The 137,256-nt window shown below is 40.0% G+C and overlaps 3 protein-coding genes across 5 annotated transcripts; 2 read left to right on the top strand and 1 right to left on the bottom strand.

Annotated features, from left to right (window-relative positions):
• The first annotated feature begins 58,651 nt into the window (after positions 1–58,651).
• RHOQ (ras homolog family member Q) lies at positions 58,652–82,843 on the top strand. 2 transcript variants are annotated; one of them, XM_056488775.1, is made up of 5 exons: positions 58,652–59,210; positions 59,366–59,424; positions 74,194–74,291; positions 75,030–75,125; positions 75,859–76,145. In XM_056488775.1, the coding sequence occupies exons 1-5, from the start codon at positions 58,675–58,677 to the stop codon at positions 76,012–76,014; spliced, it is 945 nt and encodes a 314-aa protein (XP_056344750.1). In that variant the 5' UTR covers positions 58,652–58,674; the 3' UTR covers positions 76,015–76,145. The 2 variants fall into 2 exon arrangements, with proteins under 2 accessions (XP_056344750.1, XP_056344751.1); XM_056488776.1 differs by having other exon boundaries at positions 58,986–59,210; positions 74,127–74,291; positions 75,859–82,843.
• On the bottom strand, positions 76,196–94,429 carry PIGF (phosphatidylinositol glycan anchor biosynthesis class F). Of its 2 annotated transcripts, none has more exons than XM_056488777.1 (6): positions 94,369–94,429; positions 93,942–94,188; positions 92,226–92,317; positions 91,233–91,349; positions 87,376–87,484; positions 76,196–76,570 (listed from the first exon to the last, which is right to left on the bottom strand). In XM_056488777.1, exons 2-6 carry the CDS (start codon positions 94,167–94,169, stop codon positions 76,457–76,459), a joined length of 660 nt encoding a protein of 219 aa, XP_056344752.1. In that variant the 5' UTR covers positions 94,170–94,188; positions 94,369–94,429; the 3' UTR covers positions 76,196–76,456. The 2 variants fall into 2 exon arrangements, with proteins under 2 accessions (XP_056344752.1, XP_056344753.1); XM_056488778.1 differs by lacking the exon at positions 76,196–76,570 and adding an exon at positions 78,825–78,872 and having other exon boundaries at positions 94,369–94,418.
• CRIPT (CXXC repeat containing interactor of PDZ3 domain) lies at positions 94,411–99,147 on the top strand. The gene is made up of 5 exons (XM_056488779.1): positions 94,411–94,486; positions 95,255–95,320; positions 95,752–95,806; positions 96,485–96,588; positions 98,679–99,147. Exons 1-5 carry the CDS (start codon positions 94,471–94,473, stop codon positions 98,741–98,743), a joined length of 306 nt encoding a protein of 101 aa, XP_056344754.1. The 5' UTR covers positions 94,411–94,470; the 3' UTR covers positions 98,744–99,147.
• The last annotated feature ends 38,109 nt before the right edge of the window (positions 99,148–137,256 follow it).

Below are 137,256 nucleotides of genomic sequence, written 5' to 3'. Positions count from 1 at the left end.
CTGAGCTCTTCAGTCATGTCTGTTAGGAAGTGGAAACATCAGAGTATGAAATGCATTCCTCCTTGTCCCATAATGACCACTGGCTGGATCTTGCAGGAAGATCCACGGGCTTATTGCTGCTGTCAGACTCAGCAATGGTTCAGGAAAAAATGTGCTTGTGGAGAGCTAGAGTCCAGGCTGACAAGTAAATATAGCTCTACTAGAAAAACATCAGTAAGCAAAGAGTCCCAGCTCCACAGGGTCTGAATTACAACACAGGGACAGTTGCAAGTCCTTCAGATCTCACCCCAAGCTAATAAACCAGGAAGCTTTTCTTATAACTGGAGAGTACAGGTCCAGGCCTTTGGCTTGTTTTTTAGGGAATGGCTGCAGTTGTGATGACATTTTTAAAAGCCTGGAAGTCCAGCCACAGATGCAGAGATGAAGCATTCATAGCATGCATTCTAATAATTTTTGTTTACACAGCTCAGGGAAAAAAACCTAACTAAAACTAATTCCTTTTCGTGTGGGAATCTGCTCTGGTTTAACTCAAAGGTCGTTTTAAAGTCTGTGTGCATTTACAGTGCTAGACAAATATTTGTCAAATATACAGGCTGCTGGTCTCGTTTGAAAGATAAAGGTTATGGAGGGAGGAGGGGAAGGGAAAAAAAACCTCGACCGATACAGAACGTTGAACTGAATGAACCTTAGGAAAAGCATCCATCTGCCAGTGAGAGACATTCCTGTTAGCAGAGACTGCCACCTTTTGGGGAACAGCTTCAGACAGCAAAGAGGATGCTCCACCTTTCCCATACATTTCCAAGCCTGGTTCTGCATTTGCATTATTTGCATATCAGAGTCAAATGGCTTTAATTTGTCAACTTCCAGTAAAACTAAAAAAAGAAAATTTAAAAGAGAATGTTCGAGCTCTTTGTTTCTAAAAAAGCAAGGTATATTTTGTTCAGTCTGTTCATCTCTGCTGCTAATATTTTCAAATCTCGAAATCACTAATGATTCATACCATTTGAGCTAGCAGATCTCAATCAGATTTCACAGAAGAGGAAATACCTCAGATCCCAAAACCCCAACTCGCTTCCTGAGAATTAGCACTTGAGAAAATGAGGTACATCCAGATTCATGCTTCATTTGGGGAGAGGAAAGGAGGAACATAGCTAGGACTCTTTTTGGCTGGAAGCAGCCTGTCAGCCAGCCTGGATGTGGCTGTCCAACAGCCACTGTAAATACTGTTTTACCCCAGCGCTGACCCCAGACACACAAACACAGGGGTCATTACAGTAGGTAAGCAAGAAGCAAAATAGACCACAGATCAATGGGATTAAAATGGCATTGACTCTGCTGCTCTCTTGGTGATTGACTTGTTCATGCACAGGGACCGAGCCCACAGGGAGAAAACTAAATACTTTCCTCTCTTCACATGTGTTTTTAAGGGTGTTTTTGGATCACGTGTGAAAGGCTGTTAAAGACACTGCCTTAGGATTTTTGGATATGGTTTATCTGCAGTCTGACACCAAAGAAGTCACTAGGTTTAAAAAATAAAATTTAAAAAAAAAAAAAAGGTGTTGTTAAAAAATGATCTCACTATATTTTGGAAGTAGAAGCAGATTATTCAGTAATCTCTGCTGCCCTTCTTGGCTCTCTTGACAGTGAGGCTTTGGGTTTTATTTTCCCTTTTAAAATAAATATCTGTCCAGTTCCGATCCCAATTTGACAGAGCTTCAGGGATATTAGGTTCTTGTAAGACTCCTGACAATATGTAAGAAAAGAAAAGAGCCTGAATACCTCATAGAGGGACAGACTGCAACCAGAGCTAAACCATACCAATAGATACCAGGAGGTGTCACATTTTATCTCACAGCACAATCTGAAGCTGTGCCCCACTCAAATCCCTCTCCTGACCTGCCTTTTTCTGTTTTTATAAAAAACAGCATTTGCACTGACACTGCCTCTCCCTCACTTGCTCCCTGGCACAGGGAACCCTGCAGTCTAAAATCACAGCAGGAATCTTCTGTACAGCCCCTGGGGGCAGTGATGCCAAAGAGCACATTTCACAGGAGTCTGCCCTCCAACTGAACTACCTTCCAACCCTGTAAAACGTTCTCTTCTATCACCATTCTCCTCCATTCAGGAGAATGAAAGGGCATTGCCTTTCAGAAGGTCAAGAGCACTGATGTGTTGTCCTTGTACTATCAAAGGGAGTAAGGCACAATTCTGTCACCTGCTCTGTCTCCCAGAGCAATCTTTCCCAGATGCTGTCCCTACTAGGCTGCTACCTTCTTGTCCTCTCCATTCTGCTCCTTGTCCCCAAGCTGAGGAGGGCATTGGAGGAAAAAGAATTTTGATGAAACTGCACCAGGCCCAGCATATCAGTGGAGTGGGAGCTAAAAGACACCCTGGTCTTCCTGGGTTGATGATTTTCCTCTTCAGAAAGAAAGGGGAGACAAGAGAAAGTTTAAATTTTTGTCTCACATGAAACATGCTGAGAGTTCACTGGTTAGAAGCCACAAGCCCCAGATCTGGAAACATCAGAAGAACACAAGATATCTCTATAGAAATCGTTACAAGCTGTCCTAGTCTTCAAAATGCAGTGAGATGTGTTAAATACTACCAAAAACTGACTGACTACTCATTTCCATTTCCTATGCTGAAATACCATAGTGGCTACAAGCAACTGAAGCACACAAATGCAAAGCCCAAGCCAAATTTTCCAGCAGCTATTCTAGATTGTATCCAGTCAGAACAGCACTTGTTCCAGTTTTGATGTTAGCCAGCGTTCAGGAGAACAACTGAACTTAGAAGATTTGTTCCACCAGAGCTGAAAGTTTAAAGCAGCTTAGGGAAGTATGCTCTTAGATCTCCTGCTATTAGAGTTGCTACTTATTCAGCACCTCTCTATTAAGGTTTGAGGCCAAAATAATTTTCTACCCCCTACAGGCTCTGGAAGGAACATGCCCTCACCACCATTGGAGAATGTTCTCAGACATCCACTTGTGGTGGTAAAAGAAAAAAAAATCAGGCATTTTCTTGTCTTAATAGATAGAGGAATTGTTAATTGCACAGGAAGAAGACAGAAGATAATTTATTTCATCCTTGAAAAGTTAGTCTTCATAGACACAGTCATTCAGGATACTCTGTTATAAGCTGGATATCTCTGAAGGCTGCTATGATCTTGGTGAGCCAACAAGTGTTAATTTATTTCCTTTTTCTCCTGGGAAAAGCTAAAACATTTTCTCCATTGGAATTGATGTAGCAAAACCAGCAAAACACACCAATTCAGTGAGCTGAAGAGCACTATTGGGAATATGTGACAGCTAAAGGCTTGAGTGAACCTTTGTACAGCAAAGACACAAGGTCTAGTGTAATCCCAAGTTTCCAGTATTTTACTAGGAAGTGCTCAATAATGTGACCCCAGACAAACCAAAAACTAATTTGGTCCCTTGAAGTCTTCAACCTGAAAGCAGGTAGGCTCACTCTGAGAAGATGCCCCTGAAAACAAGTGAAGTGCAAACAAATGGAGGCTGTTGTAGCCCCCTTGAGCTGCCCTCAGCCCCGTCTGGACTGCTTCCCTCAAAGTCTGACAATCTTCTGCCTGTTGGTTTACTCTCAATGTCAAGGACAGGTTGATTTGGTCAGGAACATGAATCAGAACATCAAGAATCTCTCCTCTGGCCTCAGCATACCCCATGAAATTAGGGAAAAATCAGGCTTCAGGGGAGTATTGTAGTAAAGTAAAATTGATTTTCTCCTAGGCCAGTAGAAAAATTCAAAATTGTCCTCTCCCTAGAACAAATAGTAAGCTACTCACCAAAATTTGTCAAGTCTGGCTTTAACAGCAGGATAGCAGAGTGTTCTCAGCCACACCAAGTTTGTGTCATGTTAAATTACCTGGGAAAATTATTTTTTTTAAAACCTTAACTGACAAATATATATTTTTCGGTTTAGGCACCAGAATGAGTCTGGATAAACAGGTCTAGACCAATTTGTCAACCTAGCTAAATTTAAACAAACATTTCAGTATTATTTTAGCTAAAGAAAAAGTTTAGTCATTATACCTTCTTGTTACCCGGGTGATATTACTAAAAAGATGTTGAAACATTTAAGTGGAATGCAATTCAAAATCATCATACATGGTCAGCTAGAAGATTCAGGACACTACATACTAACAAAGCAAGACTTCCTAGGGCATTAACATCCTATGACATTGAAATCCCTACCAAAGTTCAGCAAGGTTTGGTCATCTACATCCCTTTGGCTCTTGAAACTCTACCCTTGATAGATTCAAAACAAATGCTTTGAAAGGCTGATTTATTTCTAATCTTCCATCAATTTCCCTTGCTTCTAAAGGAAGAGAAAAATAAAACATCCAAACATTTAGAAGACAGTAGTCTACTCTGGGGTGAATATAGCAGCAAGTGTCTTGAATTATTTGGAAACTTTCTAGTGATTTCTCCAGAAGGAGAACCAAGCCTGCACTCTGGGGAAGGGAAAAAAAAAAAAAAAAAAAAAAAAAAAGGGAGAGAGAGAGAGAGAAAAAAAAAAGTAAAAGCAACTGATGGCCTCCAAGAGAGGGCAGTCTCACACTAGGGATGATTCACAGAAAGCATTACAGTTACACTTGCTTTCTGCCACATTTTATTGTGTGTATCTAAGAAACTTGATGTTAAAATACCACCATCCATCAAAAAATCTTGGGTATAAGTCAAAACTTACAAGTTGGCCTGCTGCAAGTTTCAAAGGAAGGGAGATATTTCCATTTGACAGATGCTGTAACATAGGAACAGTGCTCCACACATGGACTTAGTCCAACAAATATGGCTCATAAATACTGTTCATCTTTAAACTCATCATCAATTTTATAGAAGCCAACTCACTTTGCTTCCAAGTTCACCAGCAGCAAGGTCATGGTGAGATAAAATCACAAGATTCTGCAAGATCAAATACCAGCATAGTAAAAATGGTTATTTAAAAATTTGCAAGTTATGTTACATACCTCCTCAAAGACAAAGGTTCTCTGATGCTTTTTTGTTTGATTGGTTTTAAGCCACTAGGAGCTAGCTAGGCTATGTCAGCCCTACTGTCCATTTTTCCTTCTGAGCAGAGGCTTGACTACCTAAACAACTGGGGAGAGAAAACAACACCAGACCAGAGCCTTTTCTACTTCTCATTAAAGCCATGTTGCCAGCCCCCAAATACAGTCCAGTTTCTTCTTTCTTGCCAGTGAATGGACTTGCTTCTAGAAAGATGCAAACCCTTCCACTAATTCCCAGCACTTCATACACCTCCAAAGCTTTAGACTCATCCTTTTAATACTGATACTTCATCCAAAGCACCAACTGACTGATGGTGGTCTTCAGGCCCTGTGGAGACACCACACATTGGGTGATTACACTCAGAAAACAAAAGCATTATTTCCTAGTTGGAAATAACCCAAGTTGTATAAGTAATTTACCTCAATGTTGAAGGTAGAGGCAACTGCTGACACGCCCAGGGCTCTGGGTACCAGAGGCAGTGGTGCTTGTGATGGAGCCATGCAGAGCAGCAGTGCACTGGGGACAGACACAGGCTGTCCCTCAGGAGCACTGGAGAAGTGCTTACCCAGCCAGGGATGGAGGAACAGCTGTGAGCATGGCACTACTTCAGATTATTTAAGTAACCTGATTCATGTCCATGAACATCCTGCTAAGACCCTTAGTCCAGCTGCACACCATCACATACCACCTGTGAGATTCATCCCTCTTGCCCTGCAGGTGGCAAAGCCCACAGAGAAACTGGAGTCCAGTGAATCTTGTTCCTTCAACCAGAATCATCCTCATCATCTCAGAGATGCACCTCATACTTTTTCTCTACCTCTCTCCCTAAAGCATTCACATCTTTGTGCATGTTGGTGACCAATTTCAATAAAGTCAAATTTCATTAATTCCACTAAGATGGTGAAAAAAGTCACACACTCATGTTTTTTCTCCAGTGAGGTCGACCCATGTGGATATCAGGAATTTCAGACAGTAATGAAACTTTCAGGGCCAGAATGAAAAAAAAAAAAAATGAATGAAGGAGGGAGATATCTTAATGAAAATTGAACTTTCATGTGATTTCAAGGCTGCATGAGAAAACACACAAGGACCTATTTTCTTACTTCCATCACTGAGGAACTAAAAATCTTCCAAATAAACAAATATTTCTTTGCTGCAAGAGAACACCACCATGGGAAACTCCAAACAACTTTTATCTAAGATGGTGCCCAGTTTGCAGACTCGAAAAGTTTTGTGTCTGAAATTAGATTTTTATAGGTACAATATGCCATTGGTCTCTACAGTGATAATCCCCTTGAGTGCTTTTACAAGCCAGAAGAGCTCAGCCAGCTACCACTGAGGTTAACAGAATGATTTTCCCTGGTTTCAGTGATAGTTAGCTTCAGTATTACATAGTAAGGTCCTTGGACAAAAGCATCAAGGCAGGATTTTAAAATTCTCTGTGCAGTAATAAAGTAACAACACATCTGAGGATATCATGGCTTTTAAGAATCCAAACCCCCACTTCAAAACCACACATCAAAACCACATATTTCAAGTCTCTTGGAAGGATTTGAGTCCATGAATTGCCAAACAACTTGAGTTCCCAAGCTTCAAACAAGTAGGGAATCCCAGAAGTGCCCTAACCTAATTACCCTAACCACTGCACTACAGACACCTTATTTTTAAGAGAAAAGCCAAGAACACATGTGTTTATGCAGACAGGTGCATTTTTGCAGAAAGGTAGTATCTTGCTTTTAAACACACAACACATGCCAAAGCCAGCCCTTATACAACCAAGCACAAGCAAAGAGATAATTCAGAAACAGTACTGTAATTTATGTTAAATGGATCTTGGAAAAGAAAATGGAAGATGACAGAGAGCACTAGGATTTAAGGTGTGATGCTCTTTAAAGGAGCCCGAGTCCAGACCTGGCTAGGACCAGTGGGATTCCAGGTTCAATCACTTATCCAGTCAGGCCTCAGTTCCCACTGAGAGGAAGCAACTTGTATACACAAACACTTTTTACACCTTAGTATTGTACTTTAGAGAGTCATCCTCAGTACTGTAATGCAAGTGAGAACCTACCTCATTCTGTAAGACCCTACAAAGAAGTTTATAAAGCTGAAGGCAGCAGGCAGGACCCAAAATACAAAATAATTTTTTCCAGCGCAGCCTATATTAATCTAAAAAGTGGTCTTAGAAGACCTGAAAGCCTCTTCTCCCCATTCCCCCAAAGCCAGAGTACATACATTACACCTAGAACTTGGCTACTCATGACTGCTAACAAGTGCTGCACTGGCTTTTAAGCCAGTCCGAAATGGAACAAAAGCATCCAACTGAGACTAACAGCAACTTTATATTCAACTAGCAGAACTGCACCAAAGTCACAGGCACAGGCAAATTGCTCCATAAAACCAGTGGGGCAGAAGCCCTGCCACCTTCCTTTACTGACACCCTCTTTCCTCACCTGTTCCTACCATGCTCAGGGTGACAAGCAGCACACCTGAGCATCTGGGACACTGCTGCAGCTTGGCAGAAATAATTTTTTCTTTTTCTATGCTCATCTCTCTCACCCCTCTGACGGCAACTTGCAGATCATTCTTAGCAAACTAGTATAGGTTTTCTATCTGAGCAACACTTCTGGGATTGCATTGGTGAAAATAAGCAAAATTAACATTACACTCCTTAGAACATGCAAAGCACCCACAGCATCCTCCTTGCTGCTAGAGAGGAGTTGGAGTCACTCACCCTTGCGTGGCACTGGAGGTCCCCAAAGTTTCTCTGTGCCCGCTCCCGGGCCGGCCGTCCCTCCGGCCGTGCCTGCCGATGCGCTCCGCCCGCCCCGGGAGGCACAGCCTGCCCTGCCTGCCCCGCTCTGCCGGGCGGGGCTCCCCCCGCCTGTCCTGGGGATGGCGGGCAGAGCTCGGCAGCTGCTGGAGGGGCTGGGTGGCTGCGCTGCCCCGCTCCTTGCAGGAACGCCGGCTGCCTGTGGCCGCGCTTTGCGGGCGCGGCGGAGCCAGAGCTCCGGCCGGAGCGCCGGGACTGAGCGCCGTGCGCGATCTTCTGCAACCAGCTTCCCTTCTGCTGCGCTGCCTTGGCCTCGTCCCCTTTCCTTAGCCTGCCACTGCCGAACTAAAAAAACAGGAAGGTTTGGATCAGCTTAGTTAAGCCTGCGTAGAGGTAGGAGCTCACCTTGGGCTCCAAAGCCCGTCCGAGCTCTGAAGTCACCAATTCACTAAGAGTCTGTGCAAACTTCTGGCCACAAACCCTACAGCCTCCTAAAGCCCCCTCCAGCTTTGAGCTTAGAGAAATTTCTGGCTAGAGGGCCCCAGAACGAAGCTGCTAAATTAGAAGCAAGTTTCAGTTAACTAGTGAGTCAGTGCCTTCCTTTTACTTCCAGATTTGCCCTTTGATTTGCTGCAGCCTATGGGAGAATGCCAAATAAAATATGTGAAATGTAGCCTTGACTGAATTAACAAACTTTTTGTTTTGGCAAGGTCAGTAATTCCCAACTTGGGCACTAATAAATCACAAATTAGCTGCCAAAAATGTGGGAATAATTATTATTATCAATCATGAATCTAGGGCTCTTCATGTGGCTCACGATATTTTAGCTTAAGGTACAGACCTGAAGGTTAAAAAGTTTGGGTTTTTTTTAACCTGCTGTGGTTCTCTTGAAATCAAACTGGTCCACTTTTAGGCTTAAAATAGCTGAAACTACCATTTCCTGTGGTTTCACTTGGAACCATACACATGGTGATGAGTGTGCCTACTGTTGTAAAATAAGGGCACAGGGCATGGCCAGGCAACTCTAAAGGGGTGTTTGTCAGCCCAGAGAAGGGCAAGAACTGATCTTAGCTCTGAAGAGCCTGAAACAGTTAGGGAGGATCTTGGATTTTTCTGTCCTTTGCTGTATTGCTACTTCTCATGACTTTATCAACAATTATTTTCAACAACTTTTTGAGCTGCAGGACCCAGAATCTAGGCAGCTAGATAAAAATTGTCACTTAAAAAAAATCTCACTTTCATCATTATGGGAATAACTTTGGAAGTATAGCATGGGTACCCACAATGGCTCAGAGAGAACCTATCAGGGAAAGGCTAACCTATTTTGCTCCTTGATTTTATGATTTGGGGATATATTTACGACTATTTAGTGTTACCTTCTGTGTGCAATAACTAAAATGCAATGCTTCCCAAAAGTTAGCATTGAATGGGTGTTAAAAATAATGCTTTTGTACAAACTCTCTATTCTGAAACTTTCAGTGGTCTTACATCCCTGACTGTGACTTTGAATTAATATTAGGTGCAAATGGATATCATCTCTCCTGTTGATGAAAAACCCAGGGGTTACCAACAATGAAAAGAAGTACTCAAAGCTGCTCATATAAATCATATTTCTATACAGGTTATATACAGGAAGTGTCGTCAGATTCAGCAGAAAACAAAGGACCAGTTTTGCCACCCAGTTGTCTGGTTGGCATTCTTATTATTTCAGTGAGAGAAGAACACAGATTTGAAAGCAGCTTATTTACAGGTCTTACTCTTAAGTAATTTTAAAAAATAAAGTCAATTCACTTTATTCACCTCCCACAGAAATACTAAAACAGTGGGGGGTCCTAAAGTGATTTTCCTATTTAAAACACAATGCAAAGAGAATACAGACTGAGATAAGGCTTATTTAAATAAAAGACAGTAAGGGAGGTACATGAGGCTATATGGATGAATTATGCTCAGATCCTAGCAACACTGAAAGGTTGATAACATTGTACTTACTTTAACCTGACATACCATATGATAGATGACTCTTTACCTTTTCTGAACTGGAAATATATTCTACTGAATGACTAAAGTTGTATGAGAAAGGTCCAGTCATATTATCACTAGACAAAATACCTGTTATTTGGGCTGTATTTGATATTTTTCCTTATCAGTATGGAAACTTCAGAAGTCACAATCCTTCAGCTACTAGGAATGTATGTGGCCCCAGTACTTGCTGGTCTATCCATGACAAACACCTCGGGTAACTGCAGAGGGTGGCACAGCACAGAGGACAATGCTTCTGTCCCAGGGTCACAGACAGCCCTGAGGCAATGCAAGGTGCCTGCCCAGCACTGAACACTTAACAGAAAATTAAATTCTCCTGAGCACCTCCTTTCAGGCTAATAAACTCAGCTCTGAAATCTCGCCGTGATAATTATTTAAAGCTGAGCCCAAGTCACTGTGTTAACCTGAGGAGATAAAATAGAACACATTTTAAAATGATTTCTTATTGTGCATAACTTTATTTGGATAGATGAATGCCTTTGCATGATGCCAAATATGTTGGTGATATGATGTCATTCAAACACAGTTTTCTGGAGGAAATAAATTAATTTTCCATAATTAGGCTACTGTGTGTATAATGACTGAAATCCTTTATGACTGGTGTAGTGAGGAAAAAAATAATTAAAAAGCAGAAAAATAAGGGCAAAGAGAGTATAATAGGCTGCCTTATTTAATAACACTTTTTCTTAATTTTTGTAATAATGCTAAAGGATTTTCAAGGATGTTCTGGAACAGAATGGGGGTGCATATATGCTGACAAAGATGTAGGTTAAGGAAAGGAGTAACCAAGGATAATGTAGGAATATAGTTGCAAAGCATGCTGGAGCCTATAGAGAAGTGGCTAGGAGTTTAACTCTCATTTATGGTTACCATGTTCCTTGCCTAGATATGAATTTAAAAATCAATACTGAATATGGGCCTGTAGGTAAATCTTCCAAAAATCTCACCTGTAGGCTTTTGAAGGGAGAATTTGTCAGCAATCCCTTGTACAGGACTCCCTGTGGAGTTGGCTAGGGACCAACAGGAACTAAGAACAGTGTATCACACTTTAAAATGTAACATAATCGATATCCTTCTGTAGCTCAAACAAGGAAATCTTTAATGGAAATCTACCTTACACAGGGGGGGCTCTTACTGCCCTGAACTGAAAGTCAAACCTCTTGCTTCCAGGTTTCTAGTACTTGCTGCAATTCACAGAAGTGGGTGTAAGACATATATTTCATATCTTACAAAATATTTGGGTAAATAAGTTAATCAATATGTTTGGTAATGAGCTTGAGGAAGATGAGCAGAAGAGGAAGAAAGTAAAGCAAGTTATTATCGTGGCTAACTAATGTCCAAGGATGGAGTAGGCAGCAGGCAACAGACCCTTCTTCACAGGTTTTTCCATACAGAAAATGTGAAACCAGCTGTCCCAGTTCAAGGGCCAGGACACAACCACCACAAAGATTCTGCCCTTGCCTGACTTCATGACTGGTGTGTTGCTGCACCAAACTGATGTTTATTGTTGGCAAGGTCACGTTCTGTCACGTTTCTGTTTTGACCCCTGGGGCAGTATCCAGGCTCTTTGAGGGGGACAGAGCTTACTACCTCCTTCATAGATTGTCCTATCAGTCACTATGCTCTCCCTTATAAATATATCTTTATGTTGCTGTGAAGCTTTCTGCCAGAATCTGTGTACTCCCAGAATGTCCTTGTGCACAAGCAAATTAACTTATTTCTGGGAGGTTTATGGATCAGATAAAGCAATATGAAAATGGCTATCCCATTCCAGTGTTCCTGAATAGTTTCTCATCAAGGTGTTGCACTGAATCTCACAGATATAATTAGCCCAGCAATCTCTGCACTGTTCTCTATTCCCTGCTGTAGACATGCCAGCATTTCAGTTTCCCAGCTGTAAACGGGAATTCCTTGCAGGGACTGGTCACAAGCTCACAGTGACTTTGTGATACAGTAAAAGATGTCCCTGTAGTAAGGTAATGTGAGACTTTTAACAATCTTACAAAAGACTTTCTTTTTTATTATTCAGGCATAGGGAGACAAAGTGCTTCTACTGTTATTAGTCTATATAACCTTTTAGAAAAGGATCTATCAATTATAGTTCAGAACATATAAATAAACACAAGACCTCAGTTGCTTTTTGCCCTGTTCCATCTATCATATACACTGGTGCAAAGCCAGTATATTTGCTCTGTAGGAGATGTGTGGAGAGCTGGATGACAGATACAGTGAAGATAAGAAAGACTAATGGAGTAACTGAGACCACTTCCTGTTGAATAATTTATCAAGTGTTTTGTCAGTTTACAGATTTTTCAAATCCCAAAGCACACTGAAGACAGAATGATACAGTTCTCTGGAATTCCATCATCAGTTCTAGCTGAATATATTAGTTTTTAATTGCTTTTATTGCCAATGATCCAATTACCTAGTTAAACTATTATTCTAATTATTGAATAATCAGTAAAAGAGCAAGAAGGGTTAGAGGGTACATGTGTATTTGCATATTTACCTCATGCTTTCCATATGTGTATTTTCTAAGAAGACACTGAAATGGAGCTGTGGCAGTCTCTTTGCTTTTATTAGCTAGCTTCCCTGAATTCCTCATGGAGAATACAGATATCATAATGACTTAAATGCTTTCTAATTATGTATTTGTTCAGCAAGTCTCAAGACATCCTCATGAATCTCTTTCCTCATAAATCTTCAAGAACTGCAAAAAGGATTTTCATCTCTGTCCAGGGATCAAACCTTGCAGTGCAATCAGGAAATCAATTTGGTTTTGCTGAATGACAAAATTGGCAAATGGGAGGCATAGGATACTGACAGACAATACAGTAAACTTCCTACAGTAAATAGGTACTTACAAGCTCACTCATTGTCCACGCAGCCAAGACCTTTCCATTTTAAACATGCTCCCATCCTTGATTTACTGTTTTAAAACATGTCTTAATATTCAAACCAGAGAAGAAGCTAATGTAATTTCTTCTTTCACCCAAAGAGGAGGCTGCTACTTCCACTTTCAAATTATGGTCTCTTTTGCTCTGTTTCGCTTTCCCATTCTCTCTCCAAACTTGTTGTCCCTTTGCCAGCAGAGCTGAAGCTAACAAATAGCAGGATAATATATTGTTGCCATCACTTGTGCTGCAGTTATTGCCAATTTTTACTTTCATTTCCTTTTTTATATGAAATCTCCATAGTTGCAAGGGCACAGAAGAGTACATAACAGCTGGGACAACTGCATATGTTTAGAGAGTTAGATATTTTCATGCCTGAATAGCAAGTGTCTCTTCACTGTGTATTTCAATATCTGAAGATAATTTCTCTGTAAAGCCTGATGCATATCATATAAGCATCTATGCTAAAAGCCAAATTTAGAGAAGGATGTCAGTAATAAGGGATTTTGAGTAGGTGCAAAGAATTCCAAAGGAATCCAGAAGTTGAATTTTTGGTAGTCAGGAACTGCAAAATTCCTATGAAATATGTAATATATGGACAGGTCAGCAAATGGTGTTGTGTGTTAGGTTAGGCAACCTTCCAATACACTGGATCAAAGCACTGTTATTTGGAAAAATGGGATAGGGCTGGCAAAATATTTCCTTACACTGCAGCTTTTAGGCAGTTAAAGTAGCTAGTTAGTCTTCCTTACATGTCTCTTAGGAAAAGAAAGCTTAGCTGCTCTGCAGGACACACACTATCACTATAGATTTTTATGCAGTTGGGTTAATTTGTGGTTAAAAAATTAATCAATAACATTAATTATTGGTATGGTAGGAGGAGTTATCTCCTCTTTACATATGGGGAATTGAGCCACTGGCTAAAACAAATGACAAGCCTAATCTTTAGTTTTACACCCTATGTGTGCAACCTGCCTTTTTGCTCATATTTTCTCCTTCCAATTGCAGCAGTAGATAAAATAAAATTCCTCTTAGAAAGGAAACTAGCATCAAAATTCTCATATGTGCATTGCTTTTTAAAAGCAGACAAAGTTCCTGATGCACAGAGGTATTAATACCAGAAAAAACTCTGTACATAGGAAAATGGTGAATAATTACAGTAACGACACATGCACAACCATTCTTATGTTGGGATCACACTGCATGCACTGGACAGTCAATCTATGTATACTGGCAACATCAATAGGATTTCCAGAATGACAAACATTTAGAAATTCCAGACAAATGGCCAAGCTCTTCTTCTTTTGGCCAGGCAAATCTTACATGCAAGAAAACAGTACATGTTTCAGCAGATTGAAATACAGATAACCTCTATCAAATATAAAGACCAGAAAACAATGAAAACCAATATTCCTAAACCCTTTGAAGGCTAAGGTGCATCCTCTCTTTAGCTTGTGATCAATCTCAGTGAACTTTTTAAAATTATCCTAGCCAACTGTGCTTCACTGCTCCTTTTAGTGAATTTTGATGACTGCTCAGAATATACATTTGAATTTCCTGAAGATAAGCAGAAATGTATGTATGTACACTCTGGCTGTACATATTAGATAACAAAGACAATACTGCTTAAAGTGTACTGGGAGAAAGTAATCTAATTTTGCCATGAAACACATCCTTTTGTTTTTTCTACAGCTTATCTAATGGACTCAGGATCTGTTCCTTTGCCTGCACTGGGATATTTCACTTCCATGAGCTGATTTATCATGGTTTCTTTTCTTTGTGCACCAAGAAAAGAGCTCTTCAATTTTGTACAAATAGTGAAAAACTATTTACCTGTAAAATCTAATTACCACATGCAAACCTACTTACATATCTACATGTATGACTATTTTAAGATGTTTGTATGTCATGAAGGACAGAACAGGAAATGCATATAGTCCTGCGGCACATTAGGGCACATTAATTTTCTGAGTGATGTTTCAGTTGAATGATATTGGTGTTTTAGTAATTTATAAAGATATTAACACCCTCCAGGAATCAGATTATCATCTAGACTAGTTTAGCAAACCTCATTGTCTTCCATAACATTCTGCGGGTTTTTTCATCATCTGAGAATTTCACCTAGAATATTTCACAACAATTCTGAGGCACTATAGATAAAGTTGTGTTCTTTTACTCAAAAAATAATGACACACCCAAATCCAAGTAACTTCATACATCAGTAGTTTATGGAATGAGACAATTGTTTCATTATGCCTATATTTTGGAACTTCCTTAATTCACGGTTTACTCTGTACTCATTAAAATTCTAACCACACTTCAGAAAAGCTAATTTCTTGAAGCCTGGGACCAACCCTACTCACTTTGGTGAAAAGGTGCAGCGTACCTTCTCCCACGGCAGATATTGAAACAATGCTGTCAAGCTGCCTGACCTTCAAAACGACTTGAAATTTGAGAGTAGGAGGCTGTGCATGTTGTGTCTGACTCCTCTGAGTAAGCAAAGAAAGCCAACATGTGTCAACAGCCAGCTCAAAAGCCTCACCAGTTTGTTTTACCTGAAATTTTATACTAACTTCTGCAGTTATCACAGGTAATATTAGAAATTACCTCTGATAAAACCATAAAATTATTTGCAAAACCTAAGCTACATTTGCTGCATGATTCATTGCAGTCAGTGTATCAATCACTGAAGCATTAATGAAATTTTTGCTTCCAAGTATATTGCTCCATGTTCTAAGCCATGTTTAAGTTCTGGATCATTGACAGAGTCTGAGCCAAGAAAAGGCTCGGATTGATCCTGAAAGATGAACACATTCTTTCTTCTGTTGGCTGTGGGCAAAAACTATAGAAATTATCTCTCCAATTGCTTACACCTACGTGGGTTTCACAGCTGCCTGCAACTCTGTTGGAATATAGGATCCCTTTGGAGAATGGCAACTGAATAAATGTCATTTCTTCCTGTATAAATGTTGGTTGGGTGTTTCACATTTGAGATACTTTCTACTTTTCTTTCTAGAATCAAACCTTACTGCATTTGTTATAGGCACAGAAGCTGACAAATCTCATTTTTTTGAATATTCAGGATATGTGTGTTCAGATGAAACTAAATTCACTAAAATTAGAGTGTTTAGAAAACTTGGCATATACAGTGTAGCTTCTTGAGAAGCCATCTCTGGGGTTCTGAGAACAGAGATGTTAGCTGTTATCAATTGGTTAATCTGTTAGCAGTTGGACCTTGCTCAAGCCTGAGATACCATCACAGAGCTGACACCAGGATTTATTTGGATACCTGCTCTTATTTTCCTCCTACTCTGGGAACTGCCTCACGATGACAGCTGTACTTAGAAGTACCCCCACACTAATACTACTCACATTAAATGTCAGCCTAGTTACTCAGCCTGCTCCAGCTCATACTAGGTGGTCAGAACTGTCTCAGAATGACATTAACATTTGAGATGTGTTCCTCAGTTATCAGCAATCCTTCTCCAAAAAAAGAGTTATTTCTTCAAAGAGAAAAAAAATCCCTTTTCAAGCTATCAAAACCACATCCCTTTATATTTGGATATGAAATACTGTGAACATTATCCATTTCTTCTCTTTTTTTCTAATATATATTTATCCACATCTGACATTTCTGTAAGCTTTCGGGGTGGTGCTTTCCTCTTTATGCCTAACTTTATTGAACACTGATATATCTGTCTTGATACACATATGTCCCTTCTCCCCAAACGTTACCAAATAAACCAAGGTCAGATGATTCAGTTAAAAGCCAAATTGTTCCTGGCACAGCTCTACTTCTGTAAACGGAGCAACAATTTTTCTAGCTGATTTTTTATTTTTTTTTTTTTAAACAAAGCAGAATTCCAATAAGAGCAATAGAAGGACAAAGTACTTCTCATTCCACTGGGTGGAAGTTGATAATTCAGGACACACATACAAATAGGAGTTTGGGAGATGATGCTTGGCATTTTAGAAGAGGAAGGCAAAAATGAAGGCATGAAAATCCATGTAGGACAAAGATACAAAAGAAGAAACAAGTCCAATACTTGGACTGAATAAAGAAAGCAAGCTAACAAATAGCTTTAAATGGCACTCACTCCCAAAAAAACAAAGCAAATTAATATCACCCAGACTCAGCTCCCTCATGGAGAAGCCCCAGAAACAAAGAACAATGGATGACTCAGAGAGGAGTAAAAGACCAATGAAATATTAACTGAACATAGACACTCTTGATGTGAAAGGCAGTCTCTGTCTTCAGTCTGCATTTGTGTGTATTGCATGGAGAGGAAGCTAGCCCTGCACCATCCCAGGGCACACATCCCTTGGCAGACTGTAATAACCCAGCTAACATCATGTCTCACAGCTCCCTTTACATTCTCTCAGCAAGCTAGACAAGTCCTAGAGAACATCTGCCTTTTGGGGTTTTTCATTGACTGAAAAATGTAATAAGCAGCATGAGATTACCCACCCAGCCTTTCCAGATGGCTCTAGATCTTCCTTCTTAATCCTGAGTATATTTCCTACCAGCACAACTCATCTTTATCATTGAGGCTATCAGCTTTCTGTTTTCTTACATATTTTATGTCAGCTAAAATCTCTAGAGAAACTTCCTTAGCATCTCCCCTTTTCAAGAAGCAGATCACAGTTTCCCCTTTGATACTTCTCTGAGGTAACTAACAGAGGTTCTTCCAATGTTAACTGGGACATCTCTACTGGGTAAACACCTGGCCCCATTCCTCAGCTTCCTGCTGCTGCCCCAAGCAACCATCATTTTTTAAATGGCAGTTGTGGGATAGTGCAGAGGGGAAGGCTGTAACATAACCTACACAGTCAAGGAATGGTACTGGTCACCCAACACAGTCAAGCCTCCTTTACACACAGTTTAAAAGATAATACTTATCAGCAAAGACAGCCTTATATAATGAAGAAGAAGAGTGCTGTATGACCCTAAAGTGACCTGCTGCAGTTGTCATTCCTGCTGCCAGATAAACTACTGTGGCAACATAATAACAGCAAAGAAAATGCATCAGTCTGTAAGGCTTGGCAAACCACTCTGGAGTGAGTCCAGGAATGACAAATGGGTTTGCACAGCCAGATGCAGCAGCATGAAGTGACTGGGCTGTATAGACAAAGACACAAAAAACTTCATGGAAGTGTCCATCACCAATACAGTTATAAATAGTTGGGAAATGGAGCACACAGGCTGAATACTGTCATGATCTGTGTCTCCAGTTAAATAGCAGGTAGGCAGCTTTGGAGTAGATAAGGATATGTAACTGGATAGGAACAGCCTGTAGGAGACTTCCCTCCATTACTGAGCTTGCTGCAAAAGCACTCTACATTGAAAAGTTCTGGTGCTCTGTGTATGTGAATCTTATGCCTAATTGTAGCCCATATTGGCCAGATGGCTACATAACATATTATCAGTATCCAGAAACAAGTTGGACACAATTTATCCTGCCTTGCCCCACCAGTGGAGAAGCTAAAGGAGCAGTATCTCATCTAGATCATGAAGAGGAAACCAAGAAATAAACAGCTGTGGTGAGAGAGCAGAGAACACCTGCTGCAGCCCTGCACTGCATGGCCACAAACTTTTCTTGCAACTTGTGTTTGCAGAGATACTGAATGTGAGTCAGCAATATGCCTTAATGGGGGAGGAGGGTCAATAGTGTACTAGTGAAAGTGTAGACAGCAGATCAAGGGAAGTGCCTATTCTCTCTGTCCAGGACTTTTGAGATGACATCAAGCCCAGTCTGAGCTCCCCAGTGCACAAAAAGACATTGTCAAACTGAAGGAGGTCCATCCTAAGATGACTTGAGAACAGCAATGTGTGAATTAGAGACCAGTATTTGTTCAGCCTACAGAAGAAATGTCTGTGCAGGTATTTACCTGCTGTATTAACTACCAAATGGGTGGTGGTAGAAAAAACCAAGCCAGATCCTTCTCAGAGAGACACTGAGTAAGGCTGAGAGGCAAGAAGCACAGGTCACAGCCAGGGAAATTCTGGCCAATTCTGTCAAAATTTCACAATAAGAACAGTCCAGGACTGGTGCTAGTGCACAGAGAGGCCAAACAGTCCTTGTGATCATGGGCTCAGAGCCACTTTCAGGTGGAAAAAGTTTCCACCTCCTTATGTGGGGAAGCATTGAGCTGATCTGAAAATCAGCCATCACTCTACAAAGGGAGTTACCTTCAGCCCACCAACTAACAACAGCTTGTTTCTGTGTGTGCCAGTGGCTCCATGCTGACCAGCTGCTTCACTTGCAGTGCTTGTGGATGATCTCAGGCCATGCTGGGAGTTGAACTTCTGGCTCAGGATGTGGGAGGATGTGGGTTGCTGGTGTTTGGTGAGGGAGACAGAGGTATGAAATTTGATTTGGTGGTCCAAGTTCACATATTGCACTGAGAAGAAAATTTGTAGGAGTGAAGAATAGAGTAGGTTATAAAAGAGGGCTTTCTTTTTCTGTGTATAGGCCTTTTCTCTCATGGAAGAAGAAAAACATACCCAGAAACTCAGTGTTTCGTGAGTCAGATTTTAAAGTCTCATTTTTTTTTTTCAATCATCTGCCATGGAGAAAAAGGAAGAAGAAAGTACATTTATGTTATTGTGAAAATCAGAAAACCTAATGACTATTTTGAAAATATTATTTTTTTTTCAATAGTATTGTTGCCATCAACAATACATGCTTTCTTTTGTGTGAACTATGGTAATCTGCAGAAATCAACTAACTGGGAATGAGAATAAATCTTTTTTACCCATAAGAGCTCTTGAATTTAGCTCCATTTTGGTGATAAATGCCCATTTAGACCATAGGCATATGATGTGTTAGCATAATGCTTGAGTTTTCAGAAAGCAAAGATGAAGTTAAAGGTTTCAAGTCAATACATACCAGCACAATGATATGTAATAGCTACTGTGTATGACCATCAGGTTCTCTGCTAGCAGCAGTAAGAGGAAACAAAAAAAGAAAATGGGAGGAAGAGATTTTCAAGCAGAGCTACAGCTGTTTTACACTCAATATCTCAAGGAAGATGAAAAAGAAATTATACTCAAAAGAAAATATCTATAAAGGAGAAAGGAACCTGTGCCAGCTCTTAAGAATGGAAAATGGATTCACTGTTAGCTCAAATAAGCTCAATGCTATGAACAGTGTCCAAGCCTTTCAGTCATTATCTCTATAGTCTGATATTTTGCAAAAATAGGAAAAGTAGTGTGAATAGGTCACTAGATTTACCTGTAGGTATCCTATTAGGATAAAATATGGAAAAATATGTCCAAATGAACGTTTGTCAAAGCTGATTAAAGAGCTTTTGCTGCCAAACAATCTGAAAGATATAAAACATCTTTGAAGCATGATGTTTATAGAACATCATTATGGAGGATGTGGTAGGATTCAGAAACAAAAAATCCCAAACCCCTAAATGTGAAAGGTGTTTGAGGAGGAAATGGAGAAGATGTGGTGATAGCCAGCCCACAAATCTGTGAGCAAGGATGGGAAAAGGAAGGCTGGGCAGGACACAGAAGGAAGTATCATCTCTAGCTCAGCTGTGAAATGCTTCTGCATTTTGCTAACATCTCCTTCCTTCAGAAATTACTCCTCAGAATCCTCTTAGCCTGTTTTAAATCAGATCAGGAAATATGCCAATAGTGCAAACATATTCACAGGCAAAGCCAAAACTCTCCTTGGAAAGCCCAAGTAGATGAGGTAGATTATTAAAGTATGATGAAATTATGGTGAGTTCTGCCCTGAAGAAAAAAGGTGAAAAGTTCAGAAGAAATAAAACATTCCAACTCAAAAATACATTCAGACTGCTGAGAATAATTAATTTGATAGATGACTTCAGTTTTAACCTATCTCCTAAGGAAAGTTATCCCATCAAACTGACACAGATTGTTCAAGGCCTTATGCCATTACAATCTCAGGTCCCCATCACCCCTTGCTTCACAGGGCATCAAAACTAATTCCTGTGAACATGGGCCCATTCTGTGTTTTGTCTACTTTGCACAAAATAGGACCATAAAAGCTGCTTTCCATTTTGACAATCCAAACATGTACTAACACAGTGATTAGACTGCTTGCTTGCAGAGATGTGTATATCTAAATTCATATCTCCACTCCAAATCAGATGAAGGATTCAAATAAATCCAAAATCTGCATTTCAGTTTTTCTAGGAATGTCACAGCTTGAAACCCACGAAAAGCTGCCTATGAAGAAACAAAAAAAGGTCTCCAAGTAGCATTTTCAGATGTTTATCTTAAAGGTCAGGATACTGACCAGTAACTTTTGAATTCCACTGAGCTACAGTTGAATGCTATAGTTCCTGTGTTTCTTCATGGTGAGTCTGATTGCTCTTATATTTCTATTCTATGCACATTGTTATGGTGCTACTTGAGTACTTTCATCTGCTCTTTGAAACAGCTTTGACATTAATTTTGTTCTTCTTTTTAATGTTTAGTTTCTTTTAGAGATCCATGAAGTTATCCAACAATGACTATATCTGTCAAAGCCCAAGCTTTTATACTTTTCCCTGTGGAAAACAACAGGCTTTGAGTAGTCTGAGCACCCTCGTCAGTTTTTCTATCACTTTTGTGTACTCAGCAGTGTAGACTCATGCTCTCCCAGGATTTCTTTTTGCCCAATGTCTATTACAAAAAAAAAAAAAAATTGTCTGCCTGTCAGATATTTTCCTGTCTCAGTTCCTTTGAAGAACAGTTCTCATAATTACTCCTTTTTGTTCAGTTCTTAAAGTCTGTTTCACTTAATATTCCACAAAAGAAGCACAGATCATCTTTTCTTCTTTTGATGTTCTCTTCATTAAAACTGTTCCTAAGAAATGGAGAATCTAGGATGAAGCAGAATAACCTGATATTTCAGAAGTACATTTGTATTTAGGTGTTCAGTTCACAGGGAGGAGATAAATGGCACAAATAAATAAATACTTTAGAAATACATTGTGAAACTCACTTTAAAACATAGTGAATGTTTATCTAATGGTGACAACACTTCAGGGTTTGCTGCAAGCCTGTTATTATAGTCTGACTAAGATGCAAGCTTCTTCCCATTTTTCCATCTCCTTCTCATCAGGGATGACAACATCATCTTCCTACTCACTAAGCATAAGCAAGGCACCATCCTTCTTCATCCCATCTCCCAGCCCATCTTGGCTCTGTTTAAATCTTACTACTCCTTCCTCCACAGCTTTGCAAAAACCACCATGTTTTGCCTGAGAGACTGCCAGAGTGTTTGTCCATGGGCCTATAACCTTCTTGCTTGACTATGGCCACCTCCACGTTTCCAGCTCTGTTGCCTCCAGTCTTTTTGTCACTCTGTCTATGCCAAATGTTTTTGCTACTTTCTACTTTGCTTTTTGCTTCCATAACCAGCTTCACCTGGCTTTCTTTTTGCCATCTTACTACTTTAAACATGAGCTTTCTTAAGGCTTTAAAGACTGCTACAAGGTAACAGAATAGATCTCCTTTGATACAAAAATGACAATGCTAGTCCACGTTATTTTTCTAACAAACACTTATGTAAATAAGTTTCCTGACCTGTCATGATTGATATGTGACATAACATGAAAATCCCTTTCAGAACCCAAGAAAGTTTCATCAGCACATTCTTCAATTTCCTTCTTAAGCATTTTCTTCTCCAGGTCTTTCAGTTAATCACAAATATTTTGGAGGGTGAACAAAGACCACTCTATAGCATGCAGAATCACATAGATAAAAGTGCATCTCCCACCACAGAAAACAGAAGAGGAGATGGGCTGGAGAGAAAATAGGAAAGGTGGGTTAGAAATGACAGCTTTAAACCAGGTCTTAGGTAAACTGCATCTTGACCTGGCTCTACTCCAAGCTGCATATATATAAGGAAACCCAACATCATCCAGTTTTCCAAGCCAGAAAGACAAAGGGCTCTGCAACCCCACAGGGACAATCCTGGTGCAGAGACTGAGGTGACCATGTGTGAGCCCAGCTGACTGTTTCTCTGATTTTGTATCTCACTGCTCAAAGGTAATAGAAATGCTGTCTAGCCACATGTTTACTCATCATTTTTTGTAGACTTTGAACTGTGGAAGAATTTAACACCTGTACCAGGAAGAGCTGACCTCTTCTGTTTGATCTTTTCTTATGAAAGTTTTTGTCCAGCTTTCCTGCACCTGCTAAATAGAGTTCTTCAGACAACATCCACTGGCTTACCTCAAGCTACATCATTTTGAAAGGGCACAGAATTTTGCAAGTTTACACATTATGATGACAGCACCCAAAAGTCCTTTCTTTAAAACTTTATATACAGCTCTAACTAGAAACCTCCAGTCCTGAAAACAGCAAGAAAGACTTTAAAGGTTTAGTCATGATGATACAGGCCCCAGTAGACAGAAAGAGATGCAAAGTAAAAGAGCCCATGTGATATAACAGGACTCAGAAGTGAGGTAAGCTTCAAAAATAAGGTGAGACTATAAACAGTCTAGCTTTCTCTAGCTTTTTTTTTTTCTGCTTGTAAGCTCAAGTGACCTTTTCTTTGAGAAAAAAATGGCAAGCATGCCAGAGTTATCCTGCTAGATGTTTGCACCATCACCTGGAGCTCAATCCCACATTGCTGATCTGGCATTTGGCACAGACGACAGGGGAAGACATTTCAAGCAAGGGAAGGGACATGTGCCTTTTAAATCCTTAAATAAGTTTGTGAAAATGATGACAGTCAATAAACAGTGTTTGTTAACACTGACAAGTTTTAGAGATGCTAAAATATCAAAAAACACAGAAAATTTCTATCTCATTCTCAGTTTCCATTACTGGGTTCTCTCTGCCTTTTTTCATCCTGATGTCAGGGATCTGGCTCTTCTCTGTCAGGAGTCTCTGCTTGTCAGGAGGAAGCCATGCTGAGGGGTAAGACTCCCTTTTTCCTCTATCCCAGCAGAACTAGAGGAGGAAGTTTCCTGTAAGTCACCACTATCTTCAGCTCTGAGATCTGACTAAAGATGCCTGCTGTCTCATCTGTCCTCCAACAGGCAGATTCTTCTGTAATTCCCTTTTCAGCTAACTTGCTGAGTGGTACCTTGAATACACTGTCACACTCTCTGCAAGGAGGAGAGCCCCACAGCCCATTTTCTTCTACACTCCCTCTGGAGCAATTTTATACAGACACTTATCTTTCCAGAATTCCTTGCTGTAACTGCCTGCCTGGAGTGTATAGCCCCAAATCTCTTGGGTTAGAGGGTATATAAGCAAGGCAGGACAGAGGTTGGACCTACATTACAGAGGTCACATTTTTTTCTGAGGCAAGGGAATACTCATTCAGTCAGCTCAGAAATACTCTGTGACTGAATAAATTCTGAAGAAACTGAAGAGGAGATTAGAGGACCAAATCCCAGGCAAGGGAAAACAAGCAGTTGTGATGGTTAATAGACACAAGGACAGCTCATAGGAAAAGAATAATGAGACATGGAGCATGATGTAACAGAAACAGGCCAGATGGCAGTACAGCTGTGGGGAAACTCAGCTAGCTCTGAAATGAGTCTTCCATTATTCAGACTGCTGACTGCAGACCCGAGTCACTGACTGCAAAACAAGCTCTGGTTGTCTCAAGCAAGTGGCAGTTTGTTAACAATCACCCAATTGAAAGCAAAGTGGAGCAGGTGATAGTAAGAAATCTGCTATGGCACATCTGATGAAGAGCCATTCAAGAATGTCCACAGCCTTTCTTTCTATGACACAGATTTAGAAATACTTTAGAAAATAGAAATATAACTTACACCATAAATAACTCCACAGCTAATAACTTTACTTGGTACTGGATTATCCAGTTGATATCAGTTCCAGGAAATCTTTTGAAGACATGGATGACTCAGTGTGAAAACAGGAAAACAAATCCATAAATAGTTTGAAAAATATAGTAGTATGGAATTCTGTGATATCTGTGAATGCTTGTAGTCTACCAGGGATAAAAGCCCACAAAGGAAAAACTTAACACTAGTCTAGGTCAATTCTCATGTGAATCAGAACAATTCTTCAGAAACACCATTGCTCTCAAATTACTAACTTTCATGATAGAATTTAGCAGCTACCAGCTACCCAATATACAGCATGGTGCTGTTCTTGCAGTAACAAGAGTTAAATGGAGCAGTGTTCAGTTTTAGAACAGTGTGCTGCATGTACATCCCAGAATTATCTTTTGGGGAAGTGGACTATGGAACCAAATGCCAGTCTCCAAAGGAGTGAAAAATGAGAAGTAGCAATGATTTCAAGTGACTTTGCATACAAGTTCCTAGAAACTGTGCAAACTCTACAATTACCTGAAAGGAGGTTGTAGTGAGGTGTGGGTCAGTCTTCTGAGTAAGAAGCAATAGGACAAGAGAAAATGACTTTGAAATATGGCAGGGGAAGTTCAGATTGGATATTAGGAAAATATTCTTCACCAAAAGGGTTGTCAAGGATTTGAACAGGCTGCTCAGAGTGGTTGAGTCCCCATCATCAGGAGGTATTTAAAAGACATATAGATGAGACACTTGGGGATCTGGTTTAGTGGTGAACTTGGCAGTGCTGGGTTAATGGTTGGACTCAATAATCTTAGAGATCTTTTCCAACCTAAATGATTATATGATTCTATTATTTAAGTCATTCTCTGTTACTCAAAGAAAAAATCTGCAGCTGATAAAAAAATATACAGAATATTGCTGCTTCTGCCTCTGGTACTGGAGAAGAACTTCATGCACAAGAAAAGCAGAGTTCAGTGCCAGAATATTCAGAGACATTTAATATTCATCAACAAACACCAGCTGAATGGTTTCCCTAAGTAATGCCATTAGTCTGCAATTCATTGACATTCTCCCATGCAGTTCAAATGGCTTTCAGTGGATCATGACAAGTGTCACTGACAAGTGCTTGCTCTTGAAATATTCATGGCTGAATGTCATTCAGATGGGAGGTCAACTGTCCACCACTGTATGAGCAGTGCTGAGGAATGCAGAAAGAATGCACTGATTTTCTCCACCTGATTAAATCCTCCCACGTGTATCATCTATTTTTGTTCTTTTTGCCTTGCAGCCTATTGAAACATCACAGGACATTTGTGTCCCAAAAGCAGATTGCTTTGTTATTTGCACTGCTTCATCATCATGCTTCTTATCTACACAGAAAAGGAACTGCTGCTCTTTTTCATTGAGAAGCATCAGCTGCTTGTTATTGTTCTCATTTTGTTATACATAATTTAAAAATCTCTGGAATTATTTACTTGCTATTAGTTCTTCCTCTCCAATATCATCCTCCACCAAAATTTCCAATTGTAATCCACACTTGTTCAGATGTGAGGATGAACGACACCTTAGGAGATGGATTAGCCATGTGATATGAGCTGTATGTGTTTTTTTCTGGTATTTCACTTCTGAAGAACATCATTCAGATGGCTTATAAGCCCTGTAAAATATTTTACCAATAACCCAAGCAAGAGCAATCTGACTTTACCATGAGAGGTTATTCTAGAGTATGAGCTACTGCCAGGAACAACTGACATGGTGCATTTCTCTCTCCATAATTCCATGTTTTCTTTTCCAACTGTTACTCTTAAAGGAAGCCACCACCAAGGAAAAAGGGAGACTTTACTTTTTAAAAGTATGATCTTGTGTTGTGCTGTCTTGAAATAACACTCACCAGTCATATCAGTTACATTAAACAGATTTCTGTCAGACTGCTAAGCAAGGAGAAAACATTAACAAAGGATTAGGGGAGCAAAGAACAGATATGGGAAGAAAATACTAGGAAAGATTTAAAGGAAGACTTAAGTTCCCAGGTAAAGCCTTAACATACTGCTGGGATTACCAGAGCATGGCATGGTTATTCAGTGAGCTGAACCAGTTCATTGAGACACTCTCTACTATTTTTATACTGATTAGAGCCAACCGAAGGGTATAAAAGGGATTACAAGGCATGGCTGCACACAATATCTGAGAACAAACTGAGGAAGTCAGTTCTAGCCCTGTCTTTGTCATTCAGCCTGAATTAGACACAATCCCCACTGTGAGCCTAGAAACCATTTAGAAAGAGAATATTCATGTCTCTCTCTAGTCATAAATCATAATGCTTCTTTTTAAAAGTTCTCTATAAGCCTCAGCTTGGCATGACTATAAACTATTTAGATTATGCAAGCTTAGGTTTTGCCTCAAAATGAGCAAGCAAAAAGAAGAAACATATATCAAAACCTCATTACCTGGTTCTAAACTCAATTTTGTAACTAGAACCAGCCATAAATTCTGCAAATGTTTTTGACTGATTCTTTTTCATTAAACTTTATCACCCATGCAAGTCTGCGTTATCAGCTGACACACACACATACTAATAAAGAGGAAGAACTTTTATGGCCACTAGAATGTGAATTAGGAAGGCTATGTTTAATTTAGAGTTTGATGCAGAAGAAACAGATTTTAAATCTGCATTACTGGCTCAATGCTTTGCAGCTAGGTTGACATTTTTCACTTCAGGAAGAAGAAAGTTACTGCCATACTGCAGTCCACTAATTTTCTATTGCAGGGGGACACTTAGACACCCATTGTTCAATAGCATCACCCCCTTTCACCATAAATCATGTCTCTTGCTCCCCTTGTGGGAGTCTTTGTGGCTTACAAGATCTCTACAATCTCTTTCTCTAACACCTACATGAATTTCTGTTCTAGCCAACTGTTCACTGTTTACAAAAACTGCTCTCCTAAGGATAAAGACAAACATTTCATAATCTGCAGCTCTCTCAGAAGCTTAGAAGAAAAGGGAATACTAGGCATGGTTTCCTGGGCAGACTCTGGTCTCCACACTGTCTTTTGAAAAAATAAGCAAAATCAAGTCGAAACAAATTATTTACTTTATTGAGAGAATAAACTCAATTTCAATATAAGGCCCTAGAGAAGATGACTGATTGTGTTGAAGATTTAGGTCCTTCAGGATCTGAAATCCTGAAGAACTTAACAGGTGTAAGAAGTTACTATAGCTGACCTACAGGACCATGGAGGGCAGTGAGGAATTTTACCTTTAGTTAAAGAGTGAAGAGATATACTCCCAGTTTTAGCTATGGCCTTCAGTCTTACCTCCATCTTAGTCTCTTTTATGAATCTATTGTCACACAGACTTCTCATGAAATAATTCCACTGATGAGGGTTTGTTTTATAATGTCACTGAAAAAATTGTGCTCTTACACAGAAACTGTCATCAGAGCTATCCCATGGAAAACTTCATACCTGCAAGTGCTTCTCAGTGTACACAATAACCACACTATTATCTAAAAAGAGATACCATCCCTATGACTTCTAAATCACAGCTGAAACACAATTTGTGGTGGAATAAAGGATAGGCATCTTGTACCAACCAGGAAGTAGTAGCAAGAATTCTTAGCTCTTTTCAAGACCAGAAAATTCTGAGGACACAATAAAAAACACTAACAAAAGCTTAAACATTTTGTTATAACAGAAACCAAAGCTGTGTCTGGGCAAACACCTGCCTGTTATCAAATAGAATAGCTATTACATTGATTGCTTATATGGTGAGATGCATGGAGAATACTTCCTTACTCTTTGCAGGATGAAAGCATGAGAGGGCTGACCAGCCTTAAACCAACAGATTTCTGTAAGCGTCATGGTAACTCAGAGAAAAATGTCAACTGTTTGGAAATAAAAGTTAGAATATGTGCCATGATTGCCTCTGCAGAAAACCAGAAACTTACCAAGTTAGCTTCTCCAAGCTGATCTTCCTGGAGTGCATTGTTAACATACCCTAAAGTATTGATAAGCTGTGAGAGTTTTACAATTCTTTCCCAAATGCAAAACACTGTCCAGCCATTCAGACCTGAGGTGACTATTTGCAAAATATCCATCCATTAAAGTCTAAATTTAGGTTCCACAATACACAGCAAGAACAGGACCAGGGTTAGGCACAGGCCTTCCTATTTTCTTCAGATCTGGGGGCAGAAAGGATCTGGTCTGGTCTCTAGTATGATTCAAAGTGACTTTCTGACTTCTTACAATTAGAGATTGCTTCACGGAGCCAGTGGCCTTTGTGAAATTATCTCTTGTCCTACTTCCTTACTCTAAGGAATGTCACCTTTGTGGATGAATAAGGTTGATCTTCTTCCCTCAATAGAGAACTATTTTTAATAATTTTTTTTTTTTTTAGGGAACCCTGTTAATTATCCATGCAGACTGATGGCAGCTGAAGCAGACCCAAGAGTCAGGTCCTACACACATTATTAAGGATTCCTTTCAGAACAGGAAACCAGCTTGTTACTCTTCCTTTGTTAATTCACTTTCCTGGGTGATGAAATGAGCTAAATGGCAGGTGCTGGCATGTGTAGTGGAAGTGTGCGTAGGAACAGGAAAAGTGGATGAAAGCTGCTACAATAAATAAGAAATTAAAAGAAGCAGCAGTGCCATGAGGACAGAAAAGAATTAAGCAGCAGATTTAGGGTCATGCTCCAAACCAACATGATGATGCTGTAAGAAAAGAGGAAACAACATGCAGTTCAGCATACATAAGTTATGCATGACCGTAAAATGAGAATTGAAACAGCCATCATTAGAATGCCTATGAGATGAAGCATTTCCTATGGGATATATGGGTAACAAAGCAGGAAAAATAATTTTTAAATACTTTTCACCATTTCAAGTCAAATGAAATTTTTTGTATTTTCCAGATGCCACTTTTTTGAGAGCTTACTTGGTATATGGGGAGACAGATTATCTGTGTATAAAGTCCACATTACAGCGATTTACTAAATGTGTCTGATACAAAATCCATTTTTGAACCTGTTTTATATATTGAGACACACTAAAAATGTCTTTATTCTGCTCAAAATGCCTCCTTGAATTCAGCGGAATACAGGGCCTTCTGGGCGAACAAACAGCTGATCTGATGTGAAAATTCTGTGCGTTTCCTAAGAATTTTGGGAACAGTAAGAATAGGCTTTCAAGCCACGACTCCGCTTTCCCGGTGAAACGTGAAGATCGGTTTTTCCTTTCCCGGGGGCGGGGGAGGCAGACAGGTGTCGCCGGACGGAGCAGGACGGGGAGGGCAGCTCACACCGCACGGAGAGCAGCCGCGGAGGGCGGAAGGTGCCGGCGGCCGGAGCCAAAGAGGGGACAGCCGGCGCCACACAGAGCCCGATTTAATCGCCCCGAGGCGCCGCCGGCCCGGCCCCGCCGACGTGACCGGCGCGGCGCGGTGCTGGCCCCGCTACGTGCGGCCCCGACCGCCGCTCCCCGCGGCTACGTGAGCGCCGGCAGCGCCCGCGGCCAGAGCGGCCCCGCCGGCAGAACCGGGGCGGGGCAGCCAGAGCCGGGGCAGCCGGAACCGAGGCGGCCAGAGCCGGGGCAGCCAGAGCCGGGGCAGCCGGAACCGAGGCGGCCAGAGCCGGGGCAGCCAGAGCCGGGGCAGCCAGAGCCCGCCCGCCGGCAGAACCGGGGCGCGGTCCGTGCGCCGGGAGGTGCGCATCGCGCGGGGAGCAATGCTGGTCTGCGGAAGCTGAGCTCATAGAACTGGGATGAGTCCCAAGTCTGTACATTCAGAGATGAAGAATCACAGTTTATACTGGAGGCTGAGGATTCATCAATTTGGAAGTGACTGAGAAGGAAGGATCCGGGCTATGAGCTGCCCGGGTTGCAGCCGTGAGAGAAAGGATAGTGTGTCGTGTTCTGGACTCCTCAATATAAGAGAGACATGGAGCTCCCAGAGAGGGTCCAGTGGAAGACCACAAAGATGATGAGAAGTCTAGGGCATCTCTCTTATGAGGAGAGACTGGAAGCTGGGCCTGTTTAGTCTAGACAAGAGAAGACTAAGAAGCATCTTTTAAGTGCATAGAAGTATCTCAAAGGCAGGTGCCAAAAGGGTGGTGCCCAGCAACAGAATGAGGAGCAGTGGCCATAAACTAAACCACAGAAAGTTCCATCTCAACACAAGGAAGAATTTCTTTACATTGAGGGTGTCAGAGCACTGGAATAGGCTGCCCAGGGAGATTGTGGAGTCTCCCTCTCCAGAGACATTCAAAATCCACCTGGACACATTCCTGTGTAACCTGTTGTAGGTGACCCTGCCTTGGCAGGGTCATTGGACTAGATGATCCCCAGAGATCACTTCAAACCTTAACAATCCTCTGATGCTGTGAAATGTGATCCTAGGTGCTCCCAGTGTGAAATGCCACAGCACAAGTGTGAAAATTCAGTAGGCCACAGCTGAGATGCTACCTGCAACTCTGGTTCAGTCATGTGATTCTGGTCACTCACACTCAAAGATGGGTGAACTGGACTTGCATACCTGCTGAGAAGATTTAAAAGCAAGATAAGGAGGATGGAATCTTTTGCAAAAGGAGAGGGAAGAATACTTAATACTTAGCTAGCTGGAGCACTATCAGTTTATGACAAATTTTATATACATGTATATTTGCAGTGGCAGAAAAACTGGACTTGAGTGGGGTGTCATTTCCAGTCTTCTGATGGGTGGGCCAGGAGTGTCTAGATGCCTCAGTGATAAATCAAGCAAATAAGTAAATACACAAACAGTAATGACATTCCTAATGTACTTATGCAGGGACCTCCAACAGCTGTGCAAATGCCAAACACATATCTATCACTCAGCTAAAAGCTAAGCAGGAATTATTGGCTTCATGTTGAGCTGGGAACACTGATGTATAGAGAGACTGAATAACTGGTATGAGTCTATTCCACAGGTTTTCTTGTCAGTAACTACAGCTTCATTGCACTGAACTAGCAACTCACAGAAGATCTGGAGTGCAAATACTCATGTAAAAACTTTCCTAGAGCAATAAGAAGGGGGTCTATACCTGCCTGCTGTAAGAACAATCCACTGCTTAAGATGCCATGAGGGCTCCTGTCAATTTCTTGGGAGTGACTTATGTTGTACTGTAATACTGTGTTCTTTATATCCTGGGGATAAGAGAAAATAATCAGAAGCTTCTCTGTCAATTAAAGCAGCCTTGAAGTGACTCTATATTTTGCTTGGGCACAACACAACAATGGAACAGTGTTCCCCCTGAGTGAAAGAACCATGTAACTGGGAAAATAAAATAAGTAAGAGACAGAACTGAAAGAAACCACAGTAACCCTAAATTCTCTTCTACCACAGTAAATGCAAGTCTTCATTTACATTCAACCAGCAACAAAAATTGCTTTGCATCAGCCGTCCTTCACTAGCCCATACTTCCCAGATACTTGTCCATGGTCTCAGCACAAACCTGAAACTAAGTCAATCTAGTGAAAAAAACAGACACTTCCCTTTGCTAAACTTGGCCCATAAAGAAAACACAAAACAAGACCAACCAACTAGCAAAACTCAGAAGACAGGCTTTTAAGAATTCATAAAAGAAAAAGTGCTGGTCTACCTGTGCAGGCACTGGCCTCATAACAAAGGCCACAAAATACACAAATACACATCTGCACTAGGGAAAAAGGTGAAGTCTCTCCCTGCTCTCATGCAGTCCTTCATGTCCCACACCCCAACCCAGTGGTCTCAGGAAAAGCTAAAACACAAATCTTGAGATCTAGAAACCATCATTCTCCAATTATACCTGAATTCTGGGCTGAAAAAAAATTGTAGAAAGCAAATAATGCATCAGTCTAAAAAAAGGTTCTCTGTTGTTTTCACTTTTCTCACACAGATTGCATTTCTGTTTCTTGAATACCCAGCTTCTTCCCTGAAACATTAGAGGAGCTCAGCAGAGCCCCAGCACTTTAATTTTCTAGCACTTCTGATACAGCATTCCACTTAATGGGAAGATGAACTTGACCTTCCTCCATGGTGCTGGGTAAGCCTTGGGAGTCTGTCCCAGTTTTTTCATTGGTTTGCTACAGGGTTTGTCCAAGTGAATTCCTTTTTGTCTGTTTTCTCCACTGGAAAAATAATGGTTCATTTTAGTCTCATGATGTTTGAGTGTCAGGATCCTGAGTCATAAAAGGCTGTCAGTCAACCAGAGAGAAGACATTTCCCATGGAATTGCATCTGCTTACATAACTTTTATTGCATAAGTGTTATTGCAGGTGAGTTATCAGACAGCTTCAGTTCATAATTTTGAATATATCTATTTATGTTTCTGCAGAGAAATCTCTACATTTCCTTTTCCTAGAAAATGAAATAATTTTTTTAATGGCTTTAAGCAACCTGTTTCCTACTGCAGACATAATTTTTCCTTTCTGTGAGGCATTTATCATGACACAGCACACACAGCAGAAAGAATTCTGGGCTGGACTCTGTAGCATTGGTGTTGAGTCACACCATTGCTAGCAGCCACCAAGTGAAATGGTTGTGGGAACCTTTTCCTGGACCTGTATAAATTATGCCAAATGCAAAGCAAAGGAGCACTGTATAATATATTCTTTCTCACATGTTCTAGGCTTCACATTTTGGCATAAACATATAATTTCCCCACATTCCTAGGCAGTAGTCATATTTGTATTTAGGCCTCAAACAATTCTAAAAACTCATGTGAGGTCAAAGCTTGCCCTAAATAACTAAGAATGACAGGTAGGAAAACCTATTTATTTCAAATTTATGAATGCTGGATAAAGCTATAAAATTGCTGTACCATGGAAAGGCTAATATTGTAGTGAATCAGCAATCTTCTATCACAGCTGGTATCATAAAACTCCCTGAAAAGAGAAAAATGTCTAAGTGAGTCACTGCCATTAATAGTCTTCCATTTTAGAGGGACTGAAGAACTGTCTTAGAATGAATGTATGACTGCCCTTGCACCCAGGGGCTGGAGATGTGTCATGGAAAAATCCCAGAAAAAAAGAAGGAACAAAAAGCAGGAAGTGGCTTTTGAAAACAAGGATGTTAAGAGTTCAAGGAACTCAAAGGAGCACACTTCAACCAAGGGAAGTCTTTTGATAATTGTACTACAAGAAGGAAAAGGTACCAAGTTCTGAGAGAAGGAGATGGGGTTTGGAGTACACACAGACAGAAAGTGGCAGCCTCCCTCTTGGAAGGGAAGAGGCAGGAGATAAAAACATGAAGCCAAGCAGATTCTTCATGTCACAAATGAAGTACATGTGAGAAAAAGATGAGACACAGGAATATGGTGTTTATGGAGAGATGCAGGAACTCAGAATATCTGCAGCGAAATCTTTCCACAGAAACTAAAAGGCATGTTTCTCCCTCATTGGTGGAACCAGGTTTTTTACCCATGGAATCTGAAAAGCTGTTTGGTTTGCTGTTGTTTCAATTTCAAGAGATTGCTTTCTTCTCTCTTCCAGTTTCCTGCATATTCAATCTTACTGTTTTAGGATGACTATACTAAATTACCTGGTTTTGGCCAGTAATGGTCTTCCAAAGTACTCTCCAGGTAGAGCAGCATCAGGGCCAAAGCTACAGTCATAACAATTTGTCTGTTCATAACCACCTACTGAGGCTGCCTCTCCCTACAGAAAGCAGAGTAAGTTCTGGGCTGTGATAGGAACCTAGAAAACAAGGTAAAATTGTATTAGAGGAAGGAGCATCTTGAAATTAACCTTTGAGATTATGATTTCCAGTTTTGAGTTTGCACTGAAGCAGAACAGAGCACAATTTATGAATCTGTTTCATCAGTATTGACATGGGGCTGAAATGACGGTAGCTACACTCTTTAGCAGTGGAAACTTCCATTTTCTTTTCCCATTGCAAGGAAAATGCAGCAAGCAGAGGGGAAAGTGGCCCTGCTTTGGCTCCCCTGTGCAACCCTCAAGGCCCAGTGAAGACTTGCCAAGCATCATCTCAGGTAAGCATCTCCTCACTGATACACTGAGGACTGGCAGGCAGTTCAGTGCCCTGTTCTCTAAGCAGTGGCAATGGGAAGGAAGAGGAGGCACTACTGGTTAGTTGATCCTTTTTTATGGGATGGCAGGGCTGTGCCCTTTTTAGTGGTCAGAGGGATAAAAGCATCTCAAGGTTTTAGGGGAAAGATGGTAACAGACACTTATAGGTGGGGAACAACAAAGCAACAAAACAGTGCTGCAGCTGCCCTTGGTTTTTCATTATCTCCACATTAGATGCAAAGAGAAACCATGAGAACTGAGCCATCAAATAAAAATGCTCACTGATGTAAATTAAAGCACATTTAATCATTGAAATTGTGAAAATTGTGCCTTTTAACTGTCCAGACAGTACAGTTAGTGATGCCTGAGCAGTTCTTGTGTAAGAACAATAATGTCCCAATGTGTTTGATTAAAGAAGGAATGTTGGCCAATAACAACAAACACAAAAACTGAAGCCAAAACTTTTAAATGATCACACATGTTTTCAGATATGAGGGCCATGTTAAACCATGACTTAAAATTTGCAACAGCTATTTCTTAAGGATTCTGTCTCTTGGTGACATTACTCATTAACTCAGTCTTTCACTGTTGACTCATTCAGACTCTATCTAAACAGAGAAGCTTACATGCTTCTCTTTTCAGCTATGAAATGTAAACATTTTTATAAAGGCAGAAATTGTGGTTAACATGCTACATGCTTGAAAACACATTAGAAGTCTCATGACTTAGCTGAAAGTGGCTGACAGGAAGCAGAAGAAAATGGAAGCTCCCCAAGGCATTAAATATCTATCTCTATACCAAAGGTATGCTTCTGTACATGAGTTATTCAGGCATGAGATCTCAGAAGAAAAAGTCAAGTGATGCCTCTTCCCAGTTCAGCAGAAAGCCTAATAGTAAGTAGTAATCCAGTAACAGGGACCTCACCTGAGAGATGAGGAAACAGCCTAATTTAGAGAAGGGACTAGGTGTGTTTTCCATCTCTTAGGTAAGTGTCCTAAGCCATAGGCAATACATGATTCTAGGATTGAAGCTTCTCCTGTAGCAACTTCTGTTGTGAATCAGATAGTAAATATGGCATTGAGAAAGGCAGAAGGAATCTGGCCTTAAAGCTAGCTGACAAGACTGGTCTTCTAGGAAGTCTGACACTCATGACACTCTGGCCTTCTGGACTAGAATATAATCTTGCACAAAGCTCTCTTGTAGGCCAGGTGAATACTTTGGCTACCATGCCTAGACTTACCAGATCCACCTGGAACATATTTTTCCTGTCTCATTAATATTTCAATATTGCAACAGGGGATTTGGTTCATCTGTACCTGCATCCTAATGGTCTTTTTTCCCTCTGACCTAGTTACTAGACCTAAAACTTTGATTCTCTAGGTCAAGCTCAGATGCATGCAAAATTGGAAAGTCTAAGCATGCTATTAAAAAAAAATAAAAAAAGAAACCCTTGCTTTCTGGAAAGTTCACGGTTTCATTTGATACAAAATGAAGAAATACCTTCAAGACTTCAAAAATTTTAACAGCCTGGGAAAATAATTTCTTTACAGTTGTAGTGATGTTGTAGACAACTGTAAAAAAATGCTAAGAGTAGTATGAATGCGAATTGAGTGTGGAAATTCTGAAAGGGACCTACCCACCACATTCCCAGCCACCATCTTCCTAGGGCAAGTCAGGAGCACCTCAGGACTGCTGTGTCATTATTGCATGGAATTAAGCCTGCAAGTTCTAGGATTCTTATCCAGGCATGTCCACATGAACCCATTTTTCAGTCATCTCAAATACATTCATCTCCTCCTTTGCCTTACAAAAACATTCTGGCCTACTTTGGCCAGCAAATTTGTGCATCCATTTTCTATACTGTCCCTCACAATTCCAAAAGCAAAAGTTTAGGTGCTTGACTGTAGTGAATCTGAAAGAAGACAACTCTAACAATCCCACAGATGGCTGAGGACTGTCTTAATGCAAGTATTACATAAATGAATAATGTCTTCCATCCTAACTCTTTGTCAAGCACAACAACCAGTAGATGGAGCTTATTTACCAGCACTGGAAGAACCAAAGAGTCTCAATTCCAGCATTTTTTGGATGGTAAATAGCAGCAAGTCACACTGATGATGAATGTATTGTACCTTACAGTGTAAGCCTGCACTCGGTTCTGCAACAAACTTGTGCAGCTTGATTTTCATAAAGACACCAACATCTATTCTTCCAGAACCTAACAGGCTCTTTGAAATCAAGTCACTTGTGAAGATATGAGCACCAATTTCTCCTGTCAGAGTCCTAAAGACTCCTACTCCATGCTTTGTCACAAGAGGAAGGAGATGATTCTGGGATTTCAAAAGCTGTTGCAATTTTTCTTTGATTGAAGTGTACATACTTTCTTGGAAAGTAGTATCCTGGAAAAAGAATCCAGCCAAAAGGAGCTGTCTCTCTTCCATCTTTATTAATGACCATATATAAATTACAGATTGTATTTCTGTAGGTTGCTTTCAGAGACACTTTTCACTGTGGCTGACAGTAGTTGCTGTAGTTTTCCCATCTACTTTAGATGGAAAAAAAAGATAGTGGTATTGATGTGATTTTGGCTTTATGTGGTATCTCTAGATCAGGTTCTAAAATCTGTGCCTGAGATTCTTCAGTAACCTGAAGAGGATGAGAGATTTCAGGAAAGGATGCTTTGTCCTCTTGGTTAGCATGAGTTAGTGAGAAGCCTCATTGCAGAGAATGCTTTGAAGCTGGAATCATTACTCTGGCACTAATATCTGTTGAGGACTTTCCTCTCCCAGCGGAGGTCATGCCAATATCTCTTTGCATATGGAAATCTTCCTTGCTGTTCATTTGCTAATTCTCTAGGATCAGAACATATGTAGCACTGCTATCTATCTCCAAAAACCTTTAGAGTTTGACTTAATTTCTTGGGATTCTTCACTGCCAGCCACCTCCTGCCAAGTGTTTCAATGTTTACGTAGAGGACAGGTTTATACCTGCCATGTGAGATGAACTCTGGCTGCTCATATCTGTGACGTTGCTGGTGTTCAGTAGTTGCTCTTTTCAGTGTCTAAAGATGCCTGAGAAATCAAGGCCACTTCTTTAGAGAGAGAAGAAAGAAATTTTTTCCCCTGTTCTTGCTGACTGACAGAGTTTGGCTGACATGATACCCTGCTGTGATACAGGCAGAGGGGAGCAAGAAGCATAAAGCACAAATGTGGCTCTATGTAACTTCTTTATTGTGGGCAACCCCAAGAATGACCCTGCCCTTCAGCACTGAGTGTGGCAGGACGTTCAGTGTTAACCATTTACATGCCTATCAACAGATGGGAGTGAGAAAGAGAAGATGGAAAGGAAGGCATGGATACAGAGACAAGGTAAAGAACAAAGTGAACTGCTGCAGAGCAGCAGCATCTTATGAAGTACCTCTGTATTTCCAGGGACACAAGGAAATACAAGCTGGTGGCCTATTTGTGTTATATAATGTGCACAGTACATCTAGGAAGTGACATTGCTGAAGTTACCACTACAGGAGCACTGTAGTTACCACTATTTTACCATCACATATATACTCATAAAACACAAAAATATGGATGCCTTATAATTGACTAATATTTACTTTTTGTCATTTGACAACTGTATTGGGGCCTAGGACTACTGAAGTTTCTGTCAGGATGAAAATCACATATAAGTAAAGCTACCTGCCTTTTGTGAAATTTCAGTGCAAACTCCAGTTTGTAAATTGTGTAGTAGAATTTACACAAGATGCCAACACAACCTTGATATGCTGCTCTGTGACATCTACCTTGCTCATCATGCTTTTTTTAGTCACTATGGGGAATGCTGAGAACACTGCAGCAAAGGAAATAATAGCAGGAAACTCCCCGAGTTTTGAAGGAACCCAGTATTAGGGAAACATTGGGAATATAATGACTTTTCTGTCCTTTGGTGTGATTAAGCACATAAATGCTCTGGGTTTAAGGGCACATTGGTAACTCAGATGTTAGGGTATCTGAAGCTGTGGGATATATGTCAGTTTAAATCCAGATAGCCAGGGATTAGTATCAAGGCTTATTTTAATTCAGAAGCCACACAGGAAGGAACTAAAGGAACTGCTTGCTTTTCTTCTCATACAGACAGGGTGAAAATAACTCCTGAAGCAGTCAAGATTTATGCATCATTTAAGTCCTGTTCTGATGCTGCTAAACAGAGCATTGTGATGTATCTCTGCATAAAGGTGACCTTAGCACACCAGGAGTACCCCAAAGCGTTCATCTGGCCCTTGCCAGGACATGTGAGAGAACTGAAACTCTTCTTAATGGCAGATTTATAGTACCAGCAAGAACCTGATTAAAGCAAGAATTGTCCAGGGGTTTTCTTGCAAAACCCTCAACATAAGTATTTTATTTATATATTCATTGAATTCTATGCTGTGTCTCATAAAAGGTATTTGTATTATTTAAATGTCTTCCACATGACTACTTTTGAATCCTGCTTCTGATGTAGCCCTTTTAATCAAGTTCTCTTTATTTTAAATTAAATCTCTACATTGGGATTATGCAGTTTGTTGCTGATTTATATCCTAAATCATTGGCTTTCTACAGTTTTCCAAAATAAGACCCAGGCTGCCAGAGACTGGCGTGATGGAGTTTCTGCTGGAGCCTGCCTGCCAGCAGATGTAAAGCACTCTTCTGTGGGCACATGAGAATAAACTCCCTTTAAGGTCAAGAGCCCTGTTCTCCTATGTTATTGCAACAAAATCTCAAAGAGTTTATAAAGTAAAATTTATCGATTATGATGCTGTAGTCTGACTTCTTCCAGAGGACTGACCAAAGAAAGTAACCCAGGAGTTCTTATTTAGAGTCCAGAGCTCTCCTCTGAAAGGTAGCAAGGCTTCCAGGAAGATACCCTTTCTTGTCACAGAGACTATGAAAAACAAGAAATTCAGTACACCCAACTATCCTTCACTGTTAAAAACATGCAGATACATGCACGAATTGCAGTAAGAGTTTCAGATATTCAGAACACACTAGATCTCTCTTTTCTAATTTTTTGAGTCTTCCTTCCCACCTTACCATAGGGTTTATTGCCAATCTCTGCAGACCAAAGGCAAGCTCTTCTTATTATTTTTTTTTTTCACTCCTTAGGGAAATTGTATTTTGACCAGCAATCATGAATAAAAGCACAGAATCTACAAGCTCTGAGTTCCTGGGAATCCATGGGAGCAGAAAAAGCATACTCATGGCTATGAATTACAATGTGGGGCATCCAAGCTACCCTTCCAGTTACTGCTGCCTTCTATGGGTCCAGAAAATCTAGAGTCTGTGGGGAAGCAAGGAGGAAGGAAAACACCACATATGTTAAATCCTCAGCCTTTTCTATGAGCATAGAAAACAGTCATAGACTAGCTCCTGACACAAGAATGCAGAATCAGTTCATTGCTGTCAGTCTGAGGGACAGATAAATGCCACACCTAAATAGTCATAGAAGAGTTGAAATGATCTAGCTTAAAAATATTGCAATACACTTCTTTAGTTCAATCAGTGTGGTGGAGTGTGCATGTATATACTCTGTACTAGTCTGAGGGAAACTTCACCAGGATCAGCAAGGTTTAAAAGGAACACACAGTTAAACTGTGTGTAATATCACCCCTGTGTTGAAACTGATACGTTTCTTCTGTGTAATGAACTGATTTTCAGACTCCACTGCCTTGTCTGCACCACCATTTCTACTGACAAGAAAAGGGTACTTTACCAAATCAGCTGGGGGGGATACTTCTTATCAGAAAATTCTCAAGGCAAAACCAAGGGTAATCTAATAATGACTTAATGCCTTTCCTGTTAGGCTTTTTATTTATAAAGCAATCCAGGAAATGGCAGGGACTATAGGTCAGTATGATTGATTTCCATAAGCCTGTGAGTAGGGAGGTAATTGCTTATTTCACATGTGTGTGTGTCCATCAGGTTTCTTAGATAAGCATATTCCTCTGTGTAAATAATTTTGTCAGATGACACAGGGACAGATTCTGTCCAGTCTGTACTTTATATGCAAGCTGCTAGCAATTCTAGGACTCTGTATCTGTAGATCCCAGTGAAATGAAACCTTGTCCAAGAGTCCATATGACTACTACCATCTTACAAAGTACAGTGAAGGTTCTGCATTCTCCTGTATAACAGTGCTGGAGTAACTCTGGGATGCTGCAGCACCCTGATGTCCTGCCTACTGGAACAGCTGGCTCCTACCCAGCCCAGTAAGCTACAGTCCTTAGAGGCTGCCAGCCTGAAGAGCAGAGCCAGAGAGCACTCAGAGGATGCAGTATTTCACAGATTCACCCCTGGAACACGGCTGGGATCAACTATGTGTGTGACAAACACACACATGATGTGCCAGCTCTGCAATTGCTCTGTGGTTCACTGTTAGGGGAGGTGTTAAGCTGTGGAAAACAAAAGGCAGGGGGAGGTGAAAATTGTTTGAAGGTCTGTTCTATTTCATTTGCTAGATGGCCTACCAAACATACAATGCCAGAAAGGTCTAGTTCCTGGCCTTTGCTCCTTCAATACCTCCCATCTGAGACACGGGCTGAGTAGAGGGGCATATGCTCCATAGATAGCCAGCTAGCTGTGAATAAGCAGAGATCCTATTTGTCTAAGAACTCCCCTTCCTGAGTAGCCCCAGTGGCCTGTGGGCAATGGAGAGCAAATTCTTGCCCTGCAGTCTCTCTTTAGCCCCAGGAACAGGGAGTCTGATGCATCTGCAAGTTTCGAGGTAATCAGAGGCCACAATGCCATGCACAGACACATGAGAGGAGCTGGGATCTGTCACAGTCCATTTGGTTGTCAGCCCTATTCTGATACCTACAAGAAACATTATCCCTTGCTTTGTAAGAATAAGCTTATTTGCTTAAGATTTGAATTTGAGGCATGACTCTAACACTGTCTGCCTTAGTTATTCAGCAGGAAATCTGCAGTCTCTCACTGAAATTATAGCAAGTCCCATATTTGCTCTGTATATGTTATGTAAGAGTTACTATTCTGGGCTAAGCTAAATTTAAAAGAGAAATCTATCAGGGACTCCCACCAGCAACTTGGGCATTGAAATGTTCAGGAAAATCTCCTCCTTTGATTAGGCAGATTGTGAGCAGAAAAGCAGAGTTTGAAGCTTAATTTACATGCCAGTTCAAGTCAAAAGAGAAATTTGTAAAACCCTAGACAAATTGTCAATGATACTGTCATTTAATTTACCCCTAGAATAAAATTTCAGTTACAGTGACACACAGCATTTATAAGGGAGCATATCCTGAGGCCCCTCACCCAAAGATTAAATTCCTTTTCTAGAATGGCTAGGGATGGTCTGGTGTATAAGTGATACAAACCACGGATGGCCTACACTCAAGCCATGTAGGCTTATTAGAACCTTGTGAAAATAAGCTCTCTTCACTTCTGAATGTTCATGGCTTAGGTGGGGCTCACACATAGACTTAGACTGCTTTACCTCCTAGAAGTGATTTTTAACTGCTTTTAAGTGGTTAAAATGTCAAGTGAATGCCATAGAATATGTGATAGATTGCTTGTTGCTTTCACCCTATCCACATTTTACTAAATAGCAACAATAATAGGATAACTAGTTAATTTACCAGCACAAAGAATATTAAGGGGGGAAAAAGGGATAAACACTAAGAGCTACATGTTCAAATGTTTAGTGGCACCTAAGTGTAAGACATAAACTTGTAGAACCCTAGATGTTTTGATCAATGTTTGTAACATAATGAATATACACTGTCTCTGAAAACCTTCCATTCAATGACATAGGACAGCAGATTGTAAAAAGGCTTGAATAACTCTTTTTGGAAAGCTTTAGCAAGAAGGCAGATAAAGTGAGACTCCCCAAAGGATGATGTTGTGACAAACAGGTCAATACCTAAAACCGTGATTGATCCCACTATGCTCTCTACCCTATTCCAGGCAATCTCCTTCAGTTCAAATCCAGCTCCAAAGGCTATGTAAGGCCTCAAAAGATGCAGAGCTTTCTGTCCAGCCTTTCCTGAGAGCTCTGTGCATGCCAGAGGGGGAGGCCCATTCCAACCTGGGCTAAATGAGTTTGCTCCACCAGCATCACGGTGACACTCCCGACTGCCACCGGCACTTGAGGAATGATGGAGCTGGCCAACGGGTTATTTTCCCCAAATACGCCCTTCCAATTCAACGTTTGACCATTAAACACCTTATCATGGGCCAGGCTAGCTGAAAGAAACACACCTGAGGGTTTTTAATCTCGGTGAAATGCCGAGAGCTGTTTTCAGCAGGCTCATGGTGCAGGCTCACCATGAACAGGAATTGTGAATATTTATCACCATGGGTTTTCACGTGTTCAGCAGCCAGTGTGTTGTAGTGGGAGCAGTTCTTTTCTGCTGATGTGGTTTCTACTGGGAATGTGCCTTCCTGACATTGGGAAGGAGACGCCTCAAAAATCCTCATCTCCACCCAGCACAGAGAGACATCACACGTGGGCTACTGGAAGTGCTGCTGCTCGCTCGCTGTGCCGAGAATCAGGCGGCCGCACAGCACTTTGAAATGTTTGTATTTCTCCCCAAAACAAGGACAGCGGCCTGCCCGAACGGTGCCGCGTCTCGCCCGGCACCGGCCCTCAGGGGCCACAAGATGGCGCCGTGCGCGGCTCCCAACATGGCGGCCGCGGGCGGCGGGAACGGGACGGGCAGCGCCGGAACCGGCACGGATCCTTTTCCTGAGGGAAACGCGGAGCCTGGCGGGTGACAGCCCTGCGCTGGGCCCGGCATGGTTCCTTTTCCTGAGGGAAATGCGGAGCCTGGCGGGTGACAGCCCTGCGCTGGGACCGGCATGGATCCTTTTCCTGAGGGAAACATGGAGCCTGGCGGGTGACAGCCCTGCGCTGGGGCCGGCATGGTTCCTTTTCCTGAGGGAAATGCGGAGCCTGGCGGGTGACAGCCCTGCGCTGGGGCCGGCATGGATCCTTTTCCTGAGGGAAACATGGAGCCTGGCGGGTGACAGCCCTGGGCTGGGGCCGGCATGGATCCTGTTCCTGAGGGAAACATGGAGCCTGGCAGGTGACAGCCCTGCGCTGGGGCCGGCACGGATCCTGTTCCTGAGGGAAACATGGAGCCTGGCGGTGACAGCCCTGCGCTGGGACCGACACGGATCCTTTTACTGAAGGAAACATGGAGCCTGGCGGTGACAGCCCTGCGCTGGGACCGACACGGATCCTTTTACTGAAGGAAACATGGAGCCTGGCGGTGACAGCCCTGCGCTGGGACCGGCATGGATCCTGTTCCTGAGGGAAACATGGAGCCTGGCGGGTGACAGCCCTGCGCTGGGACCGACACGGATCCTTTTACTGAAGGAAACATGGAGCCTGGCGGTGACAGCCCTGCGCTGGGACCGACACGGATCCTTTTACTGAAGGAAACATGGAGCCTGGCGGTGACAGCCCTGCGCTGGGACCGGCATGGATCCTGTTCCTGAGGGAAACATGGAGCCTGGCGGGTGACAGCCCTGCGCTGGGGCCGGCATGGATCCTTTTCCTGAAGGAAACATGGAGCCTGGCGGGTGACAGCCCTGCGCTGGGACCGGCATGGATCCTTTTCCTGAGGGAAACATGGAGCCTGGCGGGTGACAGCCCTGCGCTGGGGCCGGCATGGATCCTGTTCCTGAAGGAAACATGGAGCCTGGCAGGTGACAGCCGTGCCCTTGGCCTAAAGTGCCACGGAGGGCACCCAGTGCTCTTGCTGGGGGTGAAGGCTCCACCAAGCACACTCCAAACAACCAGAAGACTCTTGCTTATGGTCAAGTAGTAATACTTTACCCACATGTAGCACACACACACCTCTCCTTGTCCCCATATTTTCAGGGTTTAATTTTCTTTTGCTTAAGAAACTAAGTAATTATATGAAGGTCTTCAGCAAAGTCTTGTCAGCGACAAAGCAGGACACTGAGCTGCTGGTCCTTCTTGGAATGCTCGTGCTCCCACTGGGATAATCCAAAAACCACTGCTCTGTGCAGCCAGGACTTTTCAAGCAAAGACCTTCATGGAGCTGAAACCCAAAGGTGACTGAAACCCCCTGGCAGAGAAATCCCAGCCAGTTCTGGTGTGCTGGCAATATTAACAGGCTAAGCGGGCTATTATGGCTCCAAAGAATTACCACTACTCTTATAGATGAGAATAATTGTACTGCATTTCAATCCAACACCAGGCTAAAGAAAAGAAGGCTTAGAGGCAAGTAGTTGTACAGAAAATTCTTACTTTTTATCTTCTGGAAAACTGTGAAGCTGTATGGAAAAGTTTCATGTCTGTAGTCCATGAATAGCTGCAAAATGCAGCCACTTCAGTGAGAAAACTTTAAAATACACAAAAATCTCTGCACTTTTAGAACACTTCCCATTGGTAACTTGTAAGGAGGATCAGTGCCAAAGCTGGGATTTTAATTCAGGACTTTTACCTCTCAGCCAGTCTGGTTCCTGTGTAATGGTGCTATGATTGAAAATTATCCCCATGGAGCCAATTGCACCTTTGGAAATTTGGAAAACTTCCTGCTGAAGTGATGTTCAGCTGTTGAGAGAGTATCGTACTGTGTCTTCCTCCCAGGACCCTTCTGGGAATTGCATAACCCAAAATCTATGCCAAAAGGAGAGGAAGGACTTAGGAGTTCACTCAGTACCCTTGGAAAATCCCTATAAAGTTATATATTCTTCCTGGATGCTCGATCCTCCTGTGAAATCACTCTGCTAGAGCATCCAGAGTGGCTTCTGGGACAGCATCAGGGCAGAGGTGGCCTCCTCATGGCTGCAGCATCTCTCACAGATCCCTGGAGGACATCAGAGCTTGCAGCAGCACCACCGGCTGCAGGATAAAACTGTGAGGAGTCACGGAAGCATTTCTTCCCTCTGCTGTACCTCCTGCAGATTTTTCCTTGGGAAGGGATGATCTAAGCCCATGTGATTTGGGATTCAGTGTTTTTACCCGAAAAACAACTTTAGTGCACTTCCCAAGTGGAGGTAAAGAGTTTTGCTTCCCTGCCACTGTTGAGCAGCTGTTAATAGTCCTTACAAAGTATATCTCTGTGCCAAAATTCAGGCTTCTCCTTTAAATAAAGTACAAACTGGCCTTGTGGAAATGCCTTCTGCTTATTTAAGTGCCAGCACTGCCCTCATCACTGGGGGAGGAGGGGAGAGAGCAGAAATATGAGGTCATGCTCTAGTCATGTGACTGCTGCAGCATCTGTCAACTGTGATACAGATACTAAGGCATAACTGTGCATTTATGACATTCAAACCTGCTCAGCAAAGTCTCTCCTCCTCTCTGGTGTCTTTGCCCTTTCTCTACCTAGGGATCATCTTAAAAGTTGCCTAAGCAAACCTGCACCACAAGTCACAAAGCATACATTTTGGTGGTCCTTTTGTACTGAATATTGAATTGTACCACAAAAATCACATTCTAATTAAATCCCTTCCCTGCAAAAAGCTTCAGGGCAGTCTCTTGGGTGGGACTGTTTGGAGTGGCAAATTTAACTACCGTGTTTCAGGAGAGCTCTAAGCCTGTTAGGCTGGGCAGGGGTGAATGCAGTCTCCTGCCTGGAGAAGCTGGGGTTTGAGTCCTTTTCCCAAACTATCTGCAAGATTCTCACCTCAGCTGCAGTGTGGCTGTGGAGGTTATGTAATCACTGGATAAAGTAGTTCGGGATTTGTTTGGTTTTTTTTTTCAGTGACTGTTTTATGATTACAGGGATAGCCAGACCCATTGTGGTTTACGTCAGGAGGTGCAGCAGCACACCAGTGTTTTTTTCTTTCTCTCTCTCTGCAGCCTGCCTTCTGTATTGCAGGCTCAGAAGCATTGGCAGCACAGTGTGGACACATTCCCATTGTTGACAAGTTTCCATTTTTATTTGGTGAGCCAGGGCAGAGAAGAATGAATACAGACCGTGTACTGGGTAACCCCTGAATTATTAGAACCATAGATACATTTAATTGTATAGAACCCAGCAATATCCAACAGAATTTGTTGCAAGTGGTAAATTCATCACAACTGTACAATGCTTTATAGATTAGCCCCTGTATGTAACACAGATTACTCACTGCATTAGCCAAATGTAGATTTTTTAGGGAAAAAAAAACGAACATTATGCCGTACCAAAATTCAGCTAGCTCAGCAACTTAACATCGGCAGAGGCCAAGGTCGATGCTTAGGGAACATTTCTCTCAGAAGAGTGTTTTTTCTCCCAGAACATTGTAGCACTTTTTGGCAAAGTTGAACAGTTTCCTGAGTCAGAGGTGGCATTTGGATCATCATATTTGATAGCCAAGGGTGGAATCATCCTTCACAAATCTTTCCAATCGTTTTAAAGCACACTTACCCATTTTTGCTGCTACAACTGGTGGTTATGAGTCACATCAGCATTAAGCACCATGCTAAAGCAATTGTTTTCTGATTGTTTAAAGCGTGCTGCCTGGCAATTTCCTTACTTTACAGTTCACATCAGTTCACATTTATCTCATCTGTTAAGCACCATAAAACCACTGGTCACATTTGATGAGTTACAAGATGATTCATTATTCTCTCCACACTCACTAGAGAATCAGAGAGAAAAGTAAGCAAGCTACCTAAGTGGTGGGAAGAAGGACTGCAATCCTTACTGGCAGCAAGTCACCTAGCAGTGAAGAGAAGAGGGAGAAGAGCTGTACTCTGTAGCTACTCTACAAAACCCATCACATACCCCTGAAGAAATCTGGTAAAGGGGGGGAATGCAGAACCTCTAGGGCTCTTACAGCTGTTCATTGGAAAAGGTGAATGAAGGAGGAAAAAAGTTCACCAACAATTCCCCTCAAAGCTTTGAATCCCTTCTAGTGCTGCAGAAGGAAACCAGACACTCAGCTCTATGATCCTGCCCGTATTCCCTCAGCTGAAGACACCCAGGTGACTGTGTGAGGTTAAGGCAGGCTTAAGATCACAAGTAGATGAATATACTAAAGGCTTCAAATTGGAAATTGCAATCTCTGGAAAATTTTTGATCCATGAATAATTTTTACAGAGCTTACAAAAATTGGCAGAGGCTAATGCTGGCAAGGGAGAAGTTACATGGACCTTGAATGCAATTTGCTAGCAAAATCCTTAGTGAATAACCCAGCTCTGGCACCAGTATCAATAACAGCAAGAGTGAGACCATCCTTGCGACATATCCAAATTTGAATCAGCCTCAACCCATACTTTAGTGTTATAATTAACAGGCATGCCATGAATGTGATGTTTGCAACCAACTAGGGACAAGACTTGTATCACACCCCTTGGCTGAAAATGGAAGTGTATGTCTGTAGGTACTTGAGAAAATTCAAGGGAAAAGACCAGTAGAAGATAAGGGCAGACTTCATATTCACTCCTAGGTATTTAATGTGTTAAGAAGTGCTATCAGGCCCAGCTTCTCTGTTTGGATTCTTAGGTGCAGTACACGCTGAAGGCTGCAAGTCCTGACAGTGTCAGCTGTAGCAGTTTGGTGTGCACTCTGTCCTCTTCTTGCCTCCTGGTTGCTTCTGACTCTTCCTTTGCATTCTGCATCCCTGCAGGAGTTAGGCTTTTCTCAGACTGAAATCTCCTAGAAGACAGCAGTGTCTTACTGTAGTATGACAGAGCCCAAGACTGCAGCAGGAGATGTGTTACTATGAATGCCTTTGTTTGTATATGGCATATTTTGCATTTGATAAATGAGCTCTGCAATGGGAGAGATTTCCAGATGCAAGAAATTCTCTGAGAGCTTCCTTAATAGAAAAAGAATTTGGTGCTTGAAAGAACATAGTAACAAGTTGGCACTGCATCTAAGCCTTTTATAACAGTTTAATTCACACCCTCTCTCCAAATGTAAATTAATCCAGATTGGGAAATGTTGGAAATCTGAAGCAACGTATGTAATTTGGTACTAGCATAGGGGTGGGGAAGGAAGACTAAAAGAAAACATCCTGCTCAGATCCTTGTATGAGCATTAAGCCAATGCTTTTAAGCCTTCTGGTCTTGAGACTAAAAGCACTGCTGACTCCAACAATCAGAAACTGAGCATACGGCCCCAAACTTCCCTCCCTGGACCTGCTGAAAAAATTCTCTAGCATTTAAAACTTTACAGTTCATCTTTCCACCTCTTTTTCAAATTCAAGAGGGCAAATTTTTTTATGAAACCAAACTAAGTTTGAAAATTATTATTTCAGAGTATGGATTTTGAGGAAGAAGAAACCTCTCAATAGAAACAATATGGCAGAAAAATGCAGTTCTTGCAAAAAAAAATGCTTGTTATGCATGTGTAGGAAAAACACAGATACAGACTGAATCATGTGTGGAAATGCTTTTGTTCAGTTGCATGGCTATTCTGTAATGTGGCTCCATTCTTTAAAATAAAATATTCCCCTCTAATTAATGATTTTTAAAAAACAGGCCACTTCCCATTAAAATATTCCTAGTCATACCCTAGCAGAGCAAAGGCTGGCATCCTTTCAGTCAGTCAGACATGTGGTAGGGCACTTGCATAAAAGCTGCCATTAACATAAGCACTCCCCAGCTGGTTCTGCCTTTAGCACTTAACCCTTTTCCCTGCTCTTTGGAAAGGATGGATGTATCAAATCCCTTACCTGGGAACCCTCTGGGGGGGTAAGTCTGCAGATTACTGAGATGACCTAGTGAACAGGAGTCATTCACTGCAGGAGAGGTAAATGAATGGAGTTGGCAGTCCTTGGCTAATCCAGCACCTTTGCATGCAAACACACAAAGCTGACTTCCACACAACAATGCTACATCCAGCCCTACTGCCAAGAAAGGACCTGAGGTGTTGATGTTATCCCTGATTTCAGAGTACAGGTCGTTCAAAATTAAGGATGTTCATAAACACAGCAGTGTTAATATCTCAGGGGGAAAGTGACCCATATTATTTTCCCCTGATGACTTTTAATGTGCAGTTATTTCTTCAAATGCTTATGTCCCTATGTCTGTCTCTTTGGATTTCTTGTGGTAAGATTCTAGAGACCCACACACAGGAAGTGGCAGCACCTTTATCTTTTCCAGCTAGAGGATAACTCGGAGAGTGCAGTTCCATGTCTGAAAACATGCAGGAGAATTTTCTACTGGCTTTTAGGATAACATGAAGCTGGATGGTGAGTAAGGGAACTGAGACTTGTCTGATTCCAACAAACAATTCTAGAACAACTCAACCAGCTTGACATTAAAAATATTTACAACGATTACTCCCAGTATTTTGGCAGTCATTCTAGTGAACAGATGATCAAATTACTTATTTCTGGGAAAGAAAGGGGGCACACATTGGAACATGTGAGGAGGTGGCCAGTTTCATTTAGGAATTTGTGAATTCAAAAGTAAGCTTGTTTTGACCTAGGAAGAAACAGTGCTCTGAAGATATTTTGCATGGCTTCAATCACACTTAATCACTGGTTGCTACAGAAATCTTCCTCCGGGAGAGTGTTGGGGTTGTCTGTGCTTGAATACCTTTCTTTTCCTCTCCTGCACTGCTCAACTGCACAAAAATTTATTTCTAAAGCAAGATTTCCTTTGTTTGGATTCATCCACTGACCAAATTCAGATATCACAGGAGCTGATGCAACTGGGCTGACTCATGCCACTGCTGAATTCTTTTCAAAATCTATTGCTATAATCTGAAGTCTACATCAGTTTTATCTCCTTGAGTTCTTGATACTGCCCAGCATCAGCCACCACTTTAATGAGTGGAAGGAGCAGTGAGTTTGGTGGCAGATGTGCTCCTGCATATTACTGGATGTTCATTAACATCTCCTGAAGTGTTTTACCATTCTTAAGTTGGCATAATAATGCCAGTTTTCCAGTAGAAAACATTTCTTCATATTATTCTTTGAAAATTTCAAATGCTTGAATTGACTGTAAAAGATTTTTTTCTTTGCCCTTGCTACCACAGCACTTTCCAGCCATCCTGGAAGGAGAGTTTTCTGGTTGTGGAGATGGAATGTCAAGAAGGTTTCAGTTACTCTTGAGAGACAGCTGTGGTATACAAGTTTATATCAGAGGATGGAAGGGGTGAGAGGTGTGCATCCCCTGTTTCCACTGACACAGCTAGTCCTTCCTCTCTACTCCTCTGTCAGCATGACTGTTTTGCCACAGCATTTAATCCTTTTACAGAGCTCTAGAACTGAAAAAATCAGTAATGAGTTTGTAGCTGAGTTTTGACAGAACTTGAACTAAAGGATTAGATTATCTGGAGTCCTAGGTCAAGACTTCAGCTTCACTCTATCTATACACAGCTTGGATCAGTTTTAAAGAGTGTTCATGTACCTCACAAAGAGCTCACTCAAATACTTCTCAATACCCAGCAGTGAAATGTGCCAGTGAGATACACCAAGTATTTTGTGATAACTATTCTTTTCTTTTCTTTTTTTTTTTTTCTTTTTTTTTTTTTTTTTTTTTACTGAAGAGATAGAAGCTGAGTTCAGTTGAAAACTGATGCAGTGTTTTAGGCTTCAAACAGTTACACATAAATTTGTAAAAGCTGGTTTCTCTATGTACCTTCTAAAGAAGTCAGCTCATCCTTAGCTCAGTGCTTTCTGACTCTTATTTGAAACAAAACCCATGAGAGCAGTAAATAAAATAGCAAAATGGTGGTGAACACCATTCACCTGGTATAAAAGAGTCAGTCAGCAGAAAAGTGTTCATACTAAACTACCATCCCCCATACAGGAAAAAACCCAACCCAGTCTACCAGTGAATCTAGTCCTTACTATAAACTTCAGGACTCTTCAGAATTTTTTTCTCATCCTGAATCACAGATTGACACATTGCAAAGATGGTATCTCAAATATATTTTAAGAATCAAGGAAATAGTGAATATCAGGTCTTTAAAGCATCTTTCCTTTTTACTGACTGACAAAACCCCTTAATTAATGCAGATTTAGGATTTCCTGGCAGTAGTTGGAGCTCTTATAAAATATCAGCTTCAGCAAAATTCAGACTTTTGGAAGCCAGGAAGTACAAAGTTTAGGTCAACATTCAAGCAACCTTTATATTTCCCTCCTGGGAGCTGGCAATGGGAACAGGGAACTGGCAGTATCTGCTGAGTTGATTATTGCTGTGTCAAATGGTAGAAAACTTAGTAAACTATGATATTAGGGAAAATGGGAGGCCATACCTTCAGAAGAGGCTTCAGCCCTACAGTGCTCATCACTCCTGTGGGTGGGATCAAAAGTGCAAAGTAAAGTAGGAAAAATACTCTGTGGGCCTAATAATACATGTCTATTGTGACAATTTAGTCATGGTGAGTCTGGGAGGGGAAGATAAAATTTAATTGTCATGGAATTTTTCTCTAGGAAATTGGGTCAGAGCATGCATGTAGAAGAAGTGCCACTTTGAATACAGTCTTTCCAAAGACAAGGGATTCCTGAGCTGTAGTAGTTATACACCATGTTCTCTGGAAATCACTCACTGAAAAGGTGAATTATTTCCATTACAGGTATGTAAAGGTTGAATTGTGTATTGCTTTATTATCCTCAGTATTTCCTGATTTCTCAGAAGTTCAAATTACGCTGTTATCAACTTTATGGATGCAAGTGAGCAGCCTTAACCACGTCAGCAAAGTTTTCCAGCAAAGTAATGTTTTTAATCAGGATTTTTTGTTTTATATCTTACTAGCTCTTTAGGTGCTTGTGGTTACTATTACAGCAGCAACACTAATGGAATTAAATGTGACTCTGAAGCCCTCTATTGTTCTCTCTGTTGTTACATGGAAGAAGGTTGTCACTAGTCACTGAAATCTTTGGCATGTGAAGTTATCAACACCATAATGAGAGAATCCTCAGAAATTACAGTTCCACTTTTATTCCAATAAATACCTAAGAGGAAAATTATGGGTCTCTTCCCCCTCCCCTCCATTTCCCATCAGGATATACAAAACCCTGCCTGAGAAAATTTCCAGCGTGTTCTTCTCTTCCAGCCCTATTAAACCATTAGCTGTCCAGAAGCTATTGGCACCTAAGGAGTTTCTAATGCTTTACAGTGGATGCTTACAGCCCATGCTCCCCTGCATATGCTAGATTCCCCAAGCCTGGATGTCTATTCTCAGGTCTGTTTTTAATGCACTCCAGCTTTCTCCACATGCCAGATTGCATGACAAGTTGTTGAAGAGGGCAGCCAAAGAAGGACCTGTCTTTCCCTACCAGTGCAAGGTGTGGGAATACTGTGGAGTTGCCTGCCTTCCCACTCACTTCTCTTGTTCTCCACCCCCATTTCCCAGTATCCATCCACTACCTCTCCTTAACTCCACATGGTGCTAGACTTTATTTCACTAGGAAACAGATAACTGTTGTGGGTTAAAATGTGGCTAACTTTTGATGTGTGAAACATCCTTCAATCAAGAAATATCACCATTTGACTTTACAATTGAATCTTACTGGTGTACAGAAGATTAACTAATTTAGAGACTTGCTTCTGTCTGTCAAGCAGATATAGAATCAAATTCAGAGAACCTGTTGAAAGAAGTCCAAAATAAAAATTCAAACTTGAATCCAGAGTTCGCTAAAGGTTGGGGGAAATCCAGATGTCAGTTTTAGAGTCAGATTAATTTTTAACAAGTGGAATTTAAAAGGTATTTTATCATGTATATATATCTAGAGCTGGAAGATTTGTTGGTTAGTTAGTTGTTTCTGGCACAAATGGGAATCTTACCAGGTTTACCAGAATTAATAAATAATAATTACTGGTAGAGAATCAAGGGAAATAATTTGCATTGGATTAGTGCAGCTCAATAAAAATTAAATTTGGATCACATAGACCTTGCAATTCCTTGCACTGATGACATCTATCCTAGTAAATAAAACAAAGTCAGAGTATATTATCAAATGCTAAGACTCAATTGTCAACACCGTGATAACATTTTCTGGGGTAGTTTTGAGTGGAGCAGCGCCATTATTCTTCCAGGGAACTCAGCAATGCCATGTAGGAATCAATTTTAACTTTACAGAACTAGATATTTTGGGGATTAGTTTTGTTTCAAAATACAAGAAGGTGCCGGTATTCCTTTATCAAATCCTGTCCCACTCATATAACAATTCCTCTTCTGGTCTCTGGCAGTGAGCCAAAGTTTAAGATTTTATTTCATTCTCCTTTTGGTACACCATAGTACATAACAGCCATGCCAGACTATACAGTCCTGAGTGCTGGGATGAATCAGGGATGAATCAGAGGTGGGTATTTCTTAGCACCCATGAGAGGGATGCTCTGATGCTGTGGGGATGAATGGAGCCATAGAGGTGGCATCAACGGAGGAGGTTTGGTGCTTCATCCTCTCTTCTGTCCTGGGAATGCTGGTGACTCTAGCTGTACAAAAAGCTCCACCATGATGCAGATTTTATTTCCAACTAGATCTCTGGTGAGCTGCAATGCATTGTTATCAGGTTGGCCTAAGGAAAAGAATTGCTGCTTCTTGACACTTAGCCCAGTGCTAAGTAGCTGAGTAGAAATTTAATTCTGCTCATGTTTCTTCACTGAATATGAAATAGTACCAAAAGACCTCTGGCATAATTTGTTTTATATTTTAATACTCTATCTTGAAATGCAAGATTTGTCAAGAAACCTGTGGGAGGTAGGTGCCCTAATCTCACCAAGTTTCTAACAGATTTATTCTCTCTGGTGCTTTAAATCCTTGTGGAGAAAACTGAATTTTATGTCAGCCTGAATAAAATAAAAGATTAACTTTAGGCATGGGCCTGGATCTGTGGACTTCTCATATTTGAAATTTAGTACCCTCTCAGAAGTTATCTGAACCAGACACTTTTGTTTCTTTTTTTGATTGGCTGTTTCCTTTTTGTTTTTCTTGATATCTCTTTTATCCCTGCCAAGAGTATGAGAAGTACATAAGCTGTTCAGTGGATAAAATTTCACTTTCATTAATATTTTTGAGATTTGTCTTTGTTCTAATTAGCAATGCAATCTGAAAATTTTGCAGTCTTTAAAAACCCCAAAACTTCTGCAAGAAAAATTTAGCTGAATGTTTAATGATGGCACCTTTTCATTTATGTTACACTGTATGTTAACACTATGCTAACTTAAATTGAAACCATTGCAATTTAGAAACAAAAATGTCTTACTCTGCAAAAAATAAAAATTGAATGCTTTAAAGCTGTCAGAACATTTGTATGGCTTTCTTAAAACATTTTCATGGAATTGACATGATTTCAAAAGGTATTCTTCTGATGGGATCTGATTTTTCAGAGAAAATGTTTCCACTGATGTATTTTCTTTGACCACCTTTAAAGCTGCTGTGCTAGAGTTATTAAGGAAAAGCACAGAGTAGTGATTGTGACACTTTGCAGTGGCTACTGCAAATTTATTTCTGAAACATTCTCATTCTCAGGAATGCAGTCTAGTTTTGGTCCTGGCCCTACTATTTCACGTTTTCTATTTTGCTACTATGTTGTTTTTGTGAGAATGCCCATCTCAGTCATATCCATGGGGAAAAAAAGGAAATGTTAATTAGGAATCACAAGCTGCAACAGCATAGCAGAATGAGATGAGACTTGTGCAGGAGCTTTCCAGGTAGGAGAACACACTTGGTTGGTCCCTGAAGAGAACAAGTGGTGTTTCCCCTGTTTACAGCATTCATCCCCATTTGGAGAAATGTACAGTCCAGTCCAGTAAAGAGCCAGTGTGCTCTAGCAGATGACTGTCACAGGTGACCTAAAATGTGTCATCCTGTCATTCTGATTTCATATAGTGCTTGCCCTTGCTTGGAGATATCACCATGTTCCTGAGAGACACAAGGAAGGCAAACTCGCAGCTGTGACTCTTTAAACTGAGAGGAAATTAGAGTGGAAACTGACATTCAGGAGGAATTAGATCTGCAACTATCAAATTGCCCATCCTTTTTTGGCACATTGGGAATGTGTGATTTGTTTCCTCTGTATTAGCTGAGATACAGACACGTTCCCAGCATTACCTAATCTTGGGCAGAAAAGCAAAACTACAATGATCAGATTCATAAACTGTGAAAGTGGTATTCTCACCACTTAGGAAAACAGTAAATTATTCTGACTAAAAACCTGGCTTGTGCTATTCTCACTCAGGTGTAACCTTCTGCTTAGGGACATCTCTGAATGAGGATGAGAGATTGATTGGTCTGAAAGACAATATGGTGCAAACAGGGCATTCAGGTGGCATTGCCCTTTTCACTGACTTTTTTAAAGGCTTAATGTTCCTTGTAAGTCTAGAAGTTTTTTAGAGAACCATAAATTATGGCTCCAATCTTCCACAGACAGGGATGCCTAAAAAGAAATTAATCCTCTGATGGACTTTGGGGGACTAATTTGGGTGTTTTTCATACATTGCTTTGAGCTTTGGTTGGGACTTGGCATTTTTAGGGGTGTTTCCTCAAATATTGGTTATTTCCATGAAGTAATTTCACCCAACACGGGCGGATGTCCACCTCTGCAGTGAGATGCATGGCCACATGCTAGTGATGCACAGCAACCCAGTGACAAAGCGAGGCACCACGGTTCATCTGGCAGCTGAACAGGAGAGCTGGGACAGAGACTTGCTGGAGTGTACTCACAACAGAGTGGCAGCACAGTTGATGAAAATAACAATAGTGTGTAAATTTCTAGGTTAAATTCACAGAAATGTTAATCATGGACATGGACAGATCTATCTTTTCAAAGTATGTTGATTACATGATTAATACCACTTATTCTCTGGTTCCATAGACCAAACAGGTCTTTTTCTGCTTGGACTAAGGCCTGGCTTAATTCCTTTCTTTTATATTTTCCCTGCTGCTGGTAATGCAGATGAAGGATTTTTTGATCCTACTTCACTGCCCTGTGCCATGTTCCCACTTGCAAAGTCTGTATACCCCAGAAATTGCTTCCAAGAAATGTTCAGCTGCACAATCATTATGGAGTTTCATTAGACTTGTGTCCTCATAGGCTTCCCATCATTTATTAGATCTTCTCCTCTACACACTTACCTTTTATAATGACCTGAATTATTTGGAACAGGCCTTCTTTCTAAAGGTAATCTAGTTACATTTCTTCCTCCCAATGAGTTTCATATGCATGTAGAAATCTTACAGAAATGCTACAAAGAAAAATTTTAATTCCTTAAATGAAAAAATGGGCTGGTCAGTACTCCTGTGTGATACTAAAGTAACCATTCAGCACATAGCCTAGAACTAGTCAGAAACTGACTCTTTTGTGAAAAATTAAATGGAACTGTTTTCTTATTTCCTATCAACTTTACAGTAAACAATGAGGAATAAAAACATTTAAATATTTAAAATGATAAGAGTTTCTTTTTCACATTTCATACTGGTTTATTTTATGACCTTATGAAAGAAGTTAGGGGAAAATTGAGTGTCTTTAATAAAGATATTTAAAATAATATTTGTTATAGGTAATTATTTTAACACTTTTTATATTTGCTGAAAAATGAAAGGATATTACGCAGAACAGATTGATCTGTCACATTAACAGATTAATTTATGTGAAAGAAGGATGTGATAAGGTATCCACTGTGCCAATACAGCTGAATTGAAAATCTCCACTGAACCAGTCAGTTGATACTGAGCAGACTCTAACACATTCTTGAGGAGCTGCTGAAAGCCAGATATGTTTAAGACAATAAACGAATTCCCAGGAACTTTTGGAATGTATATTCTCCTTATAGCTGCACTCTCCTTATCCCACTGCTGTGGGTGCTGGCTGGAAAATGACATCTGTAAAGGGTGAAAAACAAACAAAGTAATTATTCTGTGGGTGAAACCAACAGTCCTATACCTCTACAGGTGATTCCATAGAGCCATATCACTCTGGGGCTCTTGTAAGTTTTTACAAGGTCCCAGTCCTGCAGCTATGTGATTCCTTGACTGTACAACCAGCCAAACTGGTGAGGAGAGAGCTGAGGAGAGTGTTTCAGCTCTTCATTTCTGTATCTTCGTTTTCTCTAAATATTTAGTGCAGACTAATTGGCTACCCATTGTCTGAACAAGATGGAGGACTGGATGAGAATCATTTGGCTGAGATTGTGTGAGTTCAAAATGATGATTACAGGATTTGGGAAGCAACAGTAGCAATTAAGCAAGCAGCAGAGTGGAGGAAGTATACTCCCCATCGATTGTGCAGATGGCAGCCTGGGCTGCTGTTGCTCAAGAATGTAAGTGCTGGGTACTCCTAAATGTATACGTTGGCAAGCAAAAGAGAAGTGCATGTCACCTGTGCCACTGAGTATCTGCATGATTTCAAGTCCCTCATGGGTACCCAGAAACCTCTAAAGCAGTTTTTGTGGATGTGGTGCAATAACCCTTCCTGAAATAGCTGCTCATGCAGGACATATCTGCTCACTAGGAAAAGCTGTTGTCTGGGAGACCTGTGTGCTGAGTCCTGAGCTGGCTGCCAGTTGACTGACTTCTCAGTAAATCCTGCTTTCTTGTATAGCTGGCATTTTCCAGGGGCTGAGGAAATACCTCCTGGGGCAGCTTCTGTCTGCTCATGGGTTTGATGCTCTCTGGATGAATTGTGATGAAATTGCACCAGAGCAGGCTTGGATGTTCTGCTCACACCCTCTGAAGGCATGAAAGTTTGATTGACTAAGCTGAAAAATTTGCAAAATAATAACTTCTGTATTTTGTCCTGGTTTGAAAATGTGTTTTATTGAATATTCAGATAAGCTTCGTGCAATGTGAGATTTGCATTTATTTTCTTCCTGAAGCGTGTCAGATCAAATAGAAACACAAACTACACAACGCAGAGGTCTCCTCGTGGCTTGCACTGTTGCGTGCTGTTTTTGTTGCAATTGGATAGGGCTTGTAGCATGAATCTGGAAAAATTGTAACCTTAAAAATGCAATTGTTTCTGTCTGGCTGTAGACGTATTTCACACCATTTGAAAATGTGAAGTTGGAAACAGCTTGCTAAGGTGACAGCCTAGTGCCACTGAACAGTGGGACTTTGACACTAGTGGGAGCATGATTTCACTCATTTTTCATGCAGTATCTACTCTTTCTAGGTTTTGTCCTCTGCTCAAGCCTGTTCAAATGACACACGTTGGTGTTCATAAATCTGTTCCCGCTACTGAATACAGACCGAATAAACTCAGCATCCCGTTGATTGTTTTCATACTCACCGGCAGTTAGGGGCTAAGAGCAGAGGATGCTGCTGGAGTTTCCTTTGTACGCACGGGGCGATGGCGGGGGACCAGCGGGGACCACCAGAGAACGAGCGCTGGCGCGGGGCAGGGGGTGCCCGCACCGCCCGAGCGCTGGCGGGGCGGGGAAGCGGCGGCTGCCGTGCGTGCGTGCGCGGGCAGCGGGGCCGGGGCTCGGGCCCTGCAGCCCGGGGCGCCCCTCCCGCTCCGCCCGGCGGGCGCTCCGAGCGCGGCGCGGCCGGGAAGGCGGCTCCCGCCGGGCCCAGCGAGCGGCGGATGGCGGGGGGGCCGCGCCCGGCGGGGGCCGGCGGGGGCGCCCGCTGAGCGGCGGCGGCGGCGATGCCGAGGGGCCCGGCGCGGCGGGGCGCGCCCGCGGGGCCATGAGGGCGGGCGCCGGCCATGGCCCATGGCAGCGCGGCGGTCATGCTGAAGTGCGTGGTGGTGGGGGACGGCGCCGTGGGCAAGACGTGCCTGCTGATGAGCTACGCCAACGACGCCTTCCCCGAGGAGTACGTGCCCACCGTCTTCGACCACTACGCAGGTGAGCGGGCGGGGGCCCCGCTACCGCCGGGGGCGGCAGCCGCGCTCTCGCCTCCCTCCTCCCTCCATCCCCTGGCCTTGTCCTGCCGGGGGGGCCGGCAGAGGGGTCGGCCGGGCGTGCCCCCCCTCACCCGCTGTGTTTCTCCCCCCTCGCAGTCAGCGTTACCGTCGGGGGCAAGCAGTACCTGCTGGGGCTGTACGACACCGCCGGCCAGGTGAGTGCCGAGCGCTGCCCGCGGACCCCCGTCCCCCCGCCCGGCGGCGATCCCGGCGCTGAAGTTATTCGCAGGGCTGTGGTCCGGGCCGGGCTCTTCAGAGGCGGGTTGGCGGGGGTGGGGGGCGATTGATAAAACCTGTCTTTAAAAGAAAACCATCGATCCAAGCTCGATTCCCGAGGGCGGGCAGGCGGAGACGGGCTTTATTTTTAGCGGTGCTGGGGCCGAGGCGCCGCGGCATCGGCCGGCGCTGGGCTGGGGGGATGCCCGGCGCCTGCGGGGCAGTGACATCGCCGCTGGCCAGACCCCTTCCCCGGGGTGCCGACCCTCCCGCCCGCCTTCAGGTGGGGAAATGTGCCCCGCTCAGCACAGAGGGCACACGCTGCCTCAGCCCCTCGGGTCCGATGGAGAGCCAGGCTGCCGCAGCTTGCCTTGGTTGTGGTTTACAGCACTCAAATAGCTACAAAGAGTTGTTCAAACTAAAGGTGGGAAATAATAACATGTAATTCTCAGCCACTGCCTTTGAAATAACCTGGGTTTCTTTTGCTGTCCCAGACAACTCAAGTGATTCATTTGGTTACGATTATTACAGCCAGTTGTGAAAGATGCTGCGATGTCAGCATGGCTCTTAAGTAACTTTAATGATAGATAAAATATTGGATGTTTGGAGGGGTCACTGTGTCAAAAAGAGCTTCATGATTCAAGTCTTCTCTTCCTTAGCTTAACTTGCATGGCACCAACCACGGGCCAAGCGCAGTCTCTGGGGTGAGAGTACTTTCTGGGGGTCCCTTATTTGAAACAGTTTGTGAAGGGCCTGTCCCCAGGAGATGCAGGCATCTCCCAAGGAGGTGCAGAGCATATACGGAAATGCAGCATGGGTTTCTGTAAAGTCGTGTATTCCCTATATTAGAACTTCTTCTTGCAGCGTGAGCATGTGCTTTGGTCTCACATGACCTCAGACATGCTTCCTTGTTGTAAAGAGCAACTAGTAAGACAATCTCACTGAACTCGCATAGACTGAAGCTGTAATTTTTAACCGTGTTGTTCCTATACTTAATTGAACAACTGCTGCCTGAATTAATGTACCATTTTAGATCCGCATATAGCCTTGAGTTAGGGAATCGGCATTTAACCAGTCTTATATCTTTGTCAGGCCTGAAATCAGTAAAAAAATTAATTCCATGAGAATTGTAGCAAACAGCGCCATTTCCAGAAAGCTGATACCCTGAAGGGTGAGACTCTTCCCACAAAGACTGACTTCATGCTTGTCATCTCACTGACGTAAACACAAACTAGTCAAATTTGTACCAGTTAAGTGCATTTCTTATTACTATCATAATCTTGTTTTTTAATAGTAATTGGTTCAGAACATGGCCTTAAAATACTGCTTAAGTAGGTTGCAAAGTGAGGATCTAGTGCTCAGACAAAGCATTTGGCTAGTGTGCAACTAATTTTTTTTTTTTATAATGAGTATTGGAGAGTGTGAAAGCGAGCCTAGCACTTCTGTACATGTGCAGTTTATGTGGGGATGCCGTCTCAAGCTGCTTGTGCTGGGCTTGTTGCTATTAATGTTAGTTGTTAGCTCTGTGTAACCTCAACTAAGGTGGCTTTGTGGTACCCCACTCTGCCTGAATGTGCTGAGTGCAAACACAGGCAACCTTTGACCTCCTCAAAAGTCAGTAGGGCTTGTTATATAACAGCTGTTTCTGTTATACTAAGAAAAAACTGTTCTGTGTGAAGCTGTATGTAGAGAAAGCTAAGGTATGCTTTTTTTTTCCAATTTCTGAAAAGCTGAAATCTTCATTTTGAATTCCAGGGCAGTTTTTGAGGCACCTAGAAATAGATCTTGCTGGCCTGATTCAGAGGACCCTCAGTTCACATAGGGTGTTTTAATGAGGCTACCTTTACAGAAATATATGGTCTTGGCAAAACTCTCCTCTTAGTCAAACCAGTGTCACTAATAAAATCTTTATCACTATCCCCATCCCACTTCAGCATGTCTGGGGAACTGGTGGACATCAGAAACTGCCCATGGGACCCCCTCCCAACATCCAGTACAACTAAAGAAGGGCGTCTCTATCAAGATGCTAGTCCAGCAACTTCATTCAGTTAAAAGCTGCTTTGTCAGAGCAGCTGACAAGCCTGTCTTCCTAAAGCTATGCAATAATAGAAAGCTTACATTAAAGCTTAAATATATATAGTAAAGAGCAGAAAAGACATGAGCTGATGATGTACCTGGTACATGCCTGCTGCTTCCATAGACTTTTGTATGGATTGGATACATTGCTGCCCAAGGTTGGGATTTCTATGCCAGCATACATCAGTGCTTTTGTCTCTGTCACTTGCAAATTACTTTACTTTAAAATATTGGCCTGATAGTACTGTTTTATAAAACTTGGCTCTGTGTGATTACTGTGGTATCAAAGCAGTTCACAATCACCAGCAAGTTTGTACTTCCAGCTCTGGATGAAGTAAATAGGTACAATCTACAGATCTCAGTTCAGGAGGAAGAGGAGTGAAGGGGGTTAATGAAAGTTCAGATAGTGACTTACTCCAAATCCATGCAGAAAGCCCACAGGAGAGGAAAGATTAAAGACAAGATTTTGATTCATAGCTGGTGCACAGCAGCTCTTCACCCTGAAATATTGGCTTATCAGTGTGTGGGTCTCTTTAACTTGCATGGTAATGTATTTAGCAACATGTGACAGACTTTGCTTTGGCAGAGGAGTTGCAAGCTTTTGAGTTCATCCAGTACTCATTTCTAGCTCACTTCTCACAACACACACAGGACCACATGTAGTAACTATAACGATGACATAAGGCCTCATATTTTCAAGAGTTTAAAGTAGGTTGAAAAATAAATATATTAAAATCCCATTTTTTCCTTGGTAATATATATAGCAAGGAAAAATGCCACCAGTGGTTCACAAAGTTCAGTTTATACACAGACTTTTGGGTGTGTGTGAGTTCAAGAAGGCTTTTCTCTGGCTGAAAATACTGAGGCTCTGGTTCAGCAGAAAATAGCCAGTACAGCTGCTGAGCTGTGGAGCTCTGAGAGCCCATTTGGGTTTGCAGCTGTGGAGGCAGCCTCCCGTGTCAGGGAGTGGGTGGGAATTTGGTGCCATTCCTCCAGCCATTCCTCCCAGAGCTGGAGCTAGCAGCTCCTCTTAGCCTTGCTGTGTGCACTGGGTGGGTTTAGAGCAGGTCTTGGTTTCCCCAGACAGTGAGAACTGTGGAACCTACCTGCATTGAAGATGCATGGACACACTGAAGTTTAAACATGCTTGTGATACTGATGCTTGGATGCCTCTGGCTTTGCAGCAGCCTCTTGTGGGAGACTGTGTATCAGTACTGCTCTTCACTGAACAGGGGTACATGGCAAAATCAGCTCGGGAATAGAACCATGGCTTCACCAGCGGTCTGTTAAGATCACCATATTGGAGTGGTTATGAGATGCTGGCAAGTGATTATCATTTTGCTCTTCCATGATACCAGAAATAATACTGCCAGCTCTCAAGATGTTAACATTTTTGGAGGAATGTCTGCAAGCACTAACAAAGAGGTGCCACATGTCCCCTTGCGATGTCCCAAGTGGTCGGAATAAGTGGTAGGACACACAGGAATTGCCTTTTGGGGATTTTGCTCTATATCAAAGGCTGTTGTTTAAAATGACAGTTGGAGTCCATCCTTCTGCCACCCTTTTGCTGTAGGATTTTAATTCATGGTATCCTTTCTTCCAGCGTGTGCTGACCACATACAGGGGGAAGTCTTGCTCTGCTCCTGTGTCTTTGCTGTAAAGGATGGTTGGGACCTAGAGGAAGGATGGGGGAGGCTGCAGTAGCAGAGCCTGTACTGCTTGTGTTGCTCTGGGAAGAGAGGTGGCGTGGCTGTTTGGCCAAGCATCTAGGCAGTGCAGAGTGGGGTATGGTCAATCTTAGTATGGTGCAGCACTTCATAACAGCATTCATATCCCTCAGCATCACTTACTGTTGGTACCAGTTGGGCATGGTTGGACAAAGCTGAGGTGAACTGTGTTCCTTGGCTTTCTGCTTTTATGTCTCTGCCTTAAACGCACTAGTACAGGGTCTGATACAATGAAGCTCTTGGTGCCTTCTCACCTGTCACCAGAACAGTACCACAAAACATGGTATTCACAAGCACAGAACAAGCCACTTCTTTGCATGTTTCAGCTCAGATGGTCACACTAGTTGAAGCCACAACCATCTTAATTCAGATACACTGATTTTTTTGGTTGTAACAGAAGGCCAGATGCTAAAAAATTTTTATGTTAAAGTTGGTCAGGCTGCTGAAGTGTATAACTCAGTTATTAAGAGATGAGTGTCTGCATTAAGGAGAGGTGTAAAAACAAATGGATGGTCCCCAAACCTGCGGTGGTTGCTACAAATAAATAGCAGTAATCTTTATACTCCTTGCTGGCTCTTTGTCTTGGCTTTGGTAGGTAGCCCTGGTTTAGCCCCAGGTACCACTCCAGGATCTTACTGAGAAGAGAGGCAGCTGCCGGTCTGTTGTGAAATAGAAATGTCCCTCCTCAGAGCACATTGTTCCTTCTGAGTTGCCCCTACCAGGCAGCCGTAGCTCCAAATGTCAGCCTGGAGTGAAGCAGTCTCACACAATGCAAAGCCTGCCACCCTTTACTGCAGAGGTGTAAACACCGAAACCTCCAACTTGATTTTGGCAGTTCTAAACATGAAATGTTAGCAATTAACATCCTGTCCCCTTTCTGCCCCCGCTGTGCCTCCCTCCTCCCACATGCATTTTCCTTCGCTCCCTTTACATGTCCCAGCCGAGCTGGCAGCTGGCACTGGGAGGCTGTGAGCTCATGAGCTCACTCTCAGCCCAGTGCGCTGGCCTATGAATAGCTCAGCCTCCACTGAAGCTGCTCTGTGCCTCAGGATGTTGCCAGCCACGTAGATTTAACAACTGGATTTATGCAGATAAAATAAAAACATGCCTAGATTCTCCCTTTGGAATTTATGTTTTTCAGCTAAGAGGAGGTGAAGTGTCTGAGCTAACAATCTCTATGTTCAGAGCTCTCTAGATAAGGGTTTAAGCAAAGACAAGCTTTCTCTTTAAAAGGAAAAGGACTTACACCTTCAGATTGGTTATTAAAAATGGCCTTGCAACAATAACAGTCTCAGTGCAAAGCCTGCATCTAAACGCCTCTTCGTGAGCTGTGACTCATGCTTTGAAAGCACGGTAGCTTTCCTAGAAGGATAGGTAAGTATTGTTATCACAGATGGGGAGCTGCAGAATGGGAAATGGTGTTCTGAGTTCCCAGAAGTATCCACTAGATAGATGTTGGAAACTCAAGACAGTTACATTTCATTTTCAGAGTGCCAAAAGCCCCACAGTACTTCTGAACAGCAACATGGAGTAATGTTAAAATCAAATCTAAGGGATGCATTTGAAAATGTAGATCCAGAATATCTTTGCCACATTAACAGCAATTTGATGGCAGACCAAAATAAAGAACACAAAGCAAACCAAGTTTGACAGTGTCTCTGAAAAGTTTTTGATATGTTTAAAGCATATTTTTATGAAGGCTACTGATCTAGGATGGACACTTGCTAAACATTGATTATATGGCCAAGGAAAAGCCCTTTTTTCCCAGGCTCAGAGTCAGTAGATACCCTTTAGTTTGTGACAGAGTGCTGTATGAATTTTACTGATTTTTAATTTCTTTGAGGCATGGTGGCATCTTTCAATGCTATCCAAACATCACCAGCTAAAAAAGCAACACTGAATACAAATAGTTACTGCTCTTACAGTACCATGTTATTGCGTATCCTCTTACTTCCCGAGTTCATTTTAAGATGGTGTGTGCACCTGCACTCAGCTGAGTATCATATAATCTACAGCTGTGCTGCAGGAGGCAGGAGTGATGGAATGGGACAACTGGGTAAGGTAGCATGACCCATGCAGTTTTCCTGATAGAGAACATATGAGACCCTGGGAATTTTTGTCAGGTCCATACTCAGACTTCTCCATTGAAATCTGTTTCCTTGCAAAGAGCTCTCTATATTTTGGTAAATAGGAGAAGTATAAAAAAATGCAGTTTTCATTTATAGCTTAACTCCTGATTCAGCCTTCAAACTACGATCTTAATAGAAAGCAAACAAAATTTAGATGAGAGCACTCTCCATAGCACAGACCTGCAGTGTAAAAGGGCTTTCAGTGTGTTAGGGTCTAATCCAAAGCTCTGTGTTAGCTGGCACCCTACTGCTGATTTCAGTAAACTTTGTTCCAGTTCCTTTATTAAAAACACATGGACAAAGTGGATGTAAAACCTACTTCAGCAAGGTTTTATCAGTCCTGGGTACTCAAAATTATGAAGCAGCTCTTCCTACCTACATACACCGCTACCTAAAAAATCTAGGAAATTAAAACGGTTTTGCCCTTTGCTGCATGTGGGTTTTCTTTAAATCTTCAGCCTTCATCTATCAGCCTTCTTCTGTATCTGTGGGGTACTAGAAATTTATCTTTAATTTAAAGGTGAAAAGGATGTGCTTTTTCTGTATGGACTCCAGGAACCTGGTAATTAAGAAATAATATAAAGCACACCAATTCCAAATCCTGTAGTTCTATTGTGAATTATGAACTTCAACACCTCAAAATCGATGCTTTGGGGCAGAACTTCAGGACTATTTTTTAAGCCTCCAAATTAGTAGTTGCATTTCTAACAGAACTGTTCCTCCTCTAATGAGAAAAAATGCAAAATAAGGACATAGGAGAAGAACTGTGTCTTTTTACTACTCTGTTCTGTGGTTTTATAAGCAGTCTATTTGTTTGAATTAGTGATTGGGTGAGTTGTGTTAAGAAAAATGTCTGAATGCTACGTGACACTTTCAGCAGTTCTGAAGAGGTTGTGTCATTTGACACTTTACAGTTACTGTCCCCAGTCTGTTTTAATCCTGCTCCATGCTGCATCTGTGCTGTGGCACGTGTGCAATAATTCTTTTCTATGCCAGCCACTCGCTGGTGTGCACATAAAAATGCAGGTGGCAGCATTATTCTCCAGAGCAAAGCAACATCTGTCAGCATCCTAGGTGAGTATATTGCTGCACATGAATAAAACACAGATTCAGAGTACCTCAGGCAGCCTGTGCTCTAAATTAGATGTAGTCACGAATGCCTTAACATCATCATTAGGACTTAATGCTAGTTCCTTGCTGGTTCGATTTCCAGTTAAAATTCAGTGTTGGAGTCAATAAGGGATGGATGCCAGGTGTGATCTGGGATGTGTTTTTAGTTATGACCAAGGGATAGGCCAGCCACAGGCAGTGAGATGGCTTACAAATTCCTCACTTAAGAAAAACTGCCTTTGGTTTTTCTTTCAATTGCCTTAACATCTGCTGAGTGTTTTACCACGCTCTTCAATAAAAGCTGTTAACCCTGGACTTGATATAAAACAAAGTGCAGAAGACTCTAAGGAACTCCTTTAATTCCAGAAACTCTTTCACTGTGATGTGTTCATTCATGTGATGGCCCTGGCACTCTCCTGAAAAGTTGTGTGATGGAAGCTAGTCTTGAGGAGGCAGTGTGATGCTGTAATCTTCTATCTGTTGCTCAACACTGGACTGAAGAATGTGTTGTTGGGGTTTATTTGTAAAAGGTGAAAGGGAATGGGACACCTAACTGATCATTCTTGCTTGTCTGATCAGTCTTTATATAGGTAGCAAATTAAAAGACACGTCTGATATCATATGGATAACTATTAAACCAACTCTTCCATAGGCTGTTTTGCCTGTGAGAACAGGTCACACTTTTCTGTGAAAATAAAGTGAGAGAACCCATCTTTCCAAAGAGCAGGTTATGCAGAGCATCCTTCCAGATCTCCCATGTCAGGGTGCATTTCATTTTTTAAACTTTGATTTGCCATATCTGAAAGAATGGAAAATCCTGATTGTTCGTGGCTGCAGACACAACAACTGGGGTGAATTCCTGTCTTGGGGAAAATGGAAATCTGATGTAGAAAGAATGCTGTTCATAAAGTCACTGACAGTGAGAAAGAAATGCACTGAAGGACTGAGATTTCTCATGGGTGAGGAGTGAAAGGGCTTGTCCATGGCAGCTACTATGACATTTCTTAGGAGCTCCACAGTGGGTAGACAACAGGTTTAAGTGAAGGTGTTCAAGTGAAACTATGCCTGCAGTCAGGTAATGAATACATGTTCTTTTGATACAGATGCTGAATTAATAAGCCCTATAGAGAAAATCCAGGGACTTTCACTTTTAGAAAACCAAGAAGAAACCAGCAAGTTGAAGTTCTCGTGGTGATGGAGAGAAGAGAGTGTGCTATTAAGACAATCTAGGAAAGTAGTTTAGCATCACCACATGGCAAGATGTAGCATTTGGACAGTACTGAATCCCATCTTAAAGCTAGGATCAAAACTGATCACTTAAAGGTAATTTTGTGTATAATAAAAGAAATATTCTGTTCTTCTGGTCTCTAATGCTCTAAAATCCATCTTACTAGGCTCCATCTTCCAGCTAGTTATTTCTCTCTATCCAGAAGAGCTTTTCAGACATATAAGCAGCTGCACAGTTCTCAAATATGCCAGGAGAAAAGTTTTATTGTTAAAAAAAAAGGTAACTCACAAACCCTGGGCTTTTTCAATGTATAATTCATATGTCCTTTGAATAGTTCTCCTCACAGGAATTCAGAAATGGATTTAGATCAGTTTACTTCATTTTTAGAATACAATGGAAGAGCACTTACTCTGCATACTTGCAGCCTTTTCTATAAATTAAAAATAGATGCTCGGCTCAAACCAGCAGCTTTTTGCACTCTCTGGGAAACCTGTGTGAACAAACCACAACAGGACAATTTCTGCTTTCTTAAGCAATGCAAGCCGTATCCTCAGAAGCCTGTGAAGAGACAGAGGGCCTGTAGTGCACATTTCCCCTGCAGTCAGGGAATAATCACTGCATCTTTCTTGTTCTGTGTGTTTAAAAGCTAGGGGCTACAGATGTAAGCAACTGAAAAATCAAATGCAGTCATCACTGTAGCAGAGCTCGGGTCATGGAATTGGATAAGCAGACGTTTTATGGCAATGCACTGTCAGTCCAAATTGCAGCTTTATGCCAAATGGTCCTGCATTAGTGGTGCCTTGTGAGTGGCAGTGCCAGGAAACCGGAATCCTGGGGGACGCTCCACCCTCCTTCCTTGCTAAGGGTGACAGTGTTACACAGCATAGACTGAAAAAATTGAAGAGTGTTTTTTAGCCAGGGAAGCAATTTGTGCTTGGCATGGGGCAGTACAGGCCACTTCCCTCTCTCTCCTCCCCCACCAAGCATCTCGTAGAATCAGAAACCACAGGGTGATTCAGCGCAGTGAAGTCTGTTTCCTGGTGTGCTTCTGGAGTAAGCAGTTGCTTTCCAAACCTTCAGACAGAGGCTTTGCCTGGTACTTATGGCAAAGCTGCAGACCAGCCTTTAATTACAAACAATTTGGGGGAGATGGCGAGATGTGTCCAGAGGTAGTTTTGAGCCATTGCTAAGTCCACATGTTATGTACATCAGTCATGGTTCACTTGTTTTGTTTTCCAAAATATTATGGGGGACCTTCTGAAACAGAAACTTATTTTCAAGGAGGAAAACTGAAAAATGCAGTCTTGAAAGACAGCTTTGAAATGCATTTCAAATATTGAAATATAGCAATTCATTATGAGAGAGGACTTCTGACTCTTGTTACTATGAAGTGGTTAAAACTTAAGACTTTTACCTGGGATTTTACTCTGCAAAACTCTGCCTCGCTGAGCCCCTCTGAGCAGTAGTATTACCCTTTACTGCATGAAGGTTGGATTCCTTTAGCAACTTTGCCTGATGTCTATTTTTGGCTTCCCCTCTAAAAACAGATGGTTGGGAGTGAGAACCTCTTCTTAACGATTGCTGTTGTAAGCTGTGAAAGCAACAGATGGTTACTAACACAGAGATCACAAATGCAGAGGTTCTGAGCTCCAGTTTTTCTTCCAGTGGTGCAAGCTTTATTTTGTTTTTATCCATTTACTTTATACCTCAAAATAGAAATAGGTTTATCAATGATATGTGAGTATAACAACTGAAGATGCATTGTTAAAATGTCATTCTTAAGCTGCAAAACACATAAAATAATTACTTTGGTTCTGTCAGAACAAGACACTGACTGTAGATTAAAACACGACACATCTTAGGCCCCTGAGTCAGTGTTAATGACATATCAGAACTTGGTTTCTCCTATTTTCTTAAAAACACTAGCAAGGAAATAAAAACCAACCAGATGGAACTAGATTGTCTTCCGACTTGCAATGGCAGATCTGAGAGGCGTGGACTTCCTCAAAGGTCTTGGTCAAGGTGTGGGAAGGTATTGGCTGCAAAGGACTAGTTGCCTTTCATCTCTCCAGAGTGGACAGAGAGACTCTAATACCATTCCAGAGAAGTAGGAGGCCTGTGGTCTTGCACTACTGACAGAGGGGTAAGGAGCTCTGTCTGTGTCCATCACTTCAACTCAAGCTGGGAGGAGCGTGATACCATAAACTGGGGGAGCTACGAGGTCTCTAGAGTAACAGAACCTCTGTATGTCTGCACCTCACACTTCAGTGTTCTAATAAATAAAAGGAAATAGTGCTTCTTGTGGGTCAAGAAGGTTGTCCAGAAATTACTATACTCCACTTTGTCTATGTTTTGTTTTAAATATTCCACTGCATATAAGCTGTGTATATCAAAGGCTTTTGGAGTGCTTTGCAAAGACTAATGCATTATTAAGCTAGCAAACCCCTGCAGATGGGAAGATGCAAATAGAGAGAGGATAATGATTTCCTCAGGACTACACACTGTGTCAGTGGCAGAATTTGGAACATAGTTTGTGTGGTTTTAGCTGTGTCTTAGCTGATATCCATAGAACTGGGCAAAGGTATTAGCTCAAAGTCAAATGCATGACATGAAATAGGACACTGTGTTCTGCTTTTGGTCTGAACAAACCCATGAAATGAAGAATATTATAAAGCTGTGGAATGCAATACCATTTTTCAGCCTGCATACAAAAAGTTTCTCAAGACCTCTGTTTCCAAAATACAGTATTTAAGTACAAGACAGCAGAAAATCTCAGGCAGATTATTAGGTACAGTAACATGGAAAAGGAGACCTAAAGGACAGATTTTAAGGAACCAAGATAAAGGCAATGCTAGACATACCTTCAACCTACCATAAGAAGACATGGTAATGTAGGTCTGAATTTCCATTCTCCACTCTAAAAACAAAACCCCCATTTTCAGTGGAGAAGCCAAGACCTTGGGCTCCTTTGTCTCATCTCCTTTTTCATTTCTGTTGTGTACTGGCAGCTGTCCTGGATTTCCACAGGATACTAGGGAAATGGTGAACAGCCCTGCTGCAGTGTCATGTCTTTTAGAGAGATCACAGCTCCACAGAACATTAATTAAGTCAACATTCTTGTGTCCAATTTTGTCTGAAGTTATTACAGCCCTTGAATTTTCTGTATTCACCTGCTTCTTCAAACCATTTTTTTAAGCTCTAGAGTATGTTGGAGAATGAGCTGTTTCACTGTCATAGCCTGGAGTTTTTGAGACTTACACTATTTCAATCCTTAGGGGCTTTCTTGCCCATCTTATTCACATTCCTAAAATATCTTTAAATGTTTTTAAAGCCTAAATACATATGCAGTGCTTCCCCCAATCAGATTGTCTAATTAGTCTAACTGCTGTATAGTGTGGTGTGTACATGCACTCAAATTAGAATTTAGGTTGACTGGCTAGTATAATAAATTTTGCCATTGCATTTAATTTTAGAATAAAGCACATTTATTTCCCTTACACTAGATTCAGGGAATAAATTATAGTTGAAGCAATAAGATTTTTCCAGGCTTCTCTAATATTCAGTCTAAATTAATTTGGTATTTCAGATTCTTCTACCAATTGTAGCAGTTATGTTGGCCCAATACATCAGAGAAAGTTTCTAGGTTTTATTGCTGTTTCTGAGCAGCTGTTGGGAGGCAGAAGGAGTCTTGAAGCACAGATGGCCTACTAGATGCTGACAAAATTTAAGCAGGGCTTCCTCTCAGGACTCAGGACCAGTCCAGTCATGTGGTGGGAGGCACTGTTAGAACTACTGTCACTATTAGTAACAATGCAAACATGATATTCAGAGAACAGACAAGGTTTAAAGGAGAGCCTGAGAGCACTGACATGCTTCAAGCAGCAGGACTGGTAGCCAAATTCTCTGATAATTTAAGGAAGCTTAAATGCAGTGCAGCCACTGTAGCAATACCACACACATCTCTGGCTGTGGTACATGATGTATCCAATCACATTGTACTTGCCTTCCATTTAACTTCTTAATTACACTGGATGGACCCACAGCTTGCCCAGTGCAAGTGGGACAGGATATAAATCAAAAGGCACATAAACAAATGCAGGAGCAGGAAAGGAGTTCAACCTGAGACCAGCTTTAAGACAATGATTAATATTTGCTATGAATAAAAGGTCCATCTGTAATTTGAAATGGATTAACTAAAGAGCTATTTTAAGGTTAATGGACTAACAGTAATTTCTGGTGACAGTGAAATGCTTTCTCCATTCCAGCATTTAGTGCAGGCAGTATTCTAGCTATCCTAATCCAGATAAGAGATTTTTAGAAAATGTAGAGTATAGGGATGGCAGCTCTTTGGTGGTAGGAACAAATTACAGCTTTTAACTAGATTTTTTAAAAACACACCTTATTCACTAATACCCCAAATATGATTTAGAGCTGAATTTCACAGCAACTGAGGGATCCACTGCGTGTCCTTTCATGCAGATTTTGTACTCCAGGGAACAGAGTAATTGGTAGTTGGGAAGTTTCTTTTAGGATTTTAATCTCCACCCCAGAAAACAGAGTGCAACCCTGAGCAAGATCTAGCTATATTCAGTAGAAGTGAAACGTAACACACATGCCTAAAAAAACCAACTGAGCATTAAAAAGTTTCAACTTCCTGTGTTGATGTTTTGAAGTTATTTCTGCCTTCTATGATGAATGTCCACAGATTTGGAAAAGACAGAGTTAGTTTTTTCTTCTGAATTCGGGCAAGAGCCTGACACTGGCAGGGAAAAGGCCTGTCAAATGTCCTAGTTTCAAAGTGGCGTCAGTTACTGTGGTTGTGAAATTGGGAAGCCATGTCAACAATTAAGCATGCTCTAGCTAATTGACAAGCCTGTGTACAAAACTAGAGTGGATACTCAAAATGGCATAAGAGTATGACAAGTAATGATCACCTCCTTGCTACTGCAGAATTTCTGCCTGTGCTTGTCTTCCCTCTAGTTCATGAGAATAACAGCTCTCTTCCCATAGCTGTTGACTTAGAAATGAAAAGATGAGCCAAGCAGAAACTGTTCTGAGGAAGTTCTCACACTTTTTCTGAAATTTTAGTGTTTAGTGTTTAAAACCTAACAAATCAATAAAGAGTGTTTTTGAGGGTGTGACTATGGGTTAATAACCTGGTAATGTGGCTGTTGCCAAGGAAACAAAAATTTAATTTTCTGGCTCATTTCAAACATGGACTTGAATTACATTTCTGTCTCTATGTTTAATGAACAAATCATTGCAATATTTGTGAGATTTAATTAAGATGGGGAGTTTACATGGGGAAGAGGGAAACTGCTGCAGCAGCCCTAATAAACTGGTGTTTACCATGGAAGGTATAAATCCAGCATTAGCAGTGCCTCTGCAATGCCTGGGCTCAGTCTTAGTTACTGATGTTGCAAAAACCACCAAAATTCTATGGCAGGAATGGTAAGGCATTGGTTCACTGCCAAAGACCAAAGGAAGCTTTGCAGAGAGAAGCTGGGGCATGTTCCCTCTGGCTGTTAGCTAAACCATAGGGCAAAAATCCACTTTCTCCCTTGCTAGAGACAACTGAGCCTTACAGCAGAGGCAATGCTCCCAGGTACTTGTCTTGCCACAGTATTGAATGCCCTGGCAGTAGGACTGCTGGCTTTAAATGCTGAAGCTCTAAATGTCCTAAATAATCTTTTCACATTAACTCCTCCCCCACACTCCCAACAAATGAAAAAACAAAGGCATTAATATTCCACTGATAGTGTTCTTGATCCTGAATTTCTGTTCCATCTGATCCTTCGCTGGGTTTGCTTTTTGTCTAGACAAGAGATCCCTTCTGATTCTTCTTACTGCCCTGCACATTAGGAACAGGACTGTAAGCTTTCTAAGAGATAAAGAAAATTCTAAGGAGGGCTTTATATATCACCTCTGTGTATGATCCAAAATAGAACATTTATTTGTATCAAATAGCCTTAATCTATCTTAGCTTTGTATAATCTGGATGACTCTACATAAGTCACCTGTTCATTTCTTTACAAATATTAATCTTTGATCTGCAAGTATGTTTGAACTACAAGCCTTTCGGTTTTTTCCTTATGTGAAAACTTTTTGAATGGTAATCTTCTTTATATTCTCATAGAGAAGCAAATTTCTATCAGTAGTAACACATTTTTCAAAATACTTATATTCACATATAGTTATCTTCATATGTAGATTTTGCTCTAACAGTGATACTAACTAACTTGGAATAGTTTTAAACATTCAGAAAGTTTGCCTCAACAACCTTAACAAAATACAAATACAGTTTCTGAATATAACTGTTAAAATACAGGCAACAATTTAATATTGCAGATAACAGAATTTTTCTTCCTTAGGAAGACTATGATCGTCTGAGACCTTTATCTTACCCTATGACCGATGTCTTCCTTATCTGCTTCTCAGTGGTAAACCCTGCTTCATTTCAAAATGTGAAGGAAGAATGGGTACCAGAGTTGAAGGAATATGCACCTAATGTTCCCTTTTTACTAGTAGGAACACAGGTATATTTGGTTCTGTTCTACTTTATTTAAACAATTAGGATCATTGTACAGTGCCTTTTCTCTGGGCTGGAAGTTGAGGCCCAACAGGACCTGAGCAGCACCTCCTTCTGCCTTTGGAGGAAAAACCCTTACAGGTGGCAGAGAAAAATAGATATGTGTTGTTCTCCAATAAGCTATCTCCATTTAAAAAAAACAAACTTATGTCCTTTGTAAGCAGGGTGGCAAGATGGGCTGCATGTCTCCCATGTGACTTTCTAAAAAGCCATGTGACTTACAGAATAAAATTGTCTGCTCATGCCCTTTACTGGAATTACTTGGGTCTACAACAATTAGTCACATGCAATATTTGCTGAAGCAAATAGGAAAAGGGGAGAAGTGAGACAATTTCCTCTTGTTTCTGTGGGTAGTGGACTGGGCTTCATTTATGAAGTGACCCACATGTTGGTGTTACCTTTGGGTTAATACTTCTGCCACTTCATTTAGTATTCTAAGACGATCACATCTAATTGAAGTGCTGGACTATAGAATAAATTTTTCTTACTTCTGAACTAAAGGTTCACAGCTTAAATGTAGGGCTTTTGAATCAGGAAGGGTCCACGATCTGAATCATGACATGACTCCATTTCTATAGAGATAATATTCCACTGAATAATTCTCCATTAAAAAGAAGGTATCATATTGCCTGCTGACTTTTGTTTAGAGAAAGTATTCCAGCATGACTTCAATCTTTCTTGCTAGATTGATCTCCGTGATGACCCAAAGACTCTGGCAAGACTGAATGATATGAAAGAGAAGCCCGTGTCTGTGGAGCAAGGACAGAAGTTAGCAAAAGAGGTAAACTGGATACTCCTAAATGAAACCAAGTAACAAAGAACAACAGCAATAACAACAAAACATCTCTATTTCTACTTTGTCTTCCTTTACCACTTTTTGCATATCTTATGAAATCTTGTGACTGCTTACCAGTTAATAACACTTACTTGCATTAATGAATATAGGAAAAAGCAGACCTATGTAATTAGACTTCCTTGTCAGTAATAGTTCTAATTTTCAGTGTAGACACTTGTAAAAGCTATACAAGCCATATAAATATTAGACAAAGATAATAAGGCTGGCTGAGGTTGGAAGGGACCACTCCTGTTCAAGCAAAATGCTGGAAGCATCTTTTGGACATTATCTGAGAATATTATAATACCATTTTAACTACTGTGTAGATAACGCTTATCAGGACACTTACAGAGCCTTTATTTTTGAAACACAAATGGGTCATGTGATTATTTTTTTGCTCTTTAATTATCAACCATATCTTAGGCCTCCACTGCCAATCTAAAGAATTTATATGTTTCCCATAGAAACCAATCAACTTAAATATCTTCAAGATTTTTGGATGAAAGACAAATCTTATTTTCTCCTACCCACAGAGGGGTGCACATGCAGATAACTTTTTTAGATTGCAGCGAAACATTGTAATGTTGCTATGGTGGGGGGGGGGAGGGAAGCAGAAGTGCCCAGATGGAATTGAACAGCTGAGACATACTGCAATTGAATTAACTTATTTTCTTGACAGATAGGAGCCTACTGCTATGTGGAGTGTTCAGCTTTAACACAGAAAGGACTGAAGACTGTTTTTGATGAAGCTATTATAGCCATTCTAACTCCAAAGAAACACACAGTGAAGAAGAGAATAGGCTCAAGATGCATAAACTGCTGTTTGATCACGTGAGAGACGTTTGACAATGGCCAGGCTTACTGTGAAATTCTACTGATTTTAAATACAATGCATTAAGTACAAAGTGAATCTGTTCCAGGTTTGAAAGTTAAACCTATGATTCTGCCTTCTACAACCAGTGAAATCCAGAGGAACAAAATCAAACTCAACGAACTTGTAATAAGAAGCCACCACATCTGTTACAAATATTTTATTCTGACTGGAAGGTACAATCTCTCAGGGTTACACAGTCTAGAGGAAGCAAAAACTGCACCATGCTGAAATGGCATCTATGTGATTTTACTGAGTGGAGATGCTTGGCCTGAAATACTCTAACTGAATTGGGACAGTCTTCTGCTTTGACTATATATATATATATCTCTTAAAAAACCCCAACTTTTGCACAGTCTGTATGGAATCTGCACAAAGAAATACCTTGTCTCTTTTCTTGCTCCAGTTATCTGCTTTTGTATGTAAGCTGCTTCCGGTTCCAGTGTATCCACAGAGGTGCAATAATCAGACCAGCCATATAGCCAAAGGTAGCTCCAAGGGAACAGGAAATGGGCCATACCTGAGGGGAGAAGGCAAGGTAAAAGCAGACAATAAGGAAAATGTCTGTGGTTTTTTTGTACTTCATGAGCACAAAGTCTAGGTACTGAAAGACAGTAGTCTTATTCTACTTTAAAGCTTGATGTGCTTTCCTAAAAATGCCAAAAGCGTAACAATCATCTTCATGAACACTAAATGCTGTTGTACAGTTTTTAATTAATATGCTTTAAAATGTAAGCAGGCTTCTGGCTATTGCAGACTTTAGTTTGATAGTCCAAAAACTATGTGGAAAAAAACCCCCTTAGAAGTATTTATATCCCCTGAAGCATTCAGCAGACCTAACTTCCTGCTCTGCTGCACATATTTGGATACCTACAGATTTCTCAGCAATTTCTCCTTTCAATCTCTCATGGTATTTTGAAACTTTGAAGTGTGCATAGATGAACTAGTATTCATATAAGACCAGAGACTGAGATGCATAGAGGTTTGTTGACTTTTTTCCTTTAAAAATATGTAAAAGGATAAATTTCCCTCTGATGGAAACCAGGGAGGGAACATAAATTTGGAAGCTGACTGAACATCTTACACCCAGATCATCAAACCTGTAGTAAGCCAGTTATGTCAAAGAGCTTTAATTACATGTTCTTTTTTCTAGTATAAGAAAGGGAAGCTAATTCAATAGAGCTGACTAACAAACCATCTTGTACGAACCCAGAATAGTAATGCCCTTTATTTATTTATTTTTTTAATTGTTGATTTGCAGGGAAGAGTGGCCAAATCAAGATTTAACCAGTTTGTCATCAGATGTAGCTTATAGTACCAGTCCACTACATACTGCATTTGATGAAAGTATCAACTAAGGTGGTGATTAATTTATTTATTTTGGAACAAACAGAATTCCCAGGCCTCTTCAAAATTCTTCTTTGCTTTTTTTTTTTTTTTTTTTTTTTGCAAGAACAGTTTTGCAGTTCCTGCTGTACAGTGCATATTCCAAAAGCAAGTACAGACTGGACTCTCCTATTATGTTGTTTTTTAAATTAAGGGGGATATTTCCCCCCTCTATAGTACTTGAGACTGAGAAATGCACTAGACAATAGAGGAAATATCCCAATCTCCAGCCTTCTTTTCTACTCCACTTTGACTTGCAATTCATGAATATCAAATGGATTTACTCTTAATGGTACTGGTTCCTCCTTTCATTCATTTTCTTAGCTCTCATTCTTCTCTTTTCTTCATTATCACTTAAAAGAATACATTTATTCAAATCCTTTGATCATGAGAATTTTAACTCTGAATAAGAGTAATGTATTTTGTTCTCTGCTCTTTCATCTTCAATCTCCTCAGTTGCTTCATCTTCACATTCCTTAGCATTTACAGCTTTATATGTTATTTGGAGGTCTTAAGGAGTGTAGCAAAGATAACTATTAAACACGGTGCCTTAGGTACTCTTTATTGACCTTGTTTCATTCTTTCACTTTCATACATTCTGTCTCTGCTGCTTGTTTTTGTTGCTGAGTATTTCAGCAGTTGCCTCTCAAGCCAAAGATTTGCTTGTTTTCATTCATTTACTGTGTATTGTATATCATCTATAAAAAGCCTTGAGAGGCTTTGGCATAGTAAGGTACTACATATATTTGAAACTCACATAAGTTTGTGGCCTTGGCTAAACTTACACTTCAGGTAGGTCTTTTCAACTTTTAAATGAAATGTAATTATTTCTAGCATTTTGCATATTACACACATCTAAAGGACAAAAAAATAAAGTCCCTGAAACCCTTCCTCTCACTCCATAACATTCAGATGGAACACAATTCACACTTTTTTATCCACTGATGAAGTCAAATACCACTCTAATATCCACAAAACTATGGACAAAGGCTTCTTAACTCGGTGGTGCTTTTTCATCAAATTTGCTGAGTGATCAATGATCAATCCTTCATTAAATTTTTACCTACATTAGGTGAATTTGTAGTTGCCTATTTGTTTTTCAGAACTATAGGTAGATGATGGACTCTGAATTGATCATACTCACCTAACTAGAGAGCAAATATCCCTGATGACCCAATGACCCTGTATATTGTGCTATTTTGTGTATAGTGGATGATTATTGGTATGATTAAAAATATCTCTGATGATTCTTGTAGCCTCTTTCACTTAACTGAACTGCAACTTGGGATGTGTTTTCTCAATAACTATGTAACTTTTAATATAATTATGCCTCTGTCTGTCTTGTAAAATATTCAATTTTTGCTTTGGTTTTTAAAAGTCAGTCTTACCTTACATAAGTTTTAGGCTCTCTCTCTTAAAAGTTGAGTCTCTGACCTCTGAACACTCACAAATGGCAGGTGGCAAAGACAGGGAACAAAGGGAAGAAAACAAAACATCTTATCTCCCCATCTATGAATAAGACAGAAAGAGACACCACCTCATCCCTCCCAGTGGCATGGAACAGAGGGGTACTGGGCCAGGCACTGATTCTTTCTGTGCTGCGTGGACAGCTCAAAGTAGCTCTGAGGGCAGTTTGACTGGCTTTTTGAAAACTCCCTAAGCACAGCAGTTAAATGTCTTTATGACATTTTCTCTAACCCTCAAGACAGGGCAAAACCCCAATAATACCAGTTCTGCACCTTTTATTCCTGACTGATGGCTTTTAGGCTACATACAGCCTGGGGCACCCAGGAGTATATCTAAAGCAGCAAGTTATCAAAGACAGATTAAGATATGGCTCTTAAGCACATCAGCTGCACTAAAATAACACCTCTTTCACATGCTTTTGACTGTGTATGAAAATGGGTTGCTTCTTTCTGTGGAAGTGGGTTGCTTTATTTTGTATTAGCTGCTGGCCTCATTTTTTTCTGAGACCAAATCACTTCCTTCTGGACCTTTCTAAAATGACTTTGACTTAGTCAGTTGGCCTGCTTTTACCCTCTCATATTATCTCAAACTTGGTTTCAAGTCCTTGACTTGGTATGAACTGCCTTTAAGTGATAAAAACCTAAGCAGCAAATATCTGTCTGCCTGTTTCAAGAGATTCCATTCTGCTTGCTTAAAATATGCAATTTGTAATACACTCCTCTCATCCCCTGAGAACTTTTCAGCTCAGTTCCTCCTACATCATGCTCCCTTCTGCCTTGAGGAAGCTGACATATCCTGCCCTAGTACTGATGTCATGTCTGGGCTGGGTCAGCAGCAGGGGAATAAGATGTTTAGCCACGTGGCCTAGCTGCACTTTTGTTAAGGGGTAAAAAAGCTGATATGGAGAGAGAAGTGTGGGGAGCATGGGAGATAGAACAGAACATTTTTTATGAAACTGTCATGAAATGCCTTATCTGTCTCAGCAGCTGGGAAGCATCAGCTACCATTCTCATAGCCTAACACAAGAAGAATCAGTTAATATATCAAATGCATGATGAAAAGGGCAATTTTAAGAATCTGTCGATGATTACTAGGAACCTGAACAGCTTGGCAAAAACAAATCTCAAAAAGAACAAAAAAATGCATTTTAATGGACAGAGCATGAGCCAATATTCAATGCAAAATTATTCTGACTTCTGCTATTCGTTTAAGTATTCTTTTTTGCCTTCTCACCTGGCAGCAGTGTTAGGACTTCACAGGAATTTCTTTAGGCTTGCTAAATAGACACTGCAGAACTGCAAGATATTTAGTATATATTAGAACTCATGTTAAGAATAATGACTCAAAATAGGAATTGCCAACATTTCAGGACACAAATGAGCTAGTTTTCCTCAGTGCTCTTTATAACACCTAAGATTCTATGAAGTGAGAATGCTTAGCATATTGCATGGAAAGCAGAGCATGCTGCAGGATCCCAGCAAGGTATCTAGCTCTGCTGGACTGTGCACGTAGCTAGCTAAACCAGAAATCTGACTGCATGACAGTTTTGTCATCTGAGTCTGGCATCCCAGGCAAGGGAATTACACAGACATTGATAAGGATATAAGGGCCAGATTCTTGCAGACCAGAGGAGCAACACAAAGTTTTTAAAGATATTATGAAGTAAGCAGTTGCCTGCTGGAACTTTCATTATACAAATGAAAATACAGTGGGGGAATCTACTGTACTTACTTTTCTTTTTAGTGAAGTTAAGAGTGTTTTTCTCATATTCCTGAACATGATTTTATGTATGCTTACTGTTACAAAAGACTAATTTCTGACTGTCAATTAGAAGGCTATGTAATAATTTTTGTTTCATTTTAAAACTGAATAAATGAGCACAATTATTTTCCCCTCCCTGTTTCTAACATGCCTTAAATTCCTGATTGTTTAGTCTGTACTGTCTTAAAAACTTCAGTACATGCCTTTAATCTATTTTGGTTGCATGCACATGTTAACTACAAGTGTTTTATCACATTGTACAGAATGTGTGTGTTGACAAGCACACACCAAGAAGAAAGTGTGAGGTTTTTTTAAGGCTGGCATTTGTAACTAGAAGTTGGTTTCATGGATTTGTGTTCTAAAGTTACAGCAAGCATAACCGCCTTTAACCTCACCATTAAGGTTTACATTGAGAAAACACTTTATTAAATAAACAGTGATAATAATCACACTTAAGTGGAACAAGCTTCTACCTCTGTTTAAAACAACTCCAACTGCATATTATCCCTTCTTCTCATATTAAGCAACTCCTCTTAGAACAAAACTTTCACAGTAGGTAGTAGATCCAAAAAGGAATACAAGAGGGAAACTCTCTGAGTTGTGTTAAGAACCAAAGTAGAGTGAAAGTTTACGGTCCCATTGCAGCTTACTTGAGTAAGCACCAAGAAGTGTACCCAAGATTCTCCAGATTATTTTTCAGGGTACAAATGTCCGAGAGGTATCGAAGGCTAATATTTACAGTCATATTGATTAAATTACACAGCAGTCAGTCAACTCAGGTGAGCTGTATCAGCACTACCTATTATGTTTGCAGTATCCACTATGAAGTAGGAATATAGTAATTTTACTTCTACCTAATAATAACACTGTAAGCAGAATATTGTTTCAAAGTCACTTTTTACCACTACTAATAGGTACTACAGATCAAAACTATCCTACAAAAAAACCCCAGATGTATAGGAGGGTATGCACACAACAAATGCAGAGACATGATTTAAAAGTCTGTTATCAAAATATGCAATAAACCTGAAACTCCCCAGTGAGCTAAATCCAGTTGTTGTCAGTGGCAAACGCTGGGTCTGGAATAATAGTTCCACCACATACAAAGCATGTTAATAAAGTTGTGGTCTTTAACTACACCATGTTGGTCTGCAACTCATTTCTTCAGGCTGAGTAGAGAAAGGATGTACCTTTTAACTCCTACATCATCCCCTTGTTTCAGTGGTGGTGTGTTTTAAGGCTCCAATTCTCAGTGACACACATGAAGCCAGGACCCTGATCACATGTGATTATTAAATGTACACCATCAACCTGAAACAGGCAATCTGGAAAAACTGCCACTGTAACAAAGGAAGTTATTTTCTATTTCTTGGTAGAACTGTCTTAGCTAAATGTAACCCTTACATACCCATTGTGCTTCAGAGGCCTAGAGGCAACTGAGATGGATTTAGAACTCTAAGTTATCTAGAACAGCCTTATTTAAATCATCACAATTAAGTGTTGCAAACTGTTCTAAAAATTGCTGAAAAATAAGACAATAACCTCTAAAATTAGTCTACCAGTCCAACTGAAACATGCCTGGCAGAATGAGTCCTGGAAAGTTTGTTGTTTTACTTTTTTTGGTTTTTTTTAAATACAGACATGCAACTACTGTAGTGCCTAACCTGCATTCCTGTAAAGCAATTACCTATACCTTTGTCTAAGACAGGCTGAATTCTACATACCTACAACCAGGAATAAAAATCAACTAGGCCTCCCTGACCAACTGTTTTGCATAGTTACAAATTATTTTTTGAGCTAGCAAAGGAGTAACATACATGGCATGTTTAAAAGTTGCTTTAAGAACATCAAAATAATGAAGAAAAAAAAAAAAAAAAAAGAATCATAGGACGTAAACTGACTTTCAGCTATATATTTTTTATGTCTATCAGAAATGCTTTATATATTTTTCATTTCCATTCTCAAACATTATTCAGGTAATTAATGCTAGTTTATTTCTGAAACAATATTCTGTTCCTGTTAAGTAATATTTACTTAGCATAGAAATTGTTGTATGGTTTAAAAAAATGCAATTAACATTATTATTTTTAAGGGTAGAGAGGCACACTAATCTAAATATCCCCTGTATGCAATATTTTTCAAACATAAATATGGAAAATAAAGTGAAGATTTTCTAAGACCTCTGTATTTATCTCAGTTTTGTTGCATGTCACAAGACGAAGGCTTAAAAAAGCAGTAAATTTCCTTTGGTTTGTAAATAAGTCAGGATGAAGTAGCATTTGGGTTTTAGTCATTAGCACATGAATTGGAACTCTTATTAAGAAATCCATCATCAGGTTTACAACACAGAACCCTGAAGTACTTAGAAGTAAAAACAAATTCTAGTGAAAGATACATAGGATGCTGATATCTAATTTTCTGACCAGGTTAGATCCAGGTAATAGTGCAAAACACTTCTCAGCTTCTACTGATACATCTCAACCATGATGTAAAGCAATGACTATCAGAAGAACAGTTCAGTGCTTCTATTAAGTTTGGAGGAAAATATGCTAGACCCAAAACAGACTGCCAAGGGCAGGGAAACATTAGCAAAATATGGAACCGATGTTGTTTTGTCTTTGAAGGACACAAAGCAGCAAAGTAACAGCAGCAGAACTGTCGTATGTGTGAGTGTGGCAATTCAGACAAGTATCTCACAGAACAGTGCAGACAGCTTTATTTAATACTTCACTGGGATTCCAGCATTCTCAGTACTCACTCCAACCTGTTTGCTTTAGGTGAGTGATCACAGACCATTTTCATTTGAAGCCCTTTCTAAGAATAAACTAGACTTCACAGAAGCAGCCTTACATTCTCCCATTTCTGAATGACTTGTCAATTTAAAAGTTGATTGTAGACACTCTTCAACTGTCTACAGTTTAAAGTGTAGACACCAGATTTGATTGTTAAATCTCAATTAAGTGGAAAAATATGCCAATTCAAGACAAAGTGACTTTTTCTGTCAAACTTGCCCCATACGATATTGTTCTAACAAAGCTAAATCCATAACAATATCATTTTCCATACCAACCTCACATTTCTGTACCAGATGGATATTTTGTGGTTTTGACAACTTTCGACATTCCAGGGCTGCCAAAAGAGCCCAAGGGCAGCAGCAACAACTCTTTGGTTTGCTTTAGCAAACTCAATTATTGCTGATCCATCCAGTTCTTGTAGCACCAATTTCATCTTGTCTGTGACAGTCTGTCAATAATGAATTGTCTGAAGGAAGCAATGCAGCTTGTTTCCACTGCATGTTGTTACACCACAAATACTAACTATAATCAATACAAACATCAGAACCAAACTTTGCAATATACAAACTTAAAGGCCTTAACACAGCTCTCTAAAATAATCTTTAGTCTTCCCCAATAAGATTTAAACCATATTTTCTGCTTTAAAGCAGAACCACTTCCACTACGGATAAAAAAAAAAATTTTTGCAGCACAAAGGCTAAAATACAAAAAGGAAAACAATCACTAATGAAACCTCTTTTTATCTCAAAAGCTGGTCTTGAGTTCAAAGACTAAGCTGTTCCATTTGAGTCCATTTTTGGATAGGAAAAGGGTAAATCCAAAATTGTAATCCTCAAGCTCTCTGTTTTTAGGCTAATACAAGAAACAGCTGATGTCAGAAGCACATCAGCTTAGTACTTTACTCATACAGATGTCTAGAAGTAATTTGCTTTTGACTGTGTTCTGATTACTTTTAAGTCTACATTAAGATCTACATGATTTCTTTTAGACCTTGCTTGGGACTGAATCTGTAGGTTTTTCTTTACCAACTAGAGTTCTAGAGAGTTCTATACAAAACACTAGTAGTCCTTGTACTTGGGGGAGATTAAAAAATATTATTATTATTATTAATAATCCTGCAGCTGTATTATGTGCAGGTATTTTTATGTTCAGTAAGTCAGTGGTTAGGTCACTCAGGGAGAATCAGCACAAAAGATCTTCCCACACTAAACAGATCTGCAACAACAGCAGTCTCTTTTATGAGGATCATTCTTCTTTCCCCTGTCTGAGGTTGAAGAAAACACAGAAAGCACCTCTCCTCTTTTACTGTTACAGTGAAAGAATTTAATGTGAGTTTCTGTAATCACCTGACATCAGGCAGCAAAAGGAATACTCTTGTGAAAAGGGGCTTTGTGCCAGTGCCCAGTGAACTTCTGAAACACAGAAATGTCTCTTGGTTCTGAAGATTTCTGTGACAGCCAGGCAGCTGTCACTACAAGCAACACCTAGGTTGCTGAATCCGTAGTGTTCAGTAGGAACAAAAAGACATCAGCTGTTGCACGGAGTTGTGTTTCCCCAGAACCTAATTTGCAATACGTCTCGGCTGAGCTGGGCAAGCTGGGAAGCAGTGTTTCCTGGGCAAACACTGAAAACACCTGGCCAGGACATTGCCCCCACTTCTATGGTTTGGTGACCAATATTTAGAAGACCACTTTCACAAATACATCAGATTATTAATAGGTGATTGAAAACCTGAGAATTGTGAGCAGAATCCTTGACAAGGTATTTTAAAGAGGTTGATTTCTGCCTTAAAGGCTGTTACAATTTTGTTGCTTCACTGTGTTGCTTTGCTGAAACAAACTGGGTTTGTAAACATTACATTACATTTTGACAGGAACTTCTTCCATCACCCCTAAAATAGCAGATCCTAAAAAATCAGCACTTAAAATTGCTGTTTTCAAAGATTGTTGGAGTGGCAGCCTGCAGGACTGATAGGCAAACTCCTCTATGACTGCACCCACATTCATCATCAAGCAGGTAAGACTCAAAATGGAACAAAAAATTTCTTTCACCCCACTATTTAAAATTCTACAAGGTGTAAGATGGAGAAGTGAGGATGGGAAAAATGAGGGGAAGGGAAAGAACAGTAGCAAATATTCCAGATCTAGGCAAAAGAAAATGGCTTTAATGTCAAACTTGAGAGTCATAAACTCTACCCTGCTAACTTTGGTATCAGGAGTATGCCAGAAATGAGAGTAGAGATGGTAAAGGAAAAGAGAAATTCAGACACACAGGGAACACTGGAGAGCATTCACATCCAGAAACAGCTTGGGTATCTGAAGTTCCTGCATATGTTTTGCTGTTCTGAGAATTTAGATAGTATTGTTTTAGATGTTGAAGTGTAGATTATAGAGCTAAATTTTCAGTCATATTTGGCTTTTATTAATTCACAAGAGATTTCAAACAGAAAAAGTTTTCAGACCATTATCAAACTCATGTCTCCCACTATTGGAAGATGCAGGAATGGACAAAAAGCTAAAAATTAACTCTACCTAAAGTATCTGTCCTCAGCTATTAGCGTCTTTGTTTTGTTAATCAGAGCCCCCTGACCTAAGTTTCCCTCATATCACTGGTGCATAGAAGTTGAAGGTTTTTATACACAGCATATTAGCTTAGTCTGAGGTTTTGGGAATAAAACAAAACGTGCCAGGTGAGACATGCTATTTTAAAATCCAAACTGAGCAAGGAAAAATGCTTGCCTCTCATTGGAACAGGGAAGTGAGTAAGACTTGGAAAGAATATAGGAACACAGGAGATTGCATTTCAATGAAACCCTTGATTTTTAGGTTACATTCATGTCTGTTGACAATTAATTAGTGCCAACATACACCTATGCCAGATTGATGGTGAAACATCTTGCAAGAATAAAACCAAGTGTTTTCAGGGAAAAAATTTTTTTGCTTAAAATATTAACCTACCCCTCGATTCTTTTTGAAATACAAATTCTAATGTCTAATTACACTATTGCAATGGAAGACTAATGGCATAAAAGCAGGCTGTGAGCTACTTACAGAAGACAAATTTGAAGTGCATCTGTAAGCCACAGCATGTTTACAACATCACAGAGGAAAAGTGTGCTGCCTGTCACACCAAGTTCTGGAAACCTCTGAAACCATCTGCTTAAGAACAGGCCTGGTAGACACTACTCAGCTAAGAGCGGATGAGGTTGGTAACGAGACGAAAGAAAACATCCACTGAGCACATGTAGGAAGAAGTTGTTACTGGTGCCATCATTTTATGGCAATTGCAGACTTCAGTTATGTTTAATCGAATCATTTCTCCATGCCAAGAAACATAGTAAGAAAATAGCATAAACATTTGAATTTATAAAGATAGAATCTGCAATACCAGCTTCACCTTTCTTCTTGTTGAACTAAAAAGCAAATGTTTGCCTTCCTTTGAAATCAGAAGTGTTTAATACAATGCTTTGGCTACATGATCTAAATACATTTAAAATACCGTCTGTTAAGTGCTTTTATGGAAGAACAGGAAAGCATCTTTCTTTGCCTACCTGTGAACAATAAAAGCTACTAGACAGAAAGCAAACTTGAAGCCATCTTCATCATTTCACATTTCTCCTCCAGCTTGTCTAGCTGCTTCTTATCCAAATCATTAAAGCTCTATTCCATTATAAAATCTGCATGCAACAGACATTCACAAGCATGTAACAAAAGAACCTATTTAAACTGGAAGTAAAAATAATGCATTTTACTTCCTTAGACCCTAAGCACAGATGTTTCCAATGAGTTTTTAACTCTGTAGGAACAGCTTATGGCCAAGTGCAATACACCTGAATAGCTTCAGAGCCATTTTGTGTAGCATGTAACTCCAGAAAATTAGCATTTTGTACCTTTATGGTAAGAGTGTACATACTAACCTGCCAAGGCCGATCCCAATCAAGAGGAATAGGAAATGCTCCAAACCAAGCTCCAAGTATACTGCACATGGAAGTAATCTGTAGACTGCTCTCCCAGATGGACATAGCTCTGTGAAAAGTGTTATAAGTTTTCAACAACAGCAGAAATTACCATGGCAGAGACCAATATCAGATTTCTCCCAAAATTTTTTGAGGCTATGAACAGATACAAAAATTAACATATTTGATAAACAGCATGCAGGTTTCTCCTAAATCATACAAACTAGACAGGAGAACCAGGCTAGAATCACTTCTCCAAATCAGTACAGTAAGAGATCTGTGTTTTAAGTTTGTTATATTTCAGATTATAAATGTGCACCTAGCTTTAGCTAACAGAGGAAAAAATATGAGCACTGTTATGGCTTGAAGACTAGATGTGCAGTAAACTCTGAACTTTGCATGTGCTGTTTAGGTTGTGTGACAAGAACACTTGGTTTTGAAGAGAATGAAATTTCTTTACCTTTGAGTACACACTGCTGCACTTGCTATTGACCAAACAGCTCACAAGTTTAAAGCCAACATTTTTCAATGTTTGCAGAAAAAAAGGTCTTGCAGACTACAGAACTGACAATGCAAGGTTGATATTTGGAGCAGAACTGTTTCTTCTACAATAACACAATCCCTTTAACTTAAAATACTTCAGGTTCACAATTCTACCGATTTGAGATTCTTTTTCTTGCAAAGTCTCCTGATATAGCTGTAAAACTGTTTAGGAATCTGCATACAGAAAATTCTTGTGAATTATTTACAGAAGCTGAATAACTGAGCAGAGAGCTGTTAGGCAGAACAAGGAAGAGAACATTCACTACAGCCTTAAAGTAGTTAAAAGAGAGAACAGAATACACCAAGGATTGACTGAGGTACAGTTATACCTCACAAGACATCTTGTGTGTGTGTGGCAGATTCACCAGAGACTGCTGTACCATATGGAGATATCAGATTGAGTCCAAATGCAAAACAACAGAATTAGCAAGGCACAGTGCCCAAGTGAAAAACAGCCACTGGCAGTTTGGCAACTATTTCAGCTGCTAATTGAACCCCTCTGCAGCATGGACTGGCTACCCAAACACAACTTCACTTGTCCTCCAGCATTACCCTGAAGGAGAAATGGTCCCATTACTGATTTTTCTTCATGGAATGACTGACACCTATTGAGATTTTTGAAAGTATTCTTTAAACCATCACATAAACTCTTCATTTGCATGAGGCTTACAACTGCAGCAATGTTTATAAACTTCGCATTTTCCAGGTTTCTTTAATTTTAAACTAAGATAATCGTGCAGACAAAACGAGTAATGTTTAAGATAATAAATGAACACTAGTGGCAGAAAAGTCTTGAGAAACAAAGTAATTATTTCACCCCTTTAAATAATAAAATACATTCAATTCAGCTTTAAATAATGTTTGAATTAAGAGGTTAGCTGACATAAAATCTACTGAGATAGCTCCTTCATAGACAAGATTTGGAATTCTTGGCTGCAGCCAGACTAAATACTAAGTAGGCCTTGGTATGTGATGATGCCTACATTTACAAGGGACATTTCAAATCTGTAAGAGTATGCAGTTCACAAACAAAGTGATAAAATAGGCATAATGAAAACAGGAAGGAGCCCTAATGTCATGGTTTTTTACTGTTTTTTGCAATATCCAAATAAAATCCCCTTTCTACCCTGGTAATACCTTATAATTGGTATTATAACAGAAATTTCAACACAATTTCTCATAGCAGTGATTTGAAATAGTCTCCAAAAGGGGAGAGAGAGAAAAAAAAAAAAGCAATTGAAAACTCGTTCCTTAAAGACTTTTATGCAGGAGGCTGTTTCAGCCAATTTATTGAAATACTATTTAAATAACAGCCACACACCGCCATTAATGCTGATAACCCTTTCTGTAGCTTTTAATTCCCTCCAACTGCTCACAGCAGCACTTGACAGCATATGATCAGTGTCATGACAATGACACCAGTCACAGCTGTAGATGTCAGAATAAGGAGCCCAGAGATACTGACGTGGGCTCACCTCTTTCCAAATGCAGCATTAATGAAAAGGGCCCTATTTATAGCCAACTAAGAATGGAAGGGTTTGTGATGTAGAATACACAGACTTACTTTTCTCACACATTCTATGTATACATAGGCTTAAGGTTACTTAAGTCTAAATGCACTCAGGTACTTTTAAAACACATTCTTTTTTAGACTTTCAAGCCTGCTACAAATTCCCTAAACTCTGCTTTCAAGGAAAGCAGGTCTGATTTTACCTAATCATCCTTTTCTTCCATTTAACCAGTCCCATCCTATTCACATGGTTAAGTTAGAGAATCTTTCAATGTATCATGTATATACTCATCTCATGCCCAGACCTATGACATACCAAATTTGTGCAGTCAAATGAAAAAACATAGGATTATTTTTAAATGAGCAGCTTGCTACAATCCATAAAGAAATCTGCTGCAATATTTCTTTGTAGTCTACATTCACTCAAAGTGTAAACAAACATCATTAATAATAAACATTTTACTCAGGTAATGTCACATGGCTCACTAGTAAGAAATACTAACAAGTCCTCACAGCAAAAGTGTCAAGACAACTGTTTCCTACACAATGATTGCACTGAAATTAAGACTAGGAAAGAAAGAAATCAACAGGCATTCAAAATCTACCTGGCACAAAGACAGACTTATATTATTAAGTACGTTACTTCAATTCAGCTGTTATTTCCAGTTGCAAAACCTCCAAAGCCAGTCAAGTGAATCAGCAATGATTTGTTTTGGCTAAGCAACTCCTTGCTTTTATTACAGTATATTCAACTCTTTCACTGAAAAAACCCAAGTGTAAATGACTTGAATAACGTCTCAAGATATTTTTCAGTAAGCTGGGAACTGAGATAAACCAAAGTTCAATACCTGAATAGTATTAAAGTCTACCTTTGTCCTTCCCTACAGGAGTGCAAACCAAAAATAATTCCATATAATTCCAGTCATTCCAGGTCAGCAGCATAGTACAACTTTTCACTTTTTGAGATAAGATTTCATCCTTGTCATCTATTTAAGGGGAATGAATACTAAAATCTTATTAGATCTTAAGCACATATGAAGCCTCTTTATGTTTCAGTGCCCCGATCTTTCAACCATGCCATTATTTATGGAATGCAAAAAGGTAGAAAAAATGGTAATCTTCTGAAAAATACATTATCTTTGATATATCCTAATACCATGGCTGCCACTGTAGGTGAAAATGCAGTTAGAAGGCTTGAAATTAATGCTTGAAAACTCTGACACTCAAAACAGCCTTCTTTGAAACTGAAAGAAGAGAATGGGTTAAGATTACATACTCAAGAACACAGTAAGTCATGTGTAATTTTCAACATTATATTCAAGTTTAAAATTGTACCTGCTTAAAGGCAGTAAGTTTAAAACTTCCTATCCCTACTTTAAAAGTTGTATTTATGAAGGTACTACTGGATTATCTGAAAGATTCTCCATGCATAGCTCAGTGTCAGGTCTCCCCTAACCATCATATAGGACTGCACAATATTTTCACTCCAGTAGAATATGTGCTGGAAACTTTATTTCCTTCAAACACATATAAAGTGAGATTTAGCATCTGAACATCAAAAGTAAAAAGCCATTTTTCCGAATCACTATCTTCAAATAAATCTTTGTCAGAAAAGCTCTCATATGTCTGTAATCACAAATACAAAAACCACCCATCATTCAAGGAAGTTTTATTTTCTTTACAAAAAATTCCATTATATACAGTTTCCATTAATTCTGCCCATTTCTATTCAGAGAAATATCAGAAACTTTAGTTTAGAACTTACCCATTTTTACTAAATACCCGTATCCACGCCTGTATGTTTGGTCCCAGCAAACACAAGCACTGTAAAGTAGTAAATGTAGACAGAAGAACTGCAAACAAAAATGTCTCAGTCACTGACCTATAAAAAGAATATTAGAAAATTAAGTGAGGTGGTTGCTACTGTTCTAGAAGTTCCAAGATTTAGGAAGAATAAAGCCCCTCCAAGTCAATTTGTGAAAGCACGTGTGCTTTCTTAAACTGCATATACAAGAATAAAATATTTTCTTCTTACTCTTCTTACTCTATAGAATAGTAAAGGAAGCTGGAAATAGTGCTGCTATCTCAAGTGTATCTTGAGTGTTATCTCAAGAGTGAGATGCAATAATTTTTTGAAATGCCTGATACCTGTAACATTTTTTAAAAAACACAGGTGTACCTCACATAGATCATTAGCTCTAAATTGAAGTATGCTTGGATATTTACTTCATGATTCCATTTATTTTTCCTGTTCGGTGTTGTGACAGCAACCATGAAACCAAACTACATGATGCTATTGTTGGTCAGTAACTTAGTGTAACTTAACAAACTCTGCTTGCTTCATACTTCTTTTAAACTTCCATAAAAGTTAAAACATTAATATCAAAAGTATGAAAGATACGTGAGATGTGCAGTTTAGAATTTTATACGGAAAATAACTAAATGAAACTCCAAAAAATGTTTGTGCCCATATGTTTAACATAAAAATTAAAGTAAAAGGAGTTGTTTGTCTTACAATTACTATTTACAGAAGTCTCATTTAAGAGCTGGCTTCCAAAAACTAAAATTGAACAAACAAAAAAGACCCCAAAACAATCCAAAACCAAGAGAAAGCTAAAACAGCCACCCTTCTTCCCCCAGCCAGGAGCTTATCCCTTAACTTCCAGAGTACCAGAAAATACACAAGTACTTATACCAACATCTGCAAGGAGAGCTGCCCCTTAGAATGTTTAGAGAAAGAGAGGGTCTTCTGACTTACTCTATGAGAGGTGCTCCATAAAGAACAATAATCGCATGAAATAGTATGCAAGACATGAAAAAGTATATACAGCATTTTAGAAATCTGGATATCTAAAAAAGAGCAATGAAATATCAGAATAATGCTTCAAAACAGAACATAAGTAACATACACAGTCTATATCTTAACAGCATTGTACTCTAATTACTTCTTTAATTTCAGCTGCAGCACAATATAATAGCATGGCATATTTCAAAACAGTTTTCCATATATTAATGCTTTAAATAATTAATTTTAAAAGATCACACTCCACCCGCAATGTTTTTTCATGCATCCCATTAAACGGGGCAAACAAAAAATATAACCAGAAATTACAAGATAACCAGAAGTAATTTTATTGGATATTTTGACACTTCTGTTTTACATCTGACTGTCATATCCATTCATTAAAAGGCAACTCTCATAAAAAGTGAAAAAAAAATTAAAGGCAAGAAAACATACAATATTAAAAAGTCTGCTACATAGAGAATCAAAATTACATTAACTAAAACTACATTTTGAACTTGGCACTTTAAATTCTGACTATATTTGAGAAATATCCATTACTTTCTCTAAGTGTGGAAAACATGTAATTTTCTATGAACTTAAACAACAGTTTCTGGGTACTCACTATATCATGTAGAAGCAAAAACACTTGATAAACAGTTCTGGTTAGGTCTGTTCTGAGCAGGTCACCAATGTAAAATCCATAACTTTCCTTGAACCCTTATTTCTCTATATTTATTCCTTTCTATATTTATTTCCTGGGATGAAATCTCACCTAGAACATGAAGTGTGCTTCATTTTTAAATCACGGATGGTTAAAATGCTCACTTTCCATCATGGTTTTGTGCATTTCACATCCTCCTCAGTCAGCAAAACTAGACAGAAGCTTTGCATGCAAAGATATGCTCACAGGGACGATTACTTAAATGTTTCAGAACCACCTCAGAGCACTCACTACATCTTGCCTGGCTCAGCAAGTCAGGAGTACAAGACTATCCACCTGACTTTAAAACTCTGGGGTATTCCCCCACTGCTGGTGAAGTCGTGAGCTGCTCCAAAATCACTCTGTTCAAAAGCATTCCATTGGGATTCATATCTTTAATGGTCCCCGTTGCAAGCTGTAACTAGAAAAAGTTTCTCCCAACTTCAGATTCTTCTGTATGCAAATTTCATCATACAAGGAAATGGAGCCATTTTAATGTTTCCATATGACTTTAAAAATTGTTCAAGTGCAGCATAATATCTCTTTTATCAGATTCTGAATTTTTTGTTTTTTTTTTCTTTTAGAGTTATTACAAACTTAAAACTACACACGAGAAACGTGTGATGACATTTCTTCTTGCTATATCCACTTATCAAGAAGATGAGCCAGGTCTGGACTACAAAACGAGTTCTGAGCTATTTAATTTTGCCACTGTGCAAATTCTTGGGACTACAAACAACTTTGCATTGATAAGAAACAGGAAACGTAGAATCACTCACCCGAACAGGTCATTCAGATAAAGTTTAACACCATGAAAATACTGAAAAATCTGTTTCAAAAGGTACTACACTCAACTCACTAATGGAAAATGAGAATTCACCATCAAAAATCGTCTTCTTTCTCATTTGATTATTTCAGAGAATTTTCTTCCCCTCTGTATTGTTTGGTAGCAATTTAAGAATTAAAAAAAAAATAAATAAAAATCTTACCTTGTGAGCAAAGGAACGCCTCTTAGGAGACTGATTTGGTTTAAGGACTAAGTGCAAGATTATATTAAGGGTAGCAACACAAACAGAACAAACACACAGCCACGTGAGGTGCGTTCCCACGACGCTGAACCCGTCCAGGAAGACGGCGGGGATGACGGCGGCCAGGACGATGGACAGAGCGCAGAGCAGGTTGGCAGCCAGGAGCCTCCCGATCTCCGCCTCCCTCATGGTGTCCGGCCAGCGGCACCTGCAACACACCGAGTCCCGCCCGGTCACCGGCACGCCGCGGCAGCGCCGCGGGGCGGCATCTCCGCCGCCGCGACGCGCAGGGCAGCGCAGGGCCCGGGTGAGGATTTGGGGCTGGAAATGGCGTTCGTTCAAAAAACCAAATCCCGCGCGGGCCGCAGGGGCCGCCCGCGCCTCTTACCGCGGAGCGCGCGGCGCCGCCCGGCAGCGGAAGGCGGCGGGGCCCGAGCGGCGGCACTTCCGGGGCGGTGCCGGAAGCGGCGGCGGCTGTGGAGGGGCCGCCATGGTGTGCGACAAGTGTGAGTACCGGGGTGCGGGGGGCCCTGCCCTCACCGGGCCCTGCCCTCACCGGGCCCTGCCCGCGGGGATCCCGAGCCGCCCTGAGCGGAGCAGCAGCCGTGGGTCCCGGGCTGCTCAGGGTGGCGTTTCCGGCAGGGCCCTGCGTGAGCTGTCATTCTCCGCCTGTGGAGCGCATTAATGCGCATAGTTTAAGTGATTCTGTCCTGTATCAGCAATCGCGTGAGCAGCAGGACCGGGGCAGGGGTTGTCCCGCTGTGCTGGGCACTGGTGAGGCCGCATCTCGAGTGCTGCCTTCAGTTAACCACAAAATAGACATTGAGGTGGCGGAGCGGGTCCGTAGAAGGGCGGCAGAGCTGGTGAAGGGTCTGGAGCACAAGGTCTGATGAGCAGCGGCCGGGGCTGTTGGGGTTGTTCAGTCTGGAAGGGAGGAGGCTCAGGGCGGGCGCAGCCGGGTGGGTGTCGGCCCCTTCTCCCGGGCAACAAGCAACAGGCCTTAAACTGGGCCGGGGAGGTTGAGGTTGGACACTCGGAAAACTTCTGCGCAGAAAGGGAGATGAGACATTGGAACGGGCTGCCCAGGGAGCTGCTGGTGGAGTCACCGTTCCTGGAGGAGTTTAAGGAAAGCCTGGACGTGGCACTCGGTTCCATGGTCTGGGTACACGGTGGTGATCGATCACGGGCTGGACTCGATAAACTCAGAAATCTTTTCCAATCTAATTGATTCTGTGCTTCTGAGTTTTTTTCCTTTGTAATGTTTCGTTATGTAGGTGAGAAGAAGCTTGGAACAGTGATCACCCCTGATACATGGAAAGATGGTGCAAGAAACACTACAGGTAACCTCAGCAAGGTTTAGCAACTTGGTTTTGTGGAATTACAAAGCTGTTTGGGCACCTGAGCTATGTTACCATCTTAAGACCAAAACTTTATATTACTAATCAGGTTAAATATTAAGTCATATACTTTCTTTCCCGTGATGATTTAATGCAGCAGGAATTTATTTGTCCAGGACTCTTCAGTATTGAATTTCTCTGTTTTTGTTTTCTGATTTGTTTTTTTTTTTTTTTTCTTTTTGCATGTGATGACTATTCATAGAGTGTTTAAATGGAGTATAAAGTGTTCTGTTACCCTGTCTCCTAATGCTGTGCTGAATATTTTAACTCTCTTTGTGATTTCATTTGCATACAGTAAAAGTCGTAAATGAAGATTTTTGAAGTATGCTTGGAATGGGGAAATTGATTTGGTTATTGATTTGTTTTCTTTGTAGAAAGCGGTGGTCGCAAATTAAATGAAAACAAGGCATTGACCTCAAAGAAGGCAAGGTTAGTACTTAAAACTGATTTTGGCTAAGAACATCAATTAGCAAACTAACTGAGGCCTGTTTCCTGCTTTCCTGGACCACTACTCCAAACTTGTCCTTAATAAATTAAAGTTGAGGGGATTACGGTATTTGATTTGTTGGTAAAAATACATCCATATTTTACATACATATTTACATACACCCAGTTCATGGGTGCTTTCTGCTCAGTCATAGAGTGTGGACAACTATTTTACTGCAGGTCTCACTGAGATTGCTAGGATTTGATGCTTTTGTAGGAGAGAAGCTAAGAATACTTATTTTCTGTGCTAATATTGCCATGATAATCTCTTGAGCATTTCCTTTATGTCTGCCAGACATTCTGTTTGCAATGGGGCAAGATGCTGCTGGAAGGTGTTTAAGTTCAAAATCATGTAATATATTAGTAAAAATAAACATTTTTAGTTCTGCTTTCCTGAAGTTGTTGTCTGTGATGGAAGAAATGTTTATTAATGGAGAAAGTTGGAGCTTTTCTGCATACTTTGTGTAGCATGTTAGAAATAATTCTCGTGTGTCCCTTTTCTAAATTACAGTTTTGGTTGGAGTTTCTGACTGCACCCTCTGGCTTAGACTTTTTAGCATAAGGCAGAAAGAAAAACTTCATTTCAAGGTGTATAAATAAAATACTTTTACTTTTTCCCAGGTTTGATCCTTATGGAAAAAACAAGTTTGCAATATGTCGGATTTGTAAGAGTTCAGTCCATCAGCCAGGGTCCCACTATTGTCAAGGATGTGCCTATAAAAAAGGTGAGTTTCACAGAGTGCCAAAATACCCCAGTTTGGCTTGGAACAAGAGAGAAGGTACAACACTTGAATTTGTATTTGTGAAGGAAAGGCTAAGATGAGATTTAATTGCTGTCTTCAACTACTGATAGGCAGGCACAGGGAACATGGAGTCAGACTCTTAAGTACACAGTAATAAAATAAGAAGTAGTGTACACAGGTTAGAATGTGGAAAATTCTAATTACATACAAGGAAAGCAATTTTTCAGTCTGGGAGTGATCAAATATTCTAGTAACCACCAGTAATACTGTAGATACTGTCAGAGGTTGTGGAATCTTTACAGGAGATATTCAGAGCATGACTTGACCTGAGCCAGCCTTATCCAAGTTGGCTGTTTTGAGGGGGGCAGGACTAGAGACTGAAGGAGATTCTTTTAAACATTTGTCATTCTGTAATTCTGCTTCTTTTAGAATATTTCCGGTGTCTGAAGCAGTACATTTGGAAAAATAACTCTAAACTTAATCTTGGCAATTGCATAGAGAACTGTCATCTAACAAGTTTGATTTTCCTTAATTTAAAATACCCCATGTCTTACAAAACTCATTTGCTTGTTTCAGTCCCCTTTTTGGTCCCTTCTTTTCTGTCCCCTTTTTTTGATAGCTAAATCTAAAATTCCTGGATGGAAAAAAAGCATTAAGTCAGTTACATGATTTAATGCCAAGGAGTTTTTATAGCACATAATGTGAACTGATTTTTAGATGTACAGCTACACCTAGCCAGTAGTAAGCCTTGTTTATGAAATTATTTGTTCAATAATTACATGCTGTGTCACTGAGTCAGTGGTTTAGCAGCCTGCTGTAGGAATGTTGCCTGCTAGGTCCTCCCCACATGGCTGCCTGAACCCCATATGATGGAACCTTGTACTCTTTCTTAAAGTTATATCAGGTTTGGGTGGGCTTCAGGTTTTGATCTTTGTCTATTTGTGTATCCTTCCAGATTGAACCTGTTACCTTCATGAAATTAAGAACTTTCTAAGTGCTTTAGGTTCTGGCTCTGACCATCAAAGATGTCATTAGGGCATACTCCTTGAAGCAAATGCAGTCATATGGCCCAGTGCTTCAGCTGCTGTGTATCTCTGAAACTGAGAGGCAATCTCAAGTTAATTAATCCTCAGTTTAGACCTGAAGTCAATATTTAGTGGGCTGAATTTTGGTCTCCAGAGTAATCATGTTCCCTGCTGTTCTCTTCCCTAATGGACTGCTAGATATGTGTCCAGTCATGATCGCAGTATATGAAAGTACACATGTTGGAGAAATCAGGAGTAGATGCCACTTGACATTTTTTGTTTGCTGCTGAATGTTTGTGTAAATTGAAGTGTGGTCATACCAGATAAAAGACTTAGCACCTTTCTGCTTTGAAAGGAGAGGGAAAGATTGAGACAGCCCACCCCTCTGCCAGCTTGTGTACATTTTAGTGCTCTGGTCTTTTGACTTGACACTCTTAGAGTTTAGAGCAAAGTCCTTTGGGATATCAGTGTTTTTCACTTCAGCTCTCAAGTAGTCTTGATGTTCATTATTTTTCACTCCTGCTCTATAAATACCTTAATTCTATGAAAACATATTCTAAACTTCCTCAGTTCTCTGAAGCATCCCTGTTAATCCCATTTAGCAGTCTGTTGGTGACTGTATTTTCTTAGCCCTGCTACTTTCTGTCCCTCTCAGGCCTCATTTGGCTACGGGATTTAAAGTGGTTAACAATACACCATTTTTACCTTTTTGTCAGAACTGAGCTTTTCCTGGCTCTCTTCAAGCATTCCAGCAAATTCTAGAGGCTTCCAACAGTATTGTGAATGATAATGCTCTTAAAATAGAGCTTATTTTCTTTAGTGGAAGGATTACACACACACCGCACATATTAATTTGTATTGGGAGTTACAAAATTCCTTCTAGGTTTGTAGTATCTGTTGAGAATGTCTGAGAACAGATAAATTGCCAATAAGAGCTCATTTGAACAATTTCTTTAAAAAGATTCTTACAAAAACAAAGCAACTGTGTTTTTGAGGAAAGATTTTAATAATTTTAAAATAATGTACACACTTTTTGTGTGCTTATAGGCATCTGCTCAATGTGTGGCAAGAAGGTCTTGGATACGAAGAACTACAAGCAAACGTCTGTCTAATTGTACTGACTAATCTTTTTATGAACTTTAGCTTCTGTTGTCTTTGTACAGTAACTTTTCTCTAAAATAATTTGTGAATATTACTTCCTGGAAGATAGTACATTTACTTGGAATGAGATGTAAAGACAGCCTGCTTGCCTAAAATGTACATATTATTTGATTATTATTGTTTTAGCACTAATATTAACCGGTATTTAAAGGTAATGGCTCTCAGCAACTGATGCAGTTCAAAGGGAAGGAGAAGATCCAAGTGTAGAGGTGGAAACTATGTTACCCTCAGAAGACAGATCTTTGAGATGAATACTTTTTTCTCCCTAGAAAAAGTCTTCTTATCTCATGGTAATTTTTAGATGTGTAAAATATGAACTTGTATCACCTCATTAAAGTATCTTCATTTAATTGTACACCTATAAGTATTTGTAATTATTCTCATCCCAAACTATTATGACCTCGCTCTTTAGATTTTAATGAATTTTCCTGTTGCATTTTGTTTCTGACTACAGTATTGTTAAGCTAATGAGATCTGGTGTGTTGCCCTGCCAGTTCTTTCTTTGGCATTGCTGTGGTTTAGCCCCAACCAGCAACCAAGCCTCATAGAGCTGCTCCCTCACTCCCCACCATCAGGACTGGGGAGAGAATTGGAAGGGTAAAAGCTTGAAAATTTGTGGGATAAAGACAGTTTAATAGGGAAAACAAAACCAAGAATTAATTCACTACTTCCCATGGGCAGGCAGGTGTTCAGCCATCTTCAGGAGAGCAGGGCCCCATCACCTGTTATGGTTTCTTGTAAAGACAAACTCACCACTCAGAATGTCCCTTGTTCCTCCCACTTTACCACTGAGCATGGTGTCATATGGTCTGAACTATCCCTTCAGTCAGCTGGGGTCACCTGTCCTGGCTGTGTCTCCTCCCAACCTCCCAAATAGCCCCAACTTGCTCACCAGTATGGCAGTACAAAAGGCCTTGGCTTTGTGTAAGCCCTGCTCAGCAGTAACAAGCACATCTCTGTATTATCAACTCTGTTCAGCACAAATCCAGAGCACAGCCCCAGTAAGCCACTAACAGTGAAGAAAACTAACTCCACCCTATCCAAAACCAGCACAGGTGTTAGGATTGATCAGCTATGCCCTTGTTAGCCTCCAAGGAGACTACATATGGTATCAGGTGTCCCAAGGCAATAAAATAATGAGCATCAATTTCTAAGTATCTCAGTCTCATAATTTTCTAAGTTAGTCTATCTTTTAAATGCTTGATGCAATTGCTTATTTACATGTCAAATTTAAAAGATCAAAGCAGACAGCCTGCTTTTCAGCTCTGGTTTGATACAAGAAGTCATCTCTGAACATGAGAGGCTGACTGTGGCTCTGCAATTCTTTCATCCTTTGCTTAGTTTCTACCTATTAAAGTAATTTCTGTTATGGAGCATAATAATTACTCCTTTTGCTTGTATTTTAAGAATAAAGGATCATCTTAATTCATGGTTAATTCTTCATTCTGAATTCATTCTTAATTTAGAGCAAAGAATTATTCATTCTTAATTCATGGAGTTTTTACTAGACCTATTTAAGTGTTTACTCCTCCCTGCAACCTCCTCTTGGCAATTTCATGCTTCTGCAACTGTCTTTCAGCTGTAACAGAAAATCTATCAATGCTCTGTTCTGGGTTTCCTTTTGTTCTCATATTATTACAGAGGAAACTGCATCATTAATGGAAACTGAAAAAATGAATGTTCTTTCTGTGGGGCAAAATGAAGAACACTGAGCATACAGTTATCGTCTCTGCTGTTGCCTTCCTGCCATGCTGTAGTTGTTCTGCAAGTAGCCCTCTGAAAGGGATTCTCTGACATTTCCTGTCATCCTTAACTATCCATTGCTGAGCATTTATCACCAAAGTTTCTCTTTCAAACGTGTTGGCTTCCTAAAGTTGCTAAAGAGGTAATTATTTTTGGCATTTTATATTTGCTGAGAAGCTTTGTCAGGATAGTGGAATGAGCTGGGCCTCTCAAAAGAAGAGAGGAATGCTGCTGCTTTTTTTTTGTAAAAGCCTTTCTTACTGGAACACCTGTATGGAGGTACATGGATTAACTAGCTGGTCATAGCCTGGTGGTGGCCACTTGTTTTCTAACACATCAAGGAATTCTCATATTAGTGTATATCTCTATGACATCCTTTATATGACTGAGAAGAAAATGTCTGTAATTGGCTTCAAGTTTTGCAGCAAAGCTTTTCAGAAGTGTGTTTGACAATTTCAAGTGGCAGGTTCTCCAATAATCCCTGAACTCTTCAGCCTTTATGGATATGTGCTATAAGATTAATTGATTTTTTGCTATTCTATGAATAAAACTTCTCTTCTAAAACTGGCCAGTATCTCTATTCCAAAAGCATCAAAATTCTTGAATGAATTGGCATGATTTGAATGTTTATTGCACTCTATATATTGACATTGAATGAATAACTCCTTTTGAAGGAGGATTGAGGATTGAAGAACAATAGGAATTTAAATAATTTGGTGCTTGGTTCATAATTATTTTGTGAATTGAGCTTTTGTACATTTGTGTATTACAACTGGACAGCTGCTTTTGCATGTTAGAATCTGTTTTTGTTGTAGGAGGACAGGTTTTGATTTGGTGGGGTTTTTTAATGATGGATACAAACTTTTGTTTTTCTAGTGGTTTTTACGTTCTCAGGAGCTTTCATCTGTGGCTGTCAAAGCTCCTCAGCTTCAGGAGAGTATCAGTTCCAGAGATCTGTAAAATTTGCTGATATAATACTCAACTTTCAGAAAAGCTTATTTCCCAACCATTATTTTGAAGTCTCAGTGCTTTAAATTTATATCACAAGGCATCCATCTCCTGAACCTCAGAGATGTACCACAGTTCAAGGCAGCCTTGGCAGAGAAGCACTTAAAGGTAGCTATTAAACTTATATACACCCTCAATATAATTGAATTGTCATATAAAATGTCATATATTGTTGATGCTAAAAATGTTTTGTAATCATGGGATGTCTTTCCTGAGACATTATGCAGTGAAAAACAAAAGAAAATCTGTAATGGAAAATTGCCAGTTTTGTTTAATGTACTGAGAAGAACACAGTAATATTCCCAGATGATCAACCTGTCCTCTAAATCACAGGTTACATAAGAGATTTGTGCTGCCAAATTTCGTAGGGTTAGAATTTTCCTTGGTGCTGCTGAATTCTTACACTGTCCTTGCTATTCCTTTGTGTGTTCATTGGTCAGAACTATTACTGAGCTAAGTGTAAGCAACATTTTGGTGCAGAGTATTAAGGGAGCAGATTAGCTACATAATGTCACTGTGACTGGAGAAGCCAATCAGATGAAAATTAAAAAGGGTTGAAGAGTCCTTTTTGTGTCAGGGCATTCTCCCATGTTTTTCCCATGTTTTGGTTTTTTTGTTTTTTTTTTAACTCTGCTCTTCCTGCTGCAGAAGCTGGAAAAAGGACCATCCAAGAATGATCATTTGGCAATACTGTTCCAAAGCATTAAGACTGTTTTAATTGTTTACTTGTAGAACTGTGGTGGTGGTTTTTTTTCCCTCTTTGGTTTATTCTGTTCTTTCATCAGCAGAATAATAACCAGAAAGATTTGTCTTCTATACAAGGATGTCACTGACCACTTTGCATTCAGTTTTTCTTGAAAATGGCCCAGACTTGCACCAAAACCTTCAAATATTTTGCTTTGTTTTGTTTTTTTGTTTGTTTGTTTGTTTTTATTTGTTTTTGTTTTTTCTTCAAAATAAGAGATGTACAGGTTTCAAATGGTAAGTCTTGTACCTGCTTGTTCTGGCATCACTCCTGTCATCAGCCCATCTCTCTGCAGTGCCTCAGATTGTACAAATATTCCATTTCTGCTCCACCCAGAGACACTTAGGCCATGACCCTCTGCCAATTTCCCTACAGTTCTGAGCAAGAATGGCTGGTGCCTTTGTATTATCAGTGGTCATTAAAGCTATATGCAAAAGTTGAAAGACAGCCGTTCAAAGTAGTGCAATGAACCATGTTGCTTTATTTTCCTAATAAAAGCTGTAAGTTTCCTGGATACATGAGGTTCCCCAGTGTGAGCGATTCATTATTCATTGGAAGATGATAGCACAAGCTCTTTATAATGTTAAAATTTTGTTTATGATTAGGGCCTCTATGCTGTGAATAAAATTCTGGAGCTACCAAAGTCTTTAGAAATTCCCTTGACAAATCATTGTTTTTCCTGAATTGGAACTGGGCTTCCTGATTTTGTGTAATTATATACAGCCTAAAAAATGTGCCTTTTTCTGTCATTTGCTTTGGATGTTGGAGAATCCAAGAGTGGTTTTTGGCATGTTGCTCCCCAAGCACTGACCTACCTGTTGCTTAATAGAACTGTCTATTCAGTGAGCACTGGTTCAGCATGGGATCATGAATGTATATCTCCTTTGCTTGAGAGTTTCTCACTAGATCACTGGTTTAGAAAATAAATGTGGCCTGGTGCAAAAGGGAATAGTGGTGACAGGGAAACCCTCCCTGGATATCATGAGAGAACTAAAACATTGGTGCATCACACTGAGGTTTGCTATTAAGCAAAAATATTTTTGCTCTCCCAATCAGCAGAACTGGTTGGACAATACGAGAAAGCCTGATGGCAGCCCTTACAAATAACAGACCCAAGTGTTTCTTTTTATAGAAGTTGTAGCTGTGCCTCATATGAAGACCAGTTGGTTTTGAACTGCTTGTCTTCCTCCCAGATGTGTGCTTTTGTGGATGAAGTTGTCATCTGAATTTCATCAGGAACTGGTTTTCTATCAACTTTTACGGGAGAGGCGACAGTTCACTTTGCAGAATGTGTATTCATCATGTCTGGCTAATGCAGAAAATGCAAGTGCTGAGTTGGCAGTGTTACTTAGTGTGCTTACTTGTGCTTAAGGGCAACAGAAAAAGCTGTGTTCAAGGAACCTGGAAGAATCTGAAATTTTGCCAAGCAAGTGAAGAAAGAGATGGATGAAGTATTTTCCATGTGGGTATTGCTAGTAAAAGGTTGCTTTGTTACATAGTTCAGGGAGGCATCACTGACATTTGATTTTTTTGCCTTTTTTGCATTCATTTGTGATAAACAGCAAGTAGATTTTCAGGCACTGGTGACTTGATGACCAAATAACTACCTAATTAGGCAGCCATTTTCAGACTAGCTCTCTGGTAGAAAACTCAAAACTATTCCTTCCTTTCTGTCTCTCTCTTTGCACGAAAAGATGCAAACTGAACTTAGCAATGTTAGTGACTCATTAGGCATCAGCACTTCCAGCAAATGCACTTGCTGTGTGCTCATCTGCCAGCTGCCATTGGGAAAACAAATGTTGAGGAGGGTTTGTTTTCTGCATCATCACAGTGCTGATGATCCAATATCAGTATTGTTAACTGTTTCAGGTCACATGCAAACACACAGAACTCCCATTTGCCATTTTCTACTGGCTAATGGGTCCCATCACATGCATCTTAAATTTATCATAACCAGCCCAACCTCCAGGAAATCATTACTTGCTGTTGATTTTCGGTTGTTTCTCTTGCTGCCATAGAAGGTAAAGATTTTAAGTTAATACAGCTGCTAGATTGTGTAATAGATATTTACTGTTCTGATATGTTTACTACTGTTCAGTAACACAGCAGTGCAAGTAAGACTATGTGTGACAAAAGTCATGGCTCTCAGGGAGTTGGCTTCTAGCCTACTCCAATTGTCATATTTTATTGATTAAAATATTTAAATGCTAATTGGATTAAGCAAAGACTTTACTCTGACATCTTACATTTTCTGTCTTTCTGTGGGAGGCTTTTGAATAAGTGATGACATGATATTTCAGTGATGAATAGCTTTTATTTTATGGCTTCCAAAAGCATTGTTTCCTAAAGGATGGGAAGTAAAAAAAAAGTGATATAAGGGAACAGTTCTACTGATTTTCAGAGTGGTTGGTTTGGTTTGGTTTGGTTTGTTATTAGAGTTCCAAAGAAATCTTTGATAGGTCATATTTTGCTTATGAAGTGTCAGCCTGAATTTGAAGTGAACCTGAAGCTGTGACTGACTTGCTCTACTTTAAAATAGATCCTTATTTGGATAATGAAATACTAGTAACACTAATTGCTGCATTATCATCAGAGTATGTGAAATATAAATTCAGAGACTCGCCCAACTGGCACATTTCCCAGCCTAGCTTAGAAATAGTGGACAGGTAAGTAGATCAGTATGTATTTACATAATTTGGTAGGGCTGCCCTGGGGACAAAAAAGGGTGCATCATGGCAACAGTCCATGTGGCATCCTGCAGTGCTGTTGTGGAGGCACTGGGCAAAGAAACTCCTGCTAAAGAAAAAAGTGTCTAAAGAAAAGCTAAAGAAAAAAGTGTCTGCTAATGAGGGCAGCAGAATTCAGGTTCTAGAAGTCAATGTATTCAAATTTAATTTCTGTGGCAAATTCTAAAACATTACAAATAGTGAACTGTGTAAGTGAATCTTTGAGGCTTCTAAGAAAACTGTAGAGAACAGCAAAAACAATTTATTTCTCAAGTTTTTGCTGCTAATATTCAGAACCTTTCCCCCCCTCCTTTTTTGGGGGTCCAGATTTCTTAAGTAACATAGAAGCATTTGTTACTGGTGAACTTGGAGTAAGTGCACTACTAATAGTTGCACTGAGGAAAAAGTAGATGACTGGGTATTATGACACATGAATTAGAAAGAAAAAAACAGTTTTTAAAGAGTGTCATATTCATTATAAAAGATAAAACTTTAAAAATTATTTATCTTAGCTGAATTAAAAATAAATGATCATGCAAATATTAAGCTTATAAACCAGCTTGCAATCTCCATGCTTTTTTATTCTATTAAATATTTCTGAAGATAGTTTTGTGGTTTTGTGTTTTTTTTTCAGAAACAGCTGGGGGCCAGGGACTTTTTTTTCTAAAGTTTAAGTTTACTTAAGCAAATATTTGAAAGTTTCAATTCCTTTCCAGTATGAGACTATATATGGCAAGGACTTGAAGATTCTTTAGAGGTGAATAAACAGGTTAGCCAGGTTTTGACAAATGTGCTTGTCACATGCTAGCTGTGAGATGCAATTCTATAAACACTGCTCAACCATAAAGTGCCATATGCTCTGGCTTTATTCCTGCCTTTATATTCATAATGAAAATGTCCCCATTTGGACTGAGGGAGAAAATGGTAGGACTAGGAACAGTAAAAGTGTGTGGAACACAAGTGCACACTTCTGTCACTGAGCACAATCCCACACCAGATGGATAAATAAGAACTACTCATTTGATTTGTCCACGGCTAAAGAGGAAGTTGGTGTCAGGTTGGGATTGGAACTCAGTGAAAAGAGCTGTGGCATATGTACATTGCTGGGAAATGACTTGTGTTTGTGTGTCCTTTCTGTGTGCAATCTTTTGGTATCTGTATAACCAGGGCACACCAAGACAAGAGTTTGACCCAAGAAGTGTTTTAGTGAAGGAATTAGTTAGTTTGAAAAACAAATAGAGCAGAGTTTTCATATGGGATTTTTTTTCCCTCAAGATCCATTCAAAGTTTTCCATAACATTTTATGTGTGTGTATAAGTTTCATACCAGTACTTAATACTTTGGGCTATGCAGCTGTTTTCCTTGTGTAAACATTTCCTCTGTATAGTTGGTCAGCTTTCAGCATTGATTAAAGTTAGATAGGAATTTTGACATTTAGTGAGCACTTCATACATCAAACTATCAGTTCCATTTGTTCTTACTTGAACATGTATGATGTATTATCCCAGTTCTGCCAAAGATTAAGGCGTATCCAGCTTCCTGTAGGGCATTTTGTCAAGAAGATGGGTCAACAGGATTACAGTGCTTTGGAGAACAACTATATCTGAAAGTACATTTGCACTCGAAAAATGCTATATTTATAAAACTGGTAAAACTAGGAATGCTGAATAAATCAATAATCTGATAAGAAAAAACGCAACCCAAAATCTATAGAAGAATCTATAGAATCTATGAAATTTTGATTCAAATTCAAATTAACAGTCAGATTTTGACACACTTCTTGGTGCAGTATAGTATCTCTTTCTCCCAAGTATTGCTCCTCATTTGATTTAGAGATGCAAATATCTAAGGGTAGTCAGAGACCTAATTTCCATGAAATTTATTTCATTGAAAATGGGTAAAGGAATTGCACATCAAGCTGTGTAATAAGATACTGCACAGTATGTGTAAGGTACAAAATGTGGCATATCAGAACAAGTGGTATTCTTTATATACCATCACCCTCTGATTTACTGTTACTGCAAGTTTCTTTCCAGTAAAACTTTAATAAAAATTCAGCTTGCCATTAGTGGGTATATAGTGATACAATAGGAGCTGATTTTTTTGTGTTACCTTGTTGGTTCTGTATTCCTTTCAATAAGTGGGAAGCTGCTTCTGAGCTGGAATTTCTAGCTAGTGGTAAATAAATTGCCTTCACTGGGGAAATGAGGCAGGCTGTTAACTGATGACTGAACATTTTTGGTACATGGAAACAGGCTGAAGGTGCAGTACTGATATACATTGCATGGTACTTCATTGCATAATACAGTGTGTCATTCAACCCTTCTCAAAGTTGTTTTAGAAAATTGCTTTAGGTTAAGGAAAAGGATTAAAAAGGTTTTTTGAAGGCTAAGCAAATACAGGTTTTTTTCTTCTATGAATTCTGTAGAAGGCCCCATAACATTTTATGTATTAGAGTCCTAATTTCAGGATATAGAAGCATTTCTGTGGAGGAAAGGGGCAGTTCTGGAGGAGAATGGCCCTCCACAACCATATATCTCTATTTCATTGTAATCCACTCAACCAAATTCCAGCTAGTGACTTTTAGGTACGAGCACATGATTGGCTTGGTGTTTTTCTGATGGGCCATGAATTCCAAAGGGCAGCTTAACAAGCAGCTGTTTCTGAAGGGTTGTGGCATTTTTGTCTAACCATGCCAGCTGGGAATTTTAGCTTGCACCTTAATTCTGCCAGCCAGATAGGATAGAGGACAGTGGAGAAGCAGATTACATCAATCTTGTATTTTCTGGCTGTTCATAGGCAGGATGCTGTCTGGGGACACTTTTTTAATCAAGGCATCTTTTAGTAAACAACCCATAGAACCCTTTGAAGTGGGGCTGAATCCTCTAGAGCAGGGCTTAGTGGTCTGAGTTCCCAAGGATGTTTGGTCATCCAGTTCGTCTTAACATCTGGTTAATGCCTGTGTGTATTTGGGAATATGTAGTTAAGTTTTTCTTCTGTAGGTTTTGTGGGATGAGTTGGTTTGTTTTTGATTTCTTGTGTGGGAATGAGTAGGTGGTTTTAGATTCTGACAGTAAAATGTTACAGTAGTATTATGCTGTGAACAGTGAGAAAATACCTCATCTGTTTTTTGTAGGGTAGCTATGAATTAAACACTTTTATTCTCTAGCAAGAATTTTAGGAGATGCAAGGTGCTAACAGAACATGAGAACAAAGCTGTGAAGTAGCTGTTTCTCTGATGGAGTTTCTCCAAACATAACACAAACACCACATATGGTAGCTCTAGTGTCTGGCAATTGTTTTACTGTTGGTGCTGTCAAGCTGTTGGAGTCTGTTTCCATTTAATTCTTGATCAGCATGAGAAATTTCTTCCTTGGGTTTTGAATCTTCTTGCAAGACTGCAAAATAATCATGGAACAATTAGGGGTGGAAAAATCCTCAAGGTCTTCAAACTTTGACCAAATACCACCATGCCCACTACACCACATAACAAAGCACTAGATCTGCTTGTTTCTTGAACACTTCCAGGGAGTGTGACTCCACAATTTCACTGGGCAGGCTGTTCCAATGCCTAAAAATGCTTTCAGTGAAGACATTTTTTTTCCTAATACCCAGCCTGAACTTCCCTTGGCACAACTTGCCACTTGCCCTTAATGATGCTGGTGACTGGTCCTGTTTGTCAAAACTGAGCAATACAACACATGTGCATCCATAAAGTGATTTGTTAAATCTTTAATCTGAGTTTCATATTCTAGAATATTATGTCTGGACAAAGGTTCAGAGCAGCATCGTTCTTAACTTTTGAGAACAGCTCTGAAATGCACTTTTGTGCAGATAAGCAGCAGTGGCCATCTCAAGGCTGAATATCCCATTGCATGTGAATTAGCATAAAATGAAGCACTAGAGCACCTCTGTCTTTTCTGTGGAGCTAGCTGCAAAGGACTTTACCAAGGTCATGGGATCTGGGTCCAAAATCATCTTTGGCAGCTTGCACTTGTGAAGTAGCATGGAGATGGTCCTGCTGTGCTCCAGGCACACACATCACGTTTGAACACCAAGTAGTGAAGTGAGCTGTTGTGCTAAAAGCATTTTTTTAATGCTTTGAAAAGCCAGTAAGTGTAGTACTAATGAGCAGTACTGGGCTGGGAATACAAATGATTGTACACCACCATATCTAATCTGACAAAGAAGGCATTTGGGCCTATTCATAATATCCTATGTACTATTTACCATTGCTGTATTCTTTGTAGAATTATCTCTCAAAATATTTTTGTTTAAAACATACTCAGCTGCTGTGTAGATTATGTGACTGCTGTGGCTGTTCTGGGGTGCATTCAAAGAAGGCATTAGGGACTCCCAGTCCCATTTGTATATACCAGTGAAATATATGACACTTTCTGCAGCTCAGCTATGGCTAAACACATTTGCTCCTCCTCTCTGGCCAAGTCTATGAGGCCAGAGTTAAACCAGCATCCACTTATTTTATTACATATTTTAAATATTAATAAATTTTAGATTCTTCTAAGGTCAACATATGAAAACCTTTCTTTTATCTGTAAGATATCTGTCAGCCATGACAAAGAGATCTTATTTCACCAGTGTGATCTATTTCCAATGCATCATCAGCCTAACTATCACAGTCATAAAGCAATCTCCAGTATCACAGTCTATTTGTTGCAGTTACAGTAGGAATACAGTAGGGTCACTAGCAAGTGGTATTTTTGGCTTTGGGGTATAAGGACCATTTTTCAAGTGCAGGGAGTATGCTCATCATTTGATAGCATCAGCCTCCTCAACAGAAAGGAGAGTTCCTCTATCATGAGAAATCTTTTTTTCCTACCCAGAAAGAAGCACCAGTCTGAAATTTACAGGTATCCTTGGTTTATTTGCAAAAGTGATCCAGCAAACCTAGCAGATGCCCAGCAGAGACATCTGCAGCTTTCAGTAAAATATGTACATACAGTGGATAGATGTTAAATAAGCAGACCACAGAACCCACCCTTCATACAGCTTCCTGCCAAGTCCCTGCCCACTGAGAAGGCTGGGCAATAGGAAAATATTTACAGCATGCCCTTGAAGCTATTTCAGTTCAGGGTGAGGTGCCAACTCCTCAATTAAGCACCTCTCAAACAGAAGACCCTCCTGCCAGTCTTTCTGCTTGTAGATGATGGCAAGTGTTTTGTGTGCAAGCTTTCAAGAAGTCTGATTGAGAAATGCTGTCATGAAAGATAGCATTTCTGTGGCATGAAACAGCCCTGCCAATACCATATAAATGATAATAAAATCATATTATGTAAACTGTAATTTCCTACCAAAAAGAATTCAAAGATAATCTTTATCACTGGTCTAAACAAATCTCAGTCTATCATTGGCACTGTTCCTATTGTCTGTTGAAAGAGCCTTGCCTGCTATGAGAAGGGGAAAGTATTCTCAGAACTTGAGGTGGAGTTTCACCTGCGTACCTTGCAGCTGCTCCCTGAAGGTCATCTTTCTTTGTCAGGGTGGGAGGCAATGCAGAGCTTTTTATCTGCCAATTTTGTCATGACTCAAAGGAGGCACCTGCAAAAAGAAAGGGTCTAAGTGCTGAAAAACTAGGAGAAAAGATGAAGTTTAAACAAAGTAATGAGCAAAGAGGATTTCTGTGCCAAGTAAATCTGTGGGGCAGCCTCTGATCACAGCAGTACAGGTGCAAATCAGAAACTGCAAACACTGAGCTCCTAAAGTGTGATCTTGAAGCTTGCATGTCTTCCCAGCAATACCAATAGGAGATTCACTGCTGCATCTGAAACAGAGCCTAGTGGCTGTAAACAGGGCACATGTAGAAGTATTTTACAGCTGAGATGCTAGGGAGCTGAGAAACTTAATTCCCTCCAGTTTCAGAATAACATTACCTTCATAATATTGTGAAGGTTGGAATGCCCAGGAACAATCACCCAGCTTACGAACACAAGGTGACATTTTAAATGAAAATTTTATTTCGAAAAGCCTTTTTGTTCCTATAGCTAGGTATTCAAGCTGATTTTATTCAGCTAGTAAAGCACTACTTTAATATTCTGAATGTTTTTAATATATTTAAATTCCAATTTGTGTGTAAGTGTAGCTAACACTAATCAGGAATCCAAAATAATTTGACTCTTAATAGCAGTTACTTTTTTCTAGCATGAAATATAGACATTAGAAATCTGAATAAATACATGCCATGTTTAGTGGTTGTATATGAAGAGAAATGCCTTACTGATTAGCAAAGAGACCCAATGTAATATAAAGGTTCTGTTCTGCTGCAAATGAACACTACATTACTAATCATGAGAATCCAAGTCTTTCAGTAAGGTAAAAAAACCATGGAAGTAGAAAACCATAAATGATCCAAGTCAGGAATTTCCATTTGCTGTATTAAATCATAATTAAAAAAGTGATTCAAATTATTAATCAATCTATTTTGAGGCAGAGTTTATGTGAGTCTGGATTAGAAGCAGGATTTTTGCTAAGGCAGGTAGGTATATTTTCACATACTCCAAGTCATTCAAGCTGCCAAATATTCATATGAAATAAGTACTGGGGCCATGCTGTAGCTAAGCAGTATGTACATAGAAAAAGTATATGGCTGAAGGTGAAAAAAAAGAAAGTTCTACTGGTCAGGAAAAAAAGAAAGTTTAAATGGTATTCCAGCAAATCAGCGTAGCAGGAGTTTCAGTTGTGGAAGCATCTGAAGATCAAGCCAGTGAATGTAAAATTTGGATTAAGCTTTTCTGACTTTGGGTAGAGACCCTTGGTTTTTGCATGAGCAATACTTCCCTGTAGTCATTAACTTCTGTGGGGATTATGAATGCCTCAAGGAGAGCAGCAGCTTTACCCCTTCCTAGGCCATCAGCTTTCAGCTTTTTAGCCATAGAAATAAATGTAACTCTTTCTTAGAGGACATCTACACTGACCAGCTCTGGACTGCTGTATACCACAGATACAACAGCTTTCACATTTCATTCTCCCCAAACAATCTTCTTAAGAAGCAGCAGTTTAACATATCCCTTTAAGGATGAGTGTTTTCTTTTCTGGTTTACCTCCCTGGGAAGCAAGAAGGAATTTTTTTCACAGCAATTTTTTCCTCCTTTATTATCTTTACTATTATCTCCCTTTTAATTCTTTTTTATTCAACACAGCATCCAAGACTCTTTTTTCCATGAAGAACTGGGCAGTAAGTAAAGAAGGGTAGTAAGTGGTACTTTTATAGGGACAGCCTGTCAGTGTCCTTAATAGTCATCATCTCATCAAGAGCTTTATCAAGACAGCATCACTAAGTGTACATGAAAGCACAGATGAGCTTTTATGGGAAAGGAAATATCTGACTTCAGAGCAGAAAACTCTGCTCCAAAGGGGTTTATGGTTGTAATGCAGAAAATGACCCATACAGGCCAAAGAGCCAAAGAGCAATTTGCCAGATGGGAAATGCAGGTGTCCATCCCAACCCTTGAAAATAGCTTTAATGAAGAAACCTGCAGTTAACCTGTGGAGTTACTCTGAGGACACCGCTGTGCTAGGAGGAAGGAGGGATTTGCATCCAGACCTGCTCTTTCCTTTTTCCCCTCTATTCAAGAAAGTGAGAATTCTCCTCTGGGTGCAAATCTGTGACTCGGGTACCTTTACAGTCTTCAGCTTTTCATATGGATCAGAATATTGCTGAGAGTTCACAAAATTTGAGTTCTGGCCACTTTCTATCCAGTCACAATGTGATAAATTTCTGGCATTAAACTTTATTTAACTGTTTTACTGATTGCAAATCAAGGCACAGTGAGAGGCCCTTCTAAATGTGAAGTCTTACAATACTTATAATATTTTCAAAATACAGAAAAAAATTACTTGTCTTTATTATACATAAAATAATCAAATAAACTCTGAAAAATCAAACTAGAACCCCAAGTTTACAAGTAGTGATTGTGCTGAAGGGATGAGAAAATAGGTCTCCCATGCACTGCAGCAGTAGAGGAACCTCTTTACGAACATTTGAATTACAATGAGAGCAAAATCAAGTTGACACATAGAAGCAGTGATCTCCAAATGAAATGTGAGTCATAGCAAAAGCACTGGAAAAATCATTGTTTCCTTTCACAAATAAAAGGGGTTCAACTCAGAAAGCAGTGATAAAAAAGAAAGAAATTTTCCAGTATTAGAAGTGAGGAGAAGATTTATTGAAGGAGATTTTTTTGAGTATTTTTCACACTTTCCATAAAGTACCTTTCTTTTGTGCATACTTCTTCCCTGCACTGTCTTCCATTTTCTTCATTTAAGTCCCTAAGTCATCACTGCAGGACTCCCTAAAAATGCTTTTACCAATTATTAATGAAGTTACAGCATTATCATAGCCTTAAACTGGCCAAAGAATTGATCAGCTTGCCAGGGCAAAAACAGAGGTGAATCTCATAAGGCCTTAGCAAAAGAAAGGGAAAGCACAGCCAGACTAAGTAAGAAATCTCTGCAAATCTCTCTTCTCATCACACTCTAAATGTTCATTTCTTTTAAACTGCTCCTAGATGTTTCTTTGGACTTAAGATCCCTGTCTGTGAGTTCTTTCTGACCTGCTGTATGACCTGCTTTGGTGAATACCTAGGGACCACCACCACCACTGGAATCACGTTAGCCCAGGCAAATTCCATGTGAACAGAGACCATACATGGGAACACTTTCAGGATCTGGCCTTTGGTTATGGTATCCAATTGTTATATGTAATTGAAAGGGAAGCATCTTAAAAGCAACTGGCTCTGGAACAGATTCTCAGATGATGAACAAAATTTGGTACATTGTTCTTATTTTCATTTCCTTCATGACCAATGTGTTTGTAGCTATTTGCTGTTTTTGTCTTTGCATGGTGATAGCTTTTTTAATTGGTCTTTAAATACTGACCCATAAAGGTCCCTACTAAAAGGCTTACCCTTGACATACTTCCAACAAAAGAAATAATAGGAGAATTTTCTAACCAACTGCTGTGTGAATATCCAGAATTAAAAATACCCAGCAGTGGCACTGATAGATGTAATGTATGCAATGTGTTTCCAAAGGAAAATTAAGATTTTAAATCTTAAAAATATAATTTGGGGAATTAAAGTTTAGATTGTTTATCATCCATGTTATTAAAACTGGACAAAAGAAAATAAAAGCTTGGGGATTCAGAAAATTATAAATCCCTCTGGTTTTTGGAGGAAGGGCCTTTTAAAAAAGAAACTTGTTTCCATTAAAAAGATTCTTTATGCATCTGGTGTGGCAAACATATGAGGTGTAGTAGGCCATTTTAGCAAGAGGATATCTCATTAGTAAAAAATGATTTTTCAGGAAGTGGTAATATGGTGCTTTAAGAAAAGAGGAAAGCAGCCAGGCACTGGCTTCCTTTGTATTAGGAATGTCTGATTTTCCTTGCCTTAGTAGGCACATATTAAAATCTTACAGCTCAGGTCTGTAGGGGCATATTTCACTTGCTGAAGGAGACAATGGGAGGAGAAGGTCCTGAAGATATTCACAGCTGAGAAAACAACAAGCATTTTCCTTAAGAACAGCAGAGTAGCATAAGATAACGAGGTGTGCAGAGCTGATAAAGTACTCAGACATTTTATCAGCAGTGTGTGGTATAACTGCTTTTGCAAAAGTTTCTATCTTGAAGAAATCTGGGTACAGCAGATGAGCAGCAGACCACATATAGAATTAAGGTTTTCAGTAATCATTCTTGTATCAAGAATAGAGTCTTGGAATTCCAAACAGCATCTGTTTGCCAAAGATATATGGTATTCTGTATGTGACACAGGCTTCTTCCCTCCAGAAAAAAAACATGGTGCATTCTTGTATAGTTTTGCAGAAAGTCTTCTAACCTCTCTTCTACTTTGATTTTATACAAGGAACAAGGCAGACTATAGTGTTGTAGCTTTAATACCATATTTAATACATTTGCATATGAGTTCATGGTAAAACTAATTTTGATGACATACATGCATGACCTTTCCCTTTAGAAATTTGACTTTTTGGACAGCCTCAGGCACTATTGGAGTGCTGATTTTGTTGAGAGAAATGTCATGGCTCAGAGAATAACTATCCAGCATAGTGAGACAAAGGCATTAATGACACTAAGCCTTTCAAAGTGAATCAGTCTTCCAAACTATGAAGCTGATTTAAAAATCATAGCATTTTACCACAGATCATTCTGTGAGGAGGACTTGGCCTTCTTATTTCTGGTTTTGCACAGCAGTTAGTTTACTTTTTTCCTTTTGTTCTTTTTTTGAGATGAAAATGGAGAGTTTCACAGAACTCTGGAAATTTAAATTCATTTATTTAAATTCATTCAAGTTGTGACCAGCACTGGGATCCTACCTTCTCTCCAACTCAATAAAGACACAGAATGGGCAAAAACATCTGGTTTTTATATGAAGTTTTAACTTTCTGGAATAAATCCTGGAATAAATGTCATTCTGATCTTCAGCTCCAGCTCAGCTTGCCCTGCAGTAAATGAAACAGCTCCTGCTGATTTCAGTGAGAGCTGGGGCAGGCTCTCACAAGCAGTGCTCTTTAGTCACTTCTCTGCATTCAGAAAACAGTTCAGTACTTTTTGACAGTTCCAAACCCATTTTAAATATGGGGAACACGTTTAAAAAAGAACTTTAATGTCAAATCAAACCAGGCACACAAAAGTGCCTCAAACAACTTCCTTTTAGGTCAATAAGAACTTTCCACTGACTTCACTGGGCACTGAGTCAAGACAGAAAAATAAAACCCATAAATTTAAAATCTGAATATAATTAAATAAAACTGATTAAAAAGAGGTTCTAGGTAATAAGCTTCATACATTGCCAAGCCAAAATTCAGAGGCCACGTACACAGTAATACAAAAAAACTAGGGAGAGTGCATCAAAGTAAGTAAGTGTGTGTGTCAAATTATCCAATGTATTTTTCAGCTATATAATGTGTAAAACATACTAGATGCATCTTTTATCCAGGTTATTGCTGCAAACAGTATTTTTCCAAAAGTCCTCTGGAAATAGCTTTGGATGCAGTCTGTATCAGCACATTCAATCAAAAATTCCTCAAAGCAGCCCTTGTGTGATGTCAGTAATAGATGTGTGAAATGAAGGCCTGGAAAAACTCTACACAATTGACATTTATTAAGACTGGGTTCTGTTAATGACAGTGCATAGGACTGCATTTGGCAAGCAGTTGAGGTAAAATGTAGTCATTGTGCCCTGGAAGTTTGTCTGCTTTTTCCTGTGTATGCCCACACTTTCCCCATCTCAGTCCTGACATGCTTTTGTGTTTCTGGTGTCCTTCCTTTTAACAGTCACTGCTGATGACAACAGCAATACCCTATGGACCACAGGAGGTCGAGTGACACTAGTCTACAAAAAAAAGGGGAAACAGAAGCTGTTACCACCACAATCTGAGAATACTGTGTGTGGTGATAGGTGCCAGCATTGCTATTATCATTTTGCCAAAGTACTTGTCTGAGTACCAATAAAGTGTCTACATGTGACCAGAGAAGATGAATATGCCATCAATAATTCTGGGGCATTCTCTACAGAAGCAATAAATAATGCTTCAGTTTTGAGTCTGGCTTTTCTCACATTTCACTTTCTTCAAAGCTTTGTATTGGACCAGACTATGTCTGCTAAATCTTCATTATTCTGTGGGAGAGCTGTGAGTTTCAGTTTGTATTGCAAATGTTTATTTGGCTCTGAAACTGTTAATGAAAGTTTTGCAATGACTCAGGAAATCTCTGACTGTGATTCATCAAACCTGTACTGAAAATTATTGCCAGAGGCAGGTGTCCCAGACTGAGAATGCATTGTCCTATGCTCTCATACACTGTATTGACAGGCTTTGAGATGTGATTAATTCTCTCAGCAGAATTCTAGAGTCTTTTAACTTGAATGACTTTCAAAGTGATTAGATGCAACAGAGCTTTTAATCTTGCAGTAGTTACTCATGCATTAATATACACCTCAGTGTAATCTTAGTTATTTCTTCCTGAAATTTATCCTCCAGATTACTATTCCCCCTTCCTTCTTGCCTAGCCATGTCTTACACTCAGAATATAATATTTTTCATGACTCATATTCCAGGAAAAATGCCATGCATCCTAATAGAGGAAAACAGAGTATATTTCTCTCCTATTAATTGTTCAGATCATTTTCTCTACTTTCAAATAAATCTTACTGTTCTTCAAGCTATCTTCTAGCTCAGGACCTCATCACACTTTGCAGTTTCATGGATCATGGAAATTAATCATGGAAATACTAAGATCTTGGTTTTTCAGTTGAAAAGTTCAGATATGGATAACTTATAAAAATTTTTAATGGCTATAAACTGGTAAATGGATGGTGATTTGGTTAAGTATTTCTTTATTCCTTAGCTCCTTATCCTGAGCTTAACTCAGGCTTAACTTACTTGGTGCATAAACAGAGTTTCTTAGGTGAACATGTGTGTAAAATTCACACTTGTAGAAGTGAAAATTCTGGCATGGTATCACACAACCAGTTTAGGTTGGGAAGCAAAGTTACGAAACACAGTTCTGACACCCAAGGCCATTCTAATGATCTATAATAGTATTGTATTGTAGGCTGGGAACACTGATGTGGTCTGTATCACAAACTGACTTTATTTCTGTAAGCTGCTTGCCAACTCCAGACAATGAATATTCTTTCCACACCTTGCTCATAGATGTACTCACTAGTTCATCCCTCTTGAGCCTGAACATCAATCTGAGAGCAGTAGCTGTTTATCTCAGTCATTCCTGATAGCTTTTGAAGAATTATGATGGATCTATTTCTAATCTCATACTGGGAGTGGTGTAGTTGACCTGTGAATTATATACTGTTCAGGTATATATAGTAGATCTGTTGCTAATTTTTCTCTCCTCTCCTCTCCTCTCCTCTCCTCTCCTCTCCTCTCCTCTCCTCTCCTCTCCTCTCCTCTCCTCTCCTCTCCTCTCCTCTCCTCTCCTCTCCTCTCCTCTCCTCTCCTCTCCTCTCCTCTCCTCTCCTCTCCTCTCCTCTCCTCTCCTCTCCTCTCCTCTCCTCTCCTCTCCTCTCCTCTCCTCTCCTCTCCTCTCCCAAAGTCTCCTCTCCCCTCCCCTCCTCTCCCAAAGTCTCCTCTCCCCTCCCCTCCCCTCCCAAAGTCTCCTCTCCCCTCCCCTCCTCTCCCAAAGTCTCCCCTCCCCTCCCCTCCCCTCCTCTCCTCTCCTCTCCTCTCCTCTCCTCTCCTCTCCTCTCCTCTCCTCTCCTCTCCTCTCCTCTCCTCTCCTCTCCTCTCCCCTCCCCTCCCCTCCCCTCCCCTCCCCTCCCCTCCCCTCCCCTCCCCTCCCCTCCCCTCCCCTCCCCTCCCCTCCCCTCCCTTCCCCTCCCCTCTCCTCTCCTCTCCTCTCCTCTCCTCTCCTCTCCCCTCCTCTCCCCTCCCCTCCCCTCCCCTCCTCTCCCCTCCCCTCCCCTCCCTTCTCACCTCCCATTAAAAAGGATAAATAAAACCCATTAATTTGATGTTTTGCTTGTCACTGGGAAAGTTTTGCTTATTGAGCATTGCAGTTCATCTACAATATCATTTAGTTTGAAGACTTCTGGCTTTGGGCTTGAGTTGATGCTGTGTAGGTGGTTTTGCAAGGACTCCTAGAAATTGAAGTTAGCCTTTTGAAATTGTCCAGTCACATTGGTATCTATGAGAGGTTCCTTAGGAGGATCCTTCTGAATGCAGGATTGGGATCTAGCACCTGTACTGACAGATGACTGCATGAACTGGGCACTTTCCCCAAGACTCAGATAATTCCACACTTCTTGCATATTCTTGGCAGACAGACATTCCCTCTTGCCCAGACCTCTGACTGAGCACAAACAGGAAAATCTGGACTGGGAAAATCAAACAGTGTCAATAACTTGAAACAATAGAGTATTAGAATAGAAATACTAATGAGGTATCAAATAAGCCTTCTCTTTTTGACCTTTCTTGTTGTTAATTTAGTAACAGTCTTCCTGCAAACTATCAGTATTGTAGTCTCACAGATAACAGTTTCACACAAACTGCCTCAAGAAAGTATGACACTGTCTTGAAAAATAGCTACAAATTTTCCCCAAATATTGCTATAAAGCAGTATTTAGAAGATGTTATGCATTTCTGATTTGTTTCTCATTCCCAAGAGTTTGGTTGTACAGTGAGACCAGTAAGATTATAAAATGAGCAAGTATAAAATTTTCTATGCAAGAAAACATTAGGTCAATGCTGATAACATCCCTGTATTGAAACTGCATGACTTAAATGCTGTTCTCTCTCTGGAGACTCCAACAATAATTCAGCTGTTACTTGGGTTACTTGGGTTAGTATCCTCTTGTGCAGAATTTTTTCACTGTCCCTTGCTTGGTAACTAGACATTCTAAGAATAGATTTTGAACTAATTCACAGAGCTACAGAACAACCAACCTACACTAGTATTGCCAGTAAATGGAATATTTGCATTGCTCTTCTTTATGTGTGAACCCTTGGCACCATCTAGTGTTTGAAAATGCAGACCAACCCTCAACCACTGAGTACAGAACATCACTCCAAAGAGCTTGCAGCCAAAATAAAAGCTAATGGTGCTCTGAACCATCACTTAATTAATTTCACATGGCTGTGTTTTTCCAGTTATCAAATACAAATATAGCATATCAGGATATACAAAAGACTTTCTGTGCTTGTGATTTCCAGTCCCTTGTCTGTCCCATGATGTTACACTGGAGCTAGTAGATCAAGTCAGTGTCAGAAAAGGATCTCTGTGTGCCCACTAGTGGCAAATGCACAGTACTCTTCATGAAGGTAAGTAGGATGTTAGATAATTCTTCAGTCACAGACTGGATGGACAAAATTATCTTCTGAGCAGAAGCTTCTGACCCAAGTGTAACATCAGCCCTTTCCATTCTACACTTAGCTGCTAATTATCCCTCTCTCTAAGGATTGATATTTACCTTACATTTCTTGCATGAAGTTTGGCAGAAACAGAACCAAAGATACACATAAATGTATGTATTAGTACTTGTGCTACTCTGCAAAAATTGCTAGCAAAACCTTTCTGTCAAAAGTTTGCATTTCATGAGTTTTCCACCAAAGTATTTGTTTTAGTAAGGTTAGTAAAGTGTGTATTTTTTAGCATAGAATTCTATGGCTGCTAACAAAGCTGAGACACCACAGTCTCTGATTTCTGGTACCTCAGGGCCATTACAGCAGCAGCTGAGTGAAGAGATCTGTGTGAAATGCACAGTCTGGCTAGCCAAGTGTGAAAGGGAAAAATTGCTGTGACAGCAAATTGCACTTCCTTCTACATGCTGTGAGAAATGTGGGCAGGCAGAAAAAAATGACATCCCTTTATCAGTTTATGCCAGGCCAATGAAAGCCAGGGAGAGAAGATACAATTTTTAACTGGTAGCTTTGTCTTGTTCTTGTGACTCCATGAGTGTGACCCAGCTGCTGGTTATTGAGGTATTGCCAGGAATGGCTGGGAAAAGACAATCTGCTATAGATAACTAGAGCTAGAGGCAGAGGATGTGTGGAAGACAGAAAACAGAGAGGATATTCACTATTTAAAGTAAATTTTATGGATTCTCATAGATATAGTGCATTTTGTTATGCATGGAACAGATTACGAGTGCTTTTCTGGAAAAGCAATCAGCTTGACTAGAGAGTCTGGCCACTCATTAAGGAAATAATTGTGATTGCCTTTCCATGGCTGTCAGATAATTGACAGCTGGCCTAAGGCTGACCTAGTCACTCCCTCACTGATCAATGGAGAGAGGCAGCACATCCAGATGAAGGGGAGATGATTCATCCCTCGTCTCTAAGACATTTCTTTTAGAATGGGGTGAATTCAGGGCTTGAAAGGCAGTTCTTTTATTCCCAGAATACAAAAGAAACCAAAAGGGGCTTATATATGACACCAGTTTTAGATGTTAGGTTTAGATGTTAATTTGGAGGTGGAAGCAAGGTGAGAGGAAGCCTCCTGAAGAAAAGCACACCATTAGTGGTGTGAACTCCCTCCTCTGGTCTTTCTTCAGCACACTGAGGGTGAAAGGAATAGGCATGACAGTCTTGAGACCCATGACTTGTATGTCAGCTGACCTGCATGTGCTTGACATCTCTGTTCCCCACTGCCCTCTACCCATGGACTCCATTTACCTTTGTTTCAGTCCATTTTTATTGTATTAAATGATCTGATGAATGCAAGGATCTCTCATGACACCAGGGGCAGGTCTTCCTCTGGGACTGATTGCACCCAGTCTCTGTGCAAACTATTTGACAACATTATCCTTGAGTTGTGTCTAGTTGGGTTTTGGCTGGTGGATACAGGCCCTGAGGCCCTCTTCCCTCACAGCTGTCACAACATGACATGATCTACCCTGTGATCTGTCTTCATCTATCCCTCAGAGTCAGCTCAAGACCCTTAAGCAGGGCTTGCCACAGCCCTCTCTGCACCCTGGGTTACGTGGGTCACAAGCTGAACACGAGTCACTGACGTGGCAAGATTGCAAAACCAACAATGTTCTGGGAAGTTTTAATAACAGGACCACACATAAGCCAAAGAAGATAATTTTTGGGGTCTGTTTAGCACTGTGTTTTTCTTCCACATCTGAAATAGAGAGCCCCATTTTGGGCACTGTGTTTTTAAAAGAATGAAAAACTAGAGAGAGCTGAGAGAAAAGCTGTCAGGCAGTTCAGAAACCCTGAGCTGTGAGAAAGGATAGAAAGAATTTAGGCTGAAAAAAAAAGAGGGAACTGAGAAAAGGGAAACTATAGGAATCTGCTTAGTATGTTTTCAGTTTTCATAAGCTGATTCAACTGGCTTTTTACTACTGCAGGTACAAAGTTAAGAAATAAATACCTTGTAACAAGATTTGGATTAGCAATTAGAAAAAATGTCAGATTAGAAGGGCAATGAAGTAGCATGGGGGAATGCTGTTTGTGATTACTGCAGAATCACCTTAACTGGCAGCTGTTAATAAATAAGCATCTGTCAGGAATAGCATGATAGACATTATTCCGTGCTGATGCTGGAGAATGGAGTAAATGATACCAGGAAATCCCTTCCAGCTATGGATCTCTAGTCTTGTTAATGCTGTCAAACTTCAGGAAAACCTGTATTTACTTATCTCAGATGGAGTGACAGCTATACATGACCTTTCCCATCAATTTAACAATATGCCTATCCTTTTTTTCCCCCTAGAGCTGGCATGCCTTGGTTGCCTCTGGATGTGCAAATTGCAGTGGTGGCAGGAAGCCTCTTGTGCCTGACTACGAACCTGTGAGTACCTATCCTGGACAATGACCAGCTGCCTTTGTCCATCCATTTTCTCACTTCTGTCCTGGATCACTGCACTCATTCTCATCAGAGCAAAGGTAATCCAAGCTAATTCAGAAGTGTGCACTTGTACTCTGTTTTTTGTCATACACAGATCATGGCATAGGGTTTAATCACTATATTGCTTTGTCTCAGTACAGAGACAGTAAGAACAAAATGCAGTTAACTTGTTTAAATGTTTGTATCACATGTATTTTAAAGTACAGACCAATATAGAATGTGAGATCCTATGAAAGATACATTCCTCACCAAACTGTGTGTCATTAAGAAGCACAGGGGCAGGAGTTTATACTTTATTATAAAGTGCTTAAGAAGTTCACTACCTGCCCAGAAATCTTAAAGACAAAAATTAGCTTTTTCTGTCTGATGCAGAAACAGAAGAGAAAGGCAGGGAGCAAAGTCACTAATGTTGAGTGTCCATTAGCAAGAGGAAGATGCAATGGAGCCTTAAGAATGGAACATTTCATATGTTCCAATTTATTTGCTAAACTCAGCTCTTTGCTAGAGAGACCATGCATACATCAGAATTCAGTATTAAAAGGGATCTCATAACTCACCTCCTGAGGTGTTTATAATTGTCAATCATCCTGCAGATTTTGCAGCTGATAGGAAAAAGAGAACAGTTTATTGCCTTATTGTGTCTTGAAGGTTTTATGTGCCTACATTCATTAAACAATGACCTTGTCAGATAAGAGCTGAACAAAGGATAACATAGCAGTTCTAGCATTCCTGCTGTATGGTATTTTAAGCAGTAAGCTGTAATATTTAATAAACCAAATAAACAGTCTTCCAAGTGGCAGGAGAGATAAGTAATGGAATAGCTAGAAGCACATCTGGTAGGATAGTTTCTTCTCTTTCTGTCATCTGTAAGGAATGTTCCCAAGACAATAAACTTAGCATTTGACTGGAAAAATGGTAATTGTTTTCCACTCCTGTCATCAGGAAACTGAAGACAGAGCAAAGTACTTAACTCCTTTTATCACAGCCACAGATGTCTGTAGCATTCCCCACACCCTTCATACCTCCAGATTGTTTGCTTAGTGTTTGCATTCAGGGAATTTAACACTTTAGGATAGGTATATGAACTGTACAGGCAACCTGAATATTCATGAGTGTAAAAAAATAATACAGAATTATTACATAGATTAACTGTAGCTGCATGTTACATTCTATGTCCTTTATTTCAAGTTGACCACTAAACAAGATTACAGCTGACCAAACAATAGGACTAAGAGGGATGTATTCAAAGTTTGGGAGTAACTTTCTAGCTATAATAGTTCAGATTCTGGCAAATTCCATCAAATATTTCAAGAAAAGAGAAACTCCTTCCTGAAGCACATGCTGTGGAAACACTGAGGTTCAGTTGCCTAATCAGAAGCATCAGTTGTCTTCTCACCTACTAAGCAGACTCCAGCTGCTTTCATGAAAGGGCTTAGAACACCTGTAAATCATTTCAGAATTTTCTTTTTTTTCAATTTCATTTAATTTCATTTCACTTCATTCCTTAATTTCTCATTTCACGAAGAATTTTCATTTCATGAAAGGAAATATTGAGATTTCCATGAGTATCCTTTCACTAAGTTTCGGTTTATTCCATTCCATTCCATTCCATTCCATTCCATTCCATTCCATTCCATTCCATTCCATTCCATTCCATTCCATTCCACTTATATAACTTCTTCTAAGAATTCCCCTTTTTTCCCAGTTTCATTTAATTTCATTCCATTTCCTTTCCTTTCCTATCTTTTCATTCCACTTCATTCCTTGATTTCTCCTTTCATTTCCTTTCATTAAATTAAAATTCTTCATTTCATTTTCATTCATTAAATGAAATCTCAAGATTTTAATGAGTATAATTTCATTAAGTTTAGGGTCATTTTACTCCACTTCATTCCATTCAATTTTAAAAAAAAATAACTTCTAAGAATTTTCTTTTTTTCTCATTTAATTTAATTTAATTTCATTTCATTTCATTTCATTTAATTTCATTTCATTTCATTTCATTTCATTTCATTTCATTTCTTTCCTCTCCTGTCTTTTCATTTCACTTAATTCCTTCTTTTCCCATCTCATTTCCTTTCATGAAATGAAGAATTTTCATGAAAATAGACATGAAACTTTGAGACTTTCCTGAGTATCATTTCATAAAGGTTTGGGTCATTAGACTAAATTTCCATTCATTCCATTGCATTTAATTGTTTTCATTTTAGAATTTTCTTTTTTTTTTTTTTTCCAGTTTCATTTGATTACATTCTACTTCCTTTCCTCTCTTTTTATTTAATTTCATTTATTGATTTCTCATTTCATTTCCTTTTATGAAAATTCTCTATTTGTATGAAAGGAAATATCTCGAGATTTCCATTAGTATAATTTCATTAAGTTTGTGTTCATTTCACTGCAGTTAATTCCTTCCATTTAATTGTTTCCCCTTCATTCCAGAACTTTCTTTTTTTCGCACTAAACAAGGCTGGGGCTGAGATGCCCAGCCCTATGCATGGCCCTAATCTGAAAGGTGTGGAGGCAGCATTGTTATTAAAAAAGGCAAATCTCCATGGAGAGACAAGGTAAATAATTATCTTAACAATGAGTTTTATTTCGAAAAAATACAGTGGTCTGAGAAACAATTTCATATGATGTCATTCTAAATCCTAAAGCCACATTACAACACTGTACACTGTAAAGCTGACTGGCATTTAACTGTAATGGATCTGTAGCACTAAGATGAATTTATTTGAAGAAATATTAGAAGTGCCAGGACAATTAATGTAGTTACAATGGTCTCTACTCTCTTGCTAAGCCCCATATCCTCCCTGCTGACTTTTTCTCCAAAGTAAATGTTAGCAATAATAGAGGCTAATATCACCTTACAAAGCTGTAAGATCATATATCATCAGAAATAGGAATTCTTTTCCAATGAAAATAGAAAAAGATTTTCACTTTCTCAAATGTCTTAGCTTTTGGCATGGGGAGTAAAACCAACTCTTTTTGAAAAATAAAGCATTATTTTATGGAAAACTTATGCTCCTTCAGAGCCTAGGAGCTATAAAAAGATACTTTCTTTAAATCATTGCAACTCTTAAAAACAATAATGCAACTCATATGTGTCCTTAAGCAAATTTAATTAGTTTTCATAAATATCACAATATAAGGAATAAGTCTTTCTAGCAAGCAAACATAGGATAGGAGAATCCACAACTTTTTTTAAGTGTCTGTCCACTATAAATGAGAGTAGTCAATAAAAGCTGAAAAACATTCCAGAGGTAGAAAAATGTGTTGTGACAGAATGAGTGGCACAGGGGAATCCTGCAGCCACAATGTCACTGCTGTGCCAGTACTGCTCTGTCAGGAGCAGAAGGTAATTACTACACACAAATAATAAAAGGTGCCAGATGTGTTCAAATTACAGATGAATTCAATGGAAAACCTTTACCTTAAAAAAAAACAGAAAGCAAAGTTTGCAGATCTTGGGAAATAATGTGAAGGTCCTTAAGCCTCTCTAACTCTGCTTTTCTTGCACATGAACATAATTACTGTTCCTCCTGTGCAAGAGGACTCCTTAAGAACAGGGGCTTTTTCTGTCTCCTAGTCACTTCATTTATTCATAAGTCCTGCAGCCAGAAAGAGTCATTGCAGATCATCTTGTCTTATTCTGGCATGGTGGAGGCAGCTGGATTTCCCTTGATTTCATCAAGCCCACCACTTCCAGTAGAAAGACACCCAGCCATGGGTGTGAAATGGCACATGCCAAGGGATCCACAGGCCAGCCTTCTCCAGTTTCCCTGAAACCCTCAAGGTAAACCTAAGGGCTGTGGCCCCACAAAAGAAGGGAGTTTAACTTTGGGGAGTGGGTGGGAAGTATTCTCTCAGTGTCCCTCTTGCTGAAGAGAAGCTCCATTTATTGGGACAGTATTTCCTTAACTTACATGCAGAAGCATAGAATGAAATCTACAGAGTTGAATAAGAGTAGACTATGGAAAATTCAAAGAGAGTAGAAATTCCTTTTCAATTTTGACAATATTTGCTGCAGATCACAGAAGTCACATCAGCAAACCAAGTCTTTTTTTCTGCTAGAGAATCTCAAATCACACAGCAGTGCTAAATGAATAGAAAATAAGAATAATTTCTGTGTCCTTTTCTTGGCTCACTTCATTGTAAATCACATTTCAGCCATATTACAGAAAGCTCCCTGAGAACATTATGAATCTGCTGTATTTTAGGCCCAAGGAAGGGGAAAAATGTTAAGACACCTACAGCTAATCCCTCATATCAGAGAGAGTTTGATTGCTGCACCAGTAGGTATCAACTTGCTTCAATAGCACCCTAATTCTATACTGTGGGAAAGGACAGCCAAGACAAAGAGATTTCATGCATTCAAATTTGAAGGGAAAATTTAAACAAATCAATTGTTTTTATTTTATGGTGTAATGGATTTCTGCAGTACTTTGTGAAACACCTTAATTTATCTATGTAAATTCAGACCACACTTTAAAAAGATCTGATAATTTTGTAACCATTCTGAAAGCAAAGTTTAAACACTAATAGGAATTAACATCCTCCTGACAATAAGAGAACTGTGCTGCTGGCTACACATTAAAGCAAAATTTTGTCCTCATGTGAACTAAGGCACCACAACTCCAGAGCAGTCAGCAGAGATCTCTGGATCTACTGTGAAAAAGAGGACAGAACCTGGTCCTGAATCAGTTCATTGCTTTCTGCTCTGCATGTGTAGAAATCATAAAGAGGAGCCTTTAGCTGTTTTTAATTGAACACTTGATAAAGAGGCAAGTCTGTTCTAAGATACCACTTACATTTGTAAGGGAAACTAATAATAGAAAGAAAACCATCTTATGGAAAGACAAGTGAAGTTCTATAGAAATCCACACTATTATCACTATTAAATTATCACTATTAAATGAAAATAATATTTAAACTTCTTGAGACATGAAACTGCATAAATACTGGAGCAGGGTGAAAGGCATTCCACTACCACAAAGGAGTTACAGAGATTTCAGAAAACAACTGCACAGTTGTGAAAGTTCATATCTAAACTTGTTATCTTGATACTGTCCATCACAAATATCCAGCAAGTATTGGGAGGACAAGAAAAGGAATCCATTATAAGCAATATTCCCGGTTTTGGAAAAAAATATCTCTGCTGTGACATAATCTGTTAACTTTTAGCTTTTGGTAGTTTTAAATCAGAATTTAATCAGAATCATTTTAAATCAGAAGCTAATGCGATCCACCAAGAAACTCAGCTAACAACCCTCCAGCAACACACTACCAAAACTGGGGCGGGGGGGGGGGGCGGGAAAGGCAGAGTTAAACTGAAACACTGACAAAACTGAAACTGAGTTCCCAGTAATATGAAAAAAGAGAGCCAAAGTGATATTCCAGATGGAGATTATTTGGATTTACAGCAGTGAACTGGGTAAAACTTAAGAAATAGTAATAAAGAATGAAAATCAATCTGACTGTTGAACAGAAGGGATCAGAAACAGTGCCACTGAGAGACGGGTGTGATAGTCAGCAATGTGAAACGGGATATCTTTGCAATAGATTGGCTCCAGAGCTGACAATCCTGCAACATGTCAATTCTTTTGAAAGCAAAACCAGCAACTCCTATTAAATACCAGATAATCTGTAGTGAGTTATGAAAACGACTTGGCCATGCACTATAACTTTACAACAGGGAACAGAGAAGGGGTGAGATAACTCCCTCCATCCCTCCTTTGCTCCACAGGCTGGCTTTGCAGTACTGGCTCTGGAAGTCTCCTGCTCTAGCAGCAGAGGCTGGTAGAGGAGCCCATGCCTCAGGGAGATGGATGCTGCAGCACCTTTGTGCCTGAGCCCTAAGCCATAAACCTCAGTGACAGGATCCAGTGTGCATTCACCAATTTCCTTCTCACTCCTAAAGGTGCTGAGTTAAGGAATAAAGAGGATATCTGGGGTAAGACAGCTTGAAATGGGCTCCCTGCTACCATCACAGCTACAAGTCAGGGTCTCAGTGCAGATCAGACAGCCTCCCTCCCACTGAGACAGCAGCAGCAGCTGGGAAGAGGATCCCAAGCACTGACCTGCCATACTCAAGGGCATCAAGGTATCTGAATCTTTCTTAAGGCTGGAAGAGTAATTTATAAATGTATTTTATTTCAATGTGATGTTAGTGTACAGATGACATTGATATTACAGGCTCAGTTTCCAGATTGCTCTCTCACTTTTATCTGGTATCTTTATCAGAGACCACTTCCACCTCTAAGTCCCTGCTAAGGACTGAAAGCCTTCTGATCACCTTTCACTGGTCACAATTTGACACACGTTTTTACATTATCCAATAATAACCAGAAAAATAAATAAAATGTGTTGGCAAGCAGCCTGAAATCAAATCACAAGTCACATTGAGGCTTGACTCCTATCTCACCTTCCCTTCTTGTTTCTTTCTGTCTCCCTCAGCATTTTAACATTTTATTCCTCCTTGAAGCATCCATTTAAGGCTGAGATCAGGGAGTAAAAGCCATAGCCCTTAAATGCCTTTTTTCTCCCACTGCCTAGAGTTGCATTTCTAGAGCTGGGAGGGGCCTTGTCCATCTGAACACAACTCACAATCCTGAGCTCCAAAATTCAGCTTCTGCTGTTTCTGCAGCAGCCTCCATTTGCTGTTGTTTGCTGCTTCTCTTATAGTTCATTCACCTACTTTTCACTCTTCCTGTGCATCCTGGTTTTTACTCCCACCCTCCTCTCTCCAGCTTTCTTCCTACACTGTTGCTCCTTCCTTTCTTCACCTTTGTAGAACTCCATGTCTTGCTGCATCAACTTGTAACACCCAACACCCAACACCAGTATCTTCTAGAACAGTGTTTTGACCTCTCCCTTCATGTGCTCATGTGCATACGCCCATTTATGTGACTTTTATTTATTAAATACATGCTTAATATAGCAGAAGATGGTTACTTATCTTCCTTCATCAGGTTGAGTGAAAAGATCATTTATTCACAAAGGTCTTTGGAGAGGACTTGTATTGGAGCAGTGGTTGGTTCCCTACTCTGTTGTTGCTTGGTACCATGTCCAGGATCATCCATGAAAGAAAGCACAAATTAGACCAGCTCTGTCCCACAGATAAAAGCAGCAAAGGTTAATTAAAAAAATAAAAAAAAAAGAAAAAGAAACCAAGCAACCCACCAACAAAACAAACCATATACAAGAAAAGAGACAAGAAAAAGAAAGTCCTTCAGACAGAAATCATGGTTATAGGTTTAGCAGTCAGAAAAATATCAGAGAGGAGAACTTTATATGACAAATATCATATCATGTGCAGGAAAAATGTGGAGCCAGATGTCACTGAATCTTCAGAAATCACATGCTGCCTCCCCTGTACAACTCCTAGGGGAAGTACTTGCATTTAAAGCCTTCTGTTTCTATATTGTTTCTTAAGTTATACCTATTGTTTGACAGAGGAAAAGTGATTTACACCTAATATGTCTAAATCTCTTACCCTGTTTAAAGTATACCAGAGCAGAACATCTATCTGACATTTTAAATTAACGAGACAGTTGTGTACTGTCTTTAGCTGTGCCACTGTCAATCAGCTCAATTTTGTTCGATACACTGTGCTCACAAAATGTGTGAAATGTTTTCTAGACAAAATGGGAGTGTAATCCTGACCTTTAAAAAAGGGTAAAATTTAGATAGTTCATTCTCACTCTTGGCATATTTTACTGCTAAGACATATTTAGCACAGTCTTTAAATTGAAACTCTTAATCAGAGCTAACATAGAATGGAAAGTAAAAGTCAGTAAGAATGTCCCTAAATTAAACTGTATCAGTCTTTCCCACAGTTCCTGTAATATGTTCCAAATGGATGGCAGTCAGATGGTAATTATAAATCACTGCTTTCAGATTTCTAACTTGAGCATGATCCAAGATAGACAGTGGAGACCTCTGAAATAGCTTATACTGTCACCTCAAGGACTTCAGGAAGATGTTAGGTTTGCTGTCATTCTGTAGGACTTACATGGTAAAATCTGAAAAGTGTCTCCTCACATCAGGTTTTTTCACCCCTTTGCAATTTGAGAAGATGTTGGGCAGCAGTGGAGTCTCTGGAATAATCTTCTGTGAACTCAGGAAGATGGTACTCTACTGTGTCATTCTCAAGTCACATTTGAATTTTTTTTGGGAATAGCACTAGAAACTCTTTTTAAAAATGAAAGTTATTGGCATTCGTCCTTCTGAGTGGATTTTAGACAATTTTTTGGATCAAATTTTATCTGTCACTAACTCGCAGAAATATATTAATAGTGCTCAAAGGATCAAGTATTGCAGTCTTGATCCATGAAAAATATAGACTGGGTAAGTTTCCTACTTGCAGTTTCCTCTTCCACAGCTCACAGGATCTTGTGAAATGTTCCAGCAAATCTGGGCTGGAGAATACTAGAACAGCTATAGAAAGTGTTGAATACACAAAAACAGAGGAATGGACAGTAAGGGCTCTTCCAAAAGGAAGATTGAGAACACATAAATAAATAGATTTCAAACAAAAGTTCTGAACCTGGTGAAATTTATGCAGATGCTTAACATTTTACTTAGTGACTAATGCTATTTAAATCAATGAGGCTCTTCACAGCATGTAAAACTTGACACATACACAAGGCTTTGCAGGATGAGGGCCAAATATTTTTTTTAAGAGTGTGACTTGCTTGGAGACATTCCAGAGGGAAAAAAAAAACCATGTGGAGCTCTCTATAAAATTGTTGGCACCATTCTGCTTATTAAATAGACATGAATTCACTCAAACAAAATAAGGTCTAGACATTTATATCAAGTATGTGGAAGTTTGTGCCTATTCAAAAGTTTTTTTTAAAAAGTGATAATGCTTCTAGATTTTATGTTCGGTTAAATTATTGTAAATATTCATTTAGAGTTTTTTCCCTCTCACCTGTTTTAGTATCTTACCTAGAGTTCTCCTATCAGGCTAAATTTGCTCTGTGAGCCAGTAAATTGCTGTAAGTTCAAGCTGATAGCATGGAAAATAATTTCTATTATTTACTTTATTATCTTAGACGTGGCAAAACATAAAACTTTCTATCCTACCTCAAGTTCATTCCATGCTGAGACACGAATTTATTGTTCAATTTGCAGCTTGTATATTGAAAAGCAATATATTCATTTCAGGAACAGAGTCTAATTTTAGATCCACATTGAAGGTGTGATGAAAAGACAGATGCTGGGAGTGCCAGTAGGACTTTTCAAGAGCAAGCCCAATATAGTTCTTGAACTATATAAAGATTGTGAGATGAAAGAAATCACAGAAAAGACTTTACTGATTTGAGTGGAACCTGTTACATACCTGGAACTATTTACCCCCTAGTTGCTATCATGGGCATGGCCTCATACTACTTCAGATAAATGCACCAACATTACAGCTCTTCAAGAAAACAGAAGTAGTCATTTGGCCCACTGGGTGCTGGACTGCTGGTGGGTAGCTGCTGCCAGCACTTTAAATAAGAGGCCTGGGGAGACACGTGGAACATCTGGCAACAGCAACTACTTTTATAATCACATAGGTCACAGGTCACATTGTACCACAGCTCACAAAATCACTGTCACATTTAGCAAAGCACATTTACTTGACCTCAAGGTGTTCTGAGGTCAGATTCAAAAACTTCTGCAGATGTAGACAGGAGCCCATCAGGATCTTCACAAGCCCCCAAGTGCTTATTTCCAACTGGTTTCTCACAAGGACTGTCTTTGTAGGAATACTTTAAAAAGAGTTCAAAAATATGGCATTAGGTGTCTTAAGGCACACTGTTTCAGGCTGCAGACAGCCAGATGCTGCCGTTAGGGTAGTTGGCTTTCAACTACAGCTGGGCAGCTGTCCCATATCCATACCAAAATCCTCTAGTCCTCCCAGTCTGGGAATGTAGGAGACCTAGATGGGTTAAATAGGGAGAATTGCTGCATGAACCAGGTACCTTTTAGTGGACAGAATTGCACAGAATGTCTTGAAAGTCTTCTTCATCTCCTAGGGTGTGACAATCCCTGTGAGTTTTTCAACAGATATAGCACCCCATAGATACAGGGAAAAGAATAGTTTCTTCACCAACTGGGCTGGGCTTGATGCTTCAAAATCATATTTGAAACAAGGATTCCTTCCCTTCTATAGGCATACTTTCCAGAGCAATTTCTGCATTCCTATTTTTAAAAGTTGCACATTCTGAAGATATGGGAACACATGCTCTTTGCAAGATAATCTCCAGCTCCTTCCCCACTCCATACTGTCACACTGCTCAAAGCCAATTTTAATGCATTGCTGCAAAGTCTATTATAGAAATGTATATAATCTATATGATGACTTGCCTGAGAAAAAATGGGGAATGTTGCCTAGAAAGGTAATTGCATTTTCAAGGTTTCAGTGTGTTTAGAGGTAGAAGTATTGAATCCAGAGCAATGTCCTTGGAAACTATTCAGCAAATACTAGGATCAGCAGAGTAGCACTAGATGGCACTACAGTAATTTTCACTCAAAAAGCATAGGCCAAGCCCAGGGAATGATGGACTCGGGTCCAGCTCTGAATGGGAAGCTCAGATTTACCATCCAAATGTTACTTGTGTGGTCTGGGGAGATTCTGAGGAATATGAGGTTTAGCAGTCTTTCCAGGGATTAAAATAGAGAGCCTTCAGTTAGTTAATAAGTGATATAATGTAGATGATGAAGAGTGGAAAGCTACCTGAATGTTTTAATTTAAGTGAGACCACAAGGTACCTGAAACCTGTTATGTTCTACTGAATCCAAGTTAAGCATATCCAGACTCAGTACATCAAAAAGCATCTCACTCAAAAGCATACCAGAAATGTTAAGTCTTGTTTGGGCAATTAGATAGTTCATTGCCTATCTTCAAGTACAAACTGCCTGTTTATATTTACAGTGGTTTGTGCTTAAAAGTGAAAATTTGACTTCCTGGACCAAAATCATCTGGATTTTGGGACTAACCTCATAACTTACATTTCCTGTCACACAAAGTTAAATGCTGGCTGTTGCCAATTTCTTTTAATTTTTCCCACAGGTGATAGCTAACATGAAAGCTTAATACATATCTTGTTCTTATAACAGACAATAGAGCTTGTTATCTCTAACACACTGATTTGAGAGTTTACTTTTAGAATTTTGCAGAGATACAGTCTTTGCACAGGAACAAGTGAGTGATTCTGTAGCTTACATTATCAAATACATAAAGCAGAAAATAGAGCCTGTGAAGAAAATCATAATCATTCTTTTAGGCTGAACCACTTTAAATGAAATTCAGGTGTTTGTGGCATTGAAAAAACCCATCTATTTCAGATTTGAATTCTAAAACACTGCAGAGCTAGATTTATAAATCTTGAAATTCCTACAAAAGAAATATCCAAGTGCAGAATATTCACTGCCACAGCACTACAAGTTATTTTTGCAATATAATTATTTTTCTATTATGCACTTCTATGAGTTATATTTTGCCTTCTGCTATGCTCCAGGTTCAAATCCTCAAGGGTAATTATTATCTATTTCACTGGAATCAGTGGGAGTTAGATATTTCAAAGATAGGAAACTCTGACATTTAAATTTGAAGGCAAGTTCAACATGAATGTTTGAGTTTCTTCAAGTAAATCTTGTTCTAGTCATACAGCTACATATACTTTAGGGATATTGCCAGCTAAAAGTCCATCTACTTGCCAGTCACAAACAAAAAAAAAAAAACTACTAGTACATTCCCTTACAACAAGAATGGTCTTTATCAATGGAAATAACCTGACTGGAGACAATACAATCACTTAGTAAATAAGCACTGGAACCAGTAATATTTGGCCATAAGCTGTGTTCCCACCCAGCCACTGTGTGCAGGTTAACTCAATGGGCTTTCATCCCAAAAATGGTGAAGAGGGTTAAGAGCATAAAAATCGAGCATTGCACCCTTCCTGCAAACTGCCAACATTTAAATAGCATCATTTAGTAAATGAGACGCCCCTTGTACTGGGATTGGACTGTTTGCCCATGCAAGGCTAAACCTGTGGTGAAGATGAGAGACATATCATGTCCAAAAACACTTTAAACCCTTTCAGTCATGAGCCACTGCTCTTTGAAACAATTCCTGTGTGGTTCTGAGTACATCCTGAGAAAACGTTCTGGTTGTCCTACTTCTTCTAATGTGTTCTCTAATAAGGGCTCCTTTTAATCTGTGCTTTAAATCTCCTTTAATCTGGTCATGGTTTCACACTTTAAGATGTTCCCCTGAGGCCTCCTCTCACCTCAGAATAGGCTTGAAAACAACCATAACTTGCTGCTTGCTTTCTCAGACACGCCTGTGACTATATTTCTGGAGTCCATGTTGGTGCTGATAGACATTGCAGACTCTATCCTAAATGCAAAAATGGTCTGTCTAGCTGGCAATGAAGCATGGCACTCTTGGAATTCACCAATTACTTGGTGAAGGTCTGATGAGACATGCAGTTTGTTGTTCCCATTTTGCAACCTGGATGACTTAACAAGTCAATCCCAACAACCCACTTGAAGACCAAAATGGCATCTGGAAAAGATCCCCAACAATGTGGTATGCCTGTGGGAAACAACAACAGTGTCCCAAAGCTCACTGTTTTCTTTGTCACCCCACCAGAACAGGGTGACACAGAGGTTAAAGAGCAAGGCCAGCCCCAGTGGAGGTATATCACTGCCCAGCCGTGCAGGCTTGGGAAGAGGACTCTGCTGGACAGATGTGCTCGGTGTATTGCTAATGACACTGGCAAACTACTCGGTCAGTGTGTGTGTGTGGGTGGGTGAGGCAGGAGATCCAGGGGTTGCCTTACCTGGCTCTATTACCAGGTAATTCATCTGAACTAAACCTATGCTCTCTTAGTGTCAATGGCTAATAAATATATTCTGTTCTAACCTAGGAGATAAAGCTTAGAAAACTAATTTAGAAGGTTATTAACTACTATTTAGTTAGCTGAACATGTGATAGAAATTTCTCTTCAATTAAAAAATAAGTCAAACAATTGTGAAATATTTTCAAAATATAGCATATTTAAGACAATCTAATTCCCTTCTAGGTTTAAAATTAACATCTAAAACTTTCCCGACTCCTTCATTTTTTTCTGTTGTCCTGAATTTGTCCCTCTTCATTTCCAACCTGGCCTGTTTCACTCCTCGTCAGACAGCCTGGGCTCCCTGGGGATCACCATAGTGCTTCTGGCCTTCTTGAGGTGCTTGGGAGTTTTTAGCTGCCTTCAGAAATCACATTAGTAGCCACTAACACCAACCATTACTTATTATCACCAGATTTTTATGAAAGTAAAATATCTAAATCCTATATTGCTGATCTCCAGTGCTTTGAAAACATGGAACAAGTTCAAAACATCTTTGCTGCAAGCGTGGAAATCTCCAAGTGGAGTGAAGCCACCAACCAGAATGTCTTCCAAACCACCTTGTGGTAGGCACAGAAGAATATAGCCTGCACAGATATTCTTGGCGACTGTCCAGCTGCTTTGGTTTATACTCAAATTATGTTGACAATCAAGTTACCTGGAGAACAAAGAGATTTTTTAAAGCAATTTTGTAGTTTGTTTGGTAAAAAAACCTTGGTTGGTGTAATGCAACCCTGCTCATGCTGGTGTCAGGTGTCACTTACAATTTTGCTTCACCTCTCTCTAATGGTGATTTCTGCAGATTAAAAGTGCTCTTACAAGTGCTGAAAACCAGTCTTCCATGTTGAATCATGAAAGGCATAATCTGCCAATCCTGCAATCCAGTGGACAGTCAGAGGGACAAAGCACTGAAAATACAAGCCTGGCATGCATCTGGGTGGTGTCAACTAGGCTTAAACCCAACCTCTTCTTACTGTTGCTGTAGCCTGAAAAATTGTGCAAATGTATTGCTGCTGAAGAAAGGAAGGAAAACGAAATAAGTGGTGAAATAAACTAGATCCTTCAGACTAGATAGCACAAAATAGGAGACTAGAAAGTCTCCTTGGGAATATAGCTGCTTGAATAGGAATGGCTCTAATCTCAGCAGTGCCACAAATCCCCTTTGAGAAAAGGAATTTTGGGACTTTGAAAATTTTTAACTGTTCCTTGTTTTCATGAAACAGCACTGTGCCTCAAGCCACTCTAATAACATTCCTGGCTTGCTCTGCTGCAACAATCTGTAAAAACTCATCCAGTCAGATGATCTGGAGTTTAATATCGAATTTCTTTGGAGAACATTCATGGTTGGAAGTGCATAATAATATGTTTTATTGTTGCTGTTAAAAAAAAAAAAAAGGAAAAAAAAAGAAAAGCTAGAAGTGGTTTGCTTTCATCCATTGGGGAGCTCTGCTTTGCTATTACATTCTGTGCAATAACAATTAATGATTCCACAGCCAGCACTAAAAAAAAAAGTTCCCTGGCTAAAATTTTCAAAAATAACTAATGATTAGAGGTTTCTTTGCTTTTATGTATTCAGTCTGAAATACCTTGAAGAGGGACCTGGTTTTCAGAAAATGCTAAGCACTGATTTTCTGCAAATGGTCGAGCTTCCTCTCAAAACCTTCAGACCCAGTCATTTTATGACCATGGTAGATACTATTTACTGGTGGCAAAAGTATGCCAATTCATAAATTAGTAACAGCACCAGATTGGATCACAAATAAATCCATTTCAAAGGAAAATATTTTAAAATTATACCTTCCTTGCACCTGCAAGAACAGACTCCTTGACTCTTAGGATGATTGGAAGTTACTTAATGAACAAACAAATAAGCAAAAGAGGGTAGGCTAGGGACCGGTTCTAGCAGTTGCTTTGTATTACTCAGTAAAAGAAAGATCAAGAATGCATACTACAGTCTTGGGTGGTGCTTGGACATGTCAGAGTACTTTTGAATGTCACTGCATGTGTTGTG

This window comes from Oenanthe melanoleuca, chromosome 3, assembly GCF_029582105.1.
Source record: "Oenanthe melanoleuca isolate GR-GAL-2019-014 chromosome 3, OMel1.0, whole genome shotgun sequence".
NCBI classification, from domain to species: Eukaryota; Metazoa; Chordata; class Aves; order Passeriformes; family Muscicapidae; genus Oenanthe; species Oenanthe melanoleuca.
The sequence above is the reverse complement of the archived record's forward strand: the minus strand, read 5'-3'. Positions and strand labels throughout refer to the sequence as shown.

Bases quoted from the DNA above. Each gene is read 5' to 3' on its own strand.
- RHOQ (XM_056488775.1), top strand. From the start codon at position 58,675: ATGCTGCTGGAGTTTCCTTTGTACGCACGGGGCGATGGCGGGGGACCA. The intron at 59,211-59,365 runs GTGAGCGGGCGG...CCCCCCTCGCAG, and splicing joins CGTCTTCGACCACTACGCAG to TCAGCGTTACCGTCGGGGGC. The intron at 74,292-75,029 runs GTATATTTGGTT...CTTTCTTGCTAG, and splicing joins TTTTACTAGTAGGAACACAG to ATTGATCTCCGTGATGACCC.
- PIGF (XM_056488777.1), bottom strand. From the start codon at position 94,169: ATGAGGGAGGCGGAGATCGGGAGGCTCCTGGCTGCCAACCTGCTCTGC. The intron at 91,350-92,225 runs GTAAGTCAGAAG...TTCTTTTTATAG, and splicing joins TATGGAGCACCTCTCATAGA to GTCAGTGACTGAGACATTTT. The intron at 87,485-91,232 runs GTAAGTTCTAAA...CACTTTTCACAG, and splicing joins CGGGTATTTAGTAAAAATGG to AGCTATGTCCATCTGGGAGA.
- CRIPT (XM_056488779.1), top strand. The intron at 95,807-96,484 runs GTTAGTACTTAA...ACTTTTTCCCAG, and splicing joins TTGACCTCAAAGAAGGCAAG to GTTTGATCCTTATGGAAAAA. The intron at 96,589-98,678 runs GTGAGTTTCACA...GTGTGCTTATAG, and splicing joins AGGATGTGCCTATAAAAAAG to GCATCTGCTCAATGTGTGGC.